The sequence below is a fragment of the Alligator mississippiensis genome, chromosome 4 (assembly GCF_030867095.1).
Source record: "Alligator mississippiensis isolate rAllMis1 chromosome 4, rAllMis1, whole genome shotgun sequence".
Lineage (NCBI taxonomy): Eukaryota > Metazoa > Chordata > Crocodylia > Alligatoridae > Alligator > Alligator mississippiensis.
Window position 1 is genome coordinate 175,012,546 of NC_081827.1, and position 121,896 is coordinate 175,134,441.

General features: G+C 42.6%; 1 protein-coding gene across 5 annotated transcripts; it reads left to right on the forward strand.

Annotated features, from left to right (window-relative positions):
- The first annotated feature begins 71,260 nt into the window (after positions 1-71,260).
- CREB1 (cAMP responsive element binding protein 1) lies at positions 71,261-121,426 on the forward strand. Of its 5 annotated transcripts, XM_019492175.2 has the most exons (10): positions 71,261-71,466; positions 78,663-78,803; positions 90,588-90,681; positions 92,847-92,968; positions 100,671-100,817; positions 104,548-104,648; positions 107,756-107,898; positions 109,398-109,580; positions 111,255-111,405; positions 114,742-121,426. In XM_019492175.2, the coding sequence occupies exons 4-10, from the start codon at positions 92,855-92,857 to the stop codon at positions 114,884-114,886; spliced, it is 984 nt and encodes a 327-aa protein (XP_019347720.1). In that variant the 5' UTR covers positions 71,261-71,466; positions 78,663-78,803; positions 90,588-90,681; positions 92,847-92,854; the 3' UTR covers positions 114,887-121,426. The 5 variants fall into 5 exon arrangements, with proteins under 5 accessions (XP_019347720.1, XP_019347721.1, XP_014449697.1 ...); XM_019492176.2 differs by lacking the exon at positions 90,588-90,681; XM_014594211.3 differs by lacking the exon at positions 78,663-78,803.
- The last annotated feature ends 470 nt before the right edge of the window (positions 121,427-121,896 follow it).

Sequence of the window (121,896 nt, forward strand, 5' to 3'; positions counted from 1 at the left end):
GGTATGCATTTGAGTTCTTTCAAGGCACTGGCATGCCACTAGCTTTCTGATCTATTTTACTGAAAGATCCTTGTCAAAATGCTGCATAACTCTTATGTAACCCAGGTACACCCAAGGATGTGCCCTATTCTCAATTGGATGGGATGGGTAGGCAGGTTGGGGTGCTGTGAGAGGGATGCCAGAATCTTGAGCAGATCCCTCTTTCCTCTATAGAGTTAGCCCAGGCCCAAAGTTCTCAACTGTATACAATTTATTGAGTTATAATATACATAATCATAAAACTAAATATCATATACATATATTTACACAGCAAACATTAACCAATAACCAAGGTCAAACCCTAAATAACACCTTTTCCTTAATATAGGTCCTGACCCACGGCAAGAGATAGTCCTCCTTCCAGTGGGGTCCCTTGTGGGGTGTCCAGGAAGCACCAGGGGCCCCTCCCCTAAAGGCCTTGACTAGGTGAGGGGGCTGCTCACCCAGCCCCTTCTCTGGGTTTGCCCGCCCCAAATGTCTTTCCCCTGTGGGATCCAGGGGCCCAATGACTCACGCTCCTTCAGGTGGCAGTGGTCAGGGCACAGCTCGATGGGGTGTCCTCTGATGGAGCACCTCTCCAGGCCTCTCCTGCGCTGCTGGGCTCCTCCCCACCCAGTGCCCTGCTCTGGGCACCAAGGACTCAGCTCCTCTCCTCTCCTTGCTGCACCACCGCTGCTGGCTCCTGGGTGCTGGGCCTCACGCTATAGCACTACTATTTCCCCGTGCCCTGGCTCAGCACTGAGGGCTCTCTTAGCACAGGCCGGGCTCTTCAGGCTCTGGCCAGCCATCCTTTCGCTGAGTAGCTAACCCAAACAGCCTCTGCTGCTCCTTGGCTCTGCTCCCTTGTGCACTGCTTGCACACCTCCCTGCCCGGCCGCCTGCTGGGGTTACTCACAGTGATGCCTGAGCTGCCCTGCCATGGCTTCCAAGGCTCAGGCCCATGCGCTGCCCTGCACACCATGCGGCCTGCTCGCCCTTGAGGGTGGCAGGCTCGAGCCGCCTCTTGCAGCTCCCAAAGCCTGGGCTCCATGCACCGAACTGCGCGCTGTGATGGGCCCGAGTAGCCTCACACCACTCCCAGGGCCGGGTCTCTGCGCACCGTCCCTGTGTGCCATCAACAGCCCCAGCGGTCTCGCAACACTCCCAAGGCTGCTTCTCCAGTGGCAGCTTCAGGAGCCTTGAGCCTATTACCCGCTGTGGGAGAGGCTCCCCAGCTTTTCTTGGCTCCACTCTTCTTGAATCCCTCGCCACACCTGCCCCTGGTGCTGGGCACGCAGCTCCTTTTATATGCTCCAGGGCTCCGCCCCTGAAGTCTTCCGGACCTGACAGCTTACAGTCTTCAATCAGGTCCGGGGGAGCTCTTCTCCCCCTCCCCTCAGGAAAGGGACATGACTTTATTTCTCTTGCTGCCTCCTGATTGGTGGATGGGCTCCACCAATCAAAACAGCAGGATCTCAAGCCTGGGACTCAACTCAAGCTCTGAAAGGTGAGCCTGGTACACTTATTTCCAGTCCATCTTCCTGGATGTATTTCAATCCTGACTCAGGAGACAAGACCATGACTCTGCAGTGCAACACAGTTTGCCCCAGATGCTCAAATTCCTTTCTGTGGAAATGAGAGTTGAGGTAGGGTGGACTGCTCAACCTACAGTGTAACTTAGAACAGTGTTAGGATGGCTATAACTTATGCTTTGTTTCCCAGGACACCCTTGAGAGACAACAGCTGGAATGCTCATCACACCCTTAACCACACTCCCTAACTATCTTCTGTTTTAGGGGCTGGGAACAGGATTGATGCAGGATTCCCAAGATAGCTGTGTGTCATCTGGGGAGGCCTAATGCACAAAGAGTACTCTCAGGATGCTGCTCCGCCCTGCTTTAAGGCTCCTGAAGGATCCTGAAGGCAGAAACAGGCCAAGATTTAGGACAAATGAGAATCAGGCCTAATGTATTGAGTTCTAGAGTTGAAGATAACCAAGGCCAAACCTAGCTCTGGTCACACCAAAATTCTGCAGTTAAAAGGGATGAAATCCTGTACTGATTTACACCTGGGGTAGCCCACAAGCAACTGTGGTACCAGCATCCTCTTCCCAATGCAGGATATACCTGTGGTAAAAGTCATCATAGGATTTAAGGATAGGCTCCCAAGCACTCCACATCAACTCAGTAACTCAATTTTACTATTATCTTTTAGGTTTATGAGGTGGAAACACTACATCATGTTCTAGAATAATTGGGACCATGAATGGGACGTGCAGTCTTACTTTGGAATAAATCCAATTGGGTTGTCTATAGATAGCAGTCTCCAGTGGACTGCTCAGTCCTTATGACTCAGACAAAGTGGGATTATTTCCTGCTAATTGGTAAAATTATGATTAATCACGAATTTCAAATAACCAGTGCTTTTTAAAGCAATTTATATCTATTTTAAAGAAGGCCATAACCAGATGATTAAATGAGCTTAAGGGTTGGATTTGGGTAATAAATACCTGGGCTGAAATCCTTGGCTGTCATGAAGAAGTATCCCAGTGTAGTGTACCAGATTTCTTGTAATGTTATCCCCAGGATAACTGGCTTCATTTGGCCGAGGGACTGACTGCTTCTGTTTGGTGGTGACTTAGGCTACAAAACTGTGGCCAGCAGGTACCAAGTCAGTACAGCCCTCACCCACTAGCTTCCACCAGTGTGGCTCCTGAGGAGTTTTGCATGACCCGAGGAGTTGCCCTCTTGGAAACCCTGTGGCAGCATAGCAGGATAAGTCCCACCAGGAGTGACTGGACCGCAGGTGCCCAAGCTGGAGCAGTAGAGTATAAGTTACAGGTGCAAATCAAGGTTATCATTATACCCAGAGATCTTGATGCAAAGCCTGCTGAAGTCATGGGAGTCAATGGGCTTTGGATTAGTGCCTTTCATCCAGTCATGTAAACCTTTGACAAAGAAGCCTATACATATTACCATCGGTGGTGGTGAGAGCCATAAAATGAGTTCTAGAGTCATGCAATGAATTGCATTTCTCATGCACCATTTTTCCTGCACTTGGCCCACAAATGTGCCTCCTTGTATTTAATCTATGATGATGTTATTGACACCACCATCATGTGATCCCAAAGCGGGGATGGAAGAGAGCAGCAATGATGTGGAGGAAGAGTACCATACAGTGGGAGTCATGATAACTATCAAGAAAAATAATGTGAAGTATAGGAGGGAGGGGTTTTCCACAGCAGAGCTACACTAGATCCTTTAGTCTCCTGGGCACAAATTTTGGGGAGATTGCCCACGAAGTCCCATCCCCTGGAAAGACTGGAGATGGACAGGAGGGGCTCTGCCATTCACTCTGAAGATGCAGAGGAGGTCATATTTGGCCATTCTACTACCACACCATAAAGTTGTCTGCAGATCTACAGGATCTGATGATGTGGGAAGGGAAGCTTCTGGAAGATAAAGGAATGTAGGACCTTCATGGAGAACATCTCTTGCTTCAAGAGAAGCAATCAAGAGTCTGGATATGTTTGCAAATTTTTTGAGGCTCTGAAATGCCAGAATTAAAACGGTTGTTCATGTTCACCAGCATGTGTATAATCAGCCTCAGCAGCAGCCTTCAACCATTCCTGACATGCAACTACTTCTGCAGCTGTTTCACTCGGTAGCCACTGATAATGTTCTGCAATAGTTTAGAACTTAGACAGAACTGTACCCTGGCCAGGCACCAAGCCTAATGCTTTTCATCCAGCAAAAATTACCATGAGCCCTAGAGAGAAAAAATCAGGACCTCGGTGTTAGCTGGGTCCAGAAGTTTGTAACTGAAATGTCTTTCCAAACCAATATATAATTACAGTATAGCTTACCACAATGAGGAGTTTCTTTGTGTGTGTGTGTAACATCATGTACCATTCAATTCTGCAGGCTGCTGAGTATCTCCTCAGCTCAGAAAGGATTGAATTCCTGGGGCAGACAAAGGCACATGAATTGTCCATTTTAGAGTGTAAGCTGGCTGTGTGTCTATTGCACAGCACAATACTGTGTTATGCTGTTTGATTATTCCATGAACTATCGTGTCAGAGAAAATTCCAAAGAAGTCCAGATTTAAACAGATGCAATATTTAAACCTTAGGGAAGTTGTTCAGGCTAAATGTTTAAGTTATTCATAAAACTGTTTTGGTCTAGATGTTTAGGTTTTCAAATACATTTTCCACATCCAATGGAAAATCCTGAGATCAGCAACACTGTGGCCTGCAAAGTTGGAATGTTTAGATGCAGTTAAGTCAGATTCATTCCACTTCTTAAGAATGGCAGCTAAACAAACCTGTGAGTGAGAAACCCCTTTGGAAATAGCAGAGCCTAACAATTTTTTCCATGCCTATGGCCCATGAATCAGAAAATTGGTGTTTGTTGTCTTTTACATTGGCTGGATAGGTACTGAAGGCAGAACCTTGGGAACTATTCCTCTTTACCAATTGTTTCCAAGTTAGCAAAAGGTATCGGTGCTTAATTTGAAAGGCCACATGGTACAGAGTGCAGCTCACAGAGCAGCATGGTACTTTTTCTTAAATCCTAAATAATGTCTCACCATTACTTAAGCTCTTTAGAAAAAAAGTCTTGCCTGGGCCTTCCCCACTAATTTCAGATTTAGTCTGCAACAGACCTCAAATTGGTCTAATCCAAAATTACACCTTGCTATTAAGTGGCATTGCCTAACTTGCTGATTCACTGACATTGCAAGAAAATGTCTCCAACTGGGCAACCACATCAGCATGTTAACCATTGTTTGTGAAAATAAGCATAATTCAATAGCTTTGTGGCTTAACCCTTTAACAGCTTGGTCTTCCTTACCTCTAGTCCTATTTCTTTGCAACCGTTTTAAATAAAAAGGTGTTCACTGATTTGCAGTTATCATACATATTCAGGATATTAAAGGGTACAGCAAAGGTGATGCTCATTAGCTTGATTCATATGACCCATTCCCAATCAGTGTTACAACATAAATCTGACCAGGCAAGTGTCATCTGTTTCAAAGCCTGGGCAAGTTAAAATAATTCAAAAATGTTTCAGGGGAGAATTCCCAAATATGTTGGTCCTTGATTCTTTGCCAATGACTGACAGAGAGATCTGGGCAAAATACTTAATGTTCTTGGGTCTCTTTTTGTCCTTATGTTAAAAGAGGGTAATAAACAGGCATAGAGTTTAAATGAGCATGGATTAAGATGAGTTGATTTAATAGGGAAATTGTGAATTAGATGAATCTCTTGGAAACTCTGTGTATTTTGTTGTTTTCTAAGTGGCTGGCCTCCAAGCTCATTTGAATTTATGCAAACACTCCTACTTATTTCACTGGACTTTGAATTGGGGCTTAAAAATTATATTAGGATATTTCAAAACTTTCAGCATTGACCAAGCTCCTGCCTAATTGACTTTAATAGCAGTTTTATCACTGAATGCAATGAGCACAGAGTTAAACCAGCTTTGAGTGTTTCCAAAAATCCCACCTAACTATATATATATTTCCAAATGTAGGCATCAATACACACATATGTACACATGCACACACATACGTATATGTTCAGTGATAAAGCAATATATATGTGTATATATAGCTCGCTGCTTACATTTGGAAAGCCATTGCATATGTCTGGAAAAATCTCCCCTATCCTCTGATTTTGATTTTTTTTTTAATATAATTTTTTCCATATGAAACTGACTTTTAAAAAGGGGAATTTTCTTGCCATTTTCCAGTTGGTCTAATAAAAGGTATCATTTTGGAACCAAGAGTTCTAGTTTTTCATATGTCTTAAAAGGGGAACAAGCACTTAGAAGTCTAACAATAACTGTGATTTACCTGATGGGATGTGAATGATAATTTCCATGGAATTGACCATAGACAGTCTGGATGCCCTCCAGTATGTTTAACATTGTTCCCAACCTCAATATTATTTGACTTCCAAAAAGGTAAACAAGAGAAGCTTGATGACTCCTCACATGACCATTCTCCGTCAGTCATGAATCACACATTTAACTGTTACGTTGCTTTGGGAATTAACCAATATTTGCAAAACATTTTAGATCCAGGTGGAAAAGGCCTGTAAAAGAATAATGCTTTATTAACTCTGGGACAAAGGGGATTAGTGGGGACCATAAGAAATACAGGAAACATTTTAAAATATAATGGTTCAGAATCTCAGCTTGTATAAACCAGCTTGGTTCCATCAACTTCAATACTACACTGGACTACACCAGCTGAAGATGTGGTACAATGTAAACGTAAAAGGCAAAGGGCCAAATTCAGCTGTTGCATAAACGGTTGCAAATCCTTAGACTACATTGGATTTAATGCCTGTTTATACCCAGGCACTCAGATTTATTTTTTACTTAAGTGCCAGTTCCATATTTAAAAATGTTTACCTTGTGAGGTGAATTGCTGTAGGAACTTAATTCAGAATCCCCTCATTTCTGTATGGTTAGAATCTTGTACTTTGGTATTGCATTAAATTGGATATTTTGAGTCTATATTCACATGCATGCTAATCACATAGGGAATTAGTATATTAACAGGATGGGATTATCAGAGGCATTTTGCAGTGGCAGCTCTGCTCTTATTGATGTCAATGGGTGTTTTACCATTGGCTTCAATAAGGACAGAAATGAGTGTTTTTGAAAAGTCCCATCCAAAAGGCATGTAATTATGACATAAAGGTCATCAGACAGCCCTGAGATCTGATGAGAAAGGAATCATGGGATTCCTGTGAATCATGGGAAAGGAATCTGTTCTATGACAAATGGAAAGCTTGTAAGATAACAATCTACAAGGTGACTGTGACGTGTTCAGAAACAGAGATTAGGCCCTGATTCTGCAAACACTTATACATGTGCTTAACTTTACCTATGCAAATAGTTCCTTTAATTTAAAAGGGGCTACACACATGGAAAACTAAATATGCACATATGTATTTCCAGGATCAAGGTGTGATATTGTAGAATACTTTTGTTTCAATAGCTGTATATTTTTCACATCAGAAAAAGTGGTTCACCAATCCAAGTTTTTCTTACTTTGGTCTTCAGAGATTTTGTGATGCTTGCTCCTGGGATGAAAAACAATGGGATTGCTCTACATTTCCCTAATAAATTCAAAACAACAATTACTGAGCTTGTTTCAATGTCAGTGGCTAACCAAAAAATGACAAACTTGATCTTGTATATTGGAAATAGCAGTAAGTCACCAATGGTGCTGGATATTTCTGAACTGGCTAAATTAACCAAACAGGCTATTGACTGTAAAAACACTAGGCCCCATGTTAAAGACATGAAAAAACATATCTGTTCCATTTCAAGTGTTTCTCTTACCCTTCATGGGTGTAGGTTGTAGCTGTGTTGGTCTAAGGACATAGGCAGACAAGGTTCTTCGGGCAAATCTGTTATCTTTTATTACACCAACTAAATAGTCAGAAAAAAATGTCTTAGCAAGCTTTTGGGTTTAAAAATCAGAAGCAAACTTCCTACAACCCAAAACACACTGAATGGATCCAGACCATGTCATAACAAGAAATATAAAACTTGCCAATAGTTCTCCTCCCACCACAATTACTACACCCCACAACAGAGCCATCAACATTCCTGGATCTTACAGCTGCACCTCCAGAAATGTAATATATCTCATCCAGTGCACCAAATGCCCTGATAGAAAATACATAGGAGAGACCAAACAACAACTGTGCACCAGAATGAACACACACTGGAAATCTATTAAAGACAAGAATACCCAATTACCCATGGGGGCACATTTCTCCCAAGAAAACCACTCTCTCTCCAGTCTCAGTTCTAATCCTCAAAGGGAATTTACAAAACACTTTTCACAGATAAGCCTATGAACTTCACTTCATCAACCTACTGGATACCAAAAATCATGGACTAAATTTAGACATTGGATTTATGACACATCATAGCCTGCCTGACATGTAACTCTCCAGGTACCTCTCCACTATTTAACTGCTACTTTCATCCCCCTTTCTTCCACCCGCCCCCCACCCCAACTCCTCAATATACATCTTCACTGACTGGCTTTCTTGCATGCATACCAGCCACTGGCTTCTTTACTACTCATTCCATCCAGGAAGAGCACACACCAACTGCAGATGCTTCCTCAGCCTGATGAAGGGTTTTTAAACCTGAAAGCTTGCTAACAAAATTTTTTCCAACTATTTAGTTGGTCTAGTAAAAGATATCAGATTTACCCAAAGAACCTTGTCTCTCTTAGCCTTCATCTTTTTTGATTCATTGTAGGAAATGTTTGCCTTGCTCCAAAGTAAAAATAAAACAGCCTTATGCACATTAATAATTAGATGCATTTCTTGATTTGAATTCTTTCCAGCCATCTTCTGTTCTGACATGACTCTTATAATTAATTGTCCTCTAGCTGAGATACTGGTAACTGAAATCTGACCAAAACACATCTTCTCATCCCACACAGATGTTGCAGTTACTCCATAAAATGTAAATTAATTATTAGAGGTGATTGAGAGCAGGAGATACTGAAAGAAACACAGAACCAGCTACTGGCAGCATATAGTAGCTGCTTCCATATTTACTGCTAGAAAGCGCATACAGAGGGAGCAAAACACATTTTGTGTAAACAATTTAACTATTTGAAATTACTAACCTGGTGTCTTTTGTTTGGCTCACAGTTATTCATTATCATTTCTAATCCAAAACAAATTAGTAGCTTCTGTTTTGCTTTTTTCCTGACTCATGTTCCTCCCCCGCAACCCTCCCCCACTTAGACACAGGGTGGTGTTTTCCTACTGAATATAGATATTTCTGGCATCATCCCAGAAGTTCTCTACACCCCTGGAAGTCCCATCAATATGAATGAGAGCTCCATGTGTAGAGGCTTGGTGGATTGCATACTTTAGTAAACTTCAGTGGAGTACCAAAAGAGTCCACCAGGTACTCTGTGTTTCTTTTTCATCAATTGCCTGTGACTGTCATGTCAATAGGAGTGAGCCCTTTGTAATTCAGGTGCTATGTTTCCACTGGTGGCTGAAGTCAATCCAGTATACTGTACATATAACATATAAATGGAGATGGTGCTTGTCAAGGCTTATTTTCTTGGATTTGGTGTTCAACAAGGGGGTGAAATAGTATACTGGTAATTTTTTCTGTTTACCTAAATACTTGGACAGTCTTTGTCATCATAGGAGAAACATACCTCCCAAGGATTTTATCCACACATAAAAGGATTGCTAGGGAGGAAAGGATTGTCCCCATTTTACAGACGGGGAACACCTGTGCTGGACACTGGGGGCATCTACATGAGACACTCTCTGTGCAGTAGCCTAATAATACTGCTCAGTAGCGCATCGCAGCACAGACAGTGCTAATACACTAATGCACAATATTATTAGGCTACTGCACAGTAGTGTCACTTAAAAGATGTTTGCTGGCACTACTGTGCAGTAACTCTAGTTATTGCGCATTTATTTAGTAGTTGTTTATACAAGTACTAAATAAATGAGCAGTAACCACCTGCTCAGTAGTGTTTCATGTAGATGGGCCTAGTGACAATATACCTGCTGAGTCCTGGTGCAGAAGCCTGTCAATCAAACCATCCTTTATTGGAATTGGCTGATTTTAAAGTCTTATTTTTAGAATGAAAACCCAAGATTTATTTTCATAAAACTACTGCTCTTGCGATTTCATTTTTCATTGGGGTCTTCAATGCCTGCTAACAAATTGATCTTCAGGCTTCAACAAAACAGATATGCTCTAGCAAGGGCCAGCATTGTGAAACTTGTCTGGCTAAAGTTTGGCACCTAAATCCACATTTAGGCATGCCCTAATCTTTCAAAGGGGCTCACCATGTCTTGCTTACTCAGATGATGGTGTAAACTACAGGTGCTCAGCATCTCTGAAAAAGCAGTCTAGTAACATAATAAGTGCCTACGTTTGGGAATGTTGAGAATATTGGCCTGTAGTTCTTCCAGGAAAAAGATGTAACCTTAATTAGAAAAACTGCAGAATTGGAAGGAATGGCCTGATCCTGTAGTTTAAGCCAGATAGTCTCTTCCATCAATTTTTGACAGCAGGTTGCTGGAATGGGTTTTACTTTAGCCAAACCGAGGAGCACTGACAAATGCTTACTCCCAGCCTCATCATTTTCTTTGAAAAGGAATTCAAATGACCTACTTATTTACTCTGCAATCACAAACTGTCTGGGTTTCATTGTGCCTGCAAAGTTCTCCCTGTCTGTCTTTTACGCTGAACTTTATTAAGAGGACAGAAAGAAATTAAAGGGACCTTTCTTACTACTATTGGTGATATCCAGTGCGTCTCCCTCTTGGAATTTGCCTGCTATTTTTGTTTAAACATATTGCCTTGATCTATAGTATTTGCTAGGCAAGGTTAGTAATGTAGTTCCCCTAGATGCCGGTAGCATTTGCACAAAATTAGGCAATAGAAGGAAAATGTTTTAGCAATTACATGGAAGGAGAATGGGAAGCCAAAAGCAAAATGTATGCAAAAGGTGTTCTATCCTGCCAGCAAATTAGGTCTAAATTACAGAGTCAGGGAGTCTTCAGATAAGTTAAACATTGTGTTGCAAATTTAGTTTAAATTAGCAAATTAAATAGAAAAACAATATGGATGTCTAGTAGCTGTAGCATGCAGGGAGGCATATTGCAATGGGTGACCTTTTCTCTTTGTTAAATGGTATTGTTTTAATTTTTTTTAATGGTTTTCTTTCCCTTCTGACTGTTTGCATTTGGCAACCCTCCTCCAGCACTAGGCTTGCTTAAGATCACACAGCAGTCATTCAACATTGCCTACTTACTGCACATCCCTCTTTTTCAGTGTGCACACAAGCACATCTGTACATGCATGCGTACACATGAGGAAGATGATCGACTTAATCACTTGAACAAAGCTGCACTTAAGCAACACATATAGGCATGTCCTAAACCAGGGCTGTTCAGCTCGCAGCCTAGGTGCCTCAGAGGACCCACAGGGAGTTTACTTGCAGACTGCAGGTTCCTGCCCAGTTCCTGCTCCCCTCACCTGCTGCTACCACGGGGGTGTTCAGGCTCTCCAGTCTGGCCTTCCCTCCTGGTGTGCCCACAAAGTCAACATGTCAGGGGACCCTATGCAGCCATGGGGTCGGGTGAGCCTGATCAATCCACACGGAAATCCATGTGGCCCCCAGTCTCTCAGAAGGTGGACAGCCGTGTCCAAAACTTTATCATGGGGCTGGAGACACGTACTTAAAGTGTTCATGGGGATGAAGGCATATATGCCTGTTTAAGTGCTTTGCTGAATGGTGGGCACAGTGCCCAACCTTCCTATGCTGAAGTCAACAGCCTAACTCCCAGGCACTTCATTAAGATCTTAACACATCCCAAGCTTGATATCAGAAGCAAGATTCTGAACCCAAGTGGATTCTTCACATAGTCATTGCTTTTTTCTGTATGCAGCTTCTCTACTGCCTGCGTACATATTTCAGGACAAGGATCTGGAAAAGAGAAAATTGGTGCATGACCTCTTGATTTCCATAGAGGAAGTTTTAATGCTCATACATTCTCTTATCTAAACACAGCATCCATATGGCTGCTAGCAGAAAACTACTATGTCAGCTGGCAGAGGTTGAGTTCCAGTGATTATAGTTATTTTCAGCCACTAAACACCGCCACTAAAGCCTGCCACTGGAATAACATGGGCTTCTATTCTCTCCCTGGTCTGATTCCATATTTACATGCGGCCATCAGAAGAAATGGTGGGATTTCATGAGCTCTGATGCTTCATAGTAGATGATGCACAACTCTCTGTTTCCTGCTCTATGGGGCAAAGTTCAGCACAAGAGCAAGGAAAAGCTGGATGAAATGAAGCCCTGGTGAGGTGGAGATTAGGCTGATAGGCAGAAAGAACCACTGCAGAAACCTTCTGCCACAATACTGTCCTTAAACTATGAAGACAGTTAACAATTTAGAGGAACTTTCTGACTTTTCACATACACTGGATCCCCATAGGGTTGCATTCATGAGAGAAACATTTTTGTCACTTCCAACTTGCTAGAATATTGCACCCCAGCCTTGGTGAGAATGTTCTGTTTTCAATCATACATCCTTCATTACCTCCCAGCTGGATTACTGCAATGCAATTTATTTAGGCTTGAAATCATCAGCCCTGAAGACACTACAAGCAGATGCAGCAAGCAGCCACATGCCCCCTTTGCAACACGGATCACTGAGAATACATCCTCCCACTGCTCAGGCTTTTCTGCAAGAATTTTGCATTGAGTTTAAAATCTTGGGTTGGGATTTGAAAAGCCATCTAGAGGATTAAAGGAGAGATCTTCAAAGGCACAAATGGGATTAGAGGCTCAACTCCCATTGATTTTCAGTAGGGGTTGGACACATAAATATCCTTCATGCCTTTGAAAGCCCTTTTTAGTCACGTTGAAAGTTAATGGTAAAATCCCCTAATTGGCCATGTAAACCTCAGCCTTGCTCCTTATTCTTGAGGCTCCATATGGACTAGGTGTAGGCTACTGAAAGAACATCTCCTCCCTATGGTTGTGCCCTTGACTGCCATCTGTGTTAGAACTATCTAAACCAGCAGTGCCAAAGATACAGGCCATGCAGCCTGATAAGTTTGATAACCCTGATCTATACCAACCGTGGCGCTAGTAGAGGCAAGAGACAGGACATTTCCAGGATCTGGCCCAAGATGGTACAGTTCGCTGTCACACGAACAAAGAATGAGAGTAAGCTACATGGCTTTTCAGCGCAAAGGCAAACCTTGCTCCATTGATCCTGCTTTCCTACTGAATAGCACAGGGCATATTCAGGTATGTTTTATGCTGTTTACCTTAAAAACTAGGAAGTCCATCAACTTGCATTTCCTTCTGAGGCAAGACACGGGAAACCTCACATGAAGGGTGCTAATCCCTTTGGGGCTTTCAGTGAGTTAGGCACCTAACTTGCTTACACACTGTCAGGAATTCCACTTCCTAGCTGCAGGCACCTATCTGCACTTTTAGTTGCCTACATATTTTTTTGTGTATCCAGGCCTTTGCTTATTCTGAACACCCAGAAGGTGCCCAGATACCAGGGTGATGGGTGCAATATGAGAACCCAAATAGAAATGAGTAGAACACACATCAGTATACTGTCCACTGCAGCAGCGGTTCTCAACTGGGGGTACGCAGCCCTCTGGGGGGTTGCAGGCAGGTTTCAGGGGGTCCACCCAGCCACCTTGGCTTCCCAGGGCTGAGGTAAGTCCCGATGAAGGGGTGGGGGTGGGCCCACCTGGCCCCATCTTGCAGGCAGTGCATTGGGTGGGCAGGTGAGTGGAGCTCCATGGATCGCTGCCATGATCCCTGCCCGCTGCACCTGGGGCCATGCAGGCGAGGCTGAGGAGCTGGGCCAATCCTTTTCTGTGGAGGGAGCAGCACAGGTAGGCTGGTTCTCATCATCTTGAATTAAAAATGGTCCAGAATTCTTTCCTCCTCTGAGGAATATTATTCATAAAAGTACTTTGCTGCGGAAGGAAGGCTTTCATTATATTTTAAGTTACAGCCACTTCTTCCCTTTTCAATGCTTCCCTCTCTCAACTTATTTGAGTTGAGGAACATGTAGGATTAAGAGCAACTGTGGTTTTGTAATATGTTCAGGCCTTAATTCAGGAAAGTGACGTTAGAGAGGCATCATGCTTTACTGGGTAAAGCAGTGGCCTATACGTCAGGAAAGCTGATTCCCCTTCCTATCTCATCCACAGCTCTCATGTGACCTTAGACGAGTCATTTCACCCATCTGTATCTTTGTCTCTTCCCCCATGCTCTCTCCGCTTCATTTACTTTGTAAGCTATTTGGAGCCAAGCCTGCCTTCCACCCTGTGTGTGTACAATAGAGTCCTGAAACTTCTTGGAGCAGTGCTAGAAAAATACTCAACAAGCATTTCAGTACATGCCTAAGTGCTTTTCTGGATGGTCTTGATTCAATTGGAGCATCAGAGAGGATCTCATTTCTTGCTGCTTTCATGTTCATAACTATGTGTAATATATATTTCTTCCAGGTCCTGTGCAGTCAATATTTGACTCCTGGCATCTGTTCATTATTCCATTTTCTGGTGGTGAATAAGTGAGTGAATAGCAATCAGCGTTCCCGTTAAAAGTTTTAGGAGATAATTGCAATGACGGGAAGTGTGCTACAGTCATTATAACAGTCATGCTGTGTTTGTTGTGATACCACTAATCATATTGAATTTTCTGGTATTCATGTAAATTACACATACACTCTGACAGACGTTCTATATTAATATATCATTATGTTAATAGATACTTAAAATGTCACTCAAAAAAAAAAAAGTCAAGTGATCCCCGGAAAAGTATCCAAAGCCAAGAATAATCAAGTAAAAAAAAATTTTTAGGTTTAAAAAAAACTCACTTTTGATTATGTTGAGAATAATTAGATTCCCTCTCCACCATCTCTACTCTCTTCTCTTCCCATGTACCTTTCAGGTAAACAGTGACAGAACATGTGGGGTGCATGGGAAGTATTTCTATATGTTCAGCTGGGAAAGGCATTCACTTAAGCTTTTACTTACGAACCTGTGAATTTCTATGCAGTGAGGAGAGCAGTCTGACTTGTTGTCAGGGCTGATGGTCCCTTAGCAATAAGAGAGGTTCTTCTTCAGTTATCAGCACTAAGGCATTGTTCTTCCCCATGAGTCCAACATTGTGGAAGTCATCCTGAAAGGGGAAAACACTGTTTCCTTCTACTACATTTTCAATTGTAAACCATATCTGAGTCCCAATTAGTAATGAACTTCCTATCTTACTGAGACAGAGGGTGGCAGAAGAGTGAGTACCCATTTTGCCTCAACTGTTACCTGGCTGGGGACAGTTTCCACTACATCTTTCTTCCTTCTCTCTTCTTCCCCTACTAAACTGTATCCTCACATCACATCACATCATGCTTAATAAGATACCTCAGAAAAAAATATGAGAACATTCCCATTTTACTGAAGGTTACTGTACTGTGAGAAGTCTCAGACTGGATCAAATATAGATTCTATGATCCAGTTACTCTTAAAAGTAGACCAGTTTGGTGATGAAAGCAATGTCTTGTACCTTCAACTCCATTTCTCAGGAGCATCTCAAGTAATTCCCAAGCTGCTAAATAGATAAAACCCCAGAATAAAATATGGAGGTGAGGCACATGAACATAGGACTGGAAGGGGCCTCCTAGACCACTGAATCCAGTCCCATGCATTTACCCAACAAATCTCCAAAAACATCACTTTTTTTAATCCCCACAGTTGACTACAAGGCACAATTCCCAAATCACCAACAACATGCTATAAGATAGGGAAAAACAGAAGATATGAAGACACTGACAGTAGGAAAGCATAACTTTCATGGAGTCATCGAAGCTAGTAACAGAAAACCCCCAACTAGGCCCCAAGTAGTAATATCCTGCAAAGTAATAAACAGATAAAATAATTCTTCTTAGATGTACTCACTGCAGGGACATCAAGAGAAAGATTATATTTTTTCAGGGATAAATATAAATACAAAAAATATAGAGGTAGAGAAATAAGAAAACATGAATGCAGCTGCTAATAAATATATATGACTTGACTGCTTTGCGCTGGGGCTGAGTGGACATATATTGCACTCACAGGATACCTGGTAGGCCCTGTACCTAGGAACATAGGACTGGAAGAGACCTCCTGGGTTATCAAGTACATCCCCTTTGATCACAGGCAGTCATACTGTATAATCTCTTTCATAAACTAAACAAGGGTTGTCTTAAAACCAGTCAGGTGCTTTCCTTCATCCTTCCAACTGGGAGGCTCTTCCAGAACCCTTTTTGATTCAAACCTTGTTCTGCTACCTCTAGCAGCACACAAGAGCTCAAGGGAAGCTCATCATCCACTCTAATCTCATGCAACCTTTGTACCAAGAAGAGTGTAATAAAAACTCATTTTAACTGGCCACTCTGAGGAACACCCTGGCTGCATCTACATGTGTGCTTTACTGCAGTTGACTAATTAGCTCCACAGTGGACATGCCTACATGAGATGCTTAATGCGCAATGTCCTAATAACATTGCGCAGTAGCATGTCACAGCACAGACAATGCTAATACACTACTGCACAGTATTAAGCTACTGCACAGTAGCGTCACTAAAAAGGAATTTCCAGCACTACTGCACAGTAATTCTGGTTATTGTGCATTTAGTTACTACTTCATTAAGCAAGTACTAAATTAAATGGGCAGTAACTACTGCACATTAATGAATGTGTAGACGTGCCTAGTACAGAGTCACCATCTACATGTGTGCCTGCATTAGGGCACAGTAAATTAATTAACTCCACCATAAGATAGTACTGTCAGGGACAGTACTATCCTGTGACAGAGTCATTTATTGTCCAGAAAGCATGTGTGGACAGTGACTGGGACTGCAGCATTTTGAGTTGGGGTAGAGCAGCCTAGGCTGGCAGCAGGCTCACGGGGTCAGCCATACAACTGCACTTTGGGCACTCTTGTGCCCCAGCCAGCCCCTCTGCTGCCTGATACCACCATACAGCACAGGACTGACACCCCAAGCCTGCTGCCAGAGCAGGGCTGTTCTGTCCCAGCTGTGGTCCCAGGCACAGCATGTTCACATGCACCTGGGAGCAGTTGACCCAGGCATGAACTGCACCAGAGTTTATTGAAGCGCACTAATTATATGTGTAGATGTGCCCCCTACTGTGCTCCCATGAATGAACTGGGTGCAATCTGGCCTTTAAGAAGAATTTTTCCAACTATTTGAGTTGGTCTAGTAAAAGATATCACATATACCCAAAGAACCTCCAGGGCTTTTAAGAATTTTGTTTTCCTGATATTTTGAAGGTACATCCGTACATGCATAGACAAATATGCATGTAAACACATAATATAAGACACATCGTCACTGATTTCATTTTTCTCACTACAGTTGTCTCCCTATGTTGACTTTCTGTCCCTAAACCAATTCAAAACCACTTTCCCTGAAAATTTCTCAGTCACTTCCAGGCTGAACCAGCTGATGTTTCAGACTGTGCCAGCTCGTATCTATTGGCAGAAATCTATTCTCAAGGTTCTCAGGCCTCAACAGCCTGTAACGTCCAAGGGTCGAGGAACTAAACTGCAGTGAAATAGTTAAATGTTTTTGCTAGCTTTCTCCTGGGTGAGTTTAGTGAAAGGAAGTGGAATAAGAACCAAGCAGGACGACAAATACATCAAAGGCACCAACAGCATAAGTAATTGTGCTCCTTGCCCCAGGTCCCTGGAGAGACCCTGTGTGATCTCTTGCTAAGATAGGGGGACTAAGGTGAGGTAAGAAAAAAGATGGATTAAATCTGGAGAATCCATAGTGACACCAACCCTTGAGTGCTTGCAACCCTACTGTGGAGAGAGTGGTGTGAGGATTATAGTAACTTATGGAGCAAGAGCTTCAGTGTCAGTTCATACCTTTTATCTTCTGCAGGTGTAGTTCCTCAGGCAACTACTTTGCCTAGACACTAGGGAGATGATTTTGACCCAAATACCCAGTTCCATTATACAGTTCTGTGTCATTATGATGGGTGTAACAGTTTAGTCCCCTCAGTTTAATTCCAAGGAAATTATTTGTACTTACGTGCACTCAACTGCCTGTTCTTTATGATTTTAAGTGCTAACTCATCACCTCCAGAAGTGGCCAGAATTCTTTGCACAACAGATCTTGGGGGAAAAGTTTCAGCAGTTGCTATCTCAGGAATTCTCTCATACTGTTAAGTAATGTACATGCACAGTTTCTCCCTTGGACCAACACAAATGCTATTCAGTTCCCACTATTCTTGAGTGGGTGGATTGAACAAAACCCAATTATCCTTTTCCTACCTTAGACAGACTTTGCTCTCCTCTGTAAGATTGTTATTATGTTATGAATTTTTTTAAATAAAAATTTGCCATAACCTTACTGCAGTGAAGGATCCCTGGATTTTGCAATCAGTCCAATATTTTGCTAAGCCTTTTTTTTAACAGAAAACTTTGAAATTAGGAAAGGATTCTCATTGGGTGCATCTGCCCGTGTACTTTACTGCAGTTTCATAGTTGTTAGGGGCTGGAAGGGACCTTACAGATCACCTACACTTGGACCCCAGCAAGGTGGGTAGCAAAACGTTTTTGACTAATTAGCTCCACAGTAAAGTGTTACCATCTACATGTGCACTGGTATTGGGGCGCAGTAAACTAATTAACTTTGCCATAAGATAGTACTGTCAGTACTTAGAGTGGAGTTATTTAGTGAGCTGCAACACATATGTGGATGGTGACTGGGACAGCAGTGCTTTGAGCTGGCACAGAGCAGCCCTGGGCTGGCAGCAGGCTCGGGGGAGTCATCCACACATCTCCATAGTTTCAGTACTCTTGTGCCCCCATCACTCGATGCTACCACCCAGAAGGGGCTGATCCCTCCCCTCTGCAAGCCTGCTGCCAGCCCAGGACTGTTTTGCCCCAGCTCAAAGTACCACTGACCCAGGTGCACATGTAGTAGCCTACTCCGACATGAACTAAACCAGAGTTTATCACATCACATTAATTGCATGTGTAAATACATCCATTAGATATCATTAGTTTGTTTATTTATTGTTATTGTTCATTTCCTCATGGTCCTGGTCTGTCTTGCTCTCTGATTTCTTGGTCTCCTCTGTCTCTCCTCTGTCTCTTCACAGTAAGAAATGATGCAGAGACCAACAGAGAATATAGCTGCAGCTAGTGCAAAGGAAGAAAACTGGGATTTGCATTGGCTGAACTTACCCTGATTACCAGTGAGGCTTAGGTCAACTAATGTAAATGCAACTTGGGCTCTGCACTGGTGCTGCTGTGCCATTTACTTGCCACAAGACAAAACCTTTCTGTATCCATTTTGTCAGCTCTCCATCTCTTCAGTACAGCTGTAAGTGCATTTTTTCCCCAAATTGTCTTTGCCTCATAATGATATATTGTTTAATTGGGGAACCATTTTAACAATGGAGATAGAGTTTTAAAAAGAATACCTCATAAGGAAATACAGTGGTGTTGTGCGACTGCCTGTTGTGGTTGTTTGCAGACACTGCACCTTCACTGCCCAATATCAGGGCCTGAAAAATACTGGCAGGGGACTTTTGATTTGATGTTCTGACTCTAACAAGCTTGCCTTCCACAGTGCCATGATTTCAGGGGTCAGGTTCCCATTGGTCACACTTGGAATGGAGTGTCCCCTCCTACAATGTTTCAACAAACAATCCACTTCTGACTACCCTTTTTATGACTTTACAGCACAGTTTTTCCTCGAATTTTATGGCATTTCATTAAAGCCGCCAGAAGGTGATACTGCCCCCTTTCCAGAAGTGAAATAAATTCAAGTTTTATCGCTTCTGGAAATGCTGGAGCAGCTGTCAGGACATTTGATGGATTTTCTCAATTACAGGACTTGTGGAGCATTTTATACTTACATCCTCACTGAAGTCTAATATACTGTGGTAGACATTTGCTCCCTCTCCCTCTTTCCCTTATCTCTGTGCATCTCCTCCTTTATAATGATCAAGTTGTTATTTTTCTCTTAATTCTTTTTTTTTACTGTAGACTATTTCTGTTTTTTTATAGTGATCTAGAGTTTCACTTTTTTTTCTCCCATGATTTAGCATATAATATTTGGGATGGGGAGAAAAGAACATTCAGAATAAAAATGGGACATTATAGTTCCCATTGAGACTGAATTCTAATGGGTTATGTATTTTGCTCCTGCAATATTTATGAATGCAGGCTGAAATTTTCAAAAGGAACTTGTGACTGGGCCACATTTTTTGGGTATCCAACCTGGGATACTTTAAAGAGAGAGAAATGAACTTCAAAAGCAGCCAAGCACTCACCCCGTGAACATCTGGCCTCTGTGTAAGATCCCCTTAGCTGGAAATCCAAAAATCATTAGCTTCTTCTGAAAATCTTGGCCACAGCATATGCTAAGGAGATTTATGAGCATGCCACTCTTCACACTAATAATGCTGTATCTGTCATTGTTGTTCTTTACCTTGAAGTCCCACTTGCAGGCTACAAGAGAAGCCAGGGTACCATTGTGCTAGGTGCTACACAAACGCACAATCAGAGCTGGCCAGAGTTCTTGTTTTCTCTAAGGAAAATGTTGGCTTTTCCTTTGAAATCCAAAATCTCCTTTTCTCCAGATTCTGGGTTCTCAGTGGAATATCAATCACTCTTAAGAAAAGCAGACACTTTTACAAAAAATGTTTATTCACTTGAAAACCCCATTTTCAGGGGGTGGGGGGCAGGGAATCAACCCTTCCTACACATAGTTAATGAGCACCCTTACCCAGAATAGCTTACAGAGGTGACAGAGGAAGTACTGTTGCCTCCATCTTACCAATGGAAAACTGAGGAACAGAGAAAGTAATGTCACAAAGAATGTCTATGGCAGATAGAGGAGCTAACCTCAAGGTTTCTAAGTGCCAGGGTAATGGCTTCATCAAAAAACATCCTTCCCTTAATACTAGAAGCATTTGTTCTGTGGGACATCATGAAATTTAGACAAAAGATAGCAATATTACTGGAAAAAGCTGCATCTCCAGTGTGAACAAACATGAGATGTTGCCAGTGGTCTCAATATTGTCCAGGCAAGAAAAGCTTATAAAGATATAGCACATATCAACATGCTCTTCGTCTTTTAATTGTAAGCATTACCACTGAGCTCAACAATATAAAGATATATTAGGCCCTCTCTACACATTGCAGGTACTGCACAATTAACTGGTTAATTGCACAATTACCCTAAGACCACCTACCCATGCAAAGTACTTATCATGCCATACAAAACTCCAACCAGCTATAAAGTTAGACCTTGAAAATGTGTATTAACTTTATAGCTGGTTGGTATCCAGCTTTAATTTGCATGTGTAGCAGGGTCTCCCCAGCAGCCAGGAGCCCCTCCCAACCACATGGGGTGCACCATGCCCAGCCAGGGCTAGGAGGCCTGCTGCTGAGGGGACTCTCAGCCCCAGCAGCTGGGACCCAGTAGCATGGGGCCCCAGAATCCCACAGCTGTGAACACTGGGTACCAGGACTCAGCTGGGTCTTGACAGCTGCAAGACGTGGCTGTGATATCCCACTAGGGTTCATGAAACCCCTGGGCAACCACCAGCTGCAATCCCCTAGCCCTGGGGGTTTCATGCACCCCTGAGGCTGAGAGACTGTGGCAGCTGCAGTCTCCCAGCCCCAGGGGTGCATGGAGCACCTCCTGCAGTTGGCAGCCCTGCAACTGAGGAGGTTCCCAGCCATGGGAGCTTGCCTCTTGCTGGTACAAGGGGAGATCAGGTTCCCTTGCACCATCAATAAGGTACGATGGGATTTAATGCGTGATCCCACAATCTCACCTGCTGCCATGCACGCACACATTAGACCCCATTGTGCCTTTACCTGAACATGTAGAGGGACCCTTAGAAGCAGTAGGTAAGCAATAGTAGCCGAAATTGATTGACCTAGGCTTAAGGGTCAGCTGTCTTCTGTCCCTGAGTGGGTAAAGGAGTGGTAGGCAGCCTTCTTCCTTATATCTTATATATAAGGACAAGGTACAATCAGAGTAGAGAGACTACTCTCCTCTCCTATCATTCTCACATGGGAATTCACCCTCACACAGCAGTTAGGAAGGAATATGTTCGAGCTCCTGTGGGACTGATATTCCATATCACTCTGGCATGGACCAGTGTAATAACCAGTAAGTGGATATAGTTTAATTGGAACTGCACCCAGTGACAGCAGCTGAAGATCTGGCCTTCACTCTTTCCCCAGTTCGAGCACAGTATAGTAGAGGGCTTGCAATGTCAGTAGACTACATTACAGCAGTTTCGTGCCCTGACCATTGTTATAACCCACCTTGGCCTTTTCTGTGTGGATGTGTTCAAACCATTTATAACTACGGTACCAAAATGCATTTCAGCCACTGAAAGGCCAGTGCACAGTGGAAGGGAATAGCACTACAAGCAATGTTCATTTGAGCTGCCACAGTTTCTACCACCACTGGCCACAGCTATTGTCCTGATGAGTCCTTTTCTCTTCGCCCTCTCCTCCCCCCAGCCCCAGGGAAACCCAACCAGATGGTGACCTTGGGCCTTCCAAAAGCATTATGGAGGTGGAACTTGCTGCCAGTGGCATAAGGAATGCTAATTTACCTGGCACCTAAGGCATATGCCCCCCTTGCCCCACCCTAGTTATTCTACTGCTTGCTGCACTAGGTCTGAGCCTCCTTTTTGACATACCCTCGTCTCATTTGCTTGGCATTTATCTCCCCTCTCAGCTACATGACACAGGCAAGCTTTCAGTCTAAGGATGTTAGCAATATTGGGTCTCCCACAACATGTGAATACTGGTCAGTCCACTACAGTAACCACATTTAATTCTCAAATTAAAATCCATTTTTTTCTCTTCCCCACAGCATATTCCATTGGTAAATTTTTAGTGCCTTTGCAAAGACAGGGAAAAGAGTGGAGGCCAACCTCTCTGGCAGATGTGTCAAAATTAGCCCCACACCACTCCAATCCCCTTCCTGTCTGATCTACTCCTCTGCTTTCTGCTTCCTGTGTTCCCTGCCCAATCTGCTGTTGTGTTGCCTGCCCACTCCCAAATAGGCTGTGCCACAGCCTATCCATCCCTGGTCTAAACTCCTGTAATGATCAGTGCAGCCAGTACCTTCTCCAGTAGGTGGTGGTCTATCTTATGATAAGTTGATGTCTTGTTTTGTATTATGGTATTATTTCTGATGGAGAGAGGAGATAAAAGGAATTCCTTCCTATGTTTGCTGGAATTCTACTTGCAGTATCCAATAAATCCCTAAATTTCTATAAGCAAATGTTGCATTGCCTTTTTTCGTTGATCCAAGAATACAGCCAAGGCCAAGTTAGTCCTTGATGTAAGTTTAAGTAACCTCAGGTTTGCTCTAAGTTACATCCACTATCTCAAGGCCAAGAGCACATTCCAGAAATGAACTCTCTTTGCCATGCCGTCCTCCTCCCAAGAATACCTCCTGACGAGAGCCCCAGAAAGAGGACTGTGGAGAACCAGCACTAGTATTCCTCTGTTGGGAACTGAATCCATCAGCCCTCTGACTGTTTTACAATTCCAGAGTGGCAAAAAGCAACCAGAGATGGCCCAAGAACAGAGCTCTAAATCTTCACAGTAGATTTTTCTATAAAATATTTTGTTTCGTTGTCATTGTAGCATCTTTCTTTATATATTTATGTCCCTTAGAGAAAACTCATTATTGGTCATTGTAAAAAAATGGAGCTATTTGTTTGTTATTTTCAGGTTTCCAGCTAGAAATCCAATATTCAGTCACAGATGATTTCTGATGGAAGAGAAGGGGGGGAGGATGAGGGGTTCACATCTTTTTCCTATTACCTTGGCAGTATTGCTGTGCAGGCCAGTATTTTGGCCATCCACGTGGCTCTGAATTGCATTATTTCTTTTGAAATAAATCCCATGGTCCCCATTTCCTGCCCTATTCTAATTTGCCTAGTTATTGATTTCATAACTTTCCTGTGTGGACAGGATGGCAACATTTCAAAGGCAGGAATTCATCTCCATACACACTGTCACTCTATCATTGCAGTATAGCAAAGGAGACAGTCTTACAGCAGTTTAAACCTTTTTTTAAAGATCTCAGTGATATATGAACATTCATTTCAGAGCACTCCCAAAGGAGCCATTCTAATCCAAGTTGCTCCAGGGACTATTTTCAAAATGGTCTATATGAAATCATTTCTCAGACTCTTCTTCGTGCTGTCATGTACCCGACAGGCTATATCAACTCACGTGTGGTAATGAAAATGTTCCTGTATTTATAGAAGCATTTCTCTGTGGTGCATCCTTGGGCAGAAATACCCCCACAGAAACCTGGGAACTGAGGGACACATCTAAATTATCTTGGCATGCCAATAAAAATATGAGGATGCCAAACAGAACCGTCCATTCTTTCTCTTGGCTTTAAAGTGAAATGGAATGGCAGCTTAGTTTATGGCTCTACGCCTCTGACCAGCCAGGGGAAGCCTGGGTTTATTGTAGAGTTCATGCTCTGTTATTATAGTTAAAAACAGCAAGGTTCTCTTTGTCTGAGTTAGTTCCATGTATCAAAAATATGCATAGGAAGCAGAACTGAGGGCTGGATTTCACTTTAGAAAAACTACAATTTTTTTGTTGTCTCCCCTCTTAGCTGCATGACACAGGCAAACATTCAGTCTAAGGATGTGAGCATTTTAGAGAGCATCTCATCATACTTGTGGCTGGCACAAAACTCCTGGCAGATGTACTAGGATTAAGGCCAGCTGGTATCCTGACCACAGGATGGGTGGCAACCATAGTTATTCTTGGAAAACACTCCCCTGTGTGCAGTTCTATGTCTCAGAAGTATCTCCTTCCAATGCACAACTTCATCTTCTCTCAGAACATTTTTTAAGTTTTAGTTTACTCTATGAATGTGAGTAAAATGTTATACCTGAACCTGTAATGATCATTATAACAGCCCTCATTTATTTATTTTTTGCAGATATCTTACATCTTGGATTCCTTAAATTGCTAATCTTGTTCTTCATTTTAGGAGCCTATGAGACTTCAAGCCATTTGGTTCTGAACACAATCTTGTGCTGTGACGAATTAAGATTATTGCAGGAAAACTCACCCACTGTTCCTTGAAAAGTGAATGGAGACTCCTAAAAGCACAACAATAATGCATTAGCAATTTTGGTTGTAGAAAAATGGAATTAGGCCAAACCCCATCTAAAACCTGTCAGAGTATGAACCCTATGTCATTCAGCCATAGAGAACCCCTGTGTGAGGCAATTGAGGAAACAATCCCCTCCTCTCAGCCAAAAAGGAGTAATAATTGTGTATGTTTGTATAGCTCAGTTGATCCAAAACTGCTTTACAAACTGATACACTAATGGTATGGGGGTACTTTCATTCTTTAGTGATATGCAGTCAGCTGTAGGGTGAAATATAACAATTGTAATAGCAACAATCCTATAGAGTAGTTCAGTGACAAAAATACACTTTGCAAGTGAAACTGCAGGGAAGAAGTGTTTAGGTTGGCCAAATGCAATTGCCTATCTTGGAATATATCCAAAGCACCAGGGTTATGCACCTCAATTCTCATGAAAGTGCCATGGGATACTAGTAATCAGGAAATATAACCTGAGCAACAAATCCCTCATGACTATGCTGGGGTGTTGTTTTGGTAGAGAATGAGTGCCGAGTGGTGGTTATAGTCCTGGACTTGGGACTCAAGGCATAGTTCTATTCTCTGTCACTTACCTATTAGATGACCTTGGGCAAGTCATTTCACCTCCTTGTGGCAACTTTAAGACAACTTAGGCAAAACAACCAGTGAAGAAGGAGTGATACTCCCGCTGTACTCAGCACTGGTGAGACTGCAGTTGGAGTACTGCATCTGGTTCTGGGTGCCGCACTTCAACAAGGATGTGGAAAAACTTGAGAGGGTCCAGAGAAGGGCCACCCATATGATCAGGGACTTGCAAGGCAAGCCATATGAGGAAAGGCTGAGGGACTTGGGCCTCTTTAGCATAAAGAAAAAAAGGTTGAGGGGGGACTTGATAGCAGTTTACTGCTATATCAAAGGAGTGCATCAGGAGCTCGGTGAACAACTGTTCACTAGGGGACCCCTGGGGAAGACCAAGACCAAAAGAGATAAGCTCCTGGAAGGCAGCTTCAGGCTTAATACCAGGAAAAACTCTTTCACAGTTAGAGTGTCCAGACTCTGGAATAAACTCCCTCCGGAGCTGATGCAGTCACCTACCCTGTAGGTTTTTGAAAGGAAACTGGACAGTCACCTTGCTTGGGTCACTTGACCCCAGTTGTCTTTCCTGCCTAGAGCAGGGGGGCTGGACTCAATGATCTGCAAAGTCCCTTCCAGCCCCTAACAATCTATGAATCTATGAAAAAAAGAAGATAAGACCTGACCTGCTATTTATAAACTATTATCATCACCAATCTCAAAGCCTGTTACTGAAAAAGAAAAGGAGCACTGATATTCACACGCATTCATTTAAATGTGTAGCTATGAATTGTGGATTAACATGCGGTTCAAAAGCAATTACATTCAGGCAACACATCTTCTAAGGTGAAAGAAAGAGTTATGGAAAGCATGGCTTTGCAAGGTGAGAGGATTAGCCTTGGTGTATTCTCCTTCTAAGGGGGGAAAGCTTTATATGAAAAGCTTCTGCACAACCGAGTGGCACTATAAAGCATCTGGAACTGCTCTAAGAGCCTGGGATACAGGTAGAGAAATCAGACAGACTGCTCCCTACTGTCAGATTTTATGCTCTTGCCTTTTAAAAATCTTACAGGAAAAATGGGTCAAATTCTTTCTTGAATTACTACTATACGTTTGGTGTAACAGAGGGAAGAATTTGACTTCTTGTATTCAGACGATGAAACGTGGGTGAAAATCCGATTTAGGGTGCAATCCAGCTCACACTGAAGTCAGTTTTGCATAGACTGCAATGGGAAAAGGCTCAGGGATTGTAAAATTATAAGGCCTACAGCAAAGAAAATCATCTATTATTCATTCCTTTTCTATACATATTAGAAGTCTTTGAATTCAAAGCACCGTTGAAACTCAGTTGCCAGAGGTGTCAAGGCTTTCATTTAATGTGACCTCCCATTGCAAAAGGCATCGGAATGGCTCCTTGAACTATGAAGGCTCTTCCCTGGCATAATTCCAGCAGTGATTAAAAAGTGTCCTTTAAATAGTTATTGTTAGATATGTGAGAAAAAGAGAAATTCAGGTTTCAAGGTACAGCAAAAGAAGAAATCAGTGTATAGGGCCTGATCCTATGGTCTGTGTTCAAGTAAAACTCTCAGTGGGCCTGATTCTGATATGTGAAATATAGCCAGTCTGGAAAGGCTATTTGCTGCATCCACAGACATGAAAAACTACATGGTATGCAGGGCTGCACCACAATTTTTGGTGCCCCCTGCAAGAAATAGTTTTGGGGCCCTCTGCCCCGAAGAAGCCAGTGGCAGCATTCGCGCGGGGGGGGGGAGGAGTGGGGGGTTGGCAAGTAGTTGGATGCAGGGGGCTGGCCCCCTGTGGCCACAGGTTTCACAGTATAGGACAAGCTGGTCCTGACAGCATGGATCAGACCCAGCCATAGTTATTACCTTTGCTCCAGCTAGCTTCCTGCAGAATGCAATGTCACTATAAGAGCCTTACAATCATCTGTGGTGAAGCAGTCACTTGAAAGGCTGGAGTGCATCCTGGCATAAGATGAGCAAAGCACTGAAGAATGGGTTTAACTCCACCCTGGCCAACAAAACTGGAATCTACCAAGTACCTGCTTAAAGTTAAGCATGTACTCAAGTGCTTTGCCAAATAGTGATGCCATTTTATGATACCAAACATCCTCAGCACCAATTTCACTTAGGATACCATCATAAAAAATGTTTACACTTATGTAATTGGTGTAACAGAGATGTAAAAAAAAATGGAGTGGACAAATTATGCAAGCCTCTATACTGGGATAAGTTTACCCAAGCTAGTGGAGAATTACTGAAAAAAGTGGGTTAAAGTACTGTTGGTATAAGCTGTACTGGTTTAGGTTTTATCTATTCATGTCTAAGGGGTTGTCATTTGCTATTCACCTATCAGGAGCCACAGTACATTAACAGCCATCTACTGTTTGAGCTACCCCAGGATAGCTGCAAGTTGTTGTTCCTGATCTCAGTGTTATTTACCACAACATGGTAAATCACACCAGGTTATGTGTATATATGTATGGCTATCCATGCCTAGAGAAATGTGACTGCTCTGTTTTATAATACTGGACCCATAATTTATACAAGTTTTTTTTAGATTGACATAAAGTCAGGATGCCCTCCTAACCAATCATAATTGACAATATAAGTCTTTAAAAGAAGATTCAATACAAAGCAGGTAAATCTTTAGTAAATTTTTAAAAAAGCAAGGTGTTATCCCAGATTTATTCAGATCAGGACAATTAAGGCAATTAAACACAAAAGAGATGATTCTGTAGGGGGAGAGGGAACTGCCACAAAACAAAATTGCTAATATAATCTATCAAGTTTACATAAAAAGATTAAAAACCTGATTTACATTTAAAAAAAAAAAGATAAGGCATCATCTAAAATAGATAACATATCCCACTGAGAAAATCATTCCATACATAAAAGAGAAGCAAAGGTGATTACATATAACAAAACTAATCTTCTCTATTGCTTTAATCACCTCAGACCATTTCACCTGTTTATTTGGAAACTGTTACATTGAGAAAAAAATTATTGTAAGAATGACCTAATTTCCTGGGCAGAGCTGAAACCGACTTGGTTTTCTAAACATCCATCCCCAGAGTCTTTAACAATGGCCATTGCTCTGGAAGATAAATGTTTGCTTAAGACTACTCTGCAGTTAATACATATATTCATGACATGGGCTTCAGATAGAATGAACACACAACTTGATGGTTGGCTGTTAATTAACATGGACAGGGATGTGCTTCTGGTCTTTCTTCTACCAACGTAAGTCAGGATTAAATTCCATGGAAGCCCTTGGAGCTATATTTGTGAGAGTGAGGGCAGAACCAGACCCAAATCTTGTGGTGTAATCATCATAGTGCTGAACTGGAGTATTTTCCTGCCTTGTTTTGTTGCTGATGGGTGAAGAGAATGGAAGCCACAGTGCAAAATGAGGAAAAAAAAACCCTGTTCAATTTATGAAGAAGCAGAGCAAGAATGGCAAGGCCAGAAAGCTTTGATATATGCCAACACCATTGTGGCCTAAGATAGCAGGGCTGCAGCAATTTCTAAAGCTGGAACAACTGAGTGAACTGAACAATTTGATTTAAAACTTCTTACAGATGAGGAGGGACACAATTCCTTAAAATTACTGTGCACTTTTTCCTTTGGTAAATCTTGGATAACAGAATTAAGTAGGAAGCTATCCCAGTGCTTGTTTAGAGTTATCAATGTAAACATGTGAAATATGAATGATTAGTGGTAATAAACTCTTATTTTATGCCCCCTCTTTCATCCTAAAGGTGTACACGGCTCTTTATATACAGTGCATACAGATATCACTATCTCTGGTAGCAAGGAATGTACTAGTAAACAGCAGCTATTCCATGGCATATACCAACATTCCAGAACATGGGAGGATGGGAAATGAACAATATTTTATTTTATTGAAATTAAGAGAAACTTGAAGTAAACAGAATAAAAAATTCCCAAATTGGGAAGTGTTTAAGACACTGCGGCTAGCAAGTAGAAATAGGTAAATAATGCCACATATATATTACAAACACACTTTGTATGAATTTTGTGATGTTTACATAAGTCCACGAGGATTGATACAACTGATCAATTCAACAAATTGGGTGAATAATAACCCAGTCCAACTCTGCAGTCTGAATAAATTATTCAGCTACTAGTTCTTGACCATCTTGACTAATAGCCCTACCCTGAGGAAAAGAGCTTTAGGTGCTTTGGGCTAGGGACAGACATTCAAAAAGCCTGAATTGATTCAACCTCTGCAGGTTAGTCTAATCTGGCTAGGCTGAACTGGTTTTCGACCATACAGACGATCCCTTTGGACCGAGGAAATTCAGGCAAATGACTGCAGTGGCTCAGGCCACTCGGGGGGGGGGGGGGGGTGCTAAAGCAGCCCTCCCTGCCCTTCCACAAAGCTAAACTGAGTGGGGCATGGCCAGGCCCCAGCAGGGCTGTGATTAGGGAGGGATGTGAACCCCCATGCTGCCTGCATTCCCAGGCTTTTCCCCACTCGCTGCTCAAGGGGCAAGGGTATTGCCAGCCTGCAGCTCTGGGCTAGCACTCTGAGGCAAGGGGAGGTATTCACTGCATGCATCTGTTGATGTGGAGCTTTTCACTCTCCCTCCCTGCTTTTGTATACTGTCTGCAGCAAACTGACAGGCAAGCAAGCTGGGGTGAGGAGGAGGGGGGAGCTGATAACAGTGTTTATCACCCTTATCTCAGTGTTTATTGCCCCATTAAGAAAACAGAGAGACATTACCAGCTATCTGTTGATTCAGCACAGACCCAGCATGTGGTCTGCTGGCTAATACACAGACACCTCAGCAAAGGCAGAGGGGAGGGGGGAACTTGTGCTTAGCAGAGAGTGGTGAGGGGGAAGGAGGGGAGCAAACAGCTCTTTTGAAACATTTCCAAGGAAGGACATTAAGCTACCTGTTGATTAGCTCCAAAAAGCCTGTCTGCCTTTGTGTCTCCAACAGCACAGACTGTAGCCAGCATGTGGTCTGCTAGCTAATCTGGAGGTGTCTGCTAAAGCAGAGGGGCATGGGGGAATAATCCCTGTTTCGCACAGAGAAACCAGGCAGATGCAGAGGGGAGGGGCCAGACCTGATGTGGAGCAGAGAGCCCCACCCAGCCCAGAGAGCATGCTGGGATGCTGGGGGTTTATCTTAAACCAGCAAGAGGTCTGGGACAGACATTGCATAAGCTGGTTTGAGCCAAATCAGTTAAGTCTGATCCTACATTCAACCAGGTTTCCTAAAACCAGTTTCTGTCATTTTCATGCTGGTTTATATGCACTGAATATCTGTTCTGTTACAGGTTTAAACCAGTTTCTGATCACTTAGACCAGTTTATGTGTAATGTGTGTCCTTAATTGCCAGAGATAGCAGGAGACCAATTAATTTATGTTTTATTGAGGCTCCTAGAATGAAAAGAAGCAATAACCAGGACACACATGGAGAAGTGGTGATGTTAAAATAAATCATTCCAGTACACAGGAATAATCATCTTGTCATGATTAGTTTTGAATCGGAGGATCAGATCCACAAGTTTAGGTTCCTCAGCCATTACCTTTAGCTTCTTCCATCTTATTTCTACTCAGCTCTAGAGCAAGTGTTCTCATTGAACTCTGAGATACTGCAACAGGTCACCAGGCGTTCCATTAAGAGATTGGGGGTCGTAACAGAGTGAACCAGGAGGCAGTGCACCACCATTGTCAGGCCAGGTCACCTGGCTCAGTGAGTAGGTGTAGGGATTCTGTAGGGGGCAGAGGAAGCAATCTGAAAGGGTTGCATAACTTTAGGAAATTTGAAAACCATTGCTTTAGAACACTTTGAAATACTGCAGGGACCCAAGAAATTATGCCTATGAAGATTAATATGCTGGCACTATGCCTGGTCTTCTTGGTTATTTTAGTATGGAACATATTTGGTTCCATGATACAAACATTTTGGCAAAATAAGACCCTTGATATTAAACCCTGATGCTTTCTTGGTCTGTCTGCCTTTTGTTGTTGTTGTTGTTATATTATATTACAGGTCTGAATCCAGAATCCAGTATATTAACTAATGGATTTTGGATCAGTGTCTAAATGAGCAAGTTAGATTTTTATATGAAGCAGTTCTCAAATAAGGGTTTACTTTGATAATCAGGGAGATCAACAATATTAGTAATCCCCACATTATGATGGCAAACGATTGTCCCATCCTACAGTCTGCTGTAATGTACACACTTCATTTTGTTATAAATGCAATTTTGCTAAGATCCCAGAATTCAAGATTTGTTTGAGTGATGCCTACTATCTTGGGTTGGCACCAAAGGGAAAAAAACTGTTTCAGTTATTGGTATACAAATCAGTTTAGTCAAGAAATATGTTCACTCCTCTTTCTAAGACTTAATTACTTCCAAAGCCCAGAACATTCAGAAGAGAGGAAAAAAACAGGGTTGGGGCAGGTGGGGGGAGATGGCAAGAAAGACAGAGGAAAGGAAGTGTCTTTCTCTTAGTCATAAATCACAGAAATTGAATTAGATCATCTCAAATTGAGGGACAAAAAGGCAGTTATAGATCCATTTTGCAACACTGGCTGACATGGATTCCATTTGTGACGCACTGAGTGACATTACTTATTCTGAGTGCTCCTCTGACAATATCAGCACTTAATGTGAAGACATGTGTAAAATTACAGGAAAATGAATGAAACCCAGGAAATTATGTAAAGTTTATGGGTTTTTTAGTCCTCTCAATTTCTCTCTTCTAATTTAGGATGTTGGTGATGTATCAACTGACAATGACTTTCCATAGTGAGGGTTTCCTTCTCATCTTGATGCATTCAAGCAACTTTCACTAATACCAGTATGTATTGAAGGGGGTGGATAGACCATTATGTTGATGAGGCAAATACTCAGGCACTTAAAATAACTATACTGAAGTGTACCATGTATCTCAGTTTTTCAAGTGCAACTCTGTTATCAAAATCACAGATACTCTGATTCAATTTATCTGAAAGGAGATGTTACAGAGACATATGAACCTATTTTTTCAAACAGATGAGGTCTGCAAAGGGTTTAAGGAAACATCTATAAATTAAGGTATGAAATAAAGTTCATTCTGCCTTTCTTGCTCTCTTTTATTGGCATTAGTATCAAGCCATCACAAGTGCATATTTGGCAGGCTGTCAAGCATCCCTGTCTTGCACAACAATCTAAAACAAAAGGAATGAGCCTGGTTAGCCTCCTCCACAGCAGTCTGACTGGCAATTCTAAAGGTGTTAGAAATATGGCACTTTTCCTGGTTTATATCTAAAATTTAGACAATGAACCATGAATGCCTCATGCTGGTCACATGCTGCGGGGAAACAATAATAATAAGTCTGGCCAGATTTTGCTGCCAAATGGAAGGGACAGATTTGGAGAACAGATGTGTTGTGAAGGTGATGCACTCAGCCTTCAGCAAGGGGAAGGTATGATGCTCTCATCGCTCTTCTGAATCAGCACCCCTACTGGTCACCTCATAGCTTAGCATTAATACCAGCTGCTAACACAACTGCTATTATCTGTGATCCTGGCCACAGGGAAAAGGAGCCATCAATAAAGAGGTTGGGAGTAGGGGAAAAAAATCTCAACCTTGATATAGTTACAGTCTATTGTTTGAAAGCAGCAGTGCATGTACTAACTATACAATGCAGAGTCACCACTGTTTGCCTATTTTAGCCACTACTATGAGATAGATTGTCAAAGGCAGAGATTTTCCAAGTGGCAATGTCTTTCAGCAGAATCAAGTGCCTGATTCTCACTTTTTTCTTTGAAAACCTCCTCATCTTTGCAGTTTGAAAATTCATAACAGCTGCCTTGCAGTAGGCTGAGCACAGCTAAAGCCCCAATCCACTGAACCCATGGCAGCTTTGAGCTGCCAAATGCTACATGATCAATATGCCCATCTCTGACATACTGGAAAGAAACATAGCTTAGAAGCCCCATCATAATCAGTACCTATCTGCCTACCAGCTCCTTAGTTAATACCTTTGTTATTGTTTGCATAATCTAACTATACATTAGCTCAATATAGCTAGCTAATGGGCAACATGAGTTAGGAGAATATTTCATTTCCATATTTAACCAGATACATAGCAGCTTCAGCAGGACAAGCTGTATCCAGAAGAAGTCTAGCAAAACATCCATGTATCTGATGCAACATGCTATGTGCCTAGTATCAAGTTGTGTCACATGACATACATCTGTTGGACCAGGTAACAAAATTCCAGCTGTATTGGTGGTTCTCCACTGTACCTGAAGGTGGTGTCTCATTAATAGCAGGTAACTCAGAAACTATTTGGCTGCAGCTGACCCTTCAGCCATTTTCTCTTTTATTACAATTAACTCATGCAACAATGAAATCTAAAAGAGATTCATTGTTTCTTTCACTTGCTGCTCTTAAAATGTTAATTTTTTTTTAAGCTACAGTTTTGGAAATAATCTTGCCTACAGCAAGGATACCGCAAGGAACAAACAAATTACTCACTTGTGAGTGATCTTTGTGAGATCATTCCCTTAATCCTTGAAGTCTTTATCATCCTGCCTTTAGTCATTAAGCATTCTCTCATCTACAAACATCACCTGATATGTATAATTCCATATGATATATACTCACATCTCACAGGGACACTGCTAAAGTTACAGCTAATGAATCTTGTCCCCAGTGCATCCCTTTTTTGTTGTATTATTTTGTTAATGTATACAATTTTTCCCCACAAACAGTGTGACTTTAGGAATTAAAAGCTAATTGTAAAGAAGGATCACTTTCAACATGGAAATGCAGCCATTCTGGGGTGACACATAGCAGCTGTTATATGACTGTGTTAAATCAATTCAGTTAAATCAGGTAGGTCTTTGTAGAGATTTCTCCAGAGGTGGTCTCTTCTAATAAATTCAAATCCACATAAAGATTTCTAGTTTTATTCTTTTTGTGTGAAACATTGTTAAATGGGAAGGAGGAAAGTTTGCCTTTCCATACAATGACCTCAGGAATGATTTGATAATACCCATATTCCAATCCCAATTTATATTCGGAAATAGCATCACCATATCAGCTGCTCCAGCTGTGTTTTCCAATATAAATTAAAACACCATTGAGTTTCTGCTGCCACCCTCAGATCATCCATGACAATGCATTTGTTTTCAAATAATTACTAATATATATACATACACACACTAGATCAGGAATAAGCAACAGTTTGGGTCAGCATGCCAAAAACACCCACAACCTTGACTTGTAAGATGGTTGGTGAGATATTGTTGTGCCAGGGGCAGGTGGCGAGGAACCTGCAAGGAGCCTGATCCTTGTTGTGGCAGCACAGCCCTGGACACTTTCCTACCAACCACCCTGAGGCATGCATGCCAAGCAAAATGCCTTCATGTGCTGGGGGCTGTCCAACCCTATTCTAGATAAACAAAAAAGACCCTTGACTTTTTTTTCTTATCTCTTTTTTCTTACTAAATGACCTCAGATTTTTTTGTTTGTTCATTTCTACACAATCCCCCAATGCACCAGAAGCCTGACCCAAAGTCCTTGCAAGTCAGTGGAGACTCTCCCATTGACTCCCATGGACTCTGGCTGAGAAACCAGCTGAGGAAAAAGTAGAGACCGATAAGCTGATGACCACCTCTCAGATGACATTTTGCTTGAGAAAGAAAGAAGCAGCACTGGAAACTATGAGATGGAGTAAAAGTGAACATTTTAAATCAATCAAAAAGATGCAAGACCTCAAAATAGCTCCCCTAGGGAGGGGTTGCCAGTCAGAAGAAAAGCCACATAGTAGCCAGGCAGGGCTTAAGAAAAGAATGGGGAAAAAGGTCAAGCTCCCTTGGTAGTATGGCCAAGAATGGTTAAAGCTGAAAGGTCATAAGGGTTGTCAGGTGGAAGTGAGTCCAATGAAAGAAAACATAAAAGAGTCTATGTGGAAGTGAAGAAGAGGAGCAAGCAGAAGGAATCAGTCTGGAAGTGAGTGAAGTGGATAAACTGTTGTTTCGAGAAAGAAGGAAGAAGCTGTTCTGCAGCCCTCATAGATAGTTGGTCTGCATCCTGTCGGAGTATAATGAAGGCATGGTGTCAACACACAAATCAGGGGATCTACTAACTCATCAACCAATTCCCTTAACATTCATGGATTTTTTTGCTTCAGACCCAGCTCTTTCGCTCTCGCTGCTTCCCAGCAGCAAAGCAGCTACAGGATAGAGTTGAATAGACTCTCAAAGAAATAGTGTAGGGAATAATTAAGAACATGTTCACTGTTTTCTTCAGTTAAGTGTACTCATAACCCCAAATGTATCCCAGAGGCAGTAGTAGCGGTTGCTCCTAAGTCTCCATTGCTTCAGTACTGAGCAGTTCTCGGCAGCAGAAAACAACTTAGCTCCCTGTTATTTATACAAGCATAGCCTGCCTTTTAGTGTTCATCTGCTAGAACTGCAGGGACCACTCTGAAATCCAAGGTCTGAGTCTGTTAATTGTGTGCAAGTTTACACAGCTTTGGATGCTGCTGTTTTCAGTGGAGAAATCAACCCTGTTTTAAACTGGAGTAGCTGAGAGGAGAATCAGGCCCATTTCTTTTATCTCTGCTTGCTTCAATTCATCAAAGTCAGAGCAGGTAGAGATGGAAAAACTTACCTCCATTGAGGACATTATTTTCTGATTAAGGAACTCATATCAAGTGGATACTATACTTGTCCTTCACCAGAATAAATTAAATGAATATGAAATACATATTGGGGGGCCCTGTAACAGGGAGCAAGAAGTTCCTGTTATTTTAAGGGGAAAGCAGGCTAAACTGGCTGTGCGGAGCTAGCTGCAGTCCCTGTGAAGCACAGGAGTAAAGACTGTAAGCAACTAGGCCAAGCTACATCAGAGGAGGGCAGGCAGGTTATCAAGCCAAAGTGGAAGTCTCTGTGTGTGGCGGGGAGAGGCACCTAACAGAAAGGGGTAGGGCTTGGGAGCATATAAGATCAGTGCCTTAAAGCAAGCAGTCTGTCTGGCCCCTGCAGGCTAGTGTTGGGAGAGGGGGCAGGCTGAGACTGAAAAGTCAGGCCAGAATAAGTGGACCAAGACTTGGGAGTCCACAACTACAGCAACCAGTAGGCCAATGCCAAGAGAGCTGAAGCCTGTACAGGCTGGTACTTGGAGTGAAATTAACATTTGTGAGGCATGGGCATAGCTACAAGGGAAGGTGGAGGTCATGAATACCATCAATAAGGTGGCTGATGCCCTCCAGCACTAATAGGGCCAGGAGGGCCACTATTAGTGCTCATTGGGCAAGGATGGGGCCAGCTGGCTATGGGGAAGACCAGCTGATTGAGGAACTGAGGCTTACTTTTGAACCCTGAGGGCGGCCTCCTGATATACTATAAAAAACATCAAGATATGTCAGGTGAGGTAAAAAAGGAGGGTACCCCATGGAGCCAGAGTGGAGCAAGAGTTGCTTGGCCATGGTGGGGCACCACAGCCACCTCTGGGCCCCTGGTCCTGCTACAGGGGTGGGATAACGAAAAGTTAGACATTCACAATGATAATATAAATCAGACTAGAACAAATCCTTCAATCGAGCAAAAACACATTTAAATGATTTGTTTTAAACTGGCTCTTAGTGCCCCATGTTTCTGAGCACTATACAAACATAAAGCTGACTGAAATTTTGGGGAGATCAAAATGATTCAACCAACATACCAAAGAGTTTTGGTCAAGAAAAAGGGAGGGGAAAGAAAGAAAGAAGGAATCAAAATATTTTATTTTGATGTTTTGAAAAACAAAACCATTTACTTGGTTTCAAAATAGGGAGGGTGGGAGTTATAGGGGAGGGTTAGTTTGAAGTTGCCTAATCTTTTTAAAAATGTTAAAAGACATTTAAATAAGCCCAAAATTAAACAGGACATTTCATATGAGATCTAAGGAAAAATTTCAGGTCAACCCAAAGCAAGAATGTTGTTCATCTGCCAACACCCAAGATATCCATTGCTCCACATAGTTCTAAGTACATGCACGCTAAGAAACAGCACCTGCCCCAAGGGCTGGGAGCATGTGAAAAACTAGACCAGTGATTCTCAGCCAGGATGCCTCTCTAAGCCCCTGAGCCAGTGCTCTGCCCACCAGACTACACTATTCTCATTAAATCCAGTGAGCAAGGAAAGACTGAGGACTGCAGGAGTTTGTCCCCTATGGTATTGCTCCTGGTTTTAAAACATGTATGCCAGGGTAGCAGGTTGAAAGGGGTTAATGAATGGCATTGTTATTTCCCTCATCTGTGACCAAACAGCCAATTAGATATGGTTGCTGTAAAATGCTGCAGCTTGGGAAGGGGATGTAGCAACTGGAGAAGCTTTAGAAGAGTTTTGGAAAGAGTGGTGTGGGGAGAAAGTATGCAAGACAGGGAAGCAGAGCATGGAAATGGTAAAGAATAGGCATGAATGGCCCTCAGCTGCTTAAGACTGGATTTTTGGGCTGGAGCACAGAGGAGAGGAAGGGCCTGGGTTCCCCTGCATTAGGGTAAGTGATGTCCCTGAAGGTAAAGAATCCAGGAACCAGTGAGCTCCAGACTGGGGAGAGGTTTATGTCTGGTTGTATCATCTCTGGACTCTGAGGACAATCTTAATTTTCTCCTCCCCCTCTTCTACCCAAAGGGTTTGCTGCTCAGCCCCAAAGACGGGTCACAAAAGGACCACTATGTCAGACCTGAACACTAGGGGACATGGACACTGGCAGCCTTTTTGACCAACTTAGGGCCTCCGCTTTCTTTTCTGTAGATACAACAAAGTAGCAAATTGCTAATCAGGCAAACCTAAAGAGGACATGCTTTTGGTAGAACTGACAAATAGGCTCACTTGTGAAAAGATCCTCCTACTTGCAAGTGGGATAAAACTAGAATGACTGCACTTCTCCAAGGCAGGAAAAACAAGGAAAAAGAAAACAAGTGAAGATGCTTAAAATATTTCCACTTGTTTTATTGCAGATAACAAACTGTGGCCACCACTTCAAGTGTGTGTCTTGCTGCATTGAAAACTTTTGGTTGAAAACTCATCAGTAATTCACTATCTGCCATTAAACAGATACAATATTTTACAACTTTTCTCTGGTTGCCTCTTCCTCAGGGCTTTTTGCTTAGGATGCACAGAAGTTCTTTGTTTGATTTGCTTAGTGTAACAGGACAGGGCCCCTGGGTGACCATGCTGGCCCCTGTTAGTCAAACTGCTACTGCCCCATTTGGTTTCTAGGTACACTTTCTTCTGCTGTCATCTGCCACGCCTTGATGTAAATGCTATTGTTAATGGAAGCACACGTCCTCATCCATCTTTGCCAGCAGATACCCTCATGGACTCCACTAGCCCAGACCTGGTCTATCAGAAGTTGGGCCCTACTGGCCTGTACGTGCCTCAAGGCACCCATTGCCATATGGGCTATTCATGGCCTCTGAACCTTCCCTACAGCCATGCCCATGCCTTGCAGATGTTTTGTATCATCACTCAGTTGGAACACTTGTTCCCAAAGTCACCAGGCCATTTCAGGCCTTTAGTCCCTTGTTGGGGCTTCAGTCTTCCCAGCTGTTCAGTCTTCCCAGCTTCTACTCCTCTACTCTAGCTGGTCCCTTAATCAAGTCCTGGACCTGGCTTCTGGGCCCCAGCCCTGTCAATTATCAGTATCTCTGGGTCTATGGCCCTTGTCTCTCTCTCTGGGCCCCTGGCCCCAGAATTTACCCTCTGGGCTTACGGGTCTGTGACCCTAATTCTTGCCTCTCCTGGGCTCTAGGTCCCAGACCCTGGTTCTTGCCCTGCTTGAGCACTGGGCTCCTGGCCCTTTTTCTGCTCTACTTGCTATTAGAGCCCCACCCCTGGCAGGGCTTAAAGCAATAGTGTGCCCTTTAGGCATGACTGGGGCCTCCAAACGTGCCCTGTAGTTCCAAACCCAAACCACTGGTTTAATTTTAATGAAAGAGTAAGCCTTCTGGCTGTAATCTAAACTCCTTCACACTGGGTTTCAGCACAGCATCAGCTCCTTGGCTGAACCATCAAGCTCCTTCCCCATGCTGGGTCCTACTTCCCTGCAAGCTGCAGAAATCTTGCTTGCAGATCCCAGGGCACCTCAAGTCAACTAGGCAATCTCTTTCAGCCTTCCTGCCCAGGAGTTCTTTCCCCTTAAGCTTGTAGGGGCAGACTTACTGTCTGCACCCAGGCCCTAGTTTTATATCCCTCCTAAGCCCTGCCCATTCAGTCATGGGACTCTTTAGACACTTGCTGGTGTTCCTCTCCGGTTCCTGATGACCCTTCTGCTCTCTGTGCTAGGGCTTAGCTCACCTTGGCTCATGGACTACCTCCCTATCTACCTTAGCCCAGTTTCCTGTTCTCTTTCCACTCCCTGTGTGCATTACCCTCCTCACGAGGACCTCTAGCTGGATCTAGCTGTCTGCTTGCTGATAGCAACACCATTAGCAGCTAGCTTGCTTCCAAGCTACCAGCCTCCCTGGTCCAGTTTAGCCTCCTCTAGTTTTCTCTTAAAGTAAAAGGAGTCTCCTAGCTCCCTGTTGCACTTAGAATATAGTCATCTTGGTAATCCAGAAAGCTACAATCTCTCTTAATTCACTTTGACCCAACTGCTCATGAAAATGTCTGGACTCAGTATCCTGAACTGTAGTGATTCCTGGAGTGCTACAGAAAAGGCACAGCATGAAGCAACCATATCACCTTTACCTGGATCTAAGGGATTGCTTAGAACACTGGGATTGCAGTTCATTCTCTATGCCCCTTTATACATTGTCCTCTTTATTACTTCTGGCAAGAGAGGCTGTCAAGAATAGTCAATCTCAGTAAGGTATCAAAATGAGACAGCCAATTCATGTCACAACAAACACCTATCGGATATGGTGACAACTGAAAAGGTGTTAGGTTGCAGAAAAATGATAGAGTTCCCATTTTAATGGGAAATTCCCACCCAAAAGCTGTAGGTAGCTGCTCCATAGCTCACTATAGTCAATGGAAAAATACCTGTTGACTTCTCTGGCGTTTAGATCAGGCCCTGGAAACTGTTGCTTGGCACCAATGTCCTGAAAATTGCATTAGCGCAAGAGGAAGGTTGGAAAGAACCTAACATTCCCAATGATTCTGAGTGATCAGCTATTTAATTATGATATGTTTTTGTAAGAGTCCTCATCATATGTATTTTGGTATCACACACAAAGTAAAAGTAGCAATCATTAAAATAAAGCTGTGCCTTATTGCCCTGAGGCAATAAGAGAAAGATACACCAAAAATATCCTAAGAAAGTAGAGCTAATAGAAAAGGAGGATGAATGTACTAGATGAACCAATATGAAGATACCAGTCTTACAGCTAATCCAGTATCTGCATATCTCATGGGGAAAGATGTAAAAGAAGAAGGATTGTTGTGTGGTAAGTTAGATGATCTACTTGTTATTTCTGATTCAGTTATTTTGAATGGTTGTGTGGATTGGTACGGTCTTCCAAAAGTTGAAACAGAGACCATATTCGAGATGGTTCAATTAAGGAATTTTGTTCAAGATATAAAATATTTTGTTACTAAGACTTAGGGCTTCTTTCCTAATTCTTACTAATGGCTTGTTAAATTTTTCCAGGCTGAGATAAAAGGGCAGGTTCTTCTGAGGAGAATATTGGGTTTTCTCTCTGCCAGGGCATGCAGGGGCAGGGGCAGGGGCAGTGGCAGCAGCAGGGTAGCCACCAAGATGGCAGAATCATGGCAAAGCAGTGGCAATGGGTAAAGCAGTTGGAGGGTGACTGGGGATGATTGCCATATCCACCAGAGCTCAAGGACCCCATATTCTGTGGCAGGCCACTCCCTCGAGCAACCACAGCCAACTTCTAGTGGCCTGCCAGCAGCCCAGTAGGCCAGATAAAACAGCTCTACAAGCCAGATCCACTCCATAGGCCATATGTTGATGCCCTTGGTCCAATTCATTTAGGGTTGAAAAAAATAATTGAGAACTGAAAAGGCAAAAACAATGTTTTATTCTTCTTAACCTATTAAATAAACTATGTGGTGGGGTGAGATCTTCTAGTTCTAAAAATGCCCCCAAATTGAATGGTCACAAGAAAGCGATTAAGTTCCCTCTGAATAGATAATACTTATTTTGCTTTATAAATCAGTTTTCAATACAAAATGTGTATAGGTAGATTTATTTCCTTATATATCCTACACACTTAAAATGCTATTTGAAATCCAGTTTCATTCCAGACAGTTTGACATAAACCTAACAGAAAACAGTGAATAATCTGCTTATTTTAACATAATAAAAAAGTATGTCAAGCTATATAATTTCTTAAATAAATGTGCATCAGTATCCACATTGGCTAACCTCCTGGTTAGCAAAAGGTACAAAATATAAAATAAATGTTATTTAAAGCAACATATAGTAGTGCTTACCAATCAGCAAGAATCAACCTTCAAGGCAGTAAACAAGTTCAAATGCTAAACAAGTTTAAAGTCAGTTATTTAAATCAATGCTTCCTTCTTGTCTGTTTTAATTATGATTGATTTAAGTCAATCCAGCATGATAGTTTCAAATGTAATTAATTGCATAGAATTATGGTGTCAACATCAACGATGAATCCAGAGTTAAGTAAATTAAAGGCCCGAGGACAAAATAAAGAAGTATTAACAACTACAAAATAAGGAAAAAATTTGCATATCCATCAAAATAGATCTACACCTACAAAGCAGCCAGTTAATCCTCAGTTAGATTCATAGAAACATACAAGTAGGAAGGAACCTTGTAGATCATCAAGTCTGACCCCCTGCCCTGGGCAGGAGAGAAAACCAAGCTCAAATGACCCCAGCCAGGTAGACATCAAGCCTCCTCTTAAAGACCCCCAAGGGTAGGAGCCATCACCACTTCCCTTGGAAGTTGGTTCCAGATCCTAGCCACCCTGACTGTGAAGTAGTGCCTCCTGATATCTAGCCTGAATCTACTCTCTAATAATTTGTGACCATTATTCCTTGTTACCCTGGGGGGCGCTAGGGGGAACAGGGTCTCTCCCAAACCCTGCTGGTCCCCCCTGGTGAGTTTATAGACGGCCACCAGGTCCCCCCTCAGCCTTCTCTTGCGAAGGCTGAACAGATTCAGGTCCCGTAGCCTCTCTTTGTAGAGTCTGCCCTGCTGTCCTTGGATCATGTGGGTGGCCCTCCTCTGGACGCTCTCAATGCTGTCCACATCCCTCCTGAAGTGCGCCGCCCAGAACTGGACACATTACTCCAACTGCAGCCTGACCAGTGTCACATAGAGGGGGAGGATCACCTCCTTGACCCTGCTTGAGATGCATCTGTGGATGCACGAAAAGGTACAGTTAGCCCTACTGACCGTGTTCTCGCATTGTCGGCCTATGTTCATCTTGGAGTCAGCAATGACTCCAAGATCTCTTTCTGCCACCGTGCTCTCGAGAAGGGAGTTTCCCAGCTTGTAAGTGTGCAGCTGGTTCCCACTGCCCAAGTGCAGCACCCTGCACTTGTCAGTATTGAAACCCATCCTATTTTTATTAGCCCACCCCTGTAACCTGTCCAGGTCCTGCTTTAATCTGTCCTTCCCTACTAGCGTGCCCACCTCATCCCAAATCTTGGTATCACCAGCAAATTTAAGCAGGCTGCTTTTTACCCTGTTGTCCAAGTCACTAATAAAGAAATTGAACAGTGCGGGCCCAAGGACCAAACCCTGGGGGACTTCACTGCCCACTTCCCTCCAGGTCGAAAAAGACCCGTCCACCACTACCCTCTGAGTACGACCCTTCAGTCAATTTGCAATCCATCTGACTGTGTAGGCATCAATGCCACAGTCACCTAGTTTTTTGATGAGAATGGGATGGGAGACAGTGTCAAAGGCCTCCCGGAAGTTCAGAAAGACTACATCCACCGCAACACCTGCGTCCAATGCTTTTGTGACCTGATCATAGAAGGCAATCAGGTTGGTCTAACAGGACCTGCCCCTATTGAAACCATGCCGGTTGCTTTTGAGCATCATCCCTGCTGCTGGCCCATCACAGATGTGCTCCTTGATGATCTTCTCAAAGAGTTTCCCCAGGATTGAAGGAAGACTAAGTGCCTATAGTTGCCTGGGTCCTCCCTCTTCCCTTTTTTGAAGATGGGGACCATGTTGGCTTTCTTCCAGTCATCTGGCACCTGGCCAGAGTACCACGAGTCCTCGTAAAGCCATGCCAGGGGCCCCGCAATAACCCCTGCCAATTCCCTCAACACCCTGGAGTGGAGAGCATCTGGACCTGCTGATTTGAATATGTCCAGCCTCGCCAGAAGTTCTCTAACCCAGTCCTCCCCAACCTTAGGCCTGGCAGTGTTTCTTCTGAGTCCATCTGGAATCCTGGTCGGGGAGTCCCGGTCCCTGCACAGGAAAATGGAGGCGAAGAATTTATTAAAGAGGTCTGCTTTCTCCTCTGGTGCAACCACCAGATTGCCAAGCAGATCCTGCAGGGGCCCCACATTACCCAGTGCCTTCTTCATTCTCCCTATATATTTAAAAAAGGACTTTTTATTATCTTTGATCCTTGACGCTAGCCCTAGCTCTGTATCTGCCTTAGCTTTTCTAACAGCCCCCCCCCCCCTACAGAACCGAGCAGCGGTGATAGCCCTTCTCTTCCACCGGGTGTACGCCTCCTTTTTGGCAATCAGGCATTCACAAATGCCCTTGAACTTGAACTACATATCGTCTGAAAACAGTTCAAAGAAAAAATCCCGCAGTTAGTTTTATCACCCACGTTGCCATACAAAGCTGTTTCTTTTCTTAAGAAAACCAACTCTTTTAATTTAAGCTGGTAAACAGTATGCAGTAGGGACCTTACTTGTTATTTGTGTATCAAAGGCTGAAAGATCATCCAGAGTTCTGAAAGTCCTATATTAAGAATTTTTATAGGGTGAATTGTGTATCCCTAAGGAACCAAGATCAGTCCCAAATTTAGTCACCAAAAGCACAACTGTGGTGGGTCCTGATCATGGACTTTGCCAGTTCACAATCCCCCAGTTTTTTTATAAGAGCATCATGGGAGACCATATCAAAAGCCTTTTTAAAATCCAAGTATATGCCATCAACTGCTTCTCCCACATCTAAGTGGTTCATTACTTGATCACAGAAGGAGATGAAGTTGGTCAGACACAACCATTGTGCCCTGTGCACAATGAAACTATGTTGTCTACTTTCTCTCAGCATCATGCCTTCTGGCAAGTCTCTCACTTCTTGATAATTTTTTCCAAAATGTTATCCAGAATCGAGGTCAAACTAACAAGCCTATAGTTTCCTGGATCCCCCCTCTGCCCCTTCTTTAAGACTGGCACCACATTGACCCTTTCCAGTCTTCCAGGACCTCTCAGTATGGATTTGGTGGGGGCAGGAGGATCCCATAGGGCATGAAACTCCCACTGTCAGTATCCCCTTCCCTACTCCTCAAGCACTCGCTCTCTGCCCAGGGTGCCTCTCTTGGCCACATTTACATCAAACTTTAATCTTTGTGTATGTTGCAGCCCACATGCTGCTTCACATGCGCAAACTTTAGTTTTTTAATTAATATTTTTTCAGTCACTGCAAGCCTTATTTCCTTTCTTCTTGTTGTATTATTCTGTAGCACCTTTTTTTATTTCTCCAACTTAGATTGTGTATATTTTTTAATAACAGTGGGCGCATCTACATGAGTGCCCTATGGCATAGCTGGTACTGTGCAGTTATTTAGTACTTGCTAAAGCTAAAGCAAGTACTAAATGACTTTAGTGGTCCCATTAAATGGATAGAAGTACTTTCTCAGTTTTCTTCTCTCTCAATATTATTTTGGTTCTATCTTGTGTAGGTGGAAAAGAGATGCTGAAAAAGAAGAGGAGCTGCAGGGAAAAAAAGAGGAGGAAGTTTAAAGGGAGAGATGGGTAGGTGAGATAGCAGGGGATTGAACAACAGAAATTTGGGCGAGGGAATAGTCAGGGAGCTCCTAAGCAGTGCATTTTAAAATCTTTCTTTATCCTGTGCTTCTTCCACCAGTCTGAATGTGTGTAATGTCAAAATACAGGAGGATCTCCAAACTTTATCCAACTTAAAAAAGATAGATAGTTTAATGCCAGAGACCAAAGCTAATTTCATGAGATTTGGCATGAGTAATAAAGGTAAGCAGAGATGTTGACGATAACTAGGGATCTATTTACAGCACGTGGAGGCAAAGTAAAAATGGCAGGCTGCTTTTGGTGCCTGGTGCCATTTTTTGCACACTTTTTGCAGTGAGGCCCCTCCCCGCCCCACACTAATTTGCTGAGGGCCCCTGACGGCCCCTCCCCTGATTGCTGACTGGACAAGAGGGGTACCTTTCATGTGGCATCACTCCTTGCCTGCTGCTGATTGGCACAGAGGGGCAGGGCCATGCAAAAGGCAGCCCTCTCAGCCAATCAGCAGCAGAGCCAGGAGTGAGTGGCCGCCATCTTTGCTGCTCCCCTTCGTGCCGATGGTTTTCCCTGCCAGTCGGCTGCAAGGCTGGGCTGCAGCAGCCACTGGCTCTCACTGGAGAGCTAGCATTTTATTTTTAGTACAGGTTTTTTTTCCTGGAGATTCTACACAAAATCGCTGGGAACGCTAGTTTTCACTGTGATTGCAGAAACCACCCTTTTTTTGCAATTTCTGCAAAAATCATGAATTCACAAATTGAATAGATCCCTATTGATAACCAATGTAATAAAAACAATGCCTTTTCATATGTCACTCTCAAAGTGCTTTACTCTGGAGGGCACCAAAAATGGCTATGGGGCTGGGGCACATGATTTATGAGGAGAGGCTGAGGGAACTGGACTTATTTAGTCTGGAGAAGAGGAGACTGACAGGGGATTGAATAGCAGCCTTCAGCTGCTTGAAGGGGGATTACAAAAAGGATGGAGCTAGACTGTTCTCAGTGGTGACAGATGACAGAACAAGAAGCAATGGTCTCAAGCTGCAGCAAGGGAAGTTTAGGCTAGTTATTAGGAACAAGTGTCTCACTAGGAGGGTGGTGAAGTACTGGAACAATTTACCCAGAGAGGTGGAGGAATCTCCATCCTTAAAGGCTTTTAGGATCCACGTAGAAAGAGCTTTTGCTGAGATGACATAGTTGGGGTTGGTCCTCCTTTGAGCTAGATGACTTCTGAGGTCCCTTCCAACCTTCATTTTCTATGACTCTATGGTGAGTAAAACTATGAGAAACTGGCACAGTTGTGCCTTCAGCTGTGTGAGGATACCTGTTAGATTTATATAAACTGGAAAACAATCAAATATATCAAAGTTCTCAGATGTTACCCATCACTGGGGCAGCTGATTGCAGACATTACAAACATGGAGCTAGCTAATGGTATTCACCTCCAAACCGGGATAGTTAACTATTATTTGTAGGCAGGGAAATCAGAAATGTAGTTGTAGTTCTAATTCAGGTCCACAATCTTTAAAACATCAAAAATACAAAAATTTAAATAAGGGAGGAATTAGGGTCAGAGATAACACTAGTTTATACCTGTTCACTTTACACTTATAGGTGAAATTATATTTTGCTGTATGTTTTTCTAGTAGGAAAGATAGAGTGCTTAAATACTTTTAACTCTATCAGCTGGCAATGTAAAAGGGACTAAACTGGTTTCTTGGGCCATTACCTTTCTTCACCCAGTCTCTAATGTAGACTAACAGATTTTGAATGTGAATACAGTTTCTATTTGCCAAGCTGTTGTTTTTGTTGATGTTGTATGAGGTTAACGCTGTACATACCAGTCAAATATACTACCTGCTTTTGCAGAAAACTAAAACAAGACATCAAATACCTTTCAGGTATAGTGTGCATATATTTATGCGTACCTGGGATCAAAGCCATAAAACATATTTTCTTACATACAACACATCCAGGAATGCAATATGCACCTTGTTTTTGACAGGCAGAAAAAGATTTTTCCAGAGTTGTGGCTGCACAGAGTAGGGAAAGAATTTAAAACTTCAGACTCCCCCTCCTCCCCTCACCCCCGCCCCTTTCCTACTTAACTAAAGCTGAAACCCTATCTGTTGCTGACTGGTCTTCATGTGTGGATCTATGAAGTTGAAAAAAAGCTATACATTCTCCAGAGCTGTGAAATAGGAGAGGGATCAGGAGCAACTATCAGACAACAATGCTTATCTTGCTGGGATCCTATGACCCCAGCTGACTTCCTGCCCTTTGGGCAGGGGGCTGGACTCGATGATCTTCCGAGGTCCCTTCCAGCCCTAATGTCTATGAAATCTATGAAACAACACAGCAGTAAGAAAAGTTGGCTTGATTAGTGGAACATCAAGACCATTAAAAAGGAGAGGCAATTGTTAACACATCTGGAGTGAAGAACAATGAGCCATTAAGTCAATTTTCTCCTTCAGCTGCCTGAATAGTAGTGCAATAGTTGCTGCACTGTGGAAACTGAATCAAATTGGGGTGCTTCTATGCTGGTCAGAAAACTGGCTTCTACACTTAATACATGCCCCCAGTTTTGATGGGGAAGTGTGTGTTTTATGCAGGGTTTGAATTACACTTTGACTCAGTGGGGTCTGCAAAAAAATTGGGTTGCCCATCACGATGCCCTAATAAATTCAGAGACCCCCAGGTTATGATTTTCAAATCTTACATGGGGGCTCTCATCTCTTATGGGGAGGCTCAGTACCCTCAAGCTCCCCTGTAATTTGAACCCTAGTTTTATGTAAGAAAATGTGGTATTCACTGAATCTATGAGTTCAGCCATTTCAAAGATCCTGAAAGGTGTTGCCCTTTCCTACAGTTCTGTAAGTTTCAGGTTGGTCAATATCCTCTGACTCCAGGCCAGCTTAATCCCTTTTAATAGCTGTCTTTGCATTGGAGTGATCACACTACTGATTGCTGTTAGCTTTCTCTGCACAGCCACTGGCATCAGGAGAATGGGTGGATAAAGGAGATAAGGGACTTGTACTAAGTGAGTATCATACTAAAGGCTCTCCTGGCAGTCAATACAAACTAGAATTGAATACATGATATTACTTCAATTTGTGTAACCTTTCATTAGGCAAAAGTAATTCAGTTCCATGTAGAAAGTGAAAACTACAGAACTATGAATAGTAGCAGTCAACTGTAACCCATAAATGACTACAGCATATTTTTCCTCAAAATTTTCATTTTCAAAATTTTGCAATTTTTTATTATAATATGCTACATCTAAATAACTTTGGGCTAGAACTGATCAGTGTTTGGGTATATATATATAGTGATATATTCTGAAATAAAAGAGAGATAGAGAAAAAAAGAAAGGAAAATTGTTTTCTGACCAACTTATTAACTTATTGATCGAGTAAAATATTTTCCTGACTGAAATTTTCCAGGGAGGTGCAGGCTAGTTTTATTTCTACCTTTTATAAAAAATAATTAATATTTCCACCAACCACAATCAATTTGAAACTTATTGCAAAATATGTTTTTACTATTTGCAAGTCACTGATGCTTCATCTTACACAGTTTAAGGAAACTGAGGTATATAGACCATTAGGTGGACCCACATCATCTGGTATTTAAAGAATGAGGAACTGTAAACATTTACAAATCAGCTACTTTAATGTGAGTTAAAAACCTGAAGAATTTCTTCTTAAGGAAGTTTAGTATGTTAATGTAGTATTACAACACACCTGCCTTCTACTGCTAGTAAGATATTAGTATCTAGCAGTTAGGAATGTATTCAACACATACTGAAAAGTATTGATCATGTGGTTTGTTGAAAAATAATAAAGTTACTGTACCTAGTAGTAGCTCTACATTTTCAGAAGTGACTAGTTATTTTGAAAGCTTCAGATTTTGCAATACCAACTTGAGATATTTTAAAGGGGTCTGCCCATGGAAAACTCTTTAAAAAATGCTTCCAGTAGGGCTCTTCATTGCAGCAACCTTTAGAAATGTAGAGCAATTGTTCTTATATGCTGTTTTTAATTTTTAGAGGCTTTCTTTCATTCAAAAGCCAAAATCTGTGATTTTTTAACAAAATATTTAAACTGTAAACCAGATTGTCTTGAACAGAAGGAGGAAACAATTTTCATCAAAATCACTAAAATAAGCAAAACTATTGGAGAGGAGAGTTCTTCCAGTGCTCATCTTTATTGTGTAACAACAGTTATAAATATGTTTTATTATACATTTTCATAATAGGAAATACTTGGTGATGGCAGGGACATTAAACACTTTAATTCTGCAGCTTGGTAATGCTGAAAGGGCTGAATTGGTCTATTGGAACATTATCTTTTTCTCCCTGAATTCTTCAAGTAGACAGATTTTGGATTAAATAGATTTTCCATTTGCTGAATCATTGTTTTGTTCACTTGGTTTGAGGTTACCTCTATATTATACTAATCAAACTCACTATTTCCTTTCTTGTAAAACCAAAACAAAGCTTTATATTCTTTTAAGGTAGCTGAGAGTGTATATCTGAGATCAAACTTCTATAAATAGTGAATCTGTATGGGTTTAAACATGTCAAAGTTTCAATGCCCTTTTCCTACAGTTGTGATTATAAATTTGGAGGTCAAGCTTAAGGTTGTTATTGAAACAGACTAGCCAATTGCCCATCAAGAATGATGGCAGGGGGTGCGGCAGGGATGGAGCACTGCCACCCACCACCCTGCACTGTTGCCGCTCTGTCTCTGGCCCTGTGTGCCTTTTGTTGGGGCCTGCCGGCTGTCGGGACCAGGAGACTGGTCGGGTCCTGCCGACTGTCATGGTGGCGCTCCACCATGTGTATCTGTCTGTGCAGAGCACTGATTGTTTGTTTCAGTCAGCATTGTGATTGGCTGCCAAGACAACCAATCAGAGTGAAAATAAAGCATTATGGACAGGCAGGCAGACTAAGGCTTCTATTATATTAGAATAGGGGGAAAATAGAAGGAAAGAATGGCAGGAGAATAGAGACAGAAATCTGCAATGTTGTTTAAATGAGGAGAAACTTGAAATAAATGGGAAAGAAGATGGAAAGCCTTACAGAAACTAAAGTAAAAGAAAAACATAACCTGAGTAGCAGGAAAAGAATGTCTTTCAAGGAGAATCTTGGATGGACTGAAGGAGAAAAGTAAAGCTACAGAGGATGAGTTCAATAATCAACCTAGAAAACAACCAGAGTATAAATTAAAATTTTGGCAGCTCTCATTTCAGCAGGTTGTCTAGTAAGTCTTTTTCAAAAGACCTCTCTTTCTGTATATATTTGGAAGATGTAGTACCTTGACAAGATGTACATTGAATTTATGGCCCTGGAAAATCCCCTGCATGTTTGGAAGGATAACATTTGATTTCAAAACTCAGACAAGGACTTTTCTTCAGTTGGCTGTGTAATTGAACTTACTGCAAACTAAGAAATTCTGAGAAACTCCTTGCTGGGAGTTTATAGTTTCTTGTTCTAGCTCTGAGGACATGAGTTTGTCTTGCTTTGGATTTGGGTAAAGGTTGCTTCCACTCAATCCAACTGTAAATGGGTACTTGGCTGACTCTCTTGTATATTGTTGACTATACAAACCGATGTGCCTTAAGCATACTATCCCAAAAGTTATGAAGCATGCACAGACGTCTCACTTTTTCAGTGCAACTCATTGCCACACAATTATCAAAGATGAAAGTGTTTCATACAAATTCACGGGAACTATTCATAAAACACACTCATCTACACACAGTTTGCCTAAAATGCATTCATTTTTAGATTTACATTAGAATCTGCTTCTACTGAACTCTAATACAGGGAAGTAGAAGGAAAATCCTGGATTTTTTCCATTAATTACAACACACAACTCAGTCTTCATCGGCCCAAGTAAGTGTAAAATAAGCTCTACATTCCACAGAGCCAGTGCAATTTTGCTACTTGGTTGGGGATGCAAGCATGGCTTCTGTACCTCCTGGATATCATGGGATGTAGCACCATGATAGCCTGTACAGCACTAAAGGCTTATGTGGTGAGTTAATATGGCATACAGTTGATTGTTACTTATGGACAGACTTCCATGTATAATGGCTTAAAGCCACTCTGGCCCACGAGCTGCATGGGCTAGAGCAGTGGTTCTTAACCTTTTTGGACTCGAGGCACCTCTCATTTGTCTTGAGGCACCCTCCCAAACTTTTGTTAATTGAGTGGCACCCAATTTCAGAAATTAATTTATATATTGCAGTACTTATGTCCTTGCAGAGGGGGTAGGCAGTAGGGGTGAATTAGCTAGGCAGGGACAAGTGTGAGCCTGTGCTTATCTGGTTATCTTATCTGTTCAGCACGCTGGTTGAAAATCACGGGGCCTGGAGGCTTAAAAGATTGACTGTTTTCTCCCTCAGCAGTCCCTGCATAACCTGTCTATTTTGGCTTTGCTCAGGTAAAAGGGTTTCCCCAATTTGCTCTATGGAGGTGAAAGAAAGATAACTTTAGCAGGTTTCTGCTGTAGCAAGATCCATATTTCAAATTGCAAGGGTTAAGCAAAATGACCAATTTCCTCTGACTAATCGAGCATGCAGTTTGCTTTCTTGTAAAGCCTACCTTTGGTTGGAGAGATTTATTACTTTTAGCAACAATAAATGTCCAAGTACAGTTAGGGCAGACATGAGTTGCACTTCATTAGCTATAAGTGGAAGATGTTGAAAAACCATTTCTATTTTTGGTTACTTTGTTTCAAGATTGCTGTGTATTTAGATCTATTTAAGTAATAAAGTGTCCTGGGAAGTTCAGTGAATCTTACTCTCTGTGGGAGATACTAATTCTGTGGGTTTTGTTCTCATCTAGATGAGCAAGCAGTTCTTCCTGAATCAAGAAGAAAATGAGATGACAAAATGCTTTTCCTGATAGTAAAAAACTTAAATTAAATCTCCACCTTTTCTGAGTCAGAAACAAAATGGAAGATGAACCTGAGGCACTGACTTATAGAAATGCACCTTTATAATATATTTTTCTCCATAGAAAATCACTTTATTTGCCTCTAAAGTTCTGTCAATGAAACAAAATTGCTATAGTTTATCACAATGATACCAAACATGGCAGCCCATCCATTTCCCCCCAATTAGATGTCCCAATTAGTTGTTCAACACTCATTGCAAAAGTTAGACATTTTTCTCTTTTAAGCATCTAACAGTTTGCACAACAGCCATTGCTCAATACTGTTACCCCTGACCATGCTGGTTATTTTCAAACACTATACTGTGGAATGACCAGAAGATGCTCTATCTCACATCCAGTGATTCTATAATGTAGATCAGCAGTTCCCAATCTGTAGTACACATAGCACCAGTGGTACGCAGATGACCTGTCAGTGGTACGTGTTAAAAGATTTATTATAATGACTTTATATGACAAAAATTTGCTGGTGGTACTTAAGGTTGTATCGTTTTAAATTGGTGGTGCGCAATCTGTCAGAGTTTGGGAACCGCTGATGTAGATATATTTTAGGGATGGCAGACTGTCCTAGGGAAGGTGATGTTGAGAGCTCGTGCAGGTTATTTGGTAGCCTAGAAAGTGCAGAAACTAATTTGGGGTTGTGAGATAAGCAGACCGGATGAATATTTCCACTAAAACAATTGGCAGAAAGATTGTTGACAATATTGTCATTTGAATTATTATATTTTAGGCCTAGCCATATAAAATTTACTGAGTGGCCATGGCCATTTGTACAGGCCCTTCGCAAATTCTGAATACAGTAATGTACCCATCTCACATCTGGAAGGTTTTGGAATTTTAAGGGCTAGGACAATAAGGAAGAAAAATTCTGCAGCAAAGTGTGGATTCTGTGATAAGTGTTATGGTTACAGAATCACAAAATACATTGGATTTTCATTATAGTCCCCTGAGGGGTCTTGATTTGTTCCTGATTGCTGCTAAAAGCAGGGACTTGGGAGATTAGGCCTCTATGGGTTTGGGGTCAACTCTTCCTCTCACATGTTCCCAAAAACTTAATTGTACATAGGAAGGAATTCTGCCTTTCCTTCCAGGCCTCCTCAGAAGCAGCCTCAAGGCTACAATGGCTCACTTACCTACAGCCTTCTTCCTTTCCCTTTTCACATAGCTGATGCATAAGTGCTGCCCAGTGGGGCACCGCTACCCATAAGTGCCGACTTTGATTTTTGCTAGGGAGGGGGCCTAAGATGACGGACCTGTGGAAACCTTTGTGCATTTCAGGTGACAGCCCTCTCCTGATGGGGGCCAGGGTCCTTGGGCCCCCACATATTTGGTACCTCTGCTGCCACCACAGTGGGGGTGCACAATAGGGCTGTGCAAAGCTTCGGTAGCCAATTTGATTTGGAGGAGATTTGGTCCAATTCAGCGTTCAAATCTCCAAATCAAATTGGGAGACCCATTAACCTCTCTGAATTGAATCAGAAGCTTCCAAATCAATTCAGAGAGATTTGGCCATACACAGTACAGACAAGCACTAGGTAGCGCTGGTGGGAGCAGCCGGACGAGCCCCGGCTTGAGCCGGCAACCCCAGGAGAAACCATGACTTGCATGGCTGCTCCCCTGCCAAGGCAAGGCAAGCTGGGGGATCAAACTGGGAACTGGGGAATTGAACCAGGAGCTGGGGGAAGCCCCTGTTCATTCTCCCAGCTTCCAATCATTCCCCCCAGCCTCCATGGCTTCTCCCAGAGCTGCCAGCACTTCCTGCCTTGCCTGGGGGGGGGGGCAGCTAGGGGAGCAGCCGCATGAGCCGTGGCTTCTTCCAGGGCTGCCAGCTCAAGCCGGGGCTCATCCAGCTGCTCACCCATTTGTTCCCACTGGCATTGCCTGCCTGTATAGTCTATGGCTGAATAAGATTTAGCACCAAATATCTTCGGATTCGGATTTGGCTGAATCGAATTGGGACAGTGATTCGAATCACCAAATCAAATCACTGTCCCTCAGTATTGCTGAATCTGAAGCGAATACTTTCTGCTTCACACAACCCTAGTGCACAGCCCTGCCCTGCTGCCACTGCTACCAGGCATTGGGTTCAGCCAGGCTGCAGCCCCATGCCCCACCATTGGCACAGAAATCTGCGGGGCACATCCCCCCTCCAATCATTGTCATTGTCTTGTCTTGGAAGCACGGCAATTAATTTGCGTAGCTGAAAAGCCAGAGAACTCATTCCTGTGCCAAGTAATTTTTCCATTCAGTGGACCAATTGCCCAAGCTCCACAAGTCCTGGCCCCACTTTGCACTATCACCCTGCTTCTGCTGCATGGGTCTCTAGATTTTTCCCTTTACATCTTGGTAATTAGAGATTTCTTTTTTCTGGTGCATGTCCTGAGGGCAAAGTGCCATGTAGAAAATACCTTTGCATTTATTTTTTTCAGAGTGCCTTGATTTCATTTCAGATGTCTAAAGGGAAGATCTGAAAATGTATATGGTTTTAGCAATAATATTTATTTTGCACTATTAGTGCTAAGGATGAGAGGCAAACAAACAGGTCTGAGATATTACTTATGCACAGCTGACCTTCAAAATCTGGAAGCTACCTTTCTGGATCAATTCTCTTCCATTAACCTGCATGTGCTTTGGGCAGTGGACAATCAACCGCAAGTACTACATACAAGGAGCCAGCTGCCTAGGAAAACTGACTTAAATTCTATAAAGCTAATTAACTTGCCTGGAAAGCTTAATAAGCCTAATCATGAAGAAAAGTAATGAATCTTTCTGAGTTTCACTCATCATCAAGTAAAATGAGCCTTTGCTTATAAAAAGGAGGAAGAGACAAAGTGATGAGAAGTCTAATCCATTTCCCTAGGTCTATTCTTCTGTATTTTTGACATTTCAAATAACTGGCATTTCATTTTTTCTCAGTTTTACAAGTAGACAAGGTTCCCTACAATTGCAATGAAAACCAGGGTGTTGACTTTTGGGAAACATCCATTTATTCTTAATCAAAGGTGGCTTTGCATCTTAAACATTCCAAAAGTCCATTTTTGGCTATTTCCAAAAGTTTTGCTCAAATCTGATAAACAGAGGCCAGCGTCCTATGGGTCCTGGTCTGGATCTGACTCATGGAGCCATCAGATCTGGCCTGTGGATGAGGGATGTCAGCAGCATTTGGCAGCAGAGGCTTCCCTCGTGCTGTGGTAGGGAGAAGGGAGGAAGAAGAAAATGGGGGTTGGTGTTCCCTGTGCTGCAGTGGGAAGAAGCAGCAGCGGTAGCAAATGGGTCCTTTTCTGCCTTTAACCCAAGCTGCAAGGGTTAGGGGAAGGAGAGACAGCAAAATAGCTGTCATATAATCTCACTAAAGCCTGTCTGAAATGTTCACACAGTTATACTAAGGTTTCTGCAGAGGGCAAGTACAAGTTCAATTCCATTGCAGAGGTGATCCTCACCCTTAAGACGAGGAGTTAGGAGACCCTGTAACCAAGGTCACAATCAGGATCTCAGCAGTGAGCCAAAGGACTTCATAACAAAGCTGATGAGGATGAGTCAGCCTGAGAGACATGAGTGAAATCAGAACTAAAAAGGGCCTAGTGGGAAAGCACCAGGTGCTAAGCTAGAATCTTAGCAAGCCTTTTGGGGTAGCACTTTCAAAATGTATGAGAAGTGTCTCTTAACTCTGTGGCTGCTTTCTACACTAATCTGAGAGACCCATGTGCAACATATTCCAATTTTCTAATCTCTAAACTGTAGTCTGATCATCACATAGGCTAAGTAATAGGGTTCATAAACTGGTTGCAAAGGTTTTGGATAGATACTTTAAGATTCTAGAAATCTACAAGACTTAGTTAGGAGTTTGGTTATTTTTATGATTACTTAGACCTGTCACAAAAGAAGGCAGATGTTATGGGAAAAGTGTGAGGCTGGAAGATTTATACAATCTTGTCATTTGAGGCACACTTGGAGCTCTGGAGGTGGGAGAGGGTGACACTTTAATTAGAGCGGCTCCAAGCGCTGTTCTAATTAAAGTGCCGCAGTGTCTTGTATATTAGCATCCCTGTGCTTCAAAATGGTAGTGGGAGCACTTGAACTAAAGCTCATTGAATGAGCTTTAGTTCAAGTGCCCCACCACCATTCTGAAGCATGGGGACACTAATACATGAGATGCAGAGGGTAGCTGGAGTGTGGTAATTATCAAACTCTAGCAGACTCAATTAATTGAGTCTGCAGCGACGCACTGTAATTACAGCATGTTGGAGCAGCCCCGCAGCACATCTACAGGCACCCTTGTTGAAGACCAAAACTGCTATATGACAAAACTGGTAAAGTGATGCAAACTAGCAAAATTGGAAGGGAGGAAGGGAGAGAGTGGAAGGGGGAGGGGGAGGAGAAAGGGAAAGACCAAAATGCATCAATTCTCAAAGAAAGTTGCAAATGGGTAAATTAGTTCTCCTGATTATGAATAACTCTATTGTGTCACAATATGTATTGCTGTAATGGCAAAGGCCAAAGACATTTTAATAGAGGCTAAACATAAAGCTAAAATAAAAATGATCAGGGATATTTATGGAAATGCACTTCTTTACAAAAATGTTGAAAAGAATACAGTAAATGTATATCCCTCCCTTAAATTCTAAACGCAATATTTAAAAGACCCTAATACTTACCTAATATTTATTAAGTGTACGTAGTAAATATTAGAGGACTAAGTAATGTGGTTATAAATGCAAAGTCAATGCAGGCCTAACCAAAAGTTTTTCCCACATTTGTGTCTATAGAGGGCAGGCAACAGATTTAAAAGGAGAGAGGAAAGTGGCCTTAAGCCAAGTCTATTGTGCCTCTGCCAACATTTAAAAAGCTACACAAGTATTTTTCTTCTTTGCATATTTGATTTCAACCAATAGACCATGTTGGAGATAATAACGCTAGATTTTTACCCTCAAAAGAGATTTAAGTGGCAAAAGTTACTGGATTAAATTATGCTCCTAACTAGAGTCTAAAAGATATTTTTTAATAAAAAACATTAGAATTCTGATAGCCTTCAAAAGAAGAAATTATCTTAGGAAGGGCTTTTAATTACCCATGTATTCCTAGGTTGAATAGGTCACACATGTTAGAGATACAAATCCAGGAGACTGAGATAGATCTCACCTATACCAGGTTGTGCTTTCTGTTCTTATCCCTGCCTTAGATATGTTGGCCTGGAATGAACTTAAAGAGTTCTTAGACTCTTTTACTTTGCAAACTTCAAACTGATGTAGGGAATAATTTACTTAAAAGCCTAAAAGACTGATTGGGAGAGAGAGAGAGAGAATGTATAAAAGCCTAAGCCATTTTAGGTAGAGGTGCACCAATATATCGGTCCATAGCGTATTGGCACCGATAAAATGAAAATTGACACGATCAGCAATCGGCTTTTTTGGGCTGATGTGGCCAATAATGCCACTGATAAACACCATGTGCATGTGTGCAGCTGCAGCATGCATGTGGCCAGGAATGCAGCCCGGAAGCTTGGAGAGCAGCATCTGGCTGGTAAGTCTGTGGGGGTGAAGGGGCGGGGGAGGCAGGTTGAGGCCCCCATGGTGAGACGGAGTGGAACTAGGGCTAGGGCAGGGCCAGGAGCAAGTGCTGCCCAGCCAGGGTGAGGTGCGGAGCAGAGCTGTGGGTGGCGCCCCCAGAGTGCAGGGGTGGGAGGGCAGCTCCCGCCACTGCACATAACCCTGGGGGAGGCATGGAGGACATGTGCCCCTGGATCAGTTAATGGGGCAAGGGTGGGCTCCCTGCTGTGGGCATGGGGCCAGGAACTGGGCTGGCCCTTTCCTGGCAGGGGAGTTGGGCTAGGGCTGTGCTCAGGGGAGGCGGGGTGGAGCAGGCAGTGGTGGGGCTGGGAGGGTGGTTATGGGGGGGCGCTATGGGGAATTTTGGGTGGCTATAGCCCACCCCACAGTCCCCCATCCCAGTGTCTCTGCCGCCTGTCCTGAGCACAGCCCTGGCCTTGAGCCCACAGCAGGTAGCCCGCCCTCGCCCTGCACACAAATCTGGGGGGCACGTGCCCCACATGTCTCCCCCAAGGAAGCACTCAGCAGTGGGAGCTGCCCCTCCCCACCCCCCACACTCCCCAAACAAGCCACCCTTGGCTCCATCCCGCATCCCGCTTTGCCCTGGCTGGGCAGTGCCTGCCCCTGTCCTTATTCTAGCCCCACTCCCTCCCTCACTGTGGGGGCTTTGATCTGCCCCTCCCTCCACACCCCTTCCCCCCACAGACTTACTGGCCAGACATTGGTCTCCAAGTTGCTGGGCTGCATTCCTGGCCATGTGTATGCTTTGGCTGCACAAATGCATGTGGCATTTATTGGTGACATTATTGGCCACATGTGCCCAAAAAAAGCCGATTGCTGGTAATGTCAATTTTCCTTTTATCGGTGCCAATACAATATGGCAACTGTACACATCTGTAATATTCCCAAATTAACCAGGAGGATTTTCATTGTGTTGTATAGTCTGGTTCATTTAGTTATTTTTTAGAGCTAGTGCTTAGACTATAAGACAGGGCAATGTTATAAGGAGACTTTACGATATATCGGTGCACCTCTACCTAAAATGGCTTAGGATTTTATACATTCTCTCTCAGTCTTTTAGGCTTTTAACTAACTTGTTTGTTAATAATAAGGGACCCAGCCCCACTCCCTGCCTCACCATGGGGGCCTTGATCTGCCCCCCCCATGCTCCTTCTCTCCCCCACATCCCTTTTCCCCCACAGACTTACCAGCAGAATTTTGCTCTGCAAGCTGCCAGGCTGTATATTGGCAATTGGATTGGTATTGGCAGATATGGCTGGTTAAAAATCAGCCATCCGTATAGGCCAAAAAAATCTTTACCGGTACACCCCTAATTTTAGGCCTTATCTAAACAATAAAGATTTACCAATTTAATTTAAATTGTTTTATAAGCTAGTGGAAACACTCTTGTTTTGGTCTCGTACTAGGTTATTTCATTTTATCTTAAAATGTGTCCTAAATTATTTAACTAAATTAAGCCTGCAATAAGAATATTCACACAGTGTTTTAAATTATTCAAGTTAATTTAAAGAAAAATTGGTGCAACTTTCTCATAGGTGCAAAGTCTAACTTTGCAGTGGATTTGGTAAATTCAAAATGAAGTTAAAATATTCACTATCAGTTTGTGGTGCAGTACTTCAGTATTAATCTGGGATAGTTATTGCCACAAAGTGGTATTTTGTTGTAACTGGCTGCAGTGGATTAGAAATAGGGGTATTCCAATCTACTTAAATTAAGTTGTAAGATCAAACTTTTAAACCTTGGTATACAGTGCCATCTGGTGGTTTTATTACACAAATAAACATAGGGTAAGTAGTTTCTTTAAAATGTATATAGATTAGGCCTGTGCAAAGTGGCAAGTATTTGCTTCGGATCCGGATTTGGCTGATGCAGAGAGACAGTGATTCGATTTGGTGATTCGAATCACTGTCCCAATTCAGTTCAGCCAAATCAGATGCAAAGATTCAGCGCTGCTTCAGAGATTCAGCCATTGACTAAATGGGCAGCAGTTCTCACCACGCTGGACACAGCTGGCTGCCTCTGGGGCGGAGGGCATAGGCAGAGCCATCCCTAGGGGTGTGCGGAACCCGGGGGGTGGGGGTCGCAAGCAACCAGAGGAGTGGCTGGAGCTGGCAAAGGAAGGGTGTACAATCCCACATTGGTGATGTGTAGGGGGTGCAGGCAGGTGCACATGCACCTCCAGAGATTGGCCACTGCCACCGCTGCCAGTGGTGCCTGCAGTTAGTTGCTGCTGACCACCCTCTCCCTTGCCACCAATGCTGCCAGCAGCATCTGCAGGTGGTTGCTGATTACTGGTTGGCACTAAACACCCACCCCACCCACTGCTGACACCACTGCGGCCCCCTGCAAAAGCTCTACGCTCACTGCCGCCATGCACCTCCCACCAACACTGCCGCCACCACTTGCGAGCAGTCACTGTGCCCCCCCAGTGACGTTCATGTGGCCCTGTATAAGACCCGACACAGATGCTATGCATTGCTGCTGCCAAGAACCGCTTGCCACCCACCCCTGTTCCACTGCTCCTCCAGCCACTCGCCACTCCCCATCCCCTGCTCTGGTGGCTCTGGCTGCTCACCACCCCCGCCCCTGTGCCCCGCACACCCCTAGGGACAACTCTGCCTGTGCCCCCCCCCCCCCCCGCCCCAACTGGGCAGCTTGTCCCAGCCCCAATCTCTCCCTTGCTCTGGGGACATTGATCTGCCCCGCCATGTCCCTTCCCTCCCCACTCTGCCCACCATAACAGACTTACCAGCTGGAGGCAGCTGTGTCCAGGGTCCTCGAGGACTGCTGCCTGTTTAGTCTATGACCAAATCTCCAAACCAGGCTGCAACTTTTCCAAATCAATTCAGAGTCTCCCAATTCAATTTGGAGCTTTTAATTGGTCTCCCAATTTGATTCGGATTTGGAGATTCGGCCGTTGAATCAGGCTGAATCTCCTCCAAATCGAATCGGCTACCAAAGCTTCGAACAACATTAATATAGATTACACATCTGTAATATTCCAGTAAGATTTTCATTGTGTTGTATAGTTTGGTTCATTTAGTTATTTTTTAGAGCTAGTGCTTAGATTGTACGAGAGGTTTTGGACTGGGCAATGTTATAAGGAGACTTTTTTTCCCCAGTAGACAATCTCACCCTGTCCATAGACAAGGAGTCTATATCTCATATATCCTGATGGACTGCACCACAGCATATAGGAACACAGGACTAGAAAGAGCCTCTCTGGTCACTGAGTTCAGCTCCCTGTGTTTGCAGGCAACCATGTACCCAAGGATTCCAAAAAATTCACCACTTCAAACCCTCACATGGAGTTATAAAGAATGAAATACCAAGAACATCCTACAACAGTTTCCCAAACTTTTGACATTTATACCTCACTGAAGTTAAGTCATCCACTCTCACATCTCCTACTTCCCCCACCACTGCCCTGCCACCACTTCCTGCTGATCCCCCTTACCACCAATTCCCTCTGCTGTCCCAGCTTCATGGACCCCCAGGACATTTCTCACCTCCCAAGCAAGTGCACCCAACAATGTGGGAAACACTGCCCTGTAGCATGCCGTAAGTAAAAGCAGAGATTAGTGGTGATGCCAATGCCCTGCTACTGCAATGACAGAGTAGTATTTGGTAAATATGTGCTCAGAGGATGCTAGAAAGACTACTGCAGCCTCCTTTGCAGAGAAAGGCAGAAACCTCCTGCAGTCCTTGTGAATCTGACCAAGAGGAGAAATTCCTTCCTGACCCCAAGTTGGGCAAGCATTATGACCCTGAGTGACAAAGCAAGATCCTTTGGCCAAGAATCACTTAAGTTTTCTAAGTACCAGCAGGAGCATCAGCACAGCTCAGTCAACCCCTCACCTCCTCAGTCTTAGCTGTGGACAATGTTTTAATGCTTCAGAGAAAGGCAACCTCTCCTAACCCCACTCCAGAAATCAGTAACATTCAAGGTGGAGGGGTGTCAGGGAATCCTTCCTGGCCCTTACAAGCAAGCAGCAAAAACTGTGAGGCATGGGATTGCCAGATACCTACCACACTATTAATTTCAAAATACTTTGAACTCCCCAGCAGATGAGTGATGAATAGAAATGCCTTGAAATGGCTCAGGTACCCTTCATAAACTGCAGTCAGATGATCACTAAGGGAAACTATTGCTCTGCTTCCAAAGTCTTCAGCTCCAGTCACACGGGGCTATTAAAAAAAGTGGTGAAATAACATGGCATATAGTGCCAGCACTACACAGTTGACATCTAGCTATATGTCTTCTCTGCCCCAATGATGCATAGTAGCATCTCCTCTGCCTTTCTCCAGGCTCTGACAAAATTAGCTCTGGGATGAAAAGGGACTGGCTAAAACTGAATGTGGGCAAAAATGAAGCAAGGGACTGGCTAAAACTGAATGTGGGCAAAAATGAAGCAAGGCTGGTAGGCAGAGTGTAGTATTCTGAGGAGCCTGCCTTTTAACATTTCCCAGTATCAAGGTCATCTCTCTGAGTAAGCTGGTCTGCAGCCTTGGGATCCTTTTATACTGCTCATTTTTATTAGATAATTAAATAACCATAACTAAATAACTTTGACTTCCAAATGAGACTGACCAAATCTTTTTGATATCTTGTTGGAAACAGCTTTGGCCATATTGATCCATATGCTTGTGAAATGCAGGGTTAGGTGCTTCATCTTGTTTCTCTAGAAATATTCAGTGAAAAGGTCCCAGACAGTACAATGTACAGCAGTTCTTCTGCTTTGCAAACCATTGCCATAAAAACATCACCTTGGTGCTTGGTAGTGAAAGGAAAGATGATTCATTTCTAAGGGTGCTAGCTGACCACTTGAAAGACCTAGGTTCCATTCTCTGTGCCTCAGTTGCCCATCAGCAAGAAGGGGCAAGAGAGAGCTTTCACATATTGTCAAAATAGGGCTATAAAAGTATTGAGATGAATTCCAAGCCTTGGTCTAAATTGTGGTGCAAATCTGCAATTCCGTTCCCTACAATACTCTCTTAACTGAAGGAAACTATCAAGAAACCTGAATAAAAAAGAATTGTGGATCTAATCCTTAGATACCCTCCATCTTATATAGTCATCAGAACACTACAGAGAGACTGCAGACTAGACTAACATTACAGCTGCTAAAATGTTTTTTATTGAAATTATTTTTGGATGGAAAAATAAGGGTTTGATTGCATCACTTAAATGAAGTGTTGTGAAAAGTCTCTCTGATGCTGCTGTAAATTTCAAATTGTTGATAAAACGTCCAAAGTCAAAATATTCTGGCCAAAATTTCACACGGGTAATGTTACCAGATTTGCCCATTACTTCAGGGTGTGCTCATTTATTAGGGATAGGTTACTAGAGTCTTGGTAATTCTGTCAATGTGCTGCTTGTGTTACTTGTGTTTCTATACAGAGCTGTATATCTCCCTTCTGCAAGTCCTCACCCCCAAGGGAGCTATCTTGCAGGACTCCGTTTCAATGGGGCTGGGTTCCTCCAGTTACCAAATCAGTCATACACACAAACACACACAAATTAATGTGACACACCTGACCCGGCCGGATTGATCAGCATGGACAGGCTGACACCCTCACATGCCAAGAATCAGTTCATCAGAGCAACAATAAACTGCAGTCAGACACAAGCACACAGGTAAACAGAATCCCTCTGAATCCGGCTGGGTGTCCAGCTGACACCCTCATGGGCCAGCATTCAGTTCATAGGGGCATGTCGGAGTTAAACTGGGTCAATCAGCCTGTACAAGCTGATCCCCTTATGTGTTTCAAACTCAGCATGTCCCAATCTTTGGCCTCTTGATGAGCAGACCCCACAGTATTTTTGGGCTTCATAGGGATCTTTAGCTTAGGTAAAAGAAGCGTTGCTGCAGAGCACGGGAGGAAAGAGAAGCAGAGAAGGAAAAATATACCCAGTTACTACCAGTTTGACTATAAAAGTTATTTATTGCTAAGCATATGAAATATATAATGGTACTAATAGTAATAGACATGCAAAGGAAAAACAAACACAAGCAATTACAATACTAGCCTGGTTTCACTAAGTATTTGGGGAAACTTAGCTCAAGCTTAACTAATACAGTTCAGGTTCAGAAATTTATGCCTAGAGAGAAAAGAGAGAGAGAGTGCTGGGATCTCACCAGTCCAAGGTACTCAGGCTGCAAAGCTGACAGGCACAGTCCGTAGCACAATCCTTGAAGAGAGAGACGATCTGTTCTTCCAGCATCCCAAGAACAACAGGGGCTGGTGTCACCACAGGAGTTTTCTTCTTGAAGCATTCTCACTGCTGCTTGTTACAGATTTTTATACCCTCAGTTCAGCTGCTTTGAAGCGTTCTCAATAGTGTAAATCATTGTCTTTTCTATTGACAAGGGGTTATCTGGTTTGGAACATCTCAAGAAACTGATTGATAATCAGGAAACGCATAAGGTTAGGGAGTAACCAAATACTTGGGAGCCAGCTTGAAATTCCTATGGATAGCAGATATACTGATGGGATATTTCATGGTTTCTTCAGAAACAATAGATAGCTTGCAGCATTAGGATTTTGGATTTTTACTTGTTGTGAACAAGCCTCAGCTTAGCATGACTTTTCCAGATCTTACTATAGTCTTTTAACAGACTTAAGACAATTATTGGGGTGTTCATAACCTTTTATGGAGAGGACTTCCACCAGTCATCTCGGGAAAAATATAGCAACACCTGTGATTAGAGATCCAACGAGCTGGACGCTGTGATGAACCCTTAACCATTGTTCAAATGTTGCCCATACCCCCTCTGACTCGGTCTCTTGCCTCAGCATTCCCTAACCCGGCAACCGAGTTTTAGTCAATCAAGTTTAAATAGGCCTCCCATAGTGGGACCGGGGAATGTACGGCCCGAGATGCCTATTAAACTTAGAGGTGTGTGTGTGGGGGGGGGGGGGGGGGGAAGTCCTTTGTAAATCCAGATTAGAACTGGTCTGATAAATGCTGAGCTGGGTGTGTGTGAACATGGGTTGATTAGCATTTGGAGCACAGATTCCCCATCATGCAGTGCTCCCCTGCTTCTCTGGTCCCAGAATTCACTGCAGTCTCTGCTTCAGGCTTTCTGTTCTCCATCTCTCATGTAAATGAATGGTCATCTGGTTCCATCTCGGATGCAAATGAGACCTAGGGCAGTTGTTTCACTCTTGTCACCCTTATCTGGAGGGTCTTAGGTGTGTCTCTCACTGCATCTTAATCAGTTTTGTTTAGGTAGAGGAGGGGAGGGAGGGTGAGTCCTTTGTGAGTCAGACAGGCTGTGTCCTGTGCCAGGGTTGCCCAAGAACACACAGCTGAGACGTAACAGTAACTGCTGTTATGCGCAACCTCCTCTCACCAAGAATGAGAGGTAGTTAACTGTGTTAGTGTGAAATCAGACAGAAGACAGGGCAAGGTGGCACCTTAGGATGCCTATACACGTGCTCGGGGTGGGGGGTCAGGAGGCATTTTAATTAGAGTGATTCTTGGGCTCTTTGTACACTGAAGGCAGCTGCTGCTGCTGCCACTGTAGCAGCATCAGCTCCAGTGTCAGTAGCTCTATGGCACACAAGCCCTGGGAGCCATACCTGATGCCCCATTCACTCTCTGCCATCTTGGCTATGCTACTCGGTGCAGGGCTGTACCTGCTATGACAAAGACTCTCCAGGGACCATAGGAGGAGTACCATTCTGTTCACCCCACTTGCCCCCCAGATACACTGGCTGGTGCCCCACTCATCCCCTTCTAGTAACACTGAAGAGCATAAGCTTTCATACCTAACAGCATCTAACAAAGTAGATTCTTGCCTACAAAAGCCTCTCTGAATCAGTTAGTCTGCCCCGCCTTTGACCTAAGCAGGAGAAGAGACTGTGTTTTGACATGGGAGATACAGTCCAACCAGAGAGCCCAGACAATAAAGAGCAGGAGCCTGAGCCACCCAACTACTCTGAGACACTACACCGATATTTCAGAGCCTAAGTGTTAGGGGTTTTCAATCTTACATTGAAAGTTGATGCATTTTGTGGAGAAAAAAATCCAAGCAGCTGTAATTACCAAGCTGATTTGCAAATGTTTTGAACCTACTTTGCAAGGGTGTAAATGACTATGCCAAATACAAGGCAATGGAGAATAAAGGCCCTGGTAAATTGTATTTCACAGCTCTTTTCCAGGCAGTTTGCATGATTTCCCTGTTATGCTGAAAACAAAGGAACTAGAAGATTATAAAGGTCCTGGTGAAGTGGAGGTTGTGCTGACTGAGAATGTTGTGATCTTAAAAAAGTTGTTTTGCCAGTGGCACCCACAATATTGCATGCCAGTGATATCCAGACTGTGACTCCTGAAAACTCTTCAGTACATTACCTGCAGCTCACTGCAGAAAACATACACACATTGGGTGTGTCTTTCCTGCAGTCAGTAAACATTAAAGAGGCTTACCATTTGTAAATGTTTTCTTCTGTTGTCTGGTAGAAATGTTAACAAAAGCACGGTAGTTATTTTTTTTTTGAACTGGAGAGTGGTTACCACAATTCACTAGAGATGTATATTTAATGTGGCTTTTTGGACACTGACTGCGCATGCAACTCCTAAACCAGTCAGGCCTGAATGGCTATGCTCTCTGCCCTTTCCAAATAGAAAAGACAGCCTTCTAAATTTACTCTTGAGGCAGGATGCTCAAAGCTCTGGAGTTTTTAGGCGTATTTTTTTCAGAACAACACCAAAAATTGACGTAGGATACAGGTTGTAGCTGTGTTGGTCTAAGGACATAGGAAGACGAGGTTCTTTTGGTAAATCTGATTATCAAGAACAATGCATGCCCCTGGATGCTGGGGGTGCATGGTGATCACCCGAAGGTGGCAGCGGTGGTGGCAGTGGCGGCGAGCAGGGAGCTCCCACAGGCAGCTGTGGCGGTTTCTGCGGCAGGGTTGGGCCGAGCAGGGAGCTCCCACAGGCGGCCACAGCAGTGTCAGGAAGCAGCAACCGCTCACAGGTGCTGCCAGCAGCATCGTCAGCACTTCTTTCAAGGGGTGCACCGCCAATCTCAGGGGCTACACGTGCACCCGCATGCAGCCCTTACGCATCACCAATGCTGATTATCTTTTATTAGACCAACTCAAATAGTTGGAAAACTATTAACACTATTGACCTAAGCTTTCAGGGCACTACATCAAGTTATTAGAGTACTAACTGATTTTGCAGTTACAACTTCCGGTTATTATTTTCTATTATTTTGAGGCACGTTCTTTTTTTATTATTATCTATTTAATTTTTTAAGATGCTTTACAAAAATAAAAAGAAAGGTCCCTAGCCAAAAGGATTTACTACCTGAGCTCCAATTCAGGATGGAGGTAAAAGCAGTTGCCCTTGCTCTTGAATAATCTTGAAGGACTATAGCCTAAATCAGAAAATTATACATGGGAAAGATAACAACATAAATAGGGAAGTGAATCGTAAAGGCTGAAAATACTGAAAGACATTGGAATAATTTTGTGCAAGAAGCGTTTATGTTCCAGTGTTAAGGATAAGGTAGAGCAGAGAAGAACAAGCATGTCAGGAATCAAGGTCAGCAGCAAAAAAAATGACAGAAGCAGGCTTTGGAAGGAAGGGAAATTTGAAAGATAAGTAAGAATTGTTGAAACTATTCAAGGTAGAGTCAGTGCAATGTTGGGGAGGATGGAGAAAAACACAAAATACAATTGTAGGTAAAGCTGACAGTGGAAGTAACAAAGAGGAGAGTGAGAAAAACATAAGGTGTTTAGATGTGGCTGGAACAGAGTTGTGCAGGATCTTCAAAGTGACAAAGAGAAGGTTGAATTAAATAAAGTGGCAAAGAGCCAACATTTTCTTAAGAGAGAAATAATTCAAGAGTCAAGAATTCTTATGGTGACATTTTTTAATGGACCAACTGTATGGTTGACAGAACCATAGGTAAGCATTCAAGTATCACAGCACCCTTCCCCAGGACTGAGACAGAAGCAGACATGACTGAGCCAAGTATCAGATGGAACAAAAGCTTGTTAAATAGGATCATTATCACCTGTGAAGTGCAGGGGTTAGGGGTATCAGGACAATTATAATGGGCCATTAAGTCTTTGCCTCCTGGTGGTTAGTGTCCAATAGGCTGATGAATTTCTGTTCACACACTCACTTTGTAAAGATTTGGGGGGGAATTACCCTGAGCACTAGAACTACAAGGTCAGAAGCAGAGTGATTTTCCTATGAAAAATGTTGTCTTACTACCTGAGTTCTAATGTCTCTGTCCTTTATCTTTTCTCTGTGGTCATTAATTTTGCTGCACAGTTTTTGTCTGGTTTCACCCATATAGTTTCCATGAGGGCAGTGGATGAGGTATTCCACATTTTGGGATAATCATATGTCTGATCCATGGATTCTGATGGTTTTGTAGTGGAGAGTGTTGATTGTTGTGGCAGCCGAGATCTACTGACAGATTTTGCATTAACTGTTGAGTCTTAAAGATATAAACAGGGGTGTAGGTTGTAGCCGTGTTGGTCTAAGGACATAGGCAGACAAGGTTCTTTAGGTGAATCTGATATCTTTTATTAGACCAGCTTAAATAGTTGGAAAACAATAATTGTTTTCCAACTATTTAAGTTGGTCTAATAAAAGATATCAGATTTACCCAAAGAACCTTGTCTTAAAGATATAAAGTAATTCTCAGTGGGCACATTTACATATGCATTAACATGCTGTAATTATGGCACATTAAGTTTAGTACCTGTAATAACAGGTACTAACTTAATGTAATAACAGGTAATAACAGGTAATATTAGTACCTGTAATAACAGGTATGAACTTAATGTGCCATAATCGGTGCTACTGTGCATTAGCGTTGGCGCATGTCTTTTGGGTGATACTAATGCTCAGTAGACTAATTCTACTGCACGTTAATGCGTTAGCATGGCTTTCGCATGGCTTTAGTCTACTGTACTTCTGGCATCTTGTATAGATGCACCCAGTAGCAATAAAAATATTGGGATGCAGAGATGATTTGGTAAACTAAGGACATGTCTACATGAAATGCTACTACGCAGTATAAAAAGTACTAAATAAATGTGTAGAAACCGGAGTTACTGCGCAGGAACACCAGTGAACACCTTTTAAGTGACACTACTGTGCAGTACCCTCATAATACTGCACAGTAGCTTTTTAGGACTCTTGGTGCTGAGACACGCTACCGCGCAGATTATTCTGCTACTGCGCAGTCAGCGTTTCATGTAAATGCACTCAAATATGTGCTTTCTGCCTGATTTAGTTTGAGGAAGCAAAAGGATATCCAGAAGGAATTTTAGGAGATACAAAAGGCTGTACAAAGGGAGGGATATCCAAAGGGGGAGAGAGAGAGCAGCATTGAAACAGAAAATGAGAGTACCTAAGTTATCAGGAATGTAAAAGCAAACGAAGGAGACCGAGTCCAAGAACAATTTTTGGGGAACAAGAACAAAATGAGAAATTAGAGAACATAGTAGTGTACTTAAGGGGAGGTGACCAAGACAGATGCCACAAGGGCTGCCTTAATTTGGGGAGGGAGGTGGCACAAAAATAACCATGACTGCAATGGTGGCTGATCTCGCCACCGTGTTCAGCGCTGTTGCAGCTACCCCAGAGGCCGCACAGTTGCCCAAGGCATGGGACTGACCTGCTATACCCCTGAGATGACAGGTCTACACGGCCCATGGGCAGATCTAGACTTTTGAAAAGGGGAGTGCAGATGGCGAGGTGCGTCCTCACATATAAAATAAAACATTTTTCTCCAGTTAAAAATAAACCAGAAGCTTTACTAATATGCTAGGGGCCTAGGGCTGTATTATTCATTTTAAGATTGAAGCAAAAACAAATATAACTTCGTTGGAATGAATTAAAAACAACCTATAGGCCTACGCAACTGGTAGGGGGAGCACGGGGGGGAGGGGCATGTACCCCCCCCCCCCCCCGACAGGGCCATCCCCGCCACCACCGGCCGCATCTGCAGGTGCTCACCAGCCCTGTTGAAGCTGCTGCTGCCGGCTTCTGTGGGTGACCCCCCCGGACTCAGGAGGCACCAGTTGCCTATGCCTATAGAACTGTGAAATAGGCCTATTCGATGCATTTTGGGAACACGGGCCTTATATACACAAAGCAACAGTTAGCTTTCCTTGTAATTACCCACCACGCAAAAGTCTGTGGGGGAAGGGGCCATGGGGAGGAGGGAGTAAGACTGGGGCTGGCACTGGGCAGGGATTGGGCTCGGGGCCGGGGTCCACTGCACCCATGCAAATACCCCTTCCCCCACATCAGGGGTCATTACCGGTGCCGGCGTCCACTGTCCCCCAGCCCTGCACTGGCCCTGGCTGCCTTCCTGCACTGGAACTGGTTCGGCCAGCTGTGGCGCTGGGCCAGAGGAGATGGAGTCCCTGGGATCCCCGCCCCACCCTGTCTAAAGTCATCCCCAGAAAGTGCCCAGTGGGTCCTGCAGAGTCGTGGTACTGGGGAGCCAAGCACCCCCCCGGCCCCCCAATCTTTGTGCGGAGCAAGGGCAGGCTGCAGCTGCATCACAGAGCAGGGCAGGGGCGGGGATGAATGATTTGCCCCTGCCCCTACTCCTCCCCTGCCCTCCTGCACTGTGGGGGTCTTGATCTCCCCCCAAAGAAGAAACCTTATCTACCTGCCTCTGCCTGCTGTGCCGGGCTGCTGTTCCCCCTGCTGCAGCAGCCTGCGGGCGGGTTGCCCAGTGGCAAACCCAGAAGCACCACCAGCGCTTCTCTTGATGGGGGCACGGCCAATCTCAGGGGGTGCGTGTGCACCCCCTACGCATTGCCAATGCAACATGGCTGCCTTACAGCAGCCCCAAGCACGTGATGACAAACAGGCCCAAGGCGCGGGCTGCTGCCAGCCCAGCTTCCCAATTCGGCAGATGCCGAGTGAGGGGACAGGGCCTGCTCCTGGCAGGTGGGCCTGGGGGCAGCCCCGTGTATGCCTTCAGAGCCAACCAAGCAGTAGAGCCATGGGAAGTTGGCAGCAGGGTTTGAATTACTGGGGAGCTGGTGGGAAGGGGCTGAGCCCCACATAAGAGATGAGAGCCCCGCTGATACATCATAACCTGTGGGGAGGGTCTCCGATTTTATTAGGGCATGGTGATGGGCAACCCAATTTTTTCTGCAGACGCCCCGAGAGTCCAAGGGCAGTGGGAAGGCAGGCTGGCTGGGGTGCAAGAGCCAAGGGCGGCGGGGGCCCGCACAGCTCCGCACTTCGGACATCTCCGTGCACACTCGGAGACTCCCGCGCCCCGCGCTTCGGCTTTCTCCGTGCGGCTTCGGGCCCCTCCGCCTAGCGCGCGGCGCGGCGCGGCCCGGCCCGCCCCGGCCCAAGCGCTTCGGGAGGCCTTCGGGCGTTTCCGCCTTCGGCAGCGCTCGGGTGTTTCCGGCAGCGCTCGGGCGTTTCCGCGCGGGGCCGCGGCGCGCTCGGCGCTTGCTCCCTGGCTGGCGCTCCTCAGTCGGCCGCTGCCTGCCTGTCGCCGGGCTGGGAGAGCCCGTGTGTGTGAGTGACGCGGCGGAGGTGTAGTTTGACGCGGTGTGTTACGTGGGGGAGAGAATAAAACTGCGGCGAGATCCGAGGCGCGAACGAAAGCAGTGACGGAGCCGCGCGGAGCCGGTAAGGGGAGGACGAGCCCGGCCGAGGGGGGGGCGCCGCCGGCGGGGACCCGGCGCCAGGCGCCCGGCGCGGCCCGGCCTGCATCGCCCGCCTCAAAGATGGAGCCGCGCCGAGCCCGGCACCAGCCCCGCCGCCGCCGCCGCCGCGAACAAAGAGTAATGGCGGATGGAGCCGGCCCGGCCCGGCCGAGGCCGCTCGGGCTGCGGGGGGGCGCCGCCGCGGGGCCCGCCGCTGCCTCCCTCCCTCCCGGAGGGGCCGCTCCGCTCTGCTCTGCTCCGCTGCGCTCCGCTCCCCTCCCGAGAGCGGCCCCGCGGGCGGCGGGGCCCGGCCACGCGGGGCTGGGGGGAGGTGGGGGGTTGTTTTGTTTCGTTTTACTTTGTTTTTTTTTCAAAGCGAAGCCGCCGCCTCCCTCCTCCCGGCCCCGCACAGGCGGATCCAGCGGCGGCGAGACGGGTCCGTGGCCGCCTCCGCCGCCGCTGCCGGGGGAAGGCAGGATCGGCCCATCTCGGCCCCGCGCCTGCTCTGCTGCTTGCTGCCTTTTTTTTTTTTTCTTCTTCTTCTTTCCCCTCTCCCCCCTATTTTTATTTAATTATTTTTTTGTTCCCCCAAAGCAAACTGGACGCGGCCAGGGCTGTAGGGCCTGGCTGGCTGCCTCCCCCGCTGCTGGCGCTGCTGGCTTGGCTCTGCCGGGCTTCCCCTCCCTGCCCCCCGCAAACGGCTCTGCAGGCCTGGCCCTCCTGCTCTTCCTACGTTTTGCGCCCCCCCCCCGCCGCCCCCCCCTTATTTTTCATTCTCCCACCTCTACACTAGGAATTACCACCCCCCCACCCCCCCCAATTTCCAGCTTGCTAGGGCTGTGCAATTCACCATTCTCCTCTACCGTTATATTAAAATATTGTGCTGTTCATTTTAAAGGCACAGTCTTTTCAGTCTTATTATTCACTCTCGTTTGTGTGTTTTGTTTTGTTTTTCTTTGACACCTATGGTTGTCACGTTTGTAGTTGGTTTCAAACGAATTTTGCTTGTAGTTTGACCAAAGTCATGTGACTGGTCTCTTCAAAACCATTTCTACCCCACCTCCCCTTTTAACACAAACTCTTGCCAGCAACTTGCTGCTCCTGGGAAATCTTTGGTCATCAGCCAGTGCAATGAAGAAAGTTCTTAGGGAAAAAAAACACTTCAAGTTTCCCAAGTCTTGCATAGAAGTCTGAAAATACTGAGCATCTTTCAATCCTGCAGAGATAACTAATAAAGGTTTATAATACCATGTTTTGAAGGTTTTTTGTGATTAAACAATACCTTCCTCTGCCGTCAGGTACTGGGTGATGGTTGGGGGTGGGGTGGCAGTTGGGTTTTGTTTTGTTGGGGTTTTTTGGAGCTGTTGCAGTCCTGAGTCCTTCACTAGATCAAGTTGCAAGATGGGGGAGCCTTTGAATTATAAGAAGATTTATACAACTGAAATCCCAAATTTAACTTTTTTCCTAAGCCAAATTACATGCAAAATGGTAGATTTTAGTATGTGAATGTCTCTTTTCTGTCATTCTGCTGTATTGTGTCTGGTAGTGTGCTGTGGTATCCCAGAGTGCTGAGAGTACTGTGCACACCTAACACTGCTAAGGCTGTTGGGTCTGCAAACATTTACACAATTCACTCGATTGAACACAAGGATTTCAAATAGGAATCCATCGTGTCACAAATATTCTGACCTGTTGTTGTCTGAGTTCTTTGCAACAGAACAGTTGCCTTATGTTACTTTTACATACTCAAAAAATGAGTAAAAGCTAAGAGCTGGCATTTGTGGAGTGGTGCCTTGAGTCTAAAAAGATTGACAGCCACTGCTCCATTGCTTTTCCTTTTGGAAAGGAAACCAAATGGCATTTGTTTTATGCATGATGAACTTGACAGTAGAAGAGCACGTCACAATGTTAAAATTGAGAGACCTGGTGCAAAACCCACTGAAATCAATTAATGTTTCCATTGTCTTTCGTGTGCAGTGGACTTTGTCCTCAAAGTATGGATTGGCTAATAGAAATTTAAATACAACATGCTGTTGTTAGGTGTCACCATCTTGGTGGGAGGAATATGCCTTTATTAATAGAAAACAGGATCATAAACATTTGCACCTTGGTATACAGCTCCATTCTATCCCCAAAACGTTCTACTTGATGGAAGAGTAGAGGTATCTAGACCATTAGTTTTATGTCTTGCAAGATATCTGGTTAAAATATGGCATCCCTCAAAAATGCTAAAGCTTAACTTAGTTTGCTTTAAAATTTTACTCATGTTTTGCCAATTAAACTAATGCCCTTTTACTATTTTGTAGAGAATTTTGCCCTGGGAAAACACTGAGCTCCTAAGTGTGCAAGAAAAATGTCCTGATCTCTCTGGAGGTTAGGTCTTGGCTGCCCTACTGGATAATGGCTCTAGTGTGGTGAAATAGGGGTGTCACTTGAGCCTTGTAGCTTCTTGGCTTTATGTCTCAGAGGGAAGAAGGGGTTAATGCTGGTAGAGTTTGTATTCCCCCCCCCAACCACCACTCGCTCAAGAGCCCTAAAATGAAATCTCTCACAGGTTGGGCAGATGATCAAATGTGATCGTTCTTCAGGTACTTTCTTCAGCAGGGCCAAAGCCTACGATACTGACCTTTTAGATTATTGTAATTTATATAGAAAATAGAAGTGAAATGATATATTGGTCCGATATCAGATTGGTACCAATATAAAGAAAATTTGCTTTATCGGATATTAGCCTAATGGGGCCTGAACTGATAACTTGGCTGATAAATGCCCGTGCTGCGCGCAGCTGCAGTGCAGCACGGAGCAGAGCTGGCAGCTTGGAGAGCTGCCTCCAGCTGGTAAGTCAGAAGGGGAGGGGGGAGGGAAAAGGGGTAGGGGGCAGAGCAACACCCCTGTGGTGAGGGAGGGAAGGGGTAGGGCAGGCCTGCACTGCCTGCAGGGGCGTGGGACTGAGGTGCAGCTTGGGGGGGGGGGGGGGGCACAGCTCCTGCTGCTGCTTGCACCCCAGGGGGGGTGTCCCCTGGGTCTGCACAGGGCAGACTGCATGGAGCTCTTCTTAGTGGGAGCTGGGCTCAGAGCGGGCACTAGAAACACTGGGAAGGGCTGCGGTCACCCCAAATTTAATTTTGCTCCACTCCCAGCCCCACATCACTAGGCACAGCCTGGCTCCATGTCCCACCTCCACCCATACACGGGGAAGAGCCAAGACAGTGCCGGGCAGCTGGTGGCAGTGGCAGCGGCAGTGGTGTGAGCAGAGCTTCAGCGAAATTTGGGGTGGCTGCAGCCACGCGCAGCACCACTGGTGCCCACTCTGAGCCCAGCCCATGCCAAAAAGAGCCTCGTGCAGCGCTGGCTCCAGCCCGCCCCGGGCACCTCCCCTTCTGGGGTGCAAGTGGTGGCGGCAGTTATGCCCCCGCCCCCCATGAGCTGAGCTTCTGTCCCCTGCCCCGCCTAGGCAGCACCTGCCCCTGACCCCTCCCTCCCTCACCATGGGAGGCGTTGATCTGCCCCCCCCCCCCCCCCCATACCCCTTCCTTCCTCCCTCCTCTTCCACCACAACAGACTTACAGCTGTCTCCAGGTGGTATCCAGTATTGGATCAGTATCAGCCGATATGCCTTCTTAAATATTAGCTATTGGTATTGACCCCCAACATCTCTATCAGTGCACCCCTAGTAGAAAACACTGTTATCTGCCTTGGGTGAAACTTGCACCAGTGTGGCTATGCTGGTACAAAAATGTAATATACATGTGCTGCACTGATGCATCTTATTTTAATTAATCAGTCTTCTACTGGAATAAGTATCTCAATCATGTCTTGCATCACTAAAGAACAGGAGCGCTCGGTCTCTGACCCACATAGTCATGTCATCTGGCCTGTGGAGCTCCCCATGTAACCTTGGTGACAGGGTAGTGGTGGCAATTAACTGCCACCATCTCCCTGTTGCCAAATTTTCCAAGCCCTGAGGGCCAGATGACATGGTTGTATGGTGTGGCTTGGGTCACACCAGCCAAATTGGGGCCCTAGCTGTATCAGGCTTGCAGAGTGAGACTGTATTGCTCATCTGACCCATGGGGCCAAAAGGCTAGGCATCACTGATGATGGAGCATTCTCATGCTGTAGCTATGTAGGTGCATAATTTTATAATGTAGACAAGGTTCTAATCAGGATTCAGTGTTGCCATCCCTTTGAACACGTTTCTCAGTCTTTTAAGATCTGTGCAAGCAACCAGATTTCAGTTACTCATGTCATGTATTTTTCAAAGCTTCCTCTACAGCTAGAAGGCCTGGCTGCGGTTGTGTGTGCATACTTGAAAGCTGAGTTCATAGAAAACAATATGGCAGCATTTTAAGAAAACATCAACCTGGCCCAGTTTGAGTCTTGATCTGACACCAATTTTGTGCTGGTATTTTACAACACTTTTTGTACTGCCAATTTGTTGTTTTTTTTTTAAATAAAGTGTCATGCTACTTGTCTTGCATGTGAGTATAAAAATCTGTAATCTTCTCAATAATAAGAAAACTTTCTGAAGATGACAAATGTCTCTTGCCCATTTCTCTTAATTTAGTCAATTGGTAGTCACTGACAACTGGTTCAGAACATTGTATTTAGACCACACACGCATTTTCAGAGAAAGTTGGGATGAGGGAAAATGCCTCAGCTACATCTCTTGCATTCTTCTAAACCTTCCTTGTGATGCCTTGTAAAAGAGACTCCTGAGCGCAGTGCACATTCTCATGCTGCTTTCCCATTGATGCCAAGAGAAGCAATGGTGCGAAACAGGTGAGGATTTCCTTGGTATCATATTGCTACAGATAATTCTGTTTAGCTTGAGCATAGAATGGTATCCTCAGAGTAGAAAGAAGACAACAGGTGATGGAAGAGCCTCTCAACAGGAGAGGATAAGGAAATTGAATGAAGTGCTAATATATTTAGTTTCAAAACACAGTGGTGAATATAAATTTGGTACCATGGCTGATTCAGTGACACACACGTGATCTCAAGCAAATTGTAATTAGCATGCTTCAGTTTCCCCCTTGAGTAAATGAACACATCTGCCTGTCGCACGGTATTTTGAGATCTGACATTTGCTATGTACTTTGAGATCATTGGTTACAAGGTGATAAAACATGTACACTTCAGTATGCCACTCTAAAACTTGCCATTCTGGATCGTAACAGTGGACAGTCTGGTTTGATATATTTCCAACTCTGGAAAATACCAGTAGCTTCAGATAAAAGTGCAAGGCACCTTACTATTTATTTACACACTGCCTGTGGGTTTGGTCTACATCAGTGGTTTTCAACCCATGGGCTGTGGACCCCCAAGGGTCCACGAAAGATGACTGATCAATTAGAAACGAATGTGAATACGTACACTTGCAATTCAGAGGTGTCTGCACCTCCATTCAACATTTCCTCCATTTGAATTTTTTTAGGGGTCCACAAATGAAAAAAGGTTGAAAACCACTGGTGCACATTAGAGGCATTGCTGCCACAGCTGTGTCAGTATGGCTAAGTTGGCAGGTCACCCTGGTGGAAATGCAGAATGTAGTGGAGATGCCAGCTGGCAGGAGCAATTTTTCTTTTCTGTCAACTTGGCTATACTACCTGAATGACAAAATCTGTGGGCTGACAAAGCCCCTTTCTGGTGTATGCCAGCAAAAATTTGTTGTGAATGCAGCTCTGTATCTGTTGGCCAGGTGGTGCAATCTTTTCACGCCTGTGGCTAACAAAGATATGCTGTGAAAAATTTGTGCCATAGGTCAGACATATCCTTCGTACTTTTTATAGGGTATTTTTGTATATATCCTGATAAAGATCTAATACTTTAAATGCTAGTTTAGTGATAGCCTATTAGGCTGAAGACAGAATTCTGTCCCTCATTCCTATGGGAGTAAGAGTCGAGGTAGGATCTTTCTGTGCCTAGTAATAAAGATCAGACATGGATTAGAGAAAAAGTTGTATTGTCTGTTGAAGTGGGACAAACAAAGCGTAGTCTGAAATTTGCTTGCTGCCCACCAGATATATGTTTATAAGTAAGGATAAGCAACATAGACTCTGATTCAAGATTTTATTTGGTGGCAATACTGATCTTTGTTTCAATTTTTATATATGCACAGTATAAATAAAAATGGGAGGTAGTAGATTCAGGTTATTTACAACCACATGAACACGTATCTTGTCATAAACACACATTTATTTATCTTGCTCTGACATTTTCCCTTTTTCATTATTCTTTCTAGGCTCCGTAGACACTCCCTTGATTCTATTCTTTTCATGTGCTCTATGTATGATGTTAACCTTTACCCTCCCTGCCTGTTCCATGTGCTTAGTGTTGTTGCAGTTTCCTCAGTTTTCTCTAGCTGTCATAAAACTTTCCAGCTTTCCATCCCTTCTGATAGATAGCGCTCTAAATCTTATGTTTGATCTCTGTGGTAACAGAGAATGAGACCTTTTCTTCATTTTACTGTTACTACCACATCTCATCTGGAGATTAATATGAGAATTTTTCCCATCTGGCTTTCCTGTTAAAACCAGTTGACCAGTAGAAATTCTTCATTTGCCCGTCTTACCCCATGTTGTGGTAAAGACTTCCTTTAGCTCTGCTCTGGCTGGCATTTATAGCAGGGGGTTAGGAGCTTATGGCCTGCATAGCAATTTGATCCAGCCTAAAGATGTGGGGTTTCAGCAGCAGTTGCTTTGCCTGTGCTGCTGTGGGGAGAAGCAGCAGCAGATGGATTCTAGGGCCTGCCTGCCTCTGACCTGAACTAGGTCATGGCCTAAAGCCTGAAAAAGTTGTCAACCACTTTATTATGGGATAGAAAAATCTACATCTCAGTGTGGGTGTAAGAAGATTTCTCTAGAAAAAAAGAATTAAGCCATTACCATGAGCATAGGAGTCTAGTCTTTTCCCACAAAGCAGGTTGCAGGTTTGTCCATTTCATTCTTGTTGCTCCAAAAGTTCCAACAAGGTTAAGATAAGGGAAGGTAAAAGAGGAAGTAATTCCCCTCCCACCCCATTCCCACAGTGATACCAGTAGATTTAAAACGCAAAACAAGACAGGTATATTGTCACTTCCAAGTTAAGGCAGAGGCAAGCTTCAGTGATTACTTTCTTTCACTTCCACTGTTTCTGTCCATGGTGACTGGTCATGTTGGTTTCTCTTTTGTGTTGTAGGGAGGTGAAGAAAGTGAGACAGAAGTTTCAGAGGCCTGGAACATATCTGTATGGGGGAAATAGCTGTTCCTTTCCCAGATACCAAGAATAAAGTGAAAAGAGAGAAAATGAAATGGAATCATCATCCTCTTGAGTAGCCAGGTGACAATAGATGGGGGGGATCAAAAATTTCAGGGTCTTCCTATCAAAGGTCATATTATGAAAGCATCTTGAGGTTTATCTGTGGTGCATACATAATACACTGCTCTGTGAAGATACCAAAGTTAGTTCTAAATGACCTAGCTTGCGTGTTCAAAGCAAAGTAGTTTCATTAGCAGTTTTTGGGGCTAATTGGCCCTACTACGACTGGCACAGCTCTGCACAGTACTACAGTGTGCTGGATGGACATATCCTTTTATCTCATCAGTTCTGTTGAGGATTTGGAGCAAGACAGATGGTATGGAGTTTGTTGGGTTTTTTTCACAGAACACTGCCCCTGTAGCTCATTGATTATGCTTATATTTTGTCAGACATTGGTGAGCCTGACCCTCTGTGCTTTCAATATTACAAAATTATAAGCCTCTTGGCCTTTCTTGCTTGCTTCTTCCTCCCCTCCCTCCTGTTTTTAAAGTAAGAATGATGAGTAGAACTGGATTAGCAGGAATTTTGCAAGTTAGGATAAAGGCATGTAATAGAGCAGTTTATATATATCTCCTAGCTGATGAAAGCCAAGGAAAAGTAATGGTGCCCACTGCTAACAAATGATATACCACATTTACTTGAATATAAGACAAAGTTTCCCTGCCCCTTCCCCCATCAGTATGGCGGGGAAAACCGATTGTCTTATATTTGCATACCAGGAAACCTCACTAAATAGGTTGTCTACCATTAAACTGCTGCCAAAAGCAGCATGTGCTTAGAAATCAACTATGAGGTTGACTAAATGCAGCCAACACTGAGCATTACTATAAAACACATGGCTTATATGGGACAAACATACAGATGCAAATCCTTTTATTTTTTGTGTCTGGCCCTTAAAAAAAAGGGGGGGGGCGGGCATTCCCTCTTCAGGGAACTGGCGTGACCTGAAGGTGTTGCAATACCAGGCCAGCACCAGGAGGGCCAGAGCCAGCCCTGACACCTTATTCCTGCTGCCACAAATGTTACATTTAATTATAGCTAAAAGGCTGAGATGCTGATGGAAGCCCACCACAAGGATAGGTTATTGCAACCTATCTGAATAAGTAGTGTCCATTGTGCTCAGTCCCCCTCAGAATTTTCTGTCATGGTGAGCTGCTACACTGCATACATTTTGACTTCTTCACTCCCAAAGCTGAACTGTGCCTTTCTTTCCCATACCCAATGAGTCCTGTTTTTTAACCAGCCTTAAATGTTTGGCAAACATCACTGAACAAGGCTCCAAACAGTTCACACAGAAACCAAATATTGAATCCTCTCTCAGCCTGTTGCATATGATTAATGTGGCCCCATCCTCTATGAAATGTAGCTGAACATGGGCCAGGTTGTCCTGCACCTCATCTGCATATAATTTTTGGAGGATCCCATGATTTGTGACAAGAGCACCTGGTTCCAGTCATGAATGGGAGGCTACATGAGTCCTTTGTTGGGGGTGGGAATCTGACATATATACACATACTGAGCAGTGCTGAGCTTGGGGGCCACCATGGCTTGAAATGCTGTTGTCTCTGCCCAGCCCAATGAACTATGTGGTAAGTCATGAGCCTTTTGACTTTAGACGAATGCAGGGGTGGGCAAAATGCGGCCCACCAAGCCATTCTATCCAGCCCGTGGGGCCCCTAAAAATTTTAGAAAATATATATCCGCCCCTGGCTGTCATGTGGCCCTTGATGGCTTGCCCCATACTCAGTAAGTGGCCCTGCACCTGAAATAATTGCCCACCCCTGGTGATGTCATGCATAGTTTGTAGTATAAACAAGTAGATGCCAAAGTGCTGTCTAAAAGCGTGTTCATGGAGTATGCATGCTAAAGCTTGCAGCAGTTTCAAAAGAAGTAAAGTGCATCAATTCTGGATGAACTATGGTTACCTGTAGTAATTTCCCTCTATGTAAGTTACTATAGGTATGTTTACTTCCAGGTCAATGTTTTTAAATTTGCTTCTCACTTCCGTGTGCTCAGGAAGAGCAGTCTGACATTAAGGAATGGGGGAAGGAGCTTCAGGGGAAAGAAGTTCGGAGGTGAGGAGCAGAGGACAAGGGGACTACCTGGCCCCAGATTTATTTTCTCTATTGTAGCAGTGAGAGGGGGACAAATTCAAGGCAAAACTCCAAAAATTGGATTCTGTACCTGGAAAATTATAACAAATTTATAAAATTTCCATATATGGAATCGAATATTGGGCTGTTGTCTTATAATCAAAGTTGTCTTGTATTTGAGTAAATATGGTAGTCTTTTTTTTTTTCAGAGAAGTGATTGCATGAAAAATTTACTTATATTTCTGAAAAACTTTGAAGTGATCATCCTATCTCCATCCTCCTGTTCTTTAGCAATATCATGTAGTGATAATTGAGAAGGAGGAAGAGTTGTCCAGGTAGTGAGTATCCAGCATGTAGCCTCTATCAGTCTCCTGAATGCTTAGCAGTCAGGCTTCATAACTGAGTGCAGCCAAGTCCAGCAGAGTTGAGTGGCTACCTGTTTTTAATACTTACTGTTAGATATCCCTGTAGCTTTGGCCACAGCTAGCCACCCACTTTTCTATGCAACATAGTTAAAGCAGGGAGCAGAGAATTACATTGGCTTAATTTATTCTCCAACAGGACATGGAGGGTAGTGATGCTTCTTGTTCCAAAAACCTTTCCATAGAAGATCCCTTGAAGATCCCTCCTGTATCCTCCCCTCTTTAATATCTACATCAGGCTACACTGCAAGTCACTAAAGACATTGGTGCCAGTGGAATGTCAGTGATACCTAGTTCTTCGTTTTCTTTCCCAGTAATGCAGCCAGCAGCATTATAAGGAGCTACAGTTGTTTTAAGAAATAAATACCAGGTAGCTTGCATAAACACAGTTCAGTCAAGACAGAAGTGATGCTGGTTGGAACCAAGGGAAACGCACTTAAGAACTGACCTACCTGAACATTTTCTTTCATTACCATCAAAAGTATCCCTTCCTTCCTGCACTGATGACATAGAAAGGTTTGGGATTCTGTTTTGAGTGAACAGTTAAAACTAAGGACCAAATGGCGTTGGTGCTAGAATAAAATACTTCATTAAGAAATTCACCTCTTTGTCACAAAGGAGGAGCTGGGGACAATTATCCATGCATTTGTTAACACTAAATTAGTTTACTGTGTTTCACATTATCTGGGACTTAATGTGGATGCAAAGCAGAGGCTCTGTTTCATATAGACTGAGGCTTCCCCTTCCTGAACAAGAATAACTGCTGCTAGCTGCTTTTCTATGTGCCTTCAGCCCCAGAACCTACCGGCTCCCAGTGTGTTTCAATTACTACCATAGTCAGATTTTCAAAGTCATCAGTGTTGTCACGACCGCAACTATCTCCTACCAGGCTATGCTGCTGTGGAGTAATATAGGATACATAATAATGCAATACATAGTCCATGATAAAGCATTGTGAAAGACATAGATCAGTTGTTCTTGATTAAGGAGGTTTAGGCAGAGAGGTCGGATTAATTTAGGGTGTATCCATCTGTAGAGCACATTGTAAGAACCTCCTCTTTTGAGAAAGCGTTCCTACTGTGACCACAGTTTTAAAAGATGTGAAAAATAAAAACAAAATGCATTGAATGTGTATTAACGCAGAGAAACTTTGACTGAAGCTAGGTAAACAGGATTTTTAAAGGGGGAAATAGTACTGGAAGTGCTTCAAAAGAATGATTTTTACTAAGATAAGTCAGGGGTGGGCAATTATTTTGAGTGGAGGGCCACTTAAAAATGTTTGGTGAGCTTTCGAAGGCTACCTGGGTAGCCCTGCCCCTTGACAGTTGCCCTGCCCCCTGGTCACCATCTTGATCTTGAGACCAGAAGTCCCACCCCTAACCCCTCACTTTTACCACCAGAAGTCCTTCACCTTGCCTCTTTCGGGGGGGGGGGGGAGGGGGGGGGCAGGGGAAGGAAGGGTCCATCTTAGAACCAGAAAAAAACAAGTCATACACTAAAAGTCCTACTATAACATATTTTAATTTTATTACCAAAAAAGCTAGTTTTGTCATGATTTGTGGTTGCATAGTGTATATAGAGGTGATTGCATAATAACTCGAAAATAAAGTCTTAGTCTTTTACGTTGTGTGTGAAGGGTGTGGTTGGGTGGTATGTATGGTGGGCGGGGGGGGTTGTGAGGGGAGGTGGCTGCGTGTGGGGGGGCAATAGCATATGTTGGGGGGTGTATATGTGAGGGGGTGGGAAGACAGGGTGTGGGTGTGGCAATTGTAGGTGTGAGGGAGGGTGGGGTTGTGCGGGGACTTCCCCACCCCACCCCCCCTTGCACACTCCCTCCATGGTGTGCAGTCCCACAGGCAGCTGCAGCACCTTCAGCCAGGGGCTCTCAGGGTGCTTGTGCCAAGTGTTGATGCCTGGTAGCGCGTAGCTCTGGCCAGTGCTGCACATGGGGGCGAGGAGTGCAGACCAGCCAGGCCGCCTTCATTGCTGGGACTCCCCACTGCGCATGGGCAGCCCCCACACTGGAGGGAAATTCTACAAGCTGGAGCCAGCTGCCTGTGCCACTTTCTGCCATGCAGTTCCTGGGACTCCTGGGAAGTGGAGGGGAGCCCCAGCCTCGCTTCCCTGCGGAGTCCTGGGACCTGCCCACAGGAAGCGACACAGGCTGCCGGCTCCAGCACATGGAGCTTCCCTCCAGTGACATGCGAGTGCGAGGGCTGCCCATGCGCAGCAGGAAGCCCTGACAATAGAGGCAGCCCAACTGGGCTGTGCTCCTTGCTCCCATGTGCAGCGCTACCCAAGTTGCACGCTGCTAAGCACCAGTGCTTGCACAGGGCACAAGTACCCTGAGCGCCTCTTGCTGCTGCTGCCTCTACCACCTGTGGGGCTTTGTAACATGGAAGGAAGTGTGTGGGGGGGGGGTCCCCACGCTCCCCCACCCTCCCTTATACCCTGCCCATCCCAGCTCTGTGCTCCCATCAGCCCCCCTGGGTGCGGGCTCCATGCTGCCTCCAGCCCCATGCTCCCTCCCCCCTCCCACCCCCACTGTTTCTCTACCTGCTACCCAGAGTGAGCAGGATGCTAGGGAAGCCAAGCAGGTCCCCTGGTGACTGCAGCAGTGGCAGCAGCTGCCTCACCAAGAAGCCACATGCTGGCTGGGCCAGGGCTTTCTGGCCATGAGGGTGGGAGTGAGGCGCAATAAGGTATGTTGACAGGTGTGTATATGTGGGTGCCTCACTCCCACCCTTATGGGCGGGGTACAATTCATTGGTGGGCGCTGAAGGCTGGATGAAGTACCAGATTCATCCTGCGGGCTGTATTTTGCCAGCCCCTGCTATAAGTCTTCACATACTGCTATAGAATTAATTTTAAAAAGTAGTTAATTGATGCAGCTGAATTGTAACAAGATGCTGTTACTGATAATTTTATTTCTGGAAGCTGAAGCTGTTGGAGGAGTAGTAGGCATGTTACAATTTGAGCTGTGGCCTAAAATGCATAAACATTGTCTTTGGTTTAACACTAATACATTTTGTGAATAGAAATAATACACAAGCTAAATAAGAACCAGGCTTGTAGAGCTGTGATATTTTTTCCATGTGTACTTGGGATGTATTATACTGTAGCTTTTTTGGCTGCACAGAGAACTAAATATATATTGTCAGTCTGTAAAGTTAGCAAAGAGGTACTTTGTATTTAAGGAAGAAGTAAAACTTCTAAGTATTAACACACTTTTATGTTGGTGCCATAGGTTTTCACTTAGTGCACTAAACACAATTACCATTGTTAATGAGATAGACAGGAGTTTCTGATAATTACCAGCTTCTTGTAAATAGCTGTTTAATTTTAACCATCTCATAGTTAGAGTAACCCATTAGTGAATTTTAAAAAATCGTTTGGGGGCAAATACTCATTTTCGTTTAATTTGTTTTAAAACCTTTTGGTTCAGCAGGAAAAGTCTTGTCAGTGTTCCTTATGTGATACAATTTAATATTCTTGTCCTTTGTGTTTGAATACTTAAACTATCATTTATATTTTGGACATCAGACAGATAGAAGTTTTGACATAGTTTATGCCTGTAAAAGCTGCAGAGCTTATACATGAAACTATATTTTGTATGGGCTGATTCAATGGGGCAGGTGGATCAAGTACATAGCAAATGAATCTGAATGTTCTTATTGGTGACCAAAATCTGAGCACAGAGACAAGAAATGTTGCCTGAAATATATTCCATAGTATGGGGTATAGTTACCCTTTTGATAGCATGTAAAAAATAACATTCTTGCACTGAACATTTTAACTCAGTTTGGTAGCTTTCTGACACGGTGGATGCACTTACAAGAGACTCTTTATTGCACAGTGGTGTAGTTTACTACTCAGTAAGCAGGTGCGCCTACACATGCACACACTTACTATGCGATTAAATTTTCAACCTGCAAATGCAAGTAGCAAATTTACTTGTGATTGCTTGCGGCACAGTAGTGCTCATATAGAAGCCTGACTGGGAGCAAATCTGCTCTCGGTCAGCTGGCCACCAGGGGGCAGGAGATTGCTCCCTGCCCCTGGGAGCTGCCTGCTGCTGGGGTGGGGTCTGCCACTGAAGCCTGGCCAGAGACTGTGCCCCTGCCCCAGCAGCAGACAGCTCCAAGCCCCCGTGCTCTGAAATCACAATCAGGGAGCAGGGGCTGAGAGATCCTTATTTCTCACCCCCTGCTTCACCACCATGATTGGGATGAGGATATAAGGTCTCTCAGTGCTGGTCCTGCAACCATGGAGCTGGTGCTGAGAGAGGGGGCTGGGGAACCTGTTCTCTGCTGAGCTTCATGATTGCAGAGCTGGGCAGGGAACAGACTCCCTGGCCCCCAACACGTGATTATGGAGTGGAGGCTGGGAACTGTCCCAATCAGGGGCAAGTCCCAGTGCTATGGCCCAGTTAGATGATAGAGGCATGGGGCTTGGAAAGAGTTGCAGGGGTGAGATAGGTCCCAGCTCCCTGCCCTGATCTGCCAGTGGAGCAGGGGGCTAAAACCTGTCCTTCCCCTGCCCGCAATCGGGGAGCTGGGGCCAGGAGCTCTATGCTGCCAAGGCAGGGGGGACATTGTCCCCGCCTCAACAATAGGCAGACCTCTGGGGGCAGGGGGCAGTATCTCAGCCCTGGCCAGAAAACATCTGTCTCCCGGCCAGGTGCTCCCTGCCAGCCCCGTGACAGAGCCAAGAGCTCCCTCTGGTAGCATTAGGGGCCCATTGCAGGAGCAGTTTGCTGCCATTAGCAGCAGATCTACTCCCAGTTTTCTGCATGTGGATGCCTGCCTGGGAGCGTTGATGCACAAGTAAGCCACTCCGGGATCTAATGCATGTGTAGACACACCCAGTCAGAATGATCTAAAGTTTAATATTGTTCTTACCACTTCAGACCTTCATTCAACATTTTGCTTCATGCTCAGATGACCTATAGCAGCAGTTCCCAATCTGTGGTATGGGTACCACCAGTGGTATGCAGACAACCTGTCAGTGGTACATGTTAACAGATTTATTATAATTACTTTTATATGACAAAAAATTGCTTGTGGTACTTAAGGTTGTATTGTTTTAAATTACAATCTTTGAGAGTTTGGGAACCCCTGACTTATAGTATTCAGAATCCATTTATTAATATAAAAAAATAGGAGTGGCCTGGATAATCAAATTTAAGCTTTGCTGCTCCTAGTTTATCTCTGGAAGATTCAAGGGTTGGAGCTGCCTTGTTGTTCTGGAAAGGGAGAGAAGATGTTCTGTTGTCCACCATCCAGTTAGTTCCCAGAATGCTGGGATTTCCTTGAGGACTTTTGTTTCAAAATATAAATCTACATATTTACTAGATCAAGATGGCACTTTTAATCTCACCATGATCCGAAAGGACCATCAATTCCATATTATAGTGCACCAGTCTGATCCGTATAAGGCAGAGGTGGGCAAAATGCAGCTTGCCAAGCCATTCTATCTGACCCACGGGGCCCCCAAAATTTAGAAAATTAATATTTATCTGCACCTGGCTGCCTGTCATGCGGCCCTCAATGGCTTGCCAAAACTGAGTAAGCGGCCCTCCGCTCAAAATAATTGTATACCCCAGTGTAGGGTGTGCATTCTAGTTCACACTATAAAGTTAACCAACATTCCACAAACAAGTGAGTATGAGGTTGAAAGTTTACGAGTAATATTACATTCAATAAAATGTTTCTGGTAAGAAATACATGTATTCATCTGTGATGCTAGTTCTGTTAAGTAACCATTTAAATCAGAAAAGGAAACACCTGTATTGAGGCAGTTTCCTTGTTCTTTATTCTATCTACAAGGTTGTCATTTGTAATGGTCAGTCCAATTACAGTATACTCTGTTTATACTCTTAAACAGTAAGTGCACACTTACCTAACTCAATGTAAGCAATGCTCATTAACCACAGAACCGTTTAAACTTTTCTCATCTTATTAAGGCTCCTCCTCTTATTACTTAGGGGGCCTCAGTCTCATAGCAGACTTGAAATTGACAGGGTTTACTTAGTCTTTCACCAACTATGCACCTAAGCAGAGTACAGAATAAATGATGAAGTTAAGAGTTCCCGTTGCTTGAGGAGGAACCTATATTGGCCAAGTGGGATGTAGTGAATTTTTCAGTGCACTGCCATGCTAGGAAAATGAGCCTACCTTCCTAAATTGTATTACCTTTAATATCGACACTTTCTTTAAAAAGATGTGCCCTTTATATACTTTTGGCCAAAGGGAAACTTATTTCTCATATTAAAAAGAATCAGAAAAATACAGTACAGTTGAAAATGATGGGCTTCCTGATTAAAATATACATGAATTGGAAAGATATAAAATTCAGTGAAGCATGACAAACTGAAATGGTCTAGGTTTACTCCATAAATAGCAAAAAATTATCAGCAAGTGAATAGAGCACAAACCCTGCAAATATTTGTGCAAGAGAGAAAAATGTTATGTATATTAAAGTGTTTAAAGGATTTCAGCACAAAAGCATAGTTGTGCTTGCTCTCTGAAAGTGTATAGTAAGAAATAAATTGCACTTAGTTTATTACCAAATTCTCTCTTTCTTTAAAAAAATTAATGTAGAAAGTACTGGGTATCAACATAAGGTTGAAAGCCATGAATCAAGTGTTCAAGTTAAATTCAGACAGTTGAGAATGTTCAGGCAGCAGACCACACGCGCCCCCCTTCCTCCTTGACAGGCAATTTGCTAGTCTATATAATATTTTCCTGCCTTAGGTACTTTGTTCTGTAGCTCTCATGGGCAAATCAGAAACTGGCCTTTCTGTTTTGTGGAAGCAAAATGTAAGGATATGAACAACTAGAGCTCCAGTAATTTGTGACAGAAGTTTTCATTAAATCATTAATAAACAGATTAAACAACACTAGCCAAGGACAGAACCTAGAAGCATTTTACTATTTGCCATGATGAAAAATAATCATTTCATCCTACTCTGCTTTCCTGTGAGTTAACCAATTTTTGATCCGTGAAAATAGTGTATATTCATGCATCCAGTATGCCCCAGAACAAGATATGTACCTTGTTTTTGAGCTACTCATTCTGCTCCCTGTGGATTGCATATAGACTTACTTTTGTTTTTACCCACCAGAAGCTTAGGTGGCAGAAATTGCTGATACTGTATTTCCTTACTTCTCATTTGCACCCCAATAACCAAGAAGCTGTTTTTTGAAAAAAAAGGGTATATGTTGTATGTGAGAAAATATGGTATATTGCCTCTCACTCAAGGCCATTTAATTGGTAATCTCTTTTGAGAACCTTGTCATGGGCTTTTTTTTTTTGAAAGGTTAAATAGATGAAGTTAGCCAGTTTTACCTTACTTGCTATGCGACTGTCAGTACAATGGAGTTTGTCTTTGCATAAATGATCCTAGCTAAAACCTATCATGTCACAATATCCCAGCTGTCTGTTTATTCTATAATTATCATTTCAACTAGTATACAAGTTATATTTCTATGACTTAATAGTCTTTAAAACCATGCAGACTTACTGGATCAATGTTAAAGCCTTTTTTAACTTGTTAGTATAGCATTTACTACTTTCTAGGTCACAGTATCCATTTTAATGAGCACGTTTTCATTATACTCATTCAGAAGTCTTGGATGTATGATCTTAGTTTAATGACTTAAAGCTTGTTAAATGATCTATTTGTTCCAGCAGCTTTTTTTTCTGGCACCTTATTTCCAATTACATTTAAAGTTTTACTTGAAAAAAGATCTAGAATAGACATTTCTTGGATTGAAGATCGATGTAAAGAAATCATTTAGCTTTCCAACAGTGTCCTTTGTGGATTCCCGTAGCTCCTGATTTATGGTTGAATTTTGGATCTGAAATGATCAAACATAGGAAAGCTGAAGAGTTCTCCATGTGGGAAAGTCTTGTTATAAATAACGTGTTCTAACCATACCCTGACTAAGACTCTTCTGAAGTTGATTTTTTTCTCTGTTGTTTTTCAGAAGTCCTGTAGACAAAATTATTTAGGAAAACCAGGATGGATTTAAATCAAATCAGTTTAAATCACTGGTCAGGAAGCCTCAATTTAATCACTGTTTTCTACAAAAAGTGCATTCTTGTTATTTGATATCCTTTATTCATTTAAGTTCTTGAAACTTTGCACTTTTAGAGATGGGTAATTATTTGCATTGTATCATCATGAAGCAAAAGTTAACATCTACTTAATAACTCTAGGGCCTTCTCCACACATGCAGGCACAGGTGCGATGGGATCTAATGTATGATCCACACAATCTCACATCTTCTGCTGTGCCACATGTGTCATGGAAGGAGGCACAATTGTGGTATCGTGCATCAGACCCGATCACACTTTATTTCCAGTGTAGGGGGAGCCTGATCCTGTGTTCCACCTGCACTGACAAGGAGCATGCTCCCATGGCTAGGAGCTGCCTTTGCTAAGACGGCTTCCAGCCATGGGAGCTATGTGCAGCCAGGATTGAGAGTCCTGTGTGGGCCAGGGGTTTCATGCATTCCTGAGCCTTGGGGATCACTGCAGCCATGATCCCCAGGGCTCAGAAGTTTCACACTGGGCACAATGCACCTGGCAACTAGAAGCCCTGTCAGGTGACAGGGCTCTCAGCTACAGGGGAGGCCCTGTTACATGTGCAAACTAAAGCTCAGTAACAACCAGCTATAAAGTTAGTACACATTTTTGAGGTCTTTACTTTATAGCTGGCTGGAGCTTTTTATCATGTGATAGCTACTTTGCACATGTAGCTGGTCTTAAGGTGATTGCACAAGTAACCAGTTAATTGCATGATATTTATGTGTTGAGGGGTCCTGGGAGATCAGGCCTGTTAAAGAACTAGACTTCATGAAGTAAGCAATACAAAAAGGTAGTTCAAAGTTAAAGTTAAATGATGTTTAAAATTATTTTGAACTATAGAATAGAAAAAAAAACCCTACTAAATATATCAAATCATGAGTTAAATTGTCTCAAACTGCCTCATGTTGCCTGTATTATTCTTTTCCTACATACAGTCAAATTCCATTCATTGGATGTTTTGGAGCAAGCAAATCCTGTACATTTCAAACAGGACAAGATCATTCCCCATGCATACACTACATTATTCCACAACTGGAATACGAATGTCTGCATAATCTGCCAACTGAATGGCCAGGGTATCTCTAGTCTGGTGTCCCTGATGAAGCAGCAACAGCACCAACATCTTATTTTCTAGACTTCATGTGCATAAAGACCTATCCAAACTTAATCTTATCTTCCTAATATTGTTTCCTCAGACCCACCTTTGGATGCAAGGCAACAATCTTAAACGATTATGATCCTCATTGACAGGCTTCAAGTGGATGCTTATAGGTGAAAACTTTATTCTGTGTATGTACAGCTAAGTAGACCCTACAATCTAAATTCTGTTGACATTGTTTAGAACAGTGCTAACAGTTTAAAGGGGGAAATATACAAATATCCATAACTGTTCAAAATGTTTTGTGCATTTTTGTTTTTTCGATCAGTATCAGAGTAGAGAACAGATTTTAAATTTGTTTGATTTCTGAAGTCTTTCAGCACTATAGTAATACAAATAAGTAGTATATAAGGTTATTCTAATGACATTGTGATTTTTGGAAGAAGTGGAGCATGAAAAAATATAGCAAAGAATAGGCTTTATAATGTTTCCACAACCATAGGCAGCATATTCCTTGAAGTTGTTAAACCAATTATAAATTAGGCTTAATGAATCTTAAGCAGTTTATGTAAGATTCAGTCAGATTTCCAAATTTGAGATCTTTAAACTAATTGTCTTGTATAGAACCTATAAATGATGGCAGGTGTGGGAAGCAAGGCAGAATTTAGGATGCTTAGGAAAATTTAACTGGTTATTTCCACACAAAAAAATTGAGTTTTTGTCACTAAGTTTGTTTGTATTCATTTAACCTAACTTTGATTTTTTTTTCCTTCCTTGTTACAGTGTTTGGGCTTGAGTTTTTTTTCTTTTGTTCCCAATGTTCTCATATTTCCTTTAAATTAGCAATATTTAATGACAACCTTGATTCCATCTTAACCAAGACTCCTATAATTATTCCATGCTGATACCGAACTACATCTATAGTACTTAAAACATCATCAAGAAACGACAGTTAAATTATTTTGTATTACTTGTATGCCTAGGGTTTGGTTTATTCACTTAAGTTAATTTCCATATTTTAGCAAGGCAAGCAAATGTGTTTATACAAACGACTTTCATGTACCATAGCTACAGCAAACTGATCCACAGTTATATTGTGGCCACTGTGCCTGAAATGCTATATTTAATGTTCTTTGTGTCTTGTTTTTCTAATAATCAGTTAATATAAGACAGATTTCATATTTTACTCAGGAGAGACTATCCCTATTTCATTCAGTATATATTCCCAAAGAGCATACTTTCCAGTAATACTGAATCACTGCTTTTGTTGAATTAGAGGCTTCTCTGATCTAACGTTTAAAATTAATTATTTAGACCACTATAAAGAAGTAGCTGATTTTTCTATATATATTGTATCCAGGTGCTCATTGAGTGCAGTATAATTGGAAGACATTATTAAACTTTATCATATTGTAAATGTTTTATTTAAACATTTGAAGATTAGAGCGGAATTTAGCTTTCATTACATTCTGCCTGTAAATTTGCCTTTTGAAGTTATGCACTTATTTTTATAGAATTTTTTGTTCTACTGATACAGGCCTATTCATTTAACACTTCAAAATAAATGTGTTAGGCAAAGTCTAGAATGCATAACTTAGCCTAAGAAAATTTATAGTATGCCTTTTATAAAAATTTTGTTTGTGATATGTATTTTAGACAGTGGGAGGTTTATTAGAATTCTTGCCAGATATCTTACATCCATTGCTTTGGCAGATTAATTTTACCCCGTGTAGTTGTAGGTAAAATTTTGCCCACCGGGCCGTAATTGTAGGGCATATCCTTTTCCCTGGAATGGAGCATGATGACTGGGGGGTGGTCCCTGCGCATTTTTGTAAAGTAGAACTTGTATGGGGATAGAGCATGTTCAGTGCACACAGAATATAGCTGCTAAACACCAAATCTGTTACTGGTCATGTTCCAAACTGTTTTTCAGTGATTTGTCAAATTTAGCCAGATTTAGGCAGACTTTCATGGGGATGGCAGAAGACCCCCCTCACTCGCCCCCCGGCCCTTCAATTTTAAGTCAGTGTTTTGCTATGTGGAGATGTTAGATTCTCAACAAAATGGCAGTAAGATGTTTTTAATGTGGACAGAGAACAGAGTACTGTATATTCCCCAATTAGTCCTTAGTGAAAATAATTGAATTTTTTTTTCCTCAAATCTTTACAGAAAATTTTGCCCAGGGCAGGTACTCAGCATTAAAAAAAATTCAGCCTGAATGGTTCCATTTTGCCAGTTTAATAAGCAAATGAAAAGAGTATATTGTAATAGAAATGTATTACTATTCTATGTATGAATGTGCAGATGCATGTCATGAAAGAGAAAGCCTCACTCATACATATCATTGCAATTGTAGGTAACTAAATGACCATGGAATCTGGTGCAGAGAACCAACAAAGTGGAGATGCAGCCGTTACGGAGGCAGAAACCCAACAGATGACCGTACAGGCACAGCCACAGATTGCAACTTTAGCCCAGGTATAAAATGATTTAATCCAATATTTCTACAGTTTTGTTCCCAAATTATAAAATATCTAGAAATTAAACTGTCTTCTGATGAGGATGTTCCATGTTACATGATTCTGGAACAGTTAGTACATGCATTTTCTTTAATCTTTGAATTCATCATTTTATAGTACAGTAAAATCTCTGTTACCCAGTACTTCACCAGCTGGGATACTCTATTAACTGGAGTTTCCACCCAGCCCTATACGCCGGGGTGGCAGTGGGGGGAAGCTCGCATACAGTGGCCACTGCTGCTACCCACCACCCTGCACTGCCCCCACCACATGTCTCCCCCCCTGTCCCCAGTCTTCTTTGTCTGAAAACCCTGCCAGGTTATTTCAGATAACCAGAGTTTTTACATAACCGACATTCCTCTTACCCCAGGGATGCTATATAACAGAGATTTTACTGTACTGTATGGTTTAACTCCAGAAAATACTGAAGTGTGTTGTTCCTGAATTATTTCTTAATATATATGGAAAGTGATGTTTTAACAGATTGTTTAGTTGTTTGTTTTTCCTGTGCCATCCCTTTCGCTGTTTTTTACCACCATCCTTGGAAAACTCTTCAAAAGTTTGACTTCCTATGATTCTGAAATGACTTGTTTAAACAGTTTGTTGGTTTTACTTTTTTTTTTTAATTGGCAACTTTTCACTAACAATATATTTATATATTAGGAAAACAAACTGTAGACAAGTCAGAGACTATATCAGCAATCAGATGGGACAGGTATAATAACCATTAAGAGCAATTGAAGGACCCTTTTATTTGCTTGCTCATGTTTTCGGAAACCCAAATTTAGCAAAACAGTATCTCTTTTAGCAAGGCACTAATAAAGCTTCTGTTGTCAAGATTATTTTGAAGAGGCAAGAAATTATGCAAATGAAGCATAATACTGTATTTTCCCAAATCCAAGATGACTTTGAATTTAAGATCCCCTCCTCCCCCCCCCCCCCCCCCGAATTAGATTCTGTACATGGACAATGATATTTTTGTTATACATTTCCACATATACAATCTAATTATTGGAGGGTTATCTTAAATTTGTTGTTCCTCCCCCTCTCCTCTCCCCCCTCCACAATACAGCCAGGAAAGCAGCAGCAAGGGCTCAGTCTGCAGAGAAAGCAGCAGTGGGAAGGCAGATGGCTTGACCCCTTTCCCTTTACTCTCCCCACACACCTGCAACCCTGGCCCCTTTTCACCTATCTCTCCACCCCTGCAACTGACTGTTTGCCCTTCTGGCATGGCTTACCCTATATGCAGTGCTATATGCAATGGCTCTGGCCCCAGAGGCCTGGTCAGACAGTGGCAGCAGCTGCAGCTCTGGCACTGGGCCCAGAGTGGGGGTCAGGGTTTGGTTGGGGCCAGAGCTGCCACCTGCCCAGAGTTGGTAATCCATTCCAATCCAAGACAAGCCTTTTCCTCCCTTCCTTACCCTATCATGTTGAATGAAGAAAAACCTTGTCTTGGATTTGAGTAAATACAGTATTTGAAATCAAATTCTGTTCCTGATAAATGTTGTTTGGCAGGAGTAATACCATTGAATAAATGAATGTAGAACATGGCCTGTGGGCCTTGTTTGCATTTCTCCATATATGTAAAATACTGTGTTTTACATATTTCTTTATTTTTTGAATTTTGTATGTCTTTTATAAGGTAAAATTACTAAATCATTTATCTTCCATGTTGCAGGGGTTTAGGTTGTAGCCGTGTTGGTCTAAGGATATAGGCAGACAAGGTTCCTTGGGAGAATTTGATATCTTTTATTAGACCAACCCAAATGGTTGGAGAATAGTTATCAAGCAAGCTTTCGGGTTCAAAAACCCTTCGTCGGGCTAAGGACGCTGCAGCAGTTGGTGTGTGCTCTTCCTGGATGGAATGAAAAGTAAATAAGCCAGGGGCTGGGCTGGGCTGGGCTGGGCTGGGCTGGGCTGGGGAGTCAGTTGCCAGGGAGATTGTAATGTATCAAAAATCCAATGTCTGTGTTTAGTCCCTGATCTCTAGTATCCAGCAGGTTGATGAAATGGAGCTCATAGGCTGGTCTCTGGGATGTGTTGTGTAAATTTCCCTTGAGGATCATGACTGAGAGATTGGAGAGAGAGTGGCCCTCCTGTGAGAAATGTGCCCCCACCGGTAATTGGGTGTTTCTGTCTTTGATGGATTTCCGGTGTGCGTTCATTCTGGTGCGCAGTTGTTGTTTGGTCTCTCCTACATATCTTCCATCAGGGCATTTGGTGCATTGGATGAGGTATACTACATTCCTGGAGGTGCAGCTGTAAGATCCTGGGATGCTGATGGCTCTGTTGTGGGGTGTAGTAATAGTGGAGGTGGTGGAGATGTGGGGGCAGGTTCTTAGAGATTCTATGGCCTTTTTCTCTGGTAGAGAGAGGTTGTAGTGGTGGCATGTGTTGCTGATTATTTCATTGTTCATTCTTTCCCTGAAGTAGTCAATGTAGTGGTCCAACCACCAAATAGTAATAAAACCAGCAGATAAAGGAGGAGCCATAGTCATCCTAAACCGTGAGGATTACATAAAGGAAGCCAACAGACAGCTCTCTGACACCACCTACTACAAAGAACTACAAGGAGATCCTACTCCCCTTTTCACCAAAAAACTCAACAATACCATCAAATCATTTCCACCAAGATTACAAGAAAAACTACAGACCTTGATCCCCCCGCTACCTAACCCAGGGACTTTTTACATGCTCCCTAAAATCCACAAACAAGGGAACCCTGGCAGACCTATCATATCCAACCATGGGACCCTAACTGAGGAAATATCAGGTTTTGTTGAATCCATCCTAAAACCGCTTGTCACCCACAGAGCAAGTTTTGTCCAAGACACCACAGACTTGCTACAGAAACTTAAAAACATAGACCACCTTCCCAGCAACACACTCCTAGCCACCATGGACGTTACCAGCCTATACACCAACATCCCACACCAGGATGGCATCCGTGCCTGCCTTACATATCTACAGGAACAAGATTACAACCCAGAATACAGACCCAAAGATATCACTGAGCTTATACACTTCATCCTCACACACAACAATTTCACTTTTAATAATCAACACTTCCTCCAGACGATGGGAACAGCTATGGGCACTAAAATGGCCCCACACTATGCCAACCTTTTTATGAGCCACCTGGAAGAAGACTTCCTCAAGAACTGCACCATCAAACCCTTGCTGTACTTATGATATATCGATGACATCTTCATCATTTGGAGTGAGAACCTGGAATCTCTAATTGAGTTCCACCAGAAATTCAACAGTCACCATCCCTCCATCCGACTTTCTTTAGAATACTCCAACACCAACATCCCCTTTTTAGACACAAGGATCAGTATCCAGAAGGGTAAAACACAGACCACAGTATACAAGAAACCCACAGACCAACATACATATCTGCACAGAACCAGCAACCACCCGAAACACACCAAAAAAGCTGTGATATACAGCCAAGCCCTCAGATACCACCGCATCTGTACTGAAGAGAAAACCCGGGATTGCCACCTCACCAATCTTAAAAAGGCTTTCACCCAGCAAGGACACTCCTCCAGAGAGGTAGATCGCACGTTTGAAAGAGCCACCTGGATACCACGTGAAGAACTGCAGTACAGAAGAAAAACACCCACAAATCGCACACCGCTGGTTATGACCTATCACCCATCCCTTGAACCTGTACGGAAAATCCTCAAAAAATTGCAACCCATGTTAGAAAAAGACCCTATTCTTAAAAAGATCTTCCCAGAGCCACCCATCCTAGCCTTCAGACAAGCACCGATCCTCGCCAACCTCATCACCAGAAGCAAACTTCCTCAACCCCAGGACACACCAAAAGGATCCAGACCGTGCCATGACAAGAAATGCAAAACCTGCCCCCACATCTCCACCACCTCCACTATTACTACACCCCACAACAGAGCCATCAGCATCCCAGGATCTTACAGCTGCACCTCCAGGAATGTAGTATACCTCATCCAATGCACCAAATGCCCTGATGGAAGATATGTAGGAGAGACCAAACAACAACTGCGCACCAGAATGAACGCACACCGGAAATCCATCAAAGACAGAAACACCCAATTACCGGTGGGGGCACATTTCTCACAGGAGGGCCACTCTCTCTCCAATCTCTCAGTCATGATCCTCAAGGGAAATTTACACAACACATCCCAGAGACCAGCCTATGAGCTCCATTTCATCAACCTGCTGGATACTAGAGATCAGGGACTAAACACAGACATTGGATTTTTGATACATTACAATCTCCCTGGCAACTGACTCCCCAGCCCAGCCCAGCCCAGCCCCTGGCTTATTTACTTTTCATTCCATCCAGGAAGAGCACACACCAACTGCTGCAGCGTCCTTAGCCTGACGAAGGGTTTTTGAACCCGAAAGCTTGCTTAGTAACTATTCTCCAACCATTTGGGTTGATCTAATAAAAGATATCAAATTCACCCAAGGAACCTTGTCTGCCTAAATCATTTACTATTTTTATAAAGTACTTCCATGCTCACAAAAATACAAGGCATCTTTAATAAAAAGCTGTGTTTTATCTTGTCTCCTGTTTGACAGCCTTCCTCCACTCCTATAAGCAGACAGGTCTTGTTTACGTATGGAGTTATACACAAGCCATTGTTCTATCTGCTATTTAGCTCAAGCCAGATCTGCTTCTTTGCCAGACCTGAGGGTACCTTGTGCCTAAAAGCTTCTCTGAGATTTCTCCCAACTTTACAGTTGATCCAGTGAAAGATAATATCGCTCCAAAAAATTCTTGCCTTTCATGTGTGTCCTGGATCATCATGGCTGCAACATCACTCCAACACTACTACAACTTTTAATAAAGCATAGTTGAATTCTTTGCTGGGATTATAGTCTTATGAAATTGAGGGCATTGTAACACAAAATTATGGGCTTGTCTGTATGGGGAAAGAAGTGCACAGTAAGATAGGGTGTGAATTTACAGCACACTGCTTTTGTGAGAGGTAGTTTTACTTTCAGAGTAGAGTGAACTGCTTCCTTCTTAATATATACAAAGTGAGTTAGGGCAGAATAAGTGATATGCAGTAAATTCAAACCTAAGTTTGCTGCACGCTAACTTCCCCTTACAGATCAGATAAGCCTTTAGCTGCCTAGTCAACACTATTTACTCTGGCAAAGTAATGTTATATTGTTCTAATACTTTCAGTATATAGTATGAGTGTCATATTGGATGGAGTAACCGATAGAGGTTTTTGCGTTCCTACATAAACCACATTATCAGTTTAATTCTTTCATGATCTCCTTCGCATAAATTGCTGTTCTTCAGTTACTTCAATTTCTATATTTTTAGTGAATATGGGGAAAGTTCTGAAATAGAAAAATTATACAGGCTGTTTTGAATGAGGTAACTGGTCTCATAAAGTATAAGTGAAATGCATCTGCTGAAGTCATGTTTGGCTGTTGGTTTAGTTAAACTGCAAAATGGCTTTTAGTTGATCAGCTTTGTGATCATTGGAAAGGACTGCTTTAGTTAGTTGGATGAATTATTAAAAAGGATGTTTGATGATGGAACATAACTTGTTTAAAAATTATATTAACAGAGGATTTTAATGTAGTTTAAGGTTTAATAGATTTACACCCTACTGATTTAGAAGTGTATTGCACAAATAGTTCACTACCTTTTCTTCAGTTATCTGAAATCCATGAGGCACTTAGTCCCAATAGCTGTTAAAAAGTAGTGCCATACTAACATTCGTCCTAGGTTCCCTCAGGACCAGATGTCAAATCACCTGAGTGCTTTTTTATAGAAATGCATTCTGTACAAAGAAAGGAAGCAAAAAGAGAGGCACCAAATCTGGAGATATTAAGTATAGGCAAGGGGGGTGGAATTCAAGTGCACTTTCCTTTAATTTTCTTGATAAACAAGATTCCATAAAGTAGGGGTGTGTGAAATGGGCCATATTGGATTCAGATTCAGCCTAAATTGGGGACAGTGATTCAATTCGTTGATTTGGATCACTGTCCTGATTTGGTCTGGCAGTATCCAAATCTGAAGATTTGATGCTGATTCAGAGAATGAGCCATTTGGCTATAGACACAGCTTTAAATGTTTTTTTACAGACCTCAAGGTACCAGGAGCGGCTCGTGAATGCTGCGATGGTGGGGTGGATGGAACATCCCACTGGAGCGAGGTGGGGTCCCCCACGTGCTTGGTGGCGAACCCAGAAGTGGACCAGAAGTATTTCTGGTCCGTTTCTGGGTCTGCCGCCGAGCATGCAGCGGGGCCACCGTGTGCCCCCTCCGGCTCAGTGATCGGCCACGGGGGGACCCCGGGTACCCCCCAGACGCAAAAGGCACCAATTGCTGAGCTGGGGAGGTGCAGGGCGGGGGGCCCTGTGTGCTTGCCGGTGGAAAGTGCTTCTGGTCCACTTCCAGGTCTGCTGCTGAGCACGCTGGGGATCCCCCTACATTCCTGTGGGACGCTCCATCTGCCCCAGCTTCTCAGCATTCATGAGCTGCCTGGTACCTTGAGGTATGTAGAAAAAACATTTAAAGCTGTATCTATGTCTGAATTGTTGAATCTTCCAAATCAATTTGGAGGGTTCCGATTTGATTTGGAGAGATTAAAGGGTCTCCTGATTCAATTTGAATTCGGAGATTTGGCCGCTGAATCGGGCTGAATCTCTGCTGAATCGAATTGGCGACCAAAGCTTTGCATAGCCCTACCATAAAGGATTGTTATTTATAGAAATTCAGCTGCCAAAACCCATCATTTATCAGGAGGCATGCTTGTTCACTTTTGCATTTTGATCAAGGGTCGGCAGCGTTCTTGGGCCAAAAAACACCTGCAAACTCGACTTGTAAGATGTTGGCATGCCAGGGTGGACAGCAGGGGAACCATGAGGGGCCTGATCCTTGTTATGGCATCACAGTCCCAGCCCCCTTCTCCACCATCTGCCCCGAAGTGTGCATGCCAAGCAAAATGCCTTCATGTGCCATGTTCTGGTGCCTGTGCTGGGGGTTGTCTACCCCTGATTTTGATAAATATTTTTGAAGCTATATATACCATTATTTGAGACTTGTAGCAGACAGAAGTAGAATAATGTTTAGGCATCAGCACCTAGGTTTCAGCACTCAGGATTTTAAAACTTAGAGCATTATTCTGTGTACTAACAAATCAACTCTCATAGTTGTGTGCCTTGTAGTGTAGAATTAAAACAACTGTCAAGAAATAATTTGTTTTAATTGGAAATGTGCGTTGTTGTTCTAGCTGAGCAGTTGGTCATTTAACTTCATTTAGAAATACCTTGCTAGCTTCTTTATTGGATGCACTTTATGTGGTTATACCATTAACAAATATGAAAGGTTTGACTCCTTACTGATTTTTTTTTACATCTGACAGATATTTTTTATAGTCTGTGAACAAAAATAACTCTTTTCTGCCTTTGTCAGTAAGAATAAGTTCCAACCATGTTTTACTCCAGAAGCAGAAGGTCACACACATTATTTTTTTTATTAGATTGCCTCAAAATGGAGATGATTGTATTTCCTTTATTTTTATTTAAGGGATACTTAGAGACTAGTAGACATTCTTCCATGGGTTGTATAGAATAGGTCAAATGTTAGGTTTAATGAGATGTTGATGTTAACTAATGTATATTTCTTGTCTCTTTTTTTTGTAGGTATCTATGCCAGCAGCTCATGCAACATCATCTGCTCCCACTGTTACATTAGTACAGTTGCCTAATGGGCAGACAGTTCAGGTCCATGGAGTTATTCAGGCAGCCCAGCCATCAGTTATTCAGTCTCCACAGGTCCAAACGGTTCAAGTATGTATTACAGGATTTCATAAACTGTATTGTATGAGTCTACATTTTTCTAATTTCTGTCCTAATGCATGTTTAGTCTTTTACAGACTTAGTACATGTTGAAAGAACAATCTTTACAGGATTTGCTATCACATCACTTTGTTCTATTTTTTCTTGATTTGACTTTCTTTTCAATCAATGCGTTACTGTTTCATTTCCTTCTAGAACTTTGTTAGTGAAAGTCTGGTAGTTTTCTTCTGTTTGCTACAAGTATATTTGGCTTTTATCTGCTATTTTGCATGCATGTTTATTAACTGAGATGTCATACCTGAGTATCTGAAATGAGCAATGACAATTGGGGAAATTATGCTTCTGGGTTACTAATGTCAGCTAATGTTTGCTACTTGGGAAATACTTATAATGATTTTTATCTCTGTCAGGTTGCAAGTTAATGGACCTTAAAAAAAGAGATGTCATGTACTTTATTAAAATGATTTTAATATTTGTATGTTGATTGTTAACTTTGAAAAACCTTAATTAATTTATGCTTTATAAACAATAAAAGATAATACAGTTAATGACATGCAGGATGATGGGCTAATTCCAAAATAGTTGAAATATGTAGGGAGAAAGTTGCCAGTAGTCCACAAGTCTTTACTGTCATTCCCTTTTTGAAGATTCTGTAATTGTCCTTTAATCCATTGTTGTTGAACATGGGAACAGATACTAATAAGGATATCATCAACTGTATGGGAAAAGAATGGTCTCTCATTTCTCTGGTATTAGGCGCTACCGTGATAAGAGCTATCAAAATTTTAAAGCTAACTATTAAGATTTTTCTATACAGATATTTAATCAGATACCAAAAATTGATGATACATTCTGATGACATATTCAAATAATGCTTGTTCACTCAATGTTGTATTTTTACCAGCCCCTGACTACTTCTGAGTTCAGTTTTTCGCTTATTTGAATGTGGAGTTGAGCAGATTTCAGATGATATGGTGCACTGGTTTCCATTTCTAGTAATTAAAGATAAGAGGCTCATAATGAAATCATACAGGAATTCAAAAGAGGTCATACTGAAAAGCCAGAACGTATCTGGAATATTTAGAGTCCAGCACTTCAGAGTTGGCCGTGGTTATAAGCAAATATTGTCAGTGAGAGTTAAGCATAAAACTGCCATTTGTACCTGTAGGCCATCCTACATATGTGTTTGTTCCTGTTGGCTAATAGCCCCATTGGTTTCTATAATTTAACAATTATATTCGCTAGAGGGGGAGGGGAAGAGCCTCTATTTATACATTTTATAACCTGAAACTGATGCTTGTGTCATCTTTCTGATACAGTCTTTTATGAAGGAAATTCGTGATCTTAAAGAATCTGGAATGTTGTTTCTAACTGTTTCTGACCACTTCCTGCTACATTCTCTTAAAGAGTAGGGAGCAGCCCGATAACATGGCGTTTTCAGAAGCTTTGAACACCAAGTACCCTATATGGGCGCATCCACACATGCAGGCACTTGTGCTTGCAGCAGCTCAGATAGCAGTGGCACAAATTTGTGCCAGAGATTTGTGCTTCAGCACATGTGCCTGAACTTTCACTTTGGTGTGGGGCAAATTGTGCCACTTGGGGCAAACTGATCCTGCCCAGCTCCTCCCAGATCTTCAGCCAGGGGGAGCTAGATCCTGGAGCCAGCTCCTGTGCTGGCCCCAACAGTATAAAAAGCTGCATTGGCGAGCAGCTCAGAGCTACTTGTTCTCAGGCGCTTCTGAAGCCCAGCCAATTGGTATCTGGGGACGCTCGCCCTTTGTGCCAACTGAACTGCTGAAGCAGTCCTAACCTAGAGTGGCTCCTGTACCCTCTACCCACTGCAGCAGTCTGGTAGTGGGGGCTGCTGCCTGGCTGTGACCTGCTGCCACCTGCGGCAGCATGCTGTCCTATGACTGAGAGCCTGCCAGATCTGGACAGGGACCACACAGCCACCTGGGCTGTGGTATGGACACTAGCAGAGCCTCCTGCACTTCTGGGCCAGCTGCCAGTGAGCCATGTGTGCAAAGCTGGCTTTCATGTGGAACTGCTGTCATGTCTTCTGGTGCCCCTGCCCTGCCATCTGGGCAGCTATTGCCCAGAAGATGTGCTTATTTTAGTGCCCCACTTTGAACTGTCAAAGCATGTCCTCAAGTGGCCAGGTCAGCATCCTTTTCTGCCCTCCAGCTGGGTCCCCAGTGCTGGCCCTGGCAGGCTTCTCTGCCCTGATCACACCACTTGTCTCACCAGCAGAAATCTTGGTGTTCCCTGATTAAAAACTGCAGATTCTCTGGTAAACCCACATTTTCTCGTTAAAATACCCAAAATCCATGTTCTTCCATGATTAAAATGAAATGCCACTATATATAGAAACATCAGTTGGACAATGTTTTATTGATATATTTACAATTTTAAAGCAATTTGGAAGCCTACCAGTGCCTCTATCATAATCATAAACAAATTCTAAATAACTGTACAATTTGGCACTTGCTTTTGGTTTTTTTATCATAGAAAAATCAGAGCTGTTCCTGCCCCCTTGGCTTACCAGAATGTAGGGTGCTGAGCAGCACTGATATGCCAGTGCCCTGCCCCTGCCCTTGCCCCTCATGCTCAACCCACAGCTCTCCCTGCCCCCCGAGTGCCCCTCACTCTTGACCTATAGCCCCAGCCTGCCCACACTAGCTCCCTTCCAGCAGCTGCTCCCTGCTCCTGTTCCCAGACCCTAGCAATCCCCATGCCATTCCTGGGAAGCCCTTGACTGGGACTCAGGGACTGAGCTGGGCAATCCCCTTCCCTTCCAAGCCAGACTGCCCCTGCACAGGCTGCTTTAGGGGGGCGGGGGGCTCTAAGCCTGACTCAGCCTCTCCTACCTGGAGCACTCCAGTGCAAAAGTTGCCTCTGCAGTCACGGCCCCTGCCAATAGGTCCTGTCCCATCCCATCTGGCAGCTGGGTACATGGGGTATGAGATTTGTTGGGAGGATGTGGGGTTTGTGGCAGGGTTGGTGGGGGTTGTGTGGGTGTAGGGTTTATGGAGGGGTATGGGGCATGTGCAGGGATTTAGGGGTGGGGTGGGGTTTGTGAGTGGATTGTGGGGGGGAAAGGACACGACTGCTTCCCACCCCGCATGGCGCACAGCCCCCTCCATAGCGGCAGCTGTCTGACAATCAGGGATTTCCAGGTATCAAATTTAAAGTCTGTGCTGCAAATTTGCAGTGTGGGGAACACCTTTTTGTTCCCACTGTGCCCCTTGCGGCATCTCAAACTGCTTTGAGACTCCTCAACAGGCATGTGCACACTTGTCTTGATGTGCCCTATTAAACTATGGAAGCCTTCTTCAAGTTCCATAACGCTCTCAGTGTTTTGTAATTGGTTCCATTGCAATTTGCATTTGTTCCCTTTTTCTTCAGACCCTTCTATTTTCAATCATGTGTTGCTTCCAGTTACTCCATTTCTAGGCTTAACTATCTACTCTGATTATTTATTTTTTGAATTGGATGGAAGCAGGTTAGAAAGAAAGAATGACAGAAAGCAAAAAGTTGGTAAAACTCTTGCTAACCTTTAATAAGTGATCTACTTTTACTTTTGATTTCCTAATTGGAAGGGATGTACAGTTGTTGCATTGGTGGTGCATTTCATGTAATGTAAAAATGTCCTTTGTATGTTCTTTACTGTGTGCATTTTGTTAAAGTTGATTACAATGATGGTTATTCTTACTTACAGATCTCCACTATTGCAGAAAGTGAAGATTCACAGGAGTCAGTAGACAGTGTCACAGACTCTCAGAAACGCAGAGAGATCCTTTCCAGGCGACCCTCCTACAGGTATAGAGATTAAAAGTGGAAGCATTTTGCTTGATGAATGCATTTACCTGATGGACAGACAAATAGTTTGATTCTCTAATTCAGGGGTTTTGAACCTTTTTGGATCAGTGTACCCCGGGGGGCAGCACACAACTGAACACAGAGTGGAGGCCGCCGTGTGTGAGCTTCCCCTGTGTCTGGCCAGGCGGGCAACACCTGCGCAGGGTGGTGTGGGGTGGCACTCCGTCCCTGCCTGCCCGCACGTACCCCCTAGGGCCTTCTCACGTACACCCAGTTGACAACCCCTGCTGTAATTAATATGAGCACTAACTTTTTACCAAAATATACCTTGAGTAGTGCCTCTCCATGATAGGGGATGTCATGTGATAAGCAAAATAAGCTGAAGAAGAGAAAAAAAATCTGATGTTTCACTGAGATAAGAAAGGAGGTCATCTGAGCATAATCTGAATGCTAAAAAAGTCAAATTTTGGTATATAGCTTTGTAAGTGTTGTGTATTCAGAAACCACTCTGATTAGTACCTTAGGAGTAGCTAAAATAGAAATTTAATATTTGGAGTACTACTGGAGCATGTAGGTAAACTCTTAGGGTACACTCTGTAATCTGTGCATAATGACCTTTTCTGTTTATTATTAATGTTGAAACACTGGCAATAGTCAAATTTTATTCTTTCCTCTCATGAAACTTTCAATGAAAACATGATGCTGCAGCTCATTAAAACTGGTGCCATTAGTATTTCTTAGAATTTGCTATGTTTCTTAAGTGGAAACTGGCAAATTCCCAAGGGAGATTCAGATGCTCATATCAAGGGAAATAGTTTAGTCAATTTACATGGAAGTCTGGAATTAAAGCTAAGCATGAATAGCTTTATTTTGCATGGCAAGTAGTTATGCAGCAAAACGATTGATGTTGTTCTTCAAATCAGTCATGCCTGTCTTACTACTCTTAATAAACACTCATGAACACTGCAAGGAGCAGCTTCTATTGATATGGTTTCATTTTCTTGTATTGTGAGTACTGTATTTGCTCAAATCCAAAACAAGGTTTTTCCCCCTTTCAGCATGGGTGGGGTTTGGATCCAGGTATGGGGTGGGGAGGTGGCAGGCTGTGGCTCTGACCCCAGGCTCAGGCTTGGGCTCGAGCTCTCGGACCCACAGCCCTCCCACTGTTTACCCTCCTATCTCAGCTCTATCCCTGATTTGACATAGAACACATGCTGACTCCTGCCTCTCTATGACCCAGCCCCCTTCCTCCTCCTGTAGCCAAGCAGCAACAGTTGAAACAGTGGCAATTCCAGCCCTGGATGGAGCTGCCAGCATCCCAGTCACTGCTGCCTGGCCTTTTAGGATGGAGAAGCCAAAATTTCTCTCTCACTTGTGAAGTTTTTAGAATGATTCCCAAATCCTAAAAAACTATGAAAGAACAACAGTAGTGGCAACATCAGATCAGGCATTTAGATTGGAATTGGCCTAGAAACCTGTGATTTATGTCTACTTTAAATCTCTGTTTGGGGCCCCCAAAGTAAATCCAACCTGGCCTTTCAGTTCAAAACCAGCCAACTATAAAGTTCTAAGGAGTAACCAGCTTCCTTTCTCAGGCCAGCACATGGACCATGTTGGAACAGGATGGCTATGTTCTTCTGGTTCTCAGCTCATATAATGTGGCTGCTCTAAGTTGCATCGTGGCTACTGAGTACAAATTAGGTTATAGAACTGAGGAGCTATAACATTGTCCTTGATGATCCTCTCACCCTGTTTCTCCAATTATTTTCTGTGTAGTGCTTCATACATATGGGAAAGACTTAATTTTGCAAAGCCACCACCTTACCCTCCTTTAAATCCCTTTAAACCTACCTCTTCTATGATGCCTGCAGATCATCTCTGTCTGGCACTGTTTAAGCAAGTGGTGAGCTGTAACTTCTGCTGCGTACTGATTATTTGTATTGTTATCCCATTCTCCCAGCTTGGGATGTATATAACAACAAAACTATGCATCTACTTTGGTGTTTTTCTCAGGTTGCTTGGTAAACTGACTGTCATCCTTAAAATAAGGAAATATATGTATTTTGGCTACCAAAAACTTTAAAAAAATTATGCATGAAAATTCAGTGTCGTTTTGTGCCCAGGATCCTCAGCACTTTTTTTTTTTTTTTTTTTAACTTTACCACAAGCCAAACTCACTGTGAGTACTAGGTATAAGATCTACTGTAAAACTGACAAGAGGGTGACAAAAAAGGCCTTATTCTGTTGCTTAAAATGTGTATGTCTATCAATTGCAGTTGATGGGTTATGTAGTTAATAAAACTGCGTTTGTCAGTCTTGCGTATTCTTGCTAGAGTTCCTAGTCAAATTATAGCAGTTTGGGCACCTGTTAAATGCTAAACGTATTGGGCAGCTATCCCAGTTTGTTTGAGAGTCATGTTTAAAGAGACATATGGTCTTTATGATTGTCACATTTTGTCCCATGTTTGAGTGTCCCATGTTTGGTTTTGGATAATTAAACAAAGTCAGTAACTAAATCTAAATTTTCCATTTTCCTCTTTATACTTGTGAATCCCAAAGCTTTCCCAAGCAGAACAGTTATGTAACCGTGAATTCAATTGTGTGACTTTTACTCAGGTGCTCACTGTTCTTCCTGAACAGGTGCTAGGTCATGAGCTGATAGCTCTTTACAATTATTTCTGTTTAAACTAAAGTCTTGGCTAAAACAGTCTGAGGCTTCTATGGTGTCTGAAGCAGGAGCATTTCTAATGGGAGTGAATGGCGTAAATGAGAAGGTTTGTTGCATTGTTTGCTCACGCTTACTCTTTCTATTGTAAGATGTGTAAAAGTATGAGAGAGAAGTTTTTGAAGAAAGAAGGAAAATACAAGTACTTGATACAAGTATGCAGAAATGAATATGCTGTTTTAGGAGTCTGCCATACCCTCTTCTTATGACATTTTAAACAATTTCTCTAAACTGTTTTAAAGTTTGCCTTATGTTTTATTCCCGTCTTGCATATTTTATTTCTGGATTTGCTGCACTTTCTGGCTTTCCCCAAAGCTGTGTATTTAGTAGAATTCATTTAACTTTTGTATTAAAAATTTCTGCAACATGCTGTCTTTGCCAGAAAAATTTTGAATGACTTGTCCTCAGACGCCCCAGGAGTGCCAAGAATTGAAGAAGAAAAGTCAGAAGAGGAAACATCAGCACCTGCCATCACCACTGTGACGGTGCCAACTCCCATTTACCAAACCAGCAGTGGGCAGTACAGTATGTAGTCTAAATCTATTGGTAGTCATAGTGATTGGGTGCTGGAGTAGAGAAAACTGTTAAATTTTATTTGCATGACTGTTTATGCTGGAAATAATACAAGGGAACAACATAGTGTAATTTAATTTGACTTTGATGCTGTGTACCATGCTCAAGGGCTTTATTAGTTCCAATCATACCAAAAAGTATGATTTTTTTAATTTTTTTTTTTTTTACACATTCTCGCTGTAGGTGTGTGTAACGTACATCTTACACATACAGGGCTTCCAGGTTGGCAAAATAAAACTCAACCAGACTGTTTATTATTACAGCTTTGATGAGGAATCTGTTGAGACCCTGCTTTCTTACTGATATTTTAGTAATTTTAGCTTATAACCTTTTTCATCTTAAATATAAAACACATTTAAAATACAAGCAACTTCCAGGTAAGAAGAAATCAGCATAATTAACCTAATTTTAAAAAGTATAAGTATCATGTTCTATGTTTGCAACTATAATCATTACATTTTATGGATATATGGTACCTTTAAACTTAAGCATAGAGGGAAGATGTAGTAATGTAACCACAGTTCCAAAACTCTGTGCAAACAAACAAATGTGCTTAGTGTTGAGTATACAAGAAAGGAAAGAAAATATCTTTTTTAAGCACTTAACTCCTTAGCCTGTTTCTCCAATGTCTCCCTTGATTTTTATTGCTGATGCTACACTTCTGTTAATGCAGAAATACTGTTCATGACTGTACACATACATACACATCCATGTATACACATACACACACCTCTCTCTCTCTCTCTCTCTCTGTCTGGAGAAACTGGAATACCCTAATGGTTTGAGGGGGAATCTTTGTGAGATTCCCCTCATACCTGCAGCTGCGTTGAAGGGGAGAGAAATAAGAAAACTGACATAGGATGAAAATTTGTTCTGTAAGGAGTGGAGAAGCTGGATGTGTGCATATACAAATGGGGGTAGGAAAAGGGATATAAGCAGGAAAAAAGAAAAATGGTCAAAGGGAGAAAAAGGTGAAGAACAAGATAGATAGGGCTAGAGGAAACTGGAGAGGATAAGCATATAATTGTGAAATTACAAATGAGAGAAACAAGCAAAGAAGAGGGATGCTTGTTGGCCACAAATTAAAATTCAGCACTGAATGAATAGGACAATATTTATTCTACTTTGAGGGGCTTGCAGCTCCTCAGTGACATTATCAGAGAAGCAAAGGTGTAGGTTGGGCTACATTCTTCTCCAACAGAAAGGTGGTAACCTTATAGTGTAGAGTGGAAAGTTATTGGGTCACTGTTGAATCATGTTCTTTTTTAAAATAGTCACAAGGACATGTCTTATTTAAAAGGTACATAGTTGTTCAAGGGATTTAATTTATACAATGTTTCAAGCAGCTCCTCCACACCTGAGTTGTTATACACTGCAAGTAACTATGCGTAAATTAATTATATTGAGTACATCAATCTTTTAATTGCTATATTATATTTATTTGTTCTCAGTTGCCATCACCCAAGGAGGAGCCATACAGCTAGCCAACAATGGTACAGATGGAGTACAAGGCCTCCAGACATTGACCATGACCAATGCAGCTGCAACCCAGCCTGGCACCACCATTTTACAGTATGCACAGACTACTGACGGACAGCAGATTCTTGTACCCAGCAACCAAGTTGTTGTACAAGGTAAGAAACATCATATTTGATCAAACTGTAATGTTTGCTCCTCACAAATCTGATTGGCAAAATAATTCCTGTAAATATGTCAGAAAAGGAATTGCGTGTTTTCGCACATATTATTTTATAAAATGAGCAAAAGAAATTCTACACAAACCTATTTGTAATACTTTCTTGGAGCCCTTTTCCCTCCTTCCGAACAAACTAATATATTTGTGGATATAAAAAGTACTTCTATCTTAATTCCTAATTTACCTATTGCTCTTTCCTTACTTATATTTCCTTTGTTCTTTTAAGGGAATTTTACACTCTATGCCCCAAGAATTCATAGTGCAGATTCCTTTAGAGCAGGAATGTCATACATACAGCCTGTGGGCTGGATCCGGCCCGCACAACAATATGATCCAGCCCATGGGTCGCTGGACCCAACCCCCCATGCCCTATCCCTGGCTCCACAAGCTGCGTGCAGTGTACAGACTGGGTCCAGTACACAGGCTGGACCCAGCACAGCATAGAGGTTTGGTCTGGGGCATGTGCTACATGTGGCACACCACCAGGCAGGCCCTAAGCTTTGACTCCAGGGCTAGTCCAGATTGGTCATGCTGGAGCCAGCACTTGGAACTGATCCAGCAGGGCACCACATGCAGTACACATCCCATGTCAGCCACCCGTGCTGCATGCAGTGTTCACAGCCAGTCCAATCTCATGTGCTGTATGCTGCATGCACCTGCCACCAAGTATGCTGTGCACATGGCATGTGGGGTCAGTACAGGGTGTATGCTGCCTGTAGCGCTGGGTCCAGCCCACACACTGCAGGCTGTGCTCACTCCATGCCAGCCCCATATGTCATACAAAATGAGCTCTGGGACCTTCAGGGGGTCAGTCCCAGTTAGGCCTTCAAACCAGCCCAATGACCCTCATCCAGCATGACTTTGACATCCCTGCTTTAGACCTCCTGGTTTCTGCAATGATAGTAGACTAAATATGACATGTTAGAAATGTTTCCTCCCATCTGGGCCAAGTTACTGAAAATGTTCATTCTGTAAAGGAGCTTTCCTTTTATTAGCCATTTATTTTCCTTATAAATAACTTTTCCTTTCTAATGCTGTTCTAATGCTGGCACTTTGAAACAGCGATTGTATAAAAAATTGTGTTTTTTGATTTAAAGGATCATTCTAGAGAAACAGTAATATACAATGAGCTGTTTCAAAAGTTAGTTCCTAAATTGTTTCTGTGCCTTTTCTAGAAGCAAATCCTCCACATACTTGCACATGTAATTACCAGTTTGCACCTTCAACTTGTCCTTTTAGAGCACACAGAAAATATTGTTTGCCTAAGAAGATTCAGCTTACTTAGATTTATGACTGTAAAGTCTGTATACAAAACAGAACAGTCAAAAATACATTGAAAGACAGCAGGATCAGCAGCTGCAGTTAACAGACGCAATTAATCCCTCTTCAGCGAGAATGACTGCAACCATGAATATATTAAACTAAAAATGAATTGCCATCGATGATCCAGATGTTAATCTCTCCTACGCCCTAGTCCAAAACTGTTGCCTCACTTTTTCTGGTTCACTTGTTTAGATAATGACCAGGTGTTGTTCACACAGTATTTTAACAGTGAAGTCTCACAACACTGTTAAACCTAACACTATGCTTCCTTGTGGCTTTTTTATGTCAGCTGCCTCAGGAGATGTGCAGACCTATCAGATTCGCACAGCACCCACCAGCACCATTGCACCTGGTGTGGTCATGGCATCATCTCCAGCACTGCCTACCCAGCCAGCAGAGGAAGCTGCACGAAAGAGAGAAGTGCGCTTAATGAAAAACAGGTATATGTGCTTAGTTGATTATCTAAAAGCTTGTATCTCAAAGCTGTGTATAGAATTAGTGTTGAATATTTAATGCAATATACATATCACATTTCTCATTTCTCATAGGTATGGAAGAGAGTAGGAATGTAGCTGTCTATGCAAGAAGATTTGTAGTCTCTTGTCTTTTTCATGAAACACTGACTAAGTACAGACATTTGGGGGTGTTAGGGGAGGTTAGCTCAATTAAAAATGGCTGCCCATATTAGGTAAGTCAGGATGAGGATGGTAGTGGGGGATTTGGGAGTAAAGCAGGTTGGAGGGGATCAAGGGATTCGGGGGGGGCAGGCACAACCCACAGGTGGGATGAAAGGGATTCCTCTCCCCCAGAAAACCTACACCTCCATCCCTCCCGCCTCTCCCCCCACCAGGAGTTACTTGCTTGGCTCCAGCAGCGGCAAATGCCGATAAAAGCAGCTGCATCCAGAGTGGCTTGTAGGATGGGGGTTGAGAGGGCTGGCTGGTTCAAGGTGGGGGACAAAAAATAGACCAGTGTAGGGGTAGGCAGGGTGGGAGGGTGGTAAAAAGAGCAGCCCCGGGGCTAGGGCCAGTGGCTGGGTTTTCCCAGCCCCAGAGCTGTGCAGGGAAAGTGTACAGAAGTTCCATACGCCAGTTCAAATCAAATAAATCAAATAAGTTTGATACTACGTAGATCCAGGTTTATCTTAAACTGGGTTCTTCAATTTTTAGACTGGTTTGTGTGCTTGGAACTTCTATACAGTGGCAGGTTTAGACTTATTGAGACCAGGTCTGTAAGTGTAAGGTCAACACTGGGATGAGCTAAGTTTAAATTGGGTGGCCATTTTGAACCTGATTTAACCTCCCCAAATGTTTGTACTTAGCCTATATAAAGGTTAATGTTCTCTAAAGAAGCAAAGTAAGAAAATGCATCGAGTAACTCTGTGTATTGTGACTATGAAACCATAATCCAAGGACCTTCTATGAGAGCTGAAATATCCTTTCTGTCTAAATTGCCCTAAACAAGGGGTGCTCAACCTCAGCCTGCTGGCCAGATCCAGCTCCTGGAACCATGTCCTCCAGTGCCTGGGTCTTCCCAGAGAGTTCATGGTAAGCCCATGGGACATGGCCCTGCACACTATATCAGGTGCAGAAGGCGGTGTGGGACCCAATCTGGCATGCAGGGGCAGCCCGTGGACTGGCCCCACACCATTCATCTGGCCTCTGAGTCCAAAGCTTTAAGCATTACATTAAGCCACATCCAAGTTTCAAAACTGCATTATATGAGCTCCACTAACAGTTCATCTCCCTACAAAGTTTTGGTTAGAATGTAGAAAGCATTCTTCTACCTGCCCTACAGAACAAATGCAAAAAAATTAGGAGAGATTCACTAGTAATGACTCCATGGTTAAGGCTGAATCCTGAAACAGGCTTGAAACACAATTAATTCCTGAATTTCTACATGTAGAAAACTGTCCAGTTTTGGTTTGACTTCTTGCATGAATTTTCTATGGGAAGCATCTGAAATGTGTCTGGGACTGATGTCTGTCTATGTCAGCCTGAACTTTTCTTGCTTCTACTTGATGATGTGAGGTTTGACTTAATTATTTTAAGGTGCTTTGATATCCCAGAATGAAAGACGTTCTGGATCCCAAAGGCATCCAGCCCTCTTGCACTCTGACCCCAAACTAGTGTAGCCACACTAACAGATTCCCCTAGCTGGGAGGGGATGGTCACAGCACCACATTAACTGGGGTACACCCAGCCAGCACAGAGGCTTCTCATTGACTGTCACTACTTCCCTTGATGAGATTAAATATTGCCCTTCAGAAATTCCAGTTACTCCAAGTATCTATTGGATCCAAATAAGCATTAGTCACTGGTCCTTTCGGGTGAATATAGATGTTGTCTTTTGTCACCTTGGTGTTGCCTTAAAAATGTTTACAGCAGTACAGAGTGAAAGCAAATAGACTTCCATACCCTTTGTCATACCACACATGCCCAAATATGTGGTCATGAGCAAGTTAGTAATAAGCTCTGCTGTTTTATGGTCGCAGGCATCTATTTGCTTTATGGTGGGGGAGCACAGGCTTGGACCTGTCAATCCTGAGGTGTGTCTGCCTGGCTTTCCCTGCTTCCAGTGACACATGCCCAACAATCTTTGGGACTCATCTCTAGAAACAGGGAAAGGGGAGGCTCTGACTTGCCCTGCTTTCAGAGACATGTCCCAGAGATTTCTAGGGATGTGTCTGGAAGCAAGGAACATGTCACCAGTTGTCCTACAAAATTAATGGGTGATGTGTTTCACCCAATGAAGTGATCAGCTGTGTCAGCATAGCTGATCTGCTTCATTTGGCAACATCTATTTTCAACCTGAAGTCTGATATACGCACATTCGTTTCTTTCCCCCATGTGCTTTATTTCAGTGTTGTAACTTCACCTTTGTAACTTTTTCCTCTGAATGTTGTTGCTGTTAATTTTGTTGCCAGGTTCATTTTTTGCTTCCGTTTTAAGAATGCTTAGCAAAATGTTGGCATTACTAAGACATTTCCACTGATGTTCCTAGCATTTTGGCACCAGCAATCATGCTACGCTACTGTCTGAATTAAGCATCAGCACTACAGTTTTTATAAGTGTTGAGGATTCATCAATGCTTCTTGGTTCTAACATTATCAATACAATTGATAGTGGTAAGGTAATGAATTGTGCCCAGGTAGTTGCTAACGATGAGTTATATTCTCTTAAAAGTGGGGATGGGGGATGATCTATCACTTGAAATGTTTTAATTTTAAATGCAGTGGCATGAACCATATCAATAAAATTAATATATTGTTAGCAGGGTTTAAAGTATGTCAAATATATGAACACCATAAGTCTCACTTCTGTTGCATTAGGCAAATGAGTCTAATAATAATAATAATCATTGTGGTCATTACTTGGTTTTTATGTACAAAAAGAAAAATTAAGCTGGGTCAATGGATGAACATTGTTTTTACTTTTTATTTCTTTTCATAGAACTGGTAGTAAAATACCATAGTCTATACAAAGGATGTTGTGATATATTCCATTTAACAAAAAATACCTTTCAAGGTTACATTTTGACTGATAGACTTTTTTGGTGTTGACTTTTTGGTATATTGAATGTAAAACCTTATGATTTTGAATGTGGACAATTTGAGATGTGATTCAATACAAGCCTACCATTTCTTCCTAAATTAGAGTTGTGTGTAGTTCTACATCCATGTTCTAAAATTGTTCATGTGAGTTTGACCAGAAAAATCAATTAAAAAACAGCTCATCCAAATTCTCATAGTTTGAATATCATCTTTTGCTTTACAGGGAGGCAGCACGTGAGTGTCGCAGGAAGAAAAAGGAATATGTGAAATGTCTAGAAAACCGAGTTGCTGTGCTTGAAAACCAAAACAAGACATTAATTGAGGAGCTAAAAGCACTTAAAGACCTATACTGCCACAAATCAGATTAATTTTGGATTCCCATTTTCATTTGTCAAGGTGGGATAGAGACTAGTTTTGGCCACAACCAGAAAGACAAAGTAAACTTTTTATTTTCTAAACATTTCTTTTTTTCTATGCGCAAAACTGCCTGAAAGCAACTACAGAATTTAATTCGTGTGTGCTTTGCATTAAACTGTGAATGTTCAAACACTTGCCTCCACTTCTCCCCCATCACCAAGTCTCCTGAGCATGATGAAGAAGAGAAGACTTCTTACTCATCTTCCCATCCTCTTCAAGGAGTAATGTTCATTTTGTGAAGTTTTGCTGTGTGGGAGGGTTCTTTTATAATGATTTCAGGAATCTGTGCTGAGCTTTTTTGATTGCCTTAGGGACACAGTCACCCCAGCCTCTTGGCCTGAAGTACTTTGTAGGCTACATATATAGAATAGTCCTGGTGCAGTGAAGAAGCAATGGTTGCCAAATTGATGCGTGGTTTCACATACTCATTATAACAGTAAAGATATATGGCTGAGTGACATGCCAAACAAAGGGAGCTCCACAAACAGATTCTTTATATGGAGACATGGGAGGGAAACTTCTTAATAAAACAAGCCCAGGAGGCTTTTTGGTGTTTAATCTGTACTCTGTCCACCCCTCCTGGATTGATAAAACTTCTCCATACCTCAGAAACAAATGCATTATGGCACCAATTTTGGTCAGCTATTGCTTCTTGAAGCAATTATGTGTATTCAGTATTCTGAACACATGAAAAGAAATCACCAACTGAATGAAACATAGTAATATTTGGATGAGAAATGAACTCGGAGTAAACAAAGGTACAGTAGCAGACAGCTTTTGTTTAGAAGATAATTTCATGTCAACAAGAGTAATGCATTAAAACACTACTTGTTTTTATGCAACCTGAACAGTTGAAGTATAGCCAACTCCATGTACAAATTAATTTATGAAAATGAAATTTCTTGATGGTATCCCCCATTCTTTCAAACAGTTTGGTTATCTGTATTACTTCACATGATCATTGGTTTTCTAAATTCTTTTTCAAAACTTGAGGCCCCTCTGTATACTGAAATTCATATTTTGGAGTGATATCTCGATATCCAGAAGGATCTTGAACATTGAGGAGGACTGTAAACATGAGTAAATATTCCCCACTAAAACCCACTCTTCATGGAGCAGTGCAAAAGCTGTTTGAGGAAAATAGCAATTATTAATTTGCCCCTATTAGGGTTAAATTACATAATTTATTCATTGTGTTGGTATTAATATAAAGGGTTGAACTGAGCAAAAGCTTCACACACGTGAAGAATTTTACTCTCATTTCAAACAATCAGGCTCTTTTGTGTGCACTGAAGGAACAGCTGTCTTTTCCCAGAAATACATTTCAAGAAACAGTAGAGAGTATCAAGTTCAAAAGAGCGAATGCTGTATTCAACGTTCGTATATCCATTATGTGTCAAAAACAATCATGTTCAGTTTAGTTTATTGGTCCTTTAAAGCCAGACTGATATGTTAACTTGGTCATTTGCACTAAGTTTGCTTTGAGCCTTAGGTCCTGGTTACTATTTCAACCTGTCTGCATATAGACATGCATACAAAGTCTTGGGTCTGTACAAATACTGACCTTTCCAAATATTAGCTATATCATATATTTTCCATTCCTTAAACCTGTTTTAAGATAAATTTTCCAATTTGAACTTATTTTAAAGAGTTATAGTCAGTGTGATATTATAATGAAAAACTATTGGGAGGATTAAAAGTAACTGAGTCAAATAACTCTAGCAGTATTAAAGGTTCTGGTTTCCTCATTTGGGAGGGTGCAGTTTCCAAGAGACTTAAGAATGAGCAAGGTTAAAATCAGAGCATTATAATTTAATTTAGGGTTGTTGATAACTTTGGGTCCAGTTTTGTTTGTATGCAAACGAAACAAAAATGGAACAAAACTTGGATGAGTTTTCGAGTCTGAGTAATTTTTATACATGGTCTATTTTTATCTGCCATAAAGAATTGATTATTCTTTATTTTTTTTATGTAACCAGTTGCAAATTTATTAATTTAGCGATCAAACCTAAAGAAAGCCCTAAAAGTCTTAAATATGCTTTTATAAGAACCAGCAGAATCTTAATTCAAAATATATATGTTATAATGAATTAATGTCTGACTGTAGACAAATGGCTTACCTAATGCATGGTATTTTTTCAGAATTAGTGCTACAAGCAGAAGCCTTTATGATATTGCAGGAGTGATCTCTGTAATGCTGAGCTAATTTATTTCCTCGTTTAAGCAATTAAGTGTAATGGCCCCTCCAGCTTTGAGAAATTAAATAATGCTGGATGTGCCCTACATGAAGCAGACCATTTCTAACTATAGATCCAATTATTTGCAAAAACAGGTTTTGTGATGAACCTGCATGAAATTAGTAGACTATTTCAGATTTGTTCCTTGTAGATAATTGGCACTAATTAGTACCCTTGCTGATAGTCTCTTAGCAAAGCACCCAAGAACTAAATGATCTGTGGAAACTGAGCTGCTAGCCCCAGATGTGCTTCTTTAGGGCAGTGTTGAAATGCTCATGAGGCAAAGTAGAAAGCTCCTGTTGCCATTGTCCATGTTGTAAATGTTGTTTGAATACAGCTGTTAAGGTTATCACTATAGAACCTATCAGCATTCAAGTCACACTGAAAAGAATCTCATTTTAAAGTATACAAACATTTGCAAGACTCCTTATTTTTATTCATGCAGCACTGAGGATTTAGGGACTTGGATTTGGTTCATAGAAATTTAAAAAACAGACGAACAATAAAATACATATTATTATTTTAGACCAAGTACAAGGCTGGCTGAATTTACCTGTATGCTTTACATTCATGTTGGCCAAAAAGGGAAAGACAAATACAATCCAGGAATCCTTTCATATGTCATTAACACACCAACTAGCAAACAGTAATGTTGGGGTAGTCAGCTTTTTATGAATAAGGGTTAATTGGCTGTAGGTCAGAAATTCTGCTGAAAGTAAATGGAGGACTTAGTTTTATATCTCATAGTTCTAAGTTTTCAAGAGTTGATAGATTGGTTTAAAGTGAGGGTTAGAAAGGGCTAGACCCATTATGTTCATAATAACCAAGAATTGGTTTCAAATATAATTTTTGTAATATCATTTTTTTGCAAAACAAAAGCACCAAGCTGGCAGTTAAGATATTGTCGGAGGTGCTCTCTTAATTTAGATATTCTTGGAAAATAATACATATGTATAATATATGTACATATATATATATATATATATATATATACACACACACAGTATATAATCTACAGCTCTGAGAGCTTTTAAGTCAGGAATGCTGAGTATTATAGTATTGAGGTCAGAAAAAATTTTTACTTTTGTGTGTGTGCGCGTGTGTGTGTGTGTGTGCGTGCGTGCATATGCGCGCTTACATTTTTCAGTAGTTTTGGGCTGCGTTATTCTGGCGCTGATTTTTTAATTTTGTTTTGTGCTTTTGTTCAGTTATCCATTTTCTAGAATTTTACTTCATCCTTCATGGCTCTTGTGTTTTTCATAGATGAAGATTTTGAATTATGTAAGCAAATGTTTAAAAATCACCGCCCCTCAAAATTACTCATTTTTGTGCTTTGTCTTTTTGGCAGCTATATAATAAAGGCAAAAGCAAATGGAAGGGTTTTTAAAGGAACCACTGGTAAGATTTCTTTTCCTTCTGGGTAGAGCCTATGCATTTTTATTCAATCAGTGATTTCACCAGATATTGACAGTGGCCAAGCAGCATTGCTAGTATCTGAAAGCACAATTTCAGTCAGTCATGCTCTTCAGGACAAAGTCATCTGTAGAGTTCTGGCTGTTCTGTCATTTGTTTTTGCATCTCAGACCTACTGTCTTTTCTGGTTCTCTGTGTGGACCAGAAAGTTGGTGGGGTGTTTGGAACCCTACAAAGGCTCAGGAATAAAAAAAATGTTTGATTTAACAAGGAAAAACAGCTCTGTATGTAATATTTCTGATGTAAATTTATACTATAGTTTTTAATCTGGGCTTCCATTAGACAGACAGCAGCTGCAGGCAGTCATCTGTTAATTACAACTGATATCTGCTTATTTTTAATTTTTAAACATTGGTAGCCAGTACGATTAGCAGGTTAAAGCAAAGACAAGTCTACACTTTGAAGTGAGTTCATTATCAGTGGTTGCAATTGTATGGCAGTTCATAGAAGGGTTTCAGTGAATTTGAGGCCCTGTTATTGACATTTTTTGCCCTGAAAACAGGTTGCAACATAACATCCACCCATGACTTAACAAAAAGGTTGTGTATTTATTTTTGTTACATGATATCCTTTGTAAATGTGTGATAAAATATGCACTTTTAGAAACAAAACTACAAAAAAAATGAGATCTTGATGTTAGTTTTGTTTGAGAAGCTCCCTGGCATGGTCATTACAGACAGCTATACATGTGTCTCCGTTCTCTCCAAAAATCAGTTGATATTTTCATGAGTTAACTTTCAGGATGAAGCCCATCAGTACCTGACTTTCAGCAGGTACTTCTTCAGAATGGAATGGGATCTGAACTGGCAGTACCGAAGTGTTAGAGATCAGAGTGTAGTATCTCTCAGCAATATGAATGTTGAATTATTCTAAGACAGAACTAGTTTAGAGATCTCAAATGAGAAAGGGGAATTAATTTGGAATAGAAATAACACATTTTCAATCACTTTACTCCCCTTTCCCTTATTTGAGAGCTAGCTACGTATTGCAGGAGCTGCAGCCCAAGAAAATACAACCAATAGGATTTACAAGCTCTTGGTACTAGGAACATGAGTTGCATTTAGTGATGATATCTTGTCTATTAAGGTAAAAAAAAATAATTAAAAACTAGAATGAACTCTTTTGCAGGGGCAATGAGGGGAGTTGATGGCTTTCTTTTAAGGAAAGCAAACTTTTTAACTGCACAGTAAATTCAATTTATGACTGTGGGTGGGGACTGGTTTCCTTAATTTTCTGAATTTACTAGAAAGAAAAGAGACTGATCCTAGAAGAACCTGAACGTCATGAAGCTGAATAATTTTGGCAGGTTAAACCAAGGACAAGTTTACACTTTGTAGTGATATGAAATAATACTATGTTGAGAGGGTAGTGTCTTTACTTGTGATTGGTTCAGCTGTGATGGTTTTATCACAATCTTTGTGTCTTTGGAGAAGAGGGACCAGATTCAGTTTGTTAAAGAGGTTTGTATTTCGGGTGTTTTACCTTGGAATGTGTTTTTAATGTATTAATGTATAGCCTGTTAAGAGGGCTGAGCCCATAAATGTGTGTAGCACAAATTAAAGACACTGATCTGTCTGCATTCTGGTACTGCAAGTGCAGGTCCCAGCTAGAGTTTTTTGGCTCACTGTGTAAGATAGTAATTTTAGATCTCATTTTCACCAGCAAAAAGTGGGGGGGAGTCAACTCTCCTCAGGAGGCTTACATTGGGCAGGGATGGGAGTGGGAGTAGGGGGCAAAATGATCCAAGGTTGGCATACTTTAACATAAGCTGACTATTTACTGGACCTGGAGCATTCAGTTCATTGAGTCTCAGCCCTCACTCATGTCAGATTTCTCTAAATGAGAGAGAATTGGAGATAGAAATGAAAAAGCAGGGAGAGGGACACAACAACAAATAGGCATCGTGCCAGTTGGCCATCTGGAAATGGCCAGTTAAGACCTGGGAATGGTAGGATATTCTCCACAAGCTGCGTTTGATCCAGGTGCCACTCCATTTTGTGTGTGTGATGAAATTATTTATATTTAAATATAAAAAGAAATAAAACTATAGAACTGCAAATTTGTATGAAATTTGACGCTCTACTGCTTATATGGACTTTTGTGGGGTGGGGAGGGGAAGGGGCAGAGAGAGGTGCTAATTAGAAACTGTCCCCCCTCCATCCCTCAAGAACAAACTTGTCCACATATCAGATGTTAATGTCTAAAATAAATGATTTCTAGTCCAGATTTATAATTTGAAACTTTTTTAGAAAAATGTTTTTCAGGGAAGTTTCTAGAGTGAAGGTTGTTGTTCATTATTATTTTTAATTTAAGAATGAAAATGTAAAGCTCACCTCATCCCCATTTTTGATTCTTCACCCAAAACTATCAGCACAAAACAAGGTATTCAAAATTAACTTCAACATTTCTCTGGGAGTTAAAACTACTAAATAAAGAAAACTTGATGGGGGAAATAAGTTCTATTACCATTTCCTACATTCTAGAAACATCCCTGTTTTATTTTTATTTTTTTTACTTAATCTTTTTGTGCTTTATCTGTGTTTAAAAACTATTGTACTGAGTTATAATGCATTTTATTAACACTATGTACATATTAGCCGCTTTGTGTTTCAGAATGGTAGTAATTGCTTTGTATATTAAAGTGATCCTTGTGAATTTGTGAATTATTGTCATAAAGAAGTGCTTTTTTCTTACTGTAACCTTTTGTGTATAAACTGTCATAATGCCCTTTTTACACAAACATTTATGTGCAGTCACATAAACATGCTTTTAAAAACTTAACAGAGTCTCTTTTTTGAGGATGGCTGTTCCATTAAACTATAGGAGCAAAAGCTACAGGGCAGGTAGGTAGAAACATAGAATACAGAATAAATATCTGTATTTAATCAAAATTTTGGTCTATCAAGTCCAATATCCTGTCTCCCTCAGTCGTAGCCTGCTGTAAATGATTATGAGATAAACTTCCCATTGGGAAATTTATTTTAACTTTAATTTACTAAATGAAATTAATGGGAGATTAGCTTATGCCATGAAGCACAGCAATTCTTATTCCTTCAAAATTTGGATTTTTTGTTTTATTTTCAATCCTCTGTTGTTTTATCTCTATTTTACTCTGGCAGCAGAATCTGATGCGCTGAATAGATTATGTTGTACATAAAAGAGTTTCCATTAATTATTTTTAAGTTTGTGCTACTTATCAGTTTATTAACAATCTCCGTAAGCTCTGTACTATTTTTCTCACCTAGCATCCA

What these genes read in the sequence shown, in the direction of transcription:
- CREB1 (XM_019492175.2), top strand. Translation starts at nt 92,855, where the DNA reads ATGACCATGGAATCTGGTGCAGAGAACCAACAAAGTGGAGATGCAGCC. An exon ending in CACAGGTCCAAACGGTTCAA is followed by an intron (nt 100,818 to 104,547) that starts GTATGTATTACA and finishes TCTTACTTACAG; the next exon opens with ATCTCCACTATTGCAGAAAG. An exon ending in CAACCAAGTTGTTGTACAAG is followed by an intron (nt 109,581 to 111,254) that starts GTAAGAAACATC and finishes TTTTTATGTCAG; the next exon opens with CTGCCTCAGGAGATGTGCAG.